Consider the following 128691-nt stretch of genomic DNA (forward strand, 5'->3'; position numbering starts at 1 on the left):
TGTGTGTGTGTGTGTTTTTCTTCTTGTGTTTTCTTTAACTTTTATAGACGCATAATTATTATTAAACTTTATATTCACACCATTTTTTCCCTCGTAAAAAATATTAAATTTATCCCTCTGATTTAAATTTCATAAGTATAGAACAAATGTAATTTTTCATGTGCATATGCTTCTTAAACTCAGTATATTTTTTGATTGCAGTAATTTCCTGCTTATATCTGTGGATGATATGTTGAAAGAACATCTGAATTCTTTAGTTTGAATTATAAGTGACTGCATATCATCTCTCTCTCTCTCTTCCCCTTTTTTTAATTCTGAGAAGATAAAAAAAATGTTGCTATGCATTACTTTTATTCTAACTTTTTTTTTTTAATTCATTGGTGGGAATGCACAGATCATTACCAGAATGCTAAACCCAAGATCCAATAATTTCAAAAGCTCCCTGATAATGTTTTACAATCAACTGGCCTTTTATAAAAGTTTAATGTGCCGACCTGCCAACTCTCCAGATTTTTCATCCTTCCTCCTGCTCTTCGGATTTTGGCAGAAAATTAGATTTTACATGAGCTTTCACGTTGTCGTGGCGTCAATGACTGCTGACATTGTTAGGGAAAACACCCATAGAGGACAGCCATGGTCATTTCCACCGAGCAGCCGTAAAAAAGTCTTGGTGACACATTTAAGCAACTGGCAAAGATGTGACTTTGTTTACATAGCGTTTATCACCAATCATTTATCAGGAGCATGACCTTGGTTGCCGAAATTCCTGTGTAATCATTATTGTATCCCATTAACAGCCATGCGGTAAACACAAGTTTTTTCGTCAGCAGCTTTGTATTTTGAAGTTTTTTTAGTTTTAAGTCTGGCTTCGATTAAATATGTCTTTAGAAAGAAAATATAAAACTTCAAGCTATATAAAGCTTTTAAGAGTTCATATACCCAAGATTATCAATCATTGATAGAATCCACGAAAGGAAACATGAACAGTATATGTAGATGTGATTTCTATTTTGCATGGAATTATATTTGCCGGAGGGGGGGGGGGGGACTTTTTTCTAATTGATGAAATTTTTTTTTGGATTTTGTGAATTTATTAATTTTTTGATCAAGTTTTACCCCCCCCCCCCCCCTTCGGGAGAATTTCTGGATTCCAAAAGTTGGAACATCTAAATGTGATATGAAATCCTTTTTTACTATGATTAAAATTTGCTCTTAAGCAAAATAATGACATTTTTCTAGAAACTGATTTAATTAACCCTAAGCTTCAGGAGAATAGTCAGATAAAACTTGTCCTCTTTTCTGAATGGCTGAGTAAAAAAACTTTTTTAGTTGTTTTTCTGAAAGATAGATGGCACTCAAACTCATACATTACAAATATGATACCTCGGCTAACGAAGGTAATTCATTTGTAAATCCTGTTTCGTAACCGAAGTATTTCACTGGGAATTAATTAACGCTTTTATGTGTGTGTGTGTGTACACCTTTATAAAATGGAATGTTTCAATCTCTTGGCATTCCATTTTGTACAGGTTTCACTGTATAATATAATAAAAAAGTGTGATGCAGAGAATCTGAGTTCAAACCCCCAATCATCAAAATAGTGATTGAGGGCAGGCAAGCACTTTATCACTACTCAACAATGTACAATGATCCTACATGGTACAAGCAAACCTGTTAGAAAATACAGAGAGAAATACAGACACACCTTGATATAACGATATTCTCTGGGACAAAAAAACTATCGTTGTAAAGGAATTATCATTATATCGAGAGGCTATGTTATCACATGACACCAGATTTATGCTCTTGTTGGCATCTTTTCTGAATCTGCATTATTAATACCACAACAAAACGTGCTTTTAAATATTTATTCGTTGTGCACAACTGGAATTTATTAGTTGATTAATGAAATTCATCTAGATGCCTTGTCCCTGTAAAGAAGTTCACTGTATTGCACTTTTGTGTCTTATAGAGAAAGTGGCAATATCAACACCTTCATTGCCATTTGTGGTGCAAAGCACTGATGTTATTAGATGCTCTTGGAAGAATGAAAACAAATAGTGAAATTAAAATTACATTTACGACGATTTCGAGTGAATATAAAAAAATTTGTTGTAACCACAGTTTCAAAATCTCTAAAAATATTGTTATAGAGGGATTTATAGTAGAGGATATTGTATCGAGAGGTGTTTAACATTAGGCAAATCCAAACAAGATTTTTAAAAATACCATCACAGAGGAATTTATCATTATATTGAATATCATTGTAGTGAGGTTTCACTCTAATAAAAAAAATGTTAACTAGAATATATATGCATATATCATTTTAAGAACTTTGTGTTTAAAAATTTCTTTGGAAAAAAATTCAGCGCAAACTGAGGGTTAAGAAAATAAAGTTGAGCTTTGATAATAAATATTATTTCAAAGGTTCTATCTGAATATTCGTTTCTAACAGGGTGCATATAATGGCAGGTACCAAAATTGTATGTGATTATAATAAAATTTATTCAGAAAAATTACACAATTCATAAAAAAATAATAAATTGTCTCTTCCAGTTTCTCCAAATAGTAACACAGAATCAGCGAGTTTCAAAAGTCAATCGAGCAACATGATCAGTCTTTCTTTTTGTTTGCTTAACAAATCCAATAATCTGAAGTTCAGACACAGCTTGCATGAAACGAAGACTTTGATGTGCATTAAGAATAACAATATTATGATAAATAGAAATGATATAGGTATAGACAAAAACATAAAATTAAGCATCTCAGCCACCTTGTCGGGTATTTTGCCTGCTGTGGCTTTGTATTTGTGTTTATTGGAACCTCTGTTAAATTTGATCAACCAGAGATGATAGATTGTAATCTATTATATCATACTTTCATTACGACACGCTTCTTCTTTATCTCTCCCAACATACACAATATAATGAGAGGTCCACTTTAAAAAATGTAAATCAACTTTTACTATGTACATTAAAAATTACTTCACATACTCCAAAAAAATTCGGATTTGTTATTACAGTAGAACCTTGATAGCAGCATTTTTTGTTCTTATGGTTGGTATAATACTGAATTTAACGGAGAGAAAACTCCACACAAAATAGCTAAACCCTGCTTAAGTCGACTGCGATTTGCATTGTGTTATCACAACAAATGCTATATGGATTGGCCAGTTAGTAAATTTTCACATTTCTCTTGTATATTTTAAAGTTCTTTGTTGTTGTTATAAATATTTCTTCATACCTTTGGGGTAGGGTCATTTTCCATTTTTTGAGGCCTGGAAACTTGACGTGTCTCTTGTACTATGAAAGTCAACGATAAGCGGGGGTGATATCTGAAATTTTTGAGTGAGAGATGGTTGAACGAACTAAAAAAGGCTTTTTAGATTGAAATTTTTAAGTTAAAAAAATGAAAATTTTCCTAATTTTTGGCAATCACACACTGCTTTGCGAATAACAGATATTTCGATAAATTTATGGTGAAAATACCACAAGTGTAAGATTTTTCAGGAACTTTTCATAGAAAATTACAGATAATTTCTTTTTTGGTAAAAATAATATTAATCTCAATTGCAATTTCCATAGTGGTAATATATTCTATCAATCTATGACAATAACTCCTTTATAGCGATATATTTCTCTAGTTCCTTGAGTGTCATTACATAGGTGTTTCATTGTATATTATTACGGCACATTTCTTTATTTTTGGGTTATCATTATGATTTTATGAAAGGCACAAATAATCAGATAATAAAATTTGATTTTTTTTTGTGAATTATAAGCCAATCAAAATAAATGACAAGACGAAAAGGATATGACATTGAAAAAGGATACTTCAACTCCTTGTCTTTATTCAAAACAGAATCTTTATTTTTATGACTGTTGTTCCCATGACATTCTTTTATGGATTTGAATGCCTGTAAGCAATGCGCAGTGAAATCTTTATACAAAGCATCTTTTATTCTGCACAATACTTAAAGAAATATTAATTTCAGCTGGTCAATGTAAATAGTGAGTGTAGAAACAACTTTTGTAATACCATTCAAACTAAGTCAGTATGGTAATTAAGGGGAAAGTAGATGGTGGAATATAACGAGTGGAAAAATAATTTAACACTAGAAGGGCTGGACTATATGTTATACCTAAAAAGGCCGCTGGCAGTTATTTTGACTGCTGCTTCTCTTCAGCGCAATATATTTAATCTCACTAAATTTTTACAATAAAAAATACTAACAAGCATTATCCGACATGGTTAATTTGTTAATTATGAAGAATTTGCGTTTTTTTAAGCATACAGGGTGTCCATAAAATGAATTTCCAACTATAAGTATGAAACATTAGAGAGCAACTATGGACAAGATTTATCATTAAAAAAGATAGATAAACACTGCATTTATATCACATCGTACATTGCTACATTTTGATAACGAGACTTATTTAGTTGTTCGCTCACTATATGGATATATACTATTATGCCACTGTAAATTTGCTGTATTGAGGAAAAACTAGGGTATCATTAAAATTTCATACCACAAATTAACTTATGAAGGATATACAATTTAAAAAATACATCTTTGTCTTTCTTTTCGTGAGTATTATCTGATTCAGACCAGTCACTTCTGAAATCACCACTTTCTCTTTCGGGTAGATATAGCAGAAAAATCATGATTTTCGTTGTCAGTTGCATCATAAGTATAATCTCCTCAGATTTATTGTTCAAAATATCATTCAGCTCTGACAAAATTAGACTATTTTGTTCTAATGCATATTTTTTCTAAGAGCCATTTCTACAAACTATGAATGAACTTCTGTTTCCACCTAAGAAGCTTTCAAAGCAGACGGTGGCATGAAAAATTATGAAATGTCAAAACAAAAACTAAGCTTGCCAGGTGAACAATCAGAAAAAAAAGTTTCCTCAACTTTGATAGCAGAGGCTATAGTTCAATTAAGATATAGGGTTTTGATTTTGGATATATATTGTCCCTGTCAATAGACTCTTTAGATTGCCTATTATATGATGCAACAAATAGCATTATTTTATTTATTTTTTCTTATTGGTATGTTACTCGTGAATATATGTTGTGTTGTGTGTGCCATCAGAGAATGATAGGGAATAAACCAAAAAGTGAAAGTATACATCAACGCCCACCACAATGAGAAAACATATACAATTTACATATATGATTACAATGGAGCCACTTTTCCTCGAGCCACCTGTTGATGAAGAAGCAATCTCCACGAACAATGACAGTTTAGAGTATAGTTTCCCAACCTTTTTTGTCCCATCGCTCCCTTCTTCAGAATTTTTTTTTCTCCCAGCGCACCCCAATGCAATCTAACCCATAGAGTCCTATGCTATACCCGTAGCTTCTACCGCCCCCCTGGAACATTCCATCGCCCCGAAGGAGGCGTTAACGCTCACGTTGGGAATCACTGGTTTAAAGGGTGAATGGGTGATCATGGATGAGGTAGAGGGGGGGGGGATAGTGATAGGATAATCATGGGGGGGGGGGGAAAGATTACCAAAGTTCGAGATGTTTTTCACTGCCGAAAGTTGCCCTTGTAATTCTATAGGTGGGAACGAAATTAGATAGGAGCGAATACTAGCGAGTCTGTCAGAGTATCGGGATTTACTAACTATTATCCGCTGGGGGGGGGGGGGTTCAGATGTGCAGTGATTTCAGTGCTGCCAAGGGGTAGTAGGGGTATAGGAGTAGGATCCACCAATTCAATTAAGGCCTGAAGGACATTTGCTCCTCACTTGAGGTCACATTCTTGGAGCTTCCCACATTTACCGAAAGGTGGCTTTGTTGGGATGGGATCCATCTAAATGGGAGGTTTACGATAGGCTTAGGTCAGGTTTTTTACTCCCATACCACATAGCTGGGAATGCGGGTTTAGTTAATGATAATCACAACAGTACTGAGAATTACCCACCTCACCTCTGACTTGGATGGCTTCTCAATTGACACTAAATCACCGGGCAAATTAAAATGTGTGCTAATTAATGCCAGGAGCTTGGGTAATAAGAAAGATTTTTTTAGAAACTATGATAGTTGTGGAGGGCCTGGATCTTAGGGGCCATTCAAGTATTACGTCATCATTGATGGGGGGGGGGGGGGTTTGGATAATGCTTACGTCATCAACCACCCTTTATGAAAATATGAGTTGGGATTCAGAGGGGCAGAGCTGATGACAAAATTTTGCTGACAAGGGGGGGGGGGAAAGGGGGTCAAAAATGGCTAAAAATTTGCTTACGTAATACTTGAACGGTGCCTTATAGCCATTACAGAATCTTTCTTACACATCTCAGGATACGATACTTTTTTAAGAAATAGATCTGATAGGAAAAGGGGTGGAGTGTTGATATATTCATGAAATCATGTTTGAAGGCTAAAGAGTGTAACATAAAGAGAAGTGATATTGAAACTATATGGGTTGAGCTTGAAAACAAAAGACATCATAAACTTATTGTTGGGGGTTTGTTACAATCCACACCGAATAGGGATCCAAACTACATGGCCAAACTTCATGATGAAATTTCCTACATGTGTAAGCGTAAGAGCGTTGTCATACTAGGGGATTTAGATTACCCGGGTATCGATTGGGAGAACCTTTCAGCTGGAGATGAATATGAAAGAGACTTTTTTAAGTTGGTGCTCAACAATTTTTTGTATCAGCATGTATCAGAAGCCACTAGGGGTACTGCTATTTTGGATTTAGTTCTTACTAGTTCTGAGGATCTTGTTGAACATGTTTCGATGGGGGACGAGATTTCTTCCAGCGATCATCGTGTCATCGGTTTTCACTGTAACTTTTCTTCGGGTAAGGTTGATAACAAAAGACTGGTTCCTTGTTTTCTGAGAACTAACTTTGATGTTTTAAGAGGAAGGTTAGCAGAAGTTTTCAAAGACCATATGTGCAAGCAAAGCACCAGATGATATCTATCCCAGGGTCTTCAGGGAATGTGCTAATGAATTGTTGGGGCCAGTCACACAGATATACAAGAGTAGTGTTGCCGAGGGTATCGTCCCAAGGGATTGGAAACTTGCTAATGTTGTTCCGATATTTAAAAAGGGTAGTAGAGGCTGTGTCCAATTATCGTCCAGTGAGTTTGACGAGCTCCCTCTCGAAAATTATCAAAAGGCATTTTGTGAAGTGGATAGACGAGAATAATGTATAGTCGGATAATCAGCATGGGTTTAGGAAGAGGAAGTCACGTGTGACTAACCTGCTTTGCTTCTATGATCACGCGATGAAGGCTTTAGGTAAGGGCAAAAATGTAGATGTTGTTTACCTTGATTTCCAGAAGGCATTCGATCAGGTCCAACATGGTAAACTCTTGAAGCGTTTACACAAGATTGAGATTGGGGGCAACTTCCTGAATTGTATAGAATCGTGGTTAAAAGATAGGTCACAACGAGTTATGGTGAACGGGGAATTCTCTGGTTGGTTTTGAAATATATGACATCCACATTTATTATGGGCATCTTTTTTTCAGCCACCTTGTTGGGCATTTTGCCTATTGGTGTGTTGTATTTGTATAAAATGACTGCTCTTGGCCTTTCTAGGTATAAACGTCGATATCTACTGAACGAAACCTTCAATATCTTCAAATTTTTGTACACAGAGATAAGTACAAAAATAATGAAAAGTCACCAAAAATGGAGTATGTATGTGAAATACTGCTGAGATTAAAGCGTTTTCAAAATCAAAAACCGTCAAAATGACTGCTCCGACTGTTCTAGTGTTAACACTTCATACATATTATCTGAAAATATACTCTTTAGATTCGAAAAACATAATGAAAGCTTGTCTGGCTGTTTATGTTCATGAGTTTCCAAACATGATGGCCAAATAATGTAAAAAAAAACGTTCATCTTGTTAATGACAGTTGTGAAAGTCGCACAAGATTCATTATTTATAAATTTAAGAAATTGTAAAAAATAATTGGATTTTTTTTTCAAACTAGACATTAAAAATTCAGATCAAAATTTCAAATTATACATCAGTCATATTCATTTCAAATATATATAAATAGCTATAATACCCAGCATTGCCCGGGTTATCTTCAATGAGGCTTTTTGGATCACGTGATATCTCCCTCTTTCTTTGAGGGACATACAAACCGTGTCTAAGTTAACCAACATGGCGACTTCCTGCGTATTGCAGGGTTCATGAAATAAACAAATCTAGATTTAAAGAAACGTAGAAATGAATTGTTTTACTTTTTTTAAGGGCCACTAGGTATTTCGATCCCCCCCCCCCCCCTCAAACTTCAAGTTATCCATCTGCGTGTTTCAGCTTTAAAAAATACTTAATTAAAGCTGTGGAATTTTCATGCTTGAGCAGATGTAAATAAAAAGTTAAAATCTATGTTATTGCATGGATATCCAACGCAAAAGTAGGTCCGGGGCTAATTACTTCATATTTAATCTCCTGGGCTTCATATATCTCTAAGCGAACTCAATATTTCAAAAATCGAGAATTCTATACAATTTTTAAAATTATTGATTTAGTAGAAAACCCCACTAAATATTCGTATTTCCACAGTAAAATCTGCAATTTTAACACTGATTTCAATGGGGATCATCCTTTGCCTGACCCTCAAAGTGATACTGATGATGATTATGGCATCTATTAGGCAAACCATTACAAAAGCATGAACTATTTTATACATATAGTAACATGATTACGGAAGTGACAAACCATTGTAAAGGCATATACACGTCTGAAACTCATTGCTAGGGAACCACGGTAACCAAAGTAAACGTTCAGAAAGTGATTATTGAGGCCCAAAAACCATTGTTGCCCCTACAGTTTTTTGCCCATTTGGGGCATTTGACCTGCTCTGACGAAATTTTAAAGTAGCCTATCGTTCAAGTCGGGTCTCATTTGGTATATATGCTAAATTTGGCGACGATCGATCTAAAATTGTAGATTTGTATAGAGAACACAGACAGACAGAAAATCAATTATATATATATATATGAGGGTATAACAATAAATTTGAAAAGAAAAAAAAATGAAGCTCTGCTTTTGTCTTGTTCATGTTGTGTGATGCTTTTCCTTTCATTCCAGTCATAGTTTGTGAAGACAAAGCAACTTATAGTGAAAAGCAATTATAGATATTGTGGTTCAGCATAGATACCTCAAGAGCACTATGAGTCCCCAGGCAAGTTATTTTTAAAAGCTTCCCCCCCCCCACCTTTACCTAACAGATTTCTCATAAATGATAATCATTTTTATGACTTATCTATTTTTGTGAACTACAGCTATATAAAAATTATCACTCACCTCTAACCAATCTTGTAAATTGATAAGCTTCCCACATTCCAGATGTAATTTGTACAACAGACAAATATCAGGCATAGATGGGCTTGTTTCGTTTTCGGTATTTATTCCGCAACAATCACACTGTAAAAATGAAAAAAATTTAAGACCTGAAAATTTCACGGCTGTTTAAGTAAAATCATACATCAATTTGGATGTCATGAATTACCTGCCTTCAGGTTTTTCCAGCATAGCTATATCAAAGTTACTGTCTGCAAAGGAACATTTGTCAAATTTTTCTCCTCTTGTGAGTGCAGTCCTCTAAGCACTAGATTAAACTTAGTTACATCATGCCGCATTGGATGATTCTATTCTTTTCTTATAGGTAAAGTGAGTGTACATCAAAAATCTCATCAGCAACTGAGCTTCCTCGTTTGGCTACTCCATCTAGAAAACAATAGTACTACTATTGTTTACTACTCCATCTACCCAACATGATGTAAACAGGGCATTTGTCGCATGAGCAAACAGGCCTCTTGCTCAGGGCCCAGAAATTTTCAGGGGGCCCAAAATTGGCTGCCTTTGTATTATAGGCACAGTCCTCCCTCTTCTCAAAGAACACTATATATACCCCTTCCGAAAATTCATATTTGCCCACGGCATGACCTTATGAGAAGCAGGCCCTGGATGTGATGTAGCTAAGTCTTATCTTGTGTCTGGAGGACAATACTACTTTCTCCTCATTTAATATAGGGTTTAAACACAGATATAATACACAGAAGGTTTCGCAAAATATTTTTCCAGTATAGCTTCACAAAGACAATTTCATCCAATACCAACAAAAGTACTTGTTATTCAATCAATTTGATCATTTTTGTCACACCATGATCACCTTCACAAAAGGGCTAATTACAATTATTGTTGGGACCTACAAATCATTCCAGATTTCAAACAGTAGCCTTCGACATTTTTTGTGTTTTTATACTCACTGAAAGGTTGGTGGGCTAACCCCTTAGTGTGAGACTACCTGTGGTAGCTATATTTTTCTGTGGTCACGTTGTGGCCATTTGTGTCATACCTCTGCGTCAAGAAAGTTTCTGACAAGGATGAATCAGGTATAGAACGAGCGACACCTCGGAACATTCTTTGGTACTTTAGGCGAGTATCTTATCGACCTGGGCTACTGCGCTCCTACTTGTTCTTGTCTAATAAATATTAGGTGGTATGCAAATTTACAGTTAATCACAAAAACACCTCAAGCCAGACCACATAAAGTATTGCTATGTTATGATACTATACTTGGAATTACGCAAAAAATAATTTCATGAAGTCTCACCTTCAGAACTGTCTGGGGATTAATCAGGTTCTTATGTAAATTGATCCTAGGGACTAGCATTAAATGACGTTTTACTGATGCAGCATTATCAAAATACAAAACTTCATGAAGAGGCAACTCACTGGGTGGATGAAGTTTTCTAAGTAAACAAATATATAACAACAAATAATTAAATTTAGTTCGTGCAAATCCCAAGAGGACCAGGATTTGATTCCCGGAAGAGACAATTAACTTATGCACACAAGTACATCTCAGCATGAATATTCGGAAAATCTTTCTTAGAAATGTTGATATATTTAACACATAAAATTTACATAGCCAAAATAAAAAATTCAAAATATGTAAAGTTCTTGAAAAACAAATTTTCTAACTTGAAAAATGATGACAAAGACTCAACAGTATTCTCCCGGCATCTTTCAAATTTGGAAGGCTTTGATTTTATTCTGAGATGTATTCGCTAAAAAAAGATAGAAATTAATATACTATGTGACAATTTTATATCACAGCAATCAAAGATAACCAGCCTCCTCCTAATTAGATCATGGCCAGCTACTCTATCTCAATGAAGAGATTTTAGCAGGTAGTCAAAAAAGACCTGGGCCATGCTAGAAGCTGTGCATGTATGTGTTGTGAACCTAACGTGAAGTTTTGTCTCTGTGTAAATAACAAAGATAAGTTGTCTTCCAAAAAATAGTCAACAGGATGACATTTCTCATCTATATGACTAAATATACTTTTATCTAGTTTCACGCAAAAAAATATGAACTGCTTCCATCTATTGCAACTTTATATTTCACATCATTTCTTAATCTGTTTGAAGTAAGTATTCTGTATTAACTTAAATATCAATCAGCAACATTATAAGATTATCATGAACATGGTAACCACTAATCATGGTCCATGGATGTTTCTTTCGGGTTATTATGGTATGATCTACAAATTATAATGCACCCAGGCAGTTTGCTGCTGTGCCATAAATCATTGGTGATTTGATTAGTATACTAACCACAAATCAAATATGAACCAGAGAAGATATTTTTTCTTCATTAAAAATTACTTTTTGCATCAATTTCATACCGAAAAAGGAACTTCCCAGCCTGGCATAATAATAAAGTATTGCAGTTGAACCTCATTTAGACAAACTTGCTCAATATGAATTTAAACATTGCACGTAATCGAATCACTGTTTTGTCAGTTGATAAAAAATTCTATACTAAATACTTTCATGTTTTTTTGTGTGACTTTGTGGCAAAGAAACGGGACAGACAGACTAAACAGGACATATGGGCATTCGATAAATAGACCAAGATTCCACTGTATATGGTCATCATAGCTGCCATGTCTCCCAGATTTTCTAGAAGGCTCTCAAATTTCTACGTCTGGGACTCCCAAAAAATATATTTCTCTCACGAATTTCGACCGTGATTGAAAAATATTCCTAATTTTGTGGGGGGATTATTATCGAAGAATATACTTGTAAAAAGTCTGCTTCCTGTGTTTTTTCCACCAAATCACGTCACATGCGTTAAATTAATTTATGCCATTGAGTTAAATCAAGAAGAAATATTTCATTTCGACCAAGAAAAGACAAAAATCATGAAACAGTCAGCATCAGTTTGGCTGCTTCACAGTTGAATCGACGAGATGGCCTATTTACCGAATGCCCATATGCCCTGTTTAGTCTGTCTGTCCTGTTTCCTTGCCTGGTGACAATTTTATGTTGCAGTGATTTTGATTTGAGTGGAGTAACATCAGATAGTTTGAATTTACTGTTTGAGGATAATTGGCGTCTTTGTACTATGAGTTGATGGCTAGTATGATATCACATTTTTCCAAAGGGAGAAAATAATTCTCATGATTTCACTTTTATTTCTGAAAAAATCTGTACTTTAGTTTTTAAAAATCCCTTTTTATATTTGTCTGTATGGACGGTTTCTGTACAGAATTTGGATCTGTGTGTGAAAATCACCCTAATTCTTATTACCTAAAGTTGGCAGCTATGTCATCATAACATAACCATACTTGCTTCATGTACATCAATAAGAGCCAACTCACCTCTTTTAGTTGGGCTCGACTTAAAATTTTACCACCATATGAATCAGTTGAAGCAACCGGCTCCCTTTCAAAGTCATCTAAACCAAAAAAAATTTGTACATCAGATTTTAAAAAAAGTACCGATAGTAAAGGTTCAACAAAAAAAAGCAACACACTTCACAAGTTAAAAATGGCCATGGGTATGAGACTGAATTTTCATTCTAACCAGGGCATAGGTTCATGAGAATGTTTTTATGTACATTCAGGGTTTCAGATATCTGACTAAAGCATTCATCTGTTTCTAAAACTCCAGTGTCTTTCAAAAACTCCAAACACTCATCCATTTTGGACAGCAGAACATCTTTCGAGTTCATCCTGTAAGAAATATAATGGCAATCATAAATATTTTGATGAAATTAGAAAGTGAATAAATTTCCATGAAAGTAAACTTTCAACAATACCAAAGAGTGATATCATTATATAGGCGAACTTGGTTAATTGGAATTTTGGAAAATTCAAATTTCAGGAATTCCCCTTGAGTTTCCTGTTCAATTTTATGTTAAAATTACCTGTTTAATTTGATCTTTCCTCATGTTTGGGATAATTCAGTTATTTCATTTGGAAAATGGTTTTTTTTTTCCTCAGAATTTGTGGCTAAATTTTGGTCAACCTTTTTTTTATCCTATTATCCTGTTTACTGATCTTTTTCAAAATATAACAAGTAGCCAACACCGAAAAAATTACAATTGACAAAATCTGAACTTTTTGTTGTTTCTCCAAGTAAAAAGCTATGCTGGCTTTCCAAGTTCCACACACTAGCTTTTTTCCACACACATTGGCTTTTCCATGGGCAGCTGGAGTTTTATCAGTTCTTTATTAGTACATGCAAATGCTCCCACTCAAGTGATATGAAAGTTTGTATATGAGAGTAGTAATCTCTACATAGATCAAATGTTTAAAAGCTTTAGTGCTGAAATCCCAGTCACTTGTCTGGTAAAATGTGTTGAAGATCGATGTCTCTCTAGAATTATTGTTTTTTATTTTGGAATATCAATATAGCTTAGCAACAGTCTTCACCATGTCCAAACAAGGTTCATAGGCTTGTTCAACTTTAACAAGCAAAAAAAAATTGTGGTTTACTTAAGCTTATTATTAGTTACTTTATTTATTGTGGTTACTTACTTATGGATGCAGACGTTGGTGAATAAGTAGAGAATAAATTCACATATACATATATATTAAATAGTCTGATGAAGAGGATGAAACAGGCTTTAAGGAAGAAACAGTTTCCAATTCCAATATTTACTGAAGTTTCAGATATGTGAGAAGAAAAATAGCTGTTGAAGCCAGAAAATCACTTCTTTAAATCAACTTGATAATTTTGCACAATGTTTAAGAGTATCGAAAAGAAAGCAAATTAAAATTACAAATTTATAAACCAAATAGTTTTTGTGATTCTTTCTATTTCATACAAACACTAGTTGCAAGAATGAGGGAACTGTCAATGTATGTGATAGCATTCAATACATTTTTGTAATTATTAAGAGTTTTTTACTATTTGTGAGAATATAGTTATCCTTTACTGATGAACTGGGCGATTCAAACTTTTTTGTTGTCCCTTTGAGCTTAGAATTAACCAAGTTTAACTGTATAGGTGATTATGGTTATAGAGGGTATGGTTATGTAGGATTTTCGCTGTATAATAAATGATGTATCATTGTAAATCAGTGGCAAAATATAGTTATATTGTTATTTTATCATTGCAATAAATAAAAACATAGTTTTCCAAAATTGATTTTTAATCTAAGAAATATGATTTCATATTTGATAAACATAATTGATACACCAGCACATTCAAATGAGCAGATAATAATTTATTGATAAATTACTACAGCTTTTCTTTTATGCATACCTATCACTTTGGGGCCATTCAAGTATTACGTAAGCAGATTTTCAGTAATTTTTGACTCCCCCCCCTGTCAGCAAGTTTTCGTCAGCAGCTTAAAATATTTCATATCTTCAAAAAAGGGGTGGTTGATGACGTAAGCAACCTTCAATCCCCCCCCCTTGTCATCAAAAGTCAGCAAATCCGAACACCCCCCCCCCCCCGATGCTGACGTAATACTTGAATGACCCCTTTTTTAAAATTCTAAGCGATAATTTCAAATAAAGTTTGTAATAAAACTCCACTATCAACTATCTGCGAGCATGCTGCCCTTCATTCCCTTATTATCATCTGCCATGATAGCCAACATTTTTAGTCTCTTCCGCCCATGACCATTTTAGTTTGAATATATTTAATCGCCTTTTTAATATATTTAAAACCTGAAGCATTTTGAAATGACAATAAGGATCATATTTGATGATCATAATGATCAAGTGTTTTACTCAACATTAGTTAATTTTTATATTTGCAGAGGTTACATTGTCTATGGTTTCATTCCAATAACTTCATTAAAATGTGTGCAGTCAAAGCACTCACTTCAGTAATTTTATAGCTTCCAAATAGGCTGGTTCCAATGCAATCTTACCTTCCAGAGCCAAAGAGTAGATTTCTCTGAGCTTTAAAAATGAAAGGAATCAAAATTTCAGCAACATAAGGCGTAATAAAAAAATTTATTTAAGAATCAGTAAAATTTTTTTTTATCAAATAATACCAAACAAAACATGCAATAAATTTAATTCAAAGTTTGCACAGGGTTTTCATGGTTTCATTTCCATTAAATTTTTCACTTTTTATTGAATTATTATGAAATACATGCATTTAATATTCTATATCAGTTTTCTTTCAATTTTTTTCAACTCCAGAACAGTGAAAATATTTGGAAAAAAATTTTGGAGGCCAACAAAAATGTCAGAAATAATTTGAAAACCTGCAAAAAAATAAATGAGCAAGAGAAGTAGTTCGCGCAGACTGACAAAAAAAGAACAAACATAATTTTCTGACCTTCTGATGGCTAAAAAAACAAAAATCAATATAAAGATGGTACTAATGATAATTAAATATATTAATCAAAATAATATTCAATTATTTAAATGTAGTCGTTATATGAATTGGACAAAATATTTTGCAAACAGGTGGGAAATTATTACAGACTGGCACTGATCTGCAAAGCAACAGTTGAACACTGCTCTGTACTACCTCAGCACATCACATAATTTGACCATGTTTGATTATGAAACACACATAACTGGGGGGCATCACTGTCTTAATTACTATTTTAATTTCATCTGTATTTGTTGATATATAGGATAGTAAGGAAAGTACCTTGGCCAAATTTTCTGGTGAACCGTTGATCCTAGAGGCGTACTTCCAATTGTAAAAATATTCAAATAACGTGTAGACGCATCGGGGATACCTCATTTACACTTCAAGGGATTGTATTTATTAAAATACAAAAAATTAACTTTTTATACAGGCACGCTGTCCTAAAAAAACCAATTCGAAAGTTTTAAAGTTGTTGCCCCGTCTTTCCCTAGACCAACGAAAAAAAAATTGCGTTTTGAAGTGCAATATTTGCCGAGATATTTGAATTCAAAAAAGAGAAAAGTTGGGAAGGAACAGCATAATGAGTTTGTATGCATCCATTGATTTATATGATATTCTTTACCAACTCTTTTTTCTGTTTTTGACTTCAAATATCTCAGCGAATATTACGTTTAAAAATATAGAATATTTTTTTTTTGGTCTTAGAAGAGACAGGGCAGAAAATTGCTAATTCGGTTTTTTAGGACAGGGTGTCCATACAAAAAGATTATTTTTATATTTCAATAACTATACAACCCGTTGCAATATGAATGATGTATCCTAGGTCTACACGTTATTTGGATATTTTTTATAATTTGAAATATGCCTCTAAGATCATTGGTTTGCCAGTAAAATGCAGCCAAGGGACTTTCCTTCTTATTGCCCTGTATAATACACATGTGTATACAGTCGAATCCCGTTTTAACGAATACTGTTATAGCAAAAATCTCGTTTTAATGAACACTTTTCTAATTCCTCAGATAAGTTTTTATAGGAACAATGCAAAAACCTGGAATTCCTTTATAACGAAATTTAGTTGTAACGAAGTGATTTCTCCGGTATCTTGGAGTTCGTTATAACGGGATTCGACTGTATATGGAAGTAATGGTCAATTACATTTCAAAAAAATCATCAAACTAGAAATCTCGTCAGATATATTGAGAAAATCCACTTAGTTTTAAATACGGGGTGAGCAAAAAGTCTGTAGAAACTTTAAAAATTCATAAAAACTGGAAAAATAACTGAAACAAAAAATGGTTTACAGGGTTAGCATCGCTAGGTCACTGGAATTTTTTTAAGACAGGAAAAAAATAACTAAAAAAAACAGTAGATAGGTAGCACTGATGTACACAAGTCAAAGAAAAGATACGCAAATAACGAACATAATGCCTCCAAATCGTTTATTACAGCAATATATGTTCCACATGACCACAACCACAGGGGATATCAACTATGCCACTGCTGGATGTGTGACTCACCTGCAATGTGTTATTTATTCCCTGTGGTGGTGGTCATGTGGAACACATACTGCTGTAATAAATAATTTGGAGACATTCTGTTCATTATTTGCGTATTTTTTCTTTGACTTGTGTATGTCAGCATCACCTGTCGGCTGTCCTCCCCCCCCCCCCCCCTGTCAAAAAAATTCCCAAGACCTAGCGATGCTAACCCTGCAAACCATTTTTTATTTCAGTTTTTATGAATTTTTTAAGTTTCTACAGACTTTTTTGCCCACCCCGTATTTCACTATAGAACATAAAAAATTTACATGTTTTCCCAGCAAATGACTAGGAGAGTCCTTGGTGAAAATAAATAAGCAGTTCAATATTATGATCATGTCTTGATAATATGAATGATGTCTGTCTATAAGGTTGGCAATCAACTTCTGTTATGGAAAATAAAAAAAGACCACATACACACTTTTTTTTAATTATGCATTTTGAAATAAACTGAAGAGCCAAAAAAACTGGTACAGGCATGCTTATGCAAATAAAGAGATATTGAACCAATCAGAGTACAGCGCTGCGGTAGGCAACGCCTATATAACACAACAAGTGTCTGGCATAGTTGTTAGATCGGTTACTGCTGCTACAATGGCAGGTTATCGAGATTTAAGTGAGTTTGAACGTGGTGTTATAGTCGGCGCACGAGAGATGGGACATGGCATCTCCGAGGTAGCAATGAAATTTGGATTTTCACGAGTGTACAGTGAATATCAGGAACCCGGTAAAAAATTAAATCTACGACATCTGCGGCCGGAAAAAGATCATGCAAGAACGGGACCAACGACGACTGACGAGAATTATTAAACGTGACAGACGTGCAACCCTTCCGCAAATTGCTGCAGATTTCAATGTTGGGCCTTCAACAAGTGTCAGCGTGCGAACTATTAAACGAAACATCATCGATATATGGGCTTTCGGAGCCGAAGGCCCACTCGTGTACCCTTGATGACTGCACGACACAAAGCTTTATGCCTCGCCTGGGCCAGACAACACAGACATTGAACTGTTGAGGACTGGAAACACGTTGCCTGGTCTGACGAGTCTTGGTTCCAATTGCTTCGAGCTGATGGACGTGTACGGGTATGGAGACAACCTCGTGAATCCATGGACCTTACATGTCAACAGGGGACTGTTCAAGCTGGTGGAGGCTCTGTGATGGTATGGACGTGTGCAGTTGGCATGATATGGGACCCCTGATACGTCTAGATACGACTCTGACAGGTGACAGGTACGTAAGCATCCTGTCTGATCACCTGCACGCATTCATGTCCATTGTGCATTCCGACGGTCTTGGACAATTTCAGCAGGACAATGCGACACCCCACACGTCCAGAATTGCTTCAAAGTGGCTCCAGGAACACTCTTCTGACTTTAGACACTTCCGCTGGCCACCTAAATCCCCAGACATGAACATTATTGAACATATCTGGGATGCCTTGCAACGTGCTGTTCAGAAGAGATCCTCTTACTCCTACGGATTTATGGACAGCCCTGCAGGATTCATGGTGTCAATTACCTCCAGCACTACTTCAGACATTACATTAGTCGAGTCCATGCCACGTCATGTTACGGCACTTCTGCGGGCTCGCGGGGTCCCTACACGATATTAGGCAGGTGTACCAGTTTTTTTGGCTCTTCAGTGTAGTATAGAAGAAACATGCACAAGGAAAAAATATGAGTAACAAATGTAAAATAAACTCATAATATAATATATAACTTATTCATTGGCATACGCAAGGGGGGAGGTTTGGGGTTCTAACCCCCCCCCCTCAAGCCGAGATTAGTGTTATTTTACAGGAGAAAACGTAACCCCCCCCCACCTCTGAGAAAATTCTGGGTACGCCTATGAACTTATGTAATATAAAGTTTACAATGCTAATTGTGAAACACAACTGATTCCCATGTTCATATTCTTAAAATCCTATCCATGAAAAAATCCAAAAAAATTTCATTAATATACCTATCCTACAGGGGTGGAAAATAAAAATCTGATTTTTGTAACAAGAAAAATTATTTTCGTAACAGCAAAAAAATGTTGTTTTTGTAGCAGCATTTATCAGTTTTGTAGCACTTTCAAATTTTGGCAGTAAATAAAATACACAGTTTTATACACATATATGCAGTAGCGTATGTACAACACTAGGGTTACTTTTACTTCAAAAAACAGTATTATCTAAGCTCAGAAGGGGGTGTGTCCCCCCCCACAAGGTACAAAATACATAGACATTTCTTCTAGAAGAAATATATTTTTTTTAATTTTTAAATCAAAAAAATTTTGAGAGACTTCTTGAGATATATATATATATATATTCTTACATTCTCTTTCAAAAATATTCAATATCAACAAATGAGAGGCCAACATATGGTATTACAGATTTTAGAAACAATTTGAAAATGAGTATTTTTAGATTTAGCTTGTAGACCTGGTAATCACTAATGAAAACACTCATGACTTGAAACACTCATTAGAAAAATAATTATTTTTCTAGTTTTTGCCGCTGATGCAAGTCTAAGTTGTAATTTTGTTCTCTCTTGAGTTTCAAGTATTTTCAAATGTTTGATCTTGCTTCTTTTACCTGAATTTACCCATTTAATATTTAAAATGATAGGTTTTTTTTAGTTCGCTCTTGATCATTACCTCAGTTTGATTCAACATACTTTGAGTTCCTGAGTCATTCTTAGAATATTGTTAAATTTCTGAGAATTTTGAATAATAGTGATTAAACTATAGACTTAAATTATTTTTAACTCAAACTATAGTAATTTAAACTATAGAATAAGGATTAAATTATTAGAAATTTAATAGAATGATTCAATTTTCACAAAAAATTCAATCCTAGTACATCTGTTTTCACTCCCTATTATTAACTAATTTGTGATTCCTCCATGTATTTTATTTTCCAGCATCTTTAACAGATTTGCAGTCTCTCGTTTTCCTTCCAAGTTTTCTATTATTCATTTTCTACTATTCATTCCCTTGATATGCCATTTCCTTTTATGTCATTCACCAGCATGTTTAGTGTTCAATGGAAAACGGTTTTCAGATGAGCATTAATTAAAATTCGTTTGTCTAGAAAAGCGTTTCTCAACCTATGGTCTGCGACGATGGTATAAGTGGTCCGCAGGCAGACTTGATAATTCAATTTTAACTGGATGGAAAATCATTCAATTGTTGTAATTCATATTATAGTAATGTCCATATGGGTTCACGAATAAAAATTGTGTCTTCATACTTAGGTTCATTATACCTCATCAAGGAAAATGTGGGAAATTGCAATTCTAAATACGGGATATTGCTAATTTGCAGCCCAAAAATTCTATTTACGACAAATTTGCTAATTAGGCCTACTCCTAAAATATACGAAAGGTGGAGAAATAAAAGGTAGCTACAAATCGAAGTAAACAAAAATTTGACTAAAAAAACGTTCAAATGACCCAATTACTGTAAAATACGGGACGTTGCCAATTGTCTTTAAAAACGTTGGTATAAGTCAGCAAAATGCCAGATTGTAGTTAAAATTGCTGAAAAATTGAGGGAAAAACAGTTTAACTTGACAATGTTAGATGAATATTTGTATTTATACCCAAATTTATCATGTTATAAATACAGTGTTTATTAACAATTTTAGTGAATATTATAAATTTAAATAAACATCATTGAAAATCACGGGACAAATGTATCAAAAAGAAATTCAGAACCACTAAAAGTACAGAAATGTCCTGTAATATGGCACACAAGTGGTCCGCCAAATTATTTCAAACATTTTAATGGTCCTTGGGTTCAAACAGATTGAGAAACACTGGTCTAGACCATGGTCATGGTTGGTTTCAAAGGAATGAAAAGATAATTAATGTAAGTGTTACGCTTATTGCGTATGTGTTCAAGTGTTGCGATCAACAAATCAAAAATAAGAATGGAAATGAAAATATTTTCTGCAAATTTCAAACTATGACTGTATTGGATGGAATAATTTTTAGAAACCATTGTAATTTCTGATTCATTTTATCTAGCTGGAACACAACTCGGATAGTATACAATAAATATGTGTAAGTTTATGAAGCAAGTGAATGTAAAGCTCGTCCAGAAAATTCACCGACAACAATTCACCGCTAGGAAAATTCATCGCTAGAAAAATTCCCTGCCATGCAATTCAGGGGGGACAGAGCGGGGCCATGGTTGGTCTGGGGGCTATGCAATTCACCGCTAGGAAAATTCACAGACAATAGTTCGATGTAAGACAGTTAGCGAGGGAGTGAAAGATTCAGTTACTGAGTCAGTGAGAGTGGACGTGAGTGAGTTACTGAGTCAGTGAGAGTGGAAGTGAGTGAGTTACTGAGTCAATAAGCGAGTAAGTCAGTCTGTGAGTGAGTATGTGAGTGAGCGAGCTACTGAGTCCATGAGTGAGTATGTGAGTGAGCAAGCTACTGAGTCCGTGAGTGAGTATGTGAGTGAGCAAGCTACTGAGTCCGTGAGCAAGCGAGTGAGTGAGTTACCTAGTGATTATGTGTGACCTAGTATGTGAGTGAGTGATTGAGCGAGTGACCTAGTGAGTAAGGGAGTGAGTGAATTCGTTTTTAACCTAGTAGTGTCACAAACGATTAAAAAATCTGATTGTTCTATATTATATTGTCTATATTACAATATTGACCTAATGGCATATTTATAGCTTCAGCGGTTTCGGCTCAGCGCGATTCCAACAAATGACCCCCTCCATTATTGAATCCCACTTATGACCCCTTATGTATCGAATATGGAAAAACCTTTCTTAGTGAGTCTGCACGTCATGAAACAAAACTATTCACAAAATTTGATATTTATAGCTTCAGCAGTTTTGGCTCTGCGATGATGAATCAGTCAAGACATGTTATTTTATATACAGTATATAGATGTAGATACGCACTAATAAGACACGATTTCTGAAAGTTCATCACCCATGGGGATCATGAGGTGTTCAAGTGGTATGGGGGGGGGGGGAAATCTTCGCTGAGTAAATTTGAGATTGCAGAATCTACACCAGTGAAGTCGCTGGTAACAGCTAGTTCATTATAAAAATAATCCATTGCTTACTGATGATCAACAATTTTTTTTATAATATCAAAGTGATAACAGGAGATGATTTCACGCATTTAGGTGGTTAATTTATCACGTATCCACTTACTTTTATTATCTTTTAATTCTGTTATTTTTCCTTTTAACGTTTCGTTAGAAGCTTTTGAGTAAAACATAGAGTTAATGGAATTATTGAATATACTCTCTTGTATTGTGCACCAGCCAGGGCCGGTCTTAGACCTAGTGACACCCGGTGGAAAAACAGTAGTCAGCGCCCCCCTCCCCCAGGCGCAAATCCAGAGTGATGTGTCAGAGGAGTCATTTTTTGCTAGTCATTATTGTCCTGTAAAATACGGGACAGATTCATTCTACCATATTATCAGACTCTTGGTGTGGTGATCGTCCCCACACCTGTTGGTTGGATATTAAGGGACGAAGAAGTTGGAAAAAAACTTCTAGAGAGAATGGGATTACTGCTATTCAACTTGTAAACAGGCATAAAAACCCAACTTGTTTGATTGTAATTAAGAGATTTAAAAACATTAAAAAAGCAAACTGTCACACATTTATGCAGGATACTCATCACAAAGAATCTATCTTCATACTTATTTTAATTGAACTTTATGGTAAAATACGTAGAGCGCACGCATCACATACGGGCTAAGATGATAATAAAAGTGGTTAAATTAAAGTGATATTTCCACATTTCTTTCATATTTATAAAACTCATAAACGTCATTTGAAATTATCCCTTTCAGACCCAGTACTAAGAAACAGAAGGGGCAGGTAAACCCAACACCGGGCCCTGCAACTTGGGCGGGCACGTAACTATTCTGAGGCAACTCTTGGGCTTGGGCGGTGCAACGAGCTGAATGGGGGGGGGGGGGGGGGGCTTGTAACTCCTTCTTCTGAGCATAACCATTTCAAGGAGACTCCAAGAAAAGAATGTCCTGCCGCCTCGCAGTGCAGTGGTTAGGGAACTAGCTTCTCACTGTGAAGGTCTGGGTTCGAATCCCGGTTCGGGCATGGATGTCTACTAACAAATTCCCTGGACGGATCATGCTGATCCCTTGGGAATACATGAAGATCTTTTTTTTTTCTTTTTTTTTTAAAAGCACGCTACGGCTCTGTGGAGAAGGCAGGGCCCTCTTAAGAGCATCATGGGCCTCCCAGGTCAAGTGATTTTTCTGAGGCCCTATCTAGTAAATTGTAGAAAATTTTAACTAGATCTCATTTTCGTGAGACTCCCTCTACTCTTGAGGCTTCCGGGACGCTCCCGAATGGGCCCATGCGTTAAGACAGCAATGGGAAGGGGTTGTTTTTTTTCTCTGTAGATTTTTTTTAACCTCAGGGACTTCAGCTTTAATTTCAACGATAACGCACAATTCTTGAAGTTTTGACTGAACATCCCTAAGGTTAAAAAAAGAATATCTAAAGTAAAAAGTAGCAACCCGCACGTTTGTGCATACAGGGTCTAAAAGAGTTATGCATAATCGCCGGTAAAAGTGATAAATGTTGCGAAATTTATCAAACTTACCGAGGCGATTAGTGATTATGCATCATAGTCCACAGCGGTATATAACACACGAGAAAAAATTTTATTTTGCTTTACCGATTCAACCGTAACATACATTTAATTCGATATTTCATAAGCTTCAAAAAACCTCATTTCAAATATACGAAGATACATATTCGAAATGGATTTGCCGCCACCCTCCTCTTTGTTTTGGATATGTGAGGTAGTACTTTATTTCCATGGAACCCCAATTAACGTACCCTATTCTGCTGTGTATAGTCCGTGGATTATACATTTAAAAAAATTACGTTGAAATAAAAACAAAAAGTCAGAAATGAATTTCTTAGTGTGGATCAAAGTTTCGTGAAGAGCTTTAACTTTGAAGCGGCTTTAGTGCGGATAAACCACTGCGTTATCTGCGGTTTTATTTTTTTTCTGACAGAGGTTTCATTAGTAATAATTACGTTAAAAATTTATTAACAAAAACATATTTTTTAAATATTTATAGATTGGGTAGATGCCAGTACAAAAATTGACATTTTCTCTACAAAACTGTGTTGGAACAACACCCCCCCCCCCCCCTCCTCCTCCTTGAGAGCTTAAGTTTGCATCTGCAGATTATAAGCAGCAAAATTCGATAGGTTTTGTTTAATTCTTATTTAAGATTAACGTCGAGGAAATGACTTACCTTCAAAATGACTTTCTTTAAGATGATTAAAATTCTTACAAATTTTACAGAAAACTAATACAACAAAAATTAAAATCTGAAATTTCACTACGATCACCAGATTTTCATTTTGATCGAATTTATATTGAGGTTTTCTGCCCTTGTTGAAAGTCGATAGGAAAAAAAGTCAAATTAAATTTCCAACACACATTCCTCATTAGTTTCTTGAAAGGAAATTATGTCTCGTTAGAGTCTCGTTATGGCCTCACCTTACCAAGGCCTCCTAGACAGAGATACTGTCTATAGAAAATTTTTAAAAAAAGAGAAAATAAAAAATCCTTACTTAATAAAACACTTTCTCAACATAATAGGTGTTAATAGATTAAAGTGTTTTTTTCTGCGGTTTTCTCTACCTGAAGCCTGTTACAATATTTTCTACATGAATCACAAGTTGCTTTCAGAAAGAAGTTAAACATCTCAATGACTTCTTCCAAACCTTTCATACCCTTGAACATAAGATTTCGTGCGTCTTGTTCCATTAATGCAATGGATGGACAGATCTTTCACTGTTCAAGCAAACTTTTGTTACACTGAACTCTCTTTCACTGTCTGTGCTATTAATAGTTCTTTTGGTGATATTAAATCAATATTAAGCAATAACTTTAATTGCCAATAGAGAACAATTCTCTGTACGGGGGGGGGGGGGGGGGGTACAAGTAACGAGAAGAGACGGTGCAAACATTTTGTCCTCTCCAACATGTTTTGGAAAGATAGGACATTTATATATAATTTCTTCCTTTGATTATTGTTAAGAGCAGACAGTAGCATGTGCCCCCCATCAATGCAGACATGGCCTATGTGGGATATTGGACACCAAATCAGAGTTGAAAGGGCAAAAAAAGCTTTAAGCTTTGTCAACCACAAAAAAACCGTGGACAAAAGAGCCAAAAATAGGTTCTGCATGGGTAGAGATTATTTTTTCTTCGAGCTGCCCAGTTGCTAAATCCAGATTTTTGCGATGTGAAATTGTCACAATCACCAACCGCTGACGATAACCACACAACTGCATAGTGGCTGCATGGAAAAACTGGATATTTGAGCTGGAGTTTTACAGATCCCGTTTTTTCCCCAATGATCTCCAAAAAATTTTATAATTCAAACGAATGAACCAATCCCCTTTTCTATTCTTTGCAAAGGTGCGTGTAAAATCTTATGGGAAATAAAGTGAATTTACGTCTAGGTACACTGTCTTTGAATGAAGGTAGGTAGCCACAAAATTACCGTTAATTTCAGTTATATATAACCTGTAGGAGAAAAAACTCTCCGAAATCTAAAAATTTGGCATATAGCTCTTGATTCTGGGAGTTTGATAGCCCGCAGGTTATACCAATAACAGTATAGGACTTTGTACTTCAATGTGGTATAATTACTTAGATAGCATATGGTAAATGGTGGGAAGGAAAAAATTGTACGGAAGTTTCCCATTCCATATTTTTTTTCCTTGTCTCGGAAAGAACATGTTCTGTGAACGAAATTTTCATGCTTCCTTTTCCTAAATTCTGGCTATTTAATACGCTTCAGTGCGTCAGCGGCACTTCCGTGTACCACAAATAAGAATTGGTACAAATATGCAGGGATTCTGTGCTTTGGCGCACCATGTAGCAGAACCGTTTCGGAGCAGTTTGACAAAGATCTTGCATCCCCTGAATAATCAGTTAGATCATGTGTAACAGGGGTGTATGCAGAATCAATCTTTGGAGTTTGGAGGGGGGGAAGCACAATAAATTTCTTCCAGAGCATTTTCAGTATAACTAACCTTCAAAAAGTCTTTTAAGTTAACATAAACTGATTAAGATAGCATATAAAGGTGTTTTATTTTGATATTTTAATTATTTTACAAAGTTATTCAAAAATGTTTTGAATTTTCTATCATCTTGGAAGGGGGTGGGCAAGGACTCCTTTGTGCACCTCCTTGTTTATGCCTCTGGTGAGTAGCCTACATTATTACAGAGAACTGAATAATCTACTTGCATAGAACATGTTTCATTATAGATGTGTGGTGACGAGATAGCAAAATTCAAATATGATTGATGATTTCTTACTCTAAAACTGTTATCCTTTTTCAAATGAGCTTTGTCTTCTGGATTATTTTCCAAATATCTATTTACAAGGAATATGAAATGAATTCAGTATTTTGAGTGTAACATATACATAGTACATAGAAAAGTTCTTTTGATCTCAAATAACTTGTAAACGAAGAGAGCTATGCAACTTAGATAACAGTCTTGTAAAATAACTACACTTAATAAATCATATATAATAAATGGAGGCATAAAGTTCATTTATTGAATTTTTTTGGGTTTGGTGAAGGAGCTGTATGGAAATTTAAATTTTCATATTCCGTCCCACTTACAAATTTCACTCATGTGCTGCTGTTTGTTACACCTAACAGGGTGTGGTCAATTTGCAATTATATATATAAGTTTCATAGCTCAAGCTCTCTATATATAGGCAAGTTATTTTCAGGTTGAAAGTAGGGCTGGAAAAATTTACATGCCTGTTAGACATACAACTTGAAATAATGCACGCCAGCATTAGTGTTTTACATGCCAACCAGGGTTTAAGCTACGGTTGCATTTTTCGCAAAATGCAAAAGAAAATCTTAGAATGCGAAAGAAATAGTAACCACTTTCGCAAAAATTCATACAGGAAGTACGAAACGAGTAGACATCCAACCATCAATCATTAGAATTATAGCATTTTGCTAAAGCTTTTTTGCGAAAGGAATTTTTTACCTAGCTTAAACCCTGATGCCAACATTGGACATATGGTTGCTACCAACATAAAGCATCAGGTTTGGAAAAAAACATGTTGTTCAAATTTTTACTTGCCTAAGGCATGTCAGGACACAGATTTGTCCAGCCACGGCTAAAAGGACTTTCCCATGTACCCTGTATGTATGTAAGCATCAAGAAATATAACATGAAATCGAGAACAAAATATGCACTGCTTAGATCGAAAAATCAGCATTAACTAACTGTTTGGTACTAGTTAGGCCACATTGTATCTGGCAATTTTTTCATTTTAGATACAGCGATAGCATATCAAGAATAGTGCATCAGTGACTGAGCTTTTGCCTACAAAGATACAATTATTCAATCATTACACTTCACACATAGTTTAAAAAATTGGTGGCAGATGGCAGCACTGCACATAACAAACTTCACGTACGTTAACAACACGTACACGCACATTCCAACATGCACTAATTCATTAGAAATTCCAATGAGGAATGTGGATGAGGTACATGTGTAGTTTAGTAGTAGTAGTAGTGACTGAGCTTTAGTATTTAGCCTCTTTCCAGAAAAGAATGAATAGTCTGACGTGACATGGTCAAGTCTCATTTCTTCTTTAGAGGACTATACTAAGCATGACCAGGAAAAACCCCTCTTCTACTATTAAATTCACAAATCATTGAATATTTTTAAAAATGTTGAAAAATATATATGAACATGAAGTTAAGAGTAATCATGAATATTAACTTCAACTTACTGAGAAAGAGATGACATTTTCCTAAATTTATCCAGCTGTTTAGTGGTGAGTTGCTGCACGTTGGCCTCTATTTCTTCTCTTCTACAGCATACATACGAAGCATTATTTTCATAAAAATGCTCAAACATGCAATGCTACAAATAACAAAATGAAAATATTGCTCATTTCAATGCACTTAGTATATATTTCAAGTAGATTTAAATTTAAAAAATTCATAACTGAAAATGTAAATCACATACCTTCAATAGACTAGTGAGGCTGCTAACAGAAAAATCATGGTATAAAACAGCATCAACTATCAACTGGAAGACTCTCGGTCCTAACTTGAAGGGATTTTCTGAAGACATCACAACCTTAGAGTGATACAATAAATGCTATGTAATTGAACTATACTTGCCACCATATACTTATGACATTATGATAACTTGATACACACACACAAGAGTAAAACAAGAGAATCATACTTTTTGAATAATCTTCGTGAGGTACTGAATGGCTGTCATCGAATGGAACGTTTCAATACCCAAACAGCAAAGAGCTTTCTGAGACATGATGTTGTGAAGAGTATACATCGCTGATGCCATACCAAAGACTAGAACTATCGGAAGCTTCATCACATACAAGCTGAAAATTAAAATAAAACATATTATAGCACAAGTATAATTATTATAATAATGATTTATTTCGAATTTTTCAATGTATGAACTAAAGACTTTTATTTTAGCAAGTAGACAAACATTTTTTATGGAATGGTGGTTGAAGAGTAACAAATGGAGTCTGGTGGAAAATATTGTGATAATTTCCAAAGAAAACAGTTCTCTACATATGTGTCTCAAAAGCATAGTGATTATAGAGACTTGTTTGATTCTAAAATTCAGATAATTTTAAGAAATGAATTTTTTTAATCAATCTGAATATCAATTGCCAAGTACCCTCGTGTATTAGCCCACTCGAGAAACACATGCCGATCAAGGTTTTTCTCCACAAAAACTGGGCTTTGTATATTAGTTAAACTCCACCCCCCCCCCCCTCCTCTCCCAAATGTGAAACAAGTTTTTCAACAAAAAACTCAATTTATATAAGTATAAGTTTTTACAGTATTCGTAATTTTTTTTTTTTTTTAAGGGAGCATGAGCAAAAACTGGGAAAAGGGTATAAAAACAAAAGCTACTTCATGTCAAAAGTCAATTCAGAAAACACTAAAATTAATAACAGTGCTAAGACAGTCACTTGGACAATCATTGAGTTAAATTAACTGTTTAACAATTCATCATAAATTAAAACACTGAGAACCATCATCACTAGTGCTTGTCTCTGAGAATGGTGTAAACGTGTTTTTCTCATAGAATTTTTTCTTTTAATCAATTTCACTGTCACAGAAATTTAAAAAATATAGAACTTTAATGTAAGATTGAATTATGTTATAGTTATGGATGGAAAATACAGTCAAACTTGCTTGCAAGAAACGTGCATATCACAATTTTCACATATAACAAAGTTTTTCCATATCCTGTGAATTTTATATTGCTTATCCAGTTAGTATGAATATAAAGAACTTTGCACATAACAAATATTTTTGCTGTTTTTTCTAACTTTGTTATAAGCAGGTCAGACAATAATTAGTATTAACAATAATGAATGCATTCACTTTCTCACTTGCACATTAGTATAAGCTGTTGTAATACATCAGGACTAAAGGCTTCAACATCTTTGATCATTATAACAATCGGCTTTAATTTCAGATCACCATAATCATTATTTTTCTTTTTCCTTGGGCTTTTGGGACCCTGAAATTGAAAATAAATAAATAAATATGTTACTTGGAAGCATGTATTTTTAAACAATAAGTAAGAATGGATTTTTGCTTTTGATTGTCCACGGACCTATAAAAAAGGTCTTACAGCACGAAAACAAAAAAAAAGGCTGCATACATACAAAAGCACTTACCTTAAAATTTGTCAGGGTCTCAAAATATGATAACAATTGTGAGAATGTGCTGTCAATTTTTTTCAATGGAATCTCATCCAAACTCATTACCTGTTCAGGAAATGATTAAAATTTATTTTATTTTTATTGAATTATTTTTGACATAAAAATGTAAGCATCAGTTTCATAGTCATCATCGTGGTTTATTGGGTAAAATGTCTTAATGATTTGACATAGAATTATTAGTTTAAATGCTAAACTCTCTGGAAAAAACTACAGCTCATATTTCATGAATTCAAAAGCAATTTAGCCAGTTATCTGAGTCTGACATTACCCTAAGCAGGGCCGACACCAGGCATGAGACGACAAAGACAGCAGTTAATACAGACTGCACGTTATATGACAGTCTTGCAGACTTCCGGGGGGAGGTCACTACCTACACTTAAGGAATCACCTCATTATTATGTAGTATGGTAATAGAGGGGAATAAAAAATCTTTTCAGATAATTGTATCTTAAGTTTTCTCTTTAATTGTAAATTTAATAGTATCTTAAGAGGGGACAAAATATTATTCTCCTCAGGTGTCAAAAATTTCTAGGGCTGACCCTGGCCAGTGGTTCTCAACCTGTGGTATGTGGGCCCCTCGGAGTATGTGATAAACTGTTCTGGGGTTTGCAAAAATGCACAGTAATAGGGGTAAAACAAATGAAGTATAGTAAAACCTTTTTTAACGGTCACTCTGCAGAAATGCTGTCATCCCTCTTTTACACACACAGCCAAATAATAATTTTCCAGGAAATACTCTATTTAAATTATGCATTTCAAACTCCTTCTTAAAGGTCGCCCTCAAATATGGTCACTATGGTGAAATTTTTAATAAATTTTCATCTCAATTTCCATGAGCATCACTCATTTTATTATCTTATCAATTTATTAATTTAATAAATTTTAAAAAATTTTCACTTTTTTGAATAAATATCATTTTTAATCAACTGCAGTTTAAATAAAATAATTTGAACTACAAGAATGAAAGGAACTCACTTCTTGATATCGGCTGATAATTCCATTCACAAGTTTGTGCATCAAAACTGATATGTTGTAACAGTCTCTCGATTGTAATACCACTGTGATTTGCATGTCATTAGAGTGCATTTCTTGTTCAAGAAGTGAAAAGATATGTGAATGATCTGGCATGTTCACACCTGAGAAAATATTGAAGCCTCAAATTAAAGACTAATTGAAGACTTAAGCCATTTAGTTAGATCTGTAACTGCTATTTCATTTTTTAACAAATTTAACACATTTCTGAAATTTATATCCTGATCATCTTTCTATGCTATCACACAAAACTGATTTTAAAAAATATTATTAAAAGACATAATTTGGCATATAATATCAATATACTAGACTATCTTATATAGAAATGTGAAAGTATGTATGTATGTATGCTCTTTATACAAATCTACAGTTTTAGACCGATCGCCGCCAGATTTTGCATATATACCAAACAGGTCCGGGATTGAACCGTAGGCTACTTTAAAACTTCGTCAGAGCTGGGCAAAAAACTGTTGGGCAACAATGGTTTTGGGGCCTCAACAATCACTTTCGGAACGTTTACTTTGGTTACCGTGGTTTCCAACAATGCGTTTCAGACGTGTGTATGTCTTTACAACGGTTTGTCACTTCTTTAATTCTGTTAGTATATGCATATGTGTAATAGTTTATGCCTTTATAATGGTTTGCCACATTTTCAATACTCCCAGTAATGAAGGTTTTTGAATAGACGTCATAATCATCATCAGCATCGCTTTGAGGGTCAAAATAAGGGTGCTCCTCATAGAAATCAGTGTTAAAATTGCCGCTTTTACTGTAGAAATGCTGAAATTTGGTGGGGTTTTCTGTCACATCAATAATTTTAAAAATTGTATTGAATACTCGATTTTTGAAATATTGAGTTCGCTTAGAGATATACGAAGCCCAGAAAATTAAATATGAAGTAATTATCCGGATCTACTTTTGAGTTGGATAATATCCATGCAATAACATTGATTTCAACTTTTTATTTATATCTTCTCAAGCATGAAAATTAATGTCTCCGTATTGTCTTTTGATATTCAACTGCATAAATTGATATAGTTTAAGTTGTTTTAAAATCAATCATTGGTCCGTGAAGTACATCGAAGAAATTCCACAGCTTTAATTAAGCATTGTTGGACGCAGAAACAGGCAGAAATTGATAACTTGAAGTTCGGGAGGGGGATCGAAATACCTAGCGCCCCTTAAAAAGGGGGGGGGGAGAATTTTTTTCTATGTTTTTTTTAATCTAGATTTGTTTATTTCATGAAGTCGCGCAGGAAGTCGCTATATTGGTCAACTTAGACACGGTTTGCATGTCCCTCAAAGAAAGAGGGAGATATCACGTGATCCAAACAGCCTCATTGAATAAATCCTGGGCAGCGCCGGGTATTATAGCTAGTCTTATATATAAATGTGAAAGTATGTATGTATGTTCTTTATACAAATCTACAGTTTTAGGCCGATCATCGCCAGATTTTGCATATATACCAAACAGGACCGGGATTGAACCGTAGGCTACTTTAAAAGTTTGTCAGAGCTGGGCAAATGCCCAAAATGGGCAAAAAAACTGTCGGGCAACAATGGTTTTGGGGCCTCAACAATCACTTTCGGAACGTTTACTTTGGTTGTCGTGGTTCCCAACAATGCATTTCAGACGTGAATATATGCCTTTACAATGGTTTGTCACACCTTTAATTCTGTTATTATAACAGTTTATTCCTTTATAACGGTTTGTCACTTTTCCAATCCTCCCATTAATCGCAGAAAACCCGGGAAGCGCCGGGTATTTCTGCTAGCCTATATACAGGGTGTCCTGTAAGTGATAATGCGGCCTTTATCTCATCAACCGCCCATCGTATAGGTATAGTTTCAATTTAAACAATGTGTAAAAGGCGTTTGAATAATATTCGCTGCACAAGCTGGACGTATGACGTCGCTAACAACAGAGAACAACAACTACGACGACAAAACTCAGAATAAAAATGTTCAACGCCAGCTGATGAACTCAATGATTGCCTCAAATCATCAACACTCTGGCACGAAGTTAAAAAATTATCATTATCCACCAACATGTGAGTTCAACTGCAAAATGACTCAGCACTGCTATCATTTTCACATCAGTTGACCAACCAGTAGACCCAAGCACGGGACCGATTACGTTCCCAAATGGATTTTGCCAGTTGTTAAACTCAGTTCAAGAACTTGCAGACAAAGTCGTCCCAAACATTCAACAAAATGACCAAAACCATGAGTGGCTTTCTGAGAGCGATTCTGGCACCGAAAAATGACAGTATGAACAAGAACGAAAAAATCCTAAAAATTATTCCAGGAGACTCCATATCTTACAAATCGGTTGACACTGTCACAGACACGGCACAGACATTTAGTTCTGTATCCTGCAAAATTTCTGAACTCCTTTGGATATTCCGGGTGTGCCACCACACAATTTGACCCTCAAAGTCGGAGCACCTATAATGCTTTTAAGAAATTTGGACACACCGAGACTCTGCAATGGCACCAGACTCTGCGTGAAGAAATTGCACAATTGCATTATTGACGCAACGATTCTAACTGGATGTGACAAAGAAAAAGAAGTCTTCATTCCACGTATCCCAATTATCACCGAAGAAATGCCATTCACTTTCAAGCGATTACAGTTCCCGATTCGTTTAGCTTTTGCCATGACAATCAACAAAGTGCAAGGCCAGTCGTTAGCAGTGGCAGGTATCAACTTACTTGAGCCCTGTTTTTCACACGGACACCTTTTCATCACCTGTTCGCATGTTGGTAATAGCAAAAATTTGTACATCTACACACCAGATGGAAAAAGAAAAAATATTGTGTATTCACAAGCGATTGCCTGAAGATTTTAATTAAAATATTCAAAAATAAAAGTAATTTTTTCTTACTTGATGCAGAAATTTTTTTGATTAAGAAATAATTAATAAGCTATACATATATAAATTTTTTACGGGGCGGGCAACGTCGCCGGGTATCAGCTAGTATTATATAAATATATTGTATTGTTAAAGTGTATAATTCTGTTATTTCATAGAATAATTAGTTATTCTATAAAATAACACTTTAACAATAACATATATACACAGAGAGCAACAGGCGTACAAAATACAATTATTCGATCATTACACTTTACTCATAATTTTAAAAAACTGACGGCAGCACCATATAACAAGCATTACACAGAAACCCACTTCATGTTAGGTTCACAATACTTACACTCACAGCTTCCAGCACGTGGCCAAAGTCTTTGACCACCTGCTAAAATCTCTTCATTGAGACAGAACAGCTGATCCATGATCTGGTTAGGAGGCGGAGGCTATATACGAGTAATATGCAAATAGCAGGTTGCCGAGATGACTAAAAAAATTGGTACCAGATCCTATATTTTGTAATGTAAGCTTTTTATGAATAAATTGCCAGAGGTATCCAGTCCGTGGGGACAATGAGCCGATATTGCCATATGGCGATGTGGCCTGGGTATCTTTTGGTTTGATGGTACCGGATCATAAAATTTTTTGTGTGGTTACTAAATTGGAGTCTGAGGCCGCTACAAAATTTTCAGAATTCAAACGTGCCGACCAACATGAAATAGATGTCACCAAGTTCTAGAAAAGTGAAGAAAAACAATATTTTGCACCGTTTTTCCTCGCAAAATATGATTCACTCAAAAGAAATATGGCAGGCATGTAAATTTTTTTCGTTATTCAAACCCTGCAGTGTACACATAAGACTAAATACTTTAATACCATTTGCACATAGGTGGAGATAGACTTGAAATTCTGGGGCATGATTCCTATATATACATGCATGTACATTAAATCAGTCAACTCTACCTTTGACGTTTCGACACCCCCCCCCCCCCCAGAATCTCTGCTCATACATCTGCAGCTTAAAAACAATGGAAAACTAGGAAGTTGGTTTTGTGGCACCAATTTATATACAATAGGGAATCAGCTTTCCACAAGTATTCTCAACTGATTCAATAAACTTTAATGAAAAACAACAGATAAAAGCACCTCAGGTCATCATGATGATATTTTTTCCCTTCCTTCTCTCACACTCTATTGCTACTCGTTTTCTTTCTTCTATTTTATCGCACCTGCCAGGTTTTATTTTTTTTCAAAACTGCACATCCCCACTAGGAAGAGAGCTTAAATTGTCTTTGGACCTAGGAAAAATTTCATCATGACATTACTTTTTTTCACTGACAATGATTGAAATAGCCTACTAAACCACACATGCAACTCATCCATATTCCTCTGCAGAACTTATTACAAATTGGTACATGATGGAATGTGTGTGTATGTGTTGTGAACCTAAAGTGAAGTTTGTTTCTGTGTAACGAAACAAATGATGAATGAAACAAATGAAAAAAATGATGTAGTGCTGCCATCTGCCATCAATTTTTCTAACTATGTGTGAAGTGTAATGATTGAATACTTGTACCATTGCAGGCTTGTTGCTTGAAATAGCCTGCATGATTTTATTACATGAAACTGCCTGAATGGTAATTAAATTAAGCATTGAAATTTTCCTAACCAAATTACCAAAAAAAAGGAACAACTTACCCATCACAAGGATAGCAGCAGGTATCTCAGAGATGCCAACAATCTTGGAAATATGACACTTACTAACAAACTCTACCAGGTCATGAAACGTTTCTTTATAAGCATTTTTCTCGATGTCCTAAATAATATATAATGGATATAGAATGGCATAATTATAGAAATGCAGGTACGCCGGAACATATTTGCTGGTGTTGCTAAAGCAATACCAATCATTTTTATGGTATTGCTCAGCAATACCAATCATTAGAGCCGGGAAGTTCAGGCAAAATGCCCATTTTTGCCTATTTTCAAACTTTTTTGGTAAAAATGCCTTTATGAAATTTTCGTGCCATAAATGCCTATTTCAACATAGTTTCAAGTTTATTAGTGAATTTCAGAGGCTATAATCTGTAAAACTTGGGTATTTCGGGCGTTAAAAACTTCAAAAAAAATCATAATTTTTAAAATTTTCCAACTTTCAGTATTAATTATTATTAGAAAGTCGTCGTCGTCCCCCAACTTCCAGCCTACTTCACGCAAATAAGTGATCTGACAGACTGGTGTTGCCCTGCATTAACTTTGCTTTGGCCAGATGGTGTTAGATGTGAACAATTTTGTTTCAGATGAACGCAGCCCGTGCTAGAAAAGCAGAGGAAAACTAGAAGTTTCTGTTTCTCTCCCGCACGCTTTACATAATGTCTCGGCCAGGCATTGGACTGCGTTATATGTGCATAGCTGGCTGATGGCTGTTCCAAGAGGTCATGAATTGACGTCATGCAGGGCTCCCACTCAAAAAATGAAAAAAGTAGGAAAATGCAGGACTAAAAAGTAGGAGGGGTGAGGGTAACCCCCTTAGACAACATAATCATAGCATAATGGAAAAAAATCGCTAAAAAAAATTTTTTTTTTGAAAAAAAAAATTTAATTTTGAATTACCTTTTTTTTCATAGCACTATTTCAGTTTCCTATAAGATTGACTCAAGCCAAAGCAAAATGATAAACGACTTTGTTACAAAACCAATTTTTGGCCAAAACAGTGTACTAGCAATCACAGATAATTTTTTGCTGTCTTTCCTCATATAATTATATTACATTCTTTTTTGGAGTCTTCCAAAGTGCAGAGCTTGTCGACTCTCTTCAACAATGCACAGCAAATTTTGAAGACGTATGTTTTTTAAGAATGACGCTCCTTCAAGACCACTTTCACAAGCACAGTGTGCAAAATGTGTAGATTACAAGATCCGATATAAATAAGGCAAGGTGAACCAGATAGTTTTACTGAGCTGTCCATAATTTTTTAAAGGGATTTGTTCACATTTTAATGTTCAATGTCAGTGTAATCATTTTTGACGAATGAAGCACTTCCATTTCTAGCTCTTTGCTGAGCATTGTAAATATTGTTTATGCCTCTTCATGCCTTAAAAATGCAGAAGACAACTGAATGCTATTGGGTAGCACCAGAATCACCAAACCTAGAATAGGCCTATGCATCCAACTGCTTTGAAATGCAAACTGTTGTTTCACCTATTTGCACCGTAATTTTGAATGTTACTGTCCAAGACCATGAAGTAATAAATACAAAATTATTTTTCCCATCCTGACAGAAGTTTTTAATGACTACTATACTTGTTGAACCCTAAAACTAAGCAAATGAAAAAATTAATCAACCAAATGGTCCACATACACCCCCCCCCCCCCACCAAATAACCTTAAAAATGATAAAATCTCTGCTTTGGCAGAATCATTAATTGCATTCTTCAACATTTGTAAAATTTGGCAATATATCAATGATTTCCTGCTCAATTAAAATCAATTACACAAATTTTGTCGATAGGATTTGTTAAAAAAGTAGGACAAGTAGGACAAAAACTTGAAAGTAGGACAAAACCAAGAAAGTGGTACAAAAGTAGGACATTTTACCAAAAAGTAGGACGAGTGGGAGCCCTGCGTCATGGCTCACACAAGGCGGAGTAGAAGCAGACAGGGTCCATGGTGTTTTGATTTTATTTTTTGTACCATAAATGCACTGCAAACAACCATGGCTATTTATTAAACATACATACAGCATTTAATATTCGATTAAATTGACCAGAGTGGCCCTCAGGGACGTTTGGCAGATACGACCACACAGGGCCCGCACTTGAAGGGGCCCTGTATTCATTGCCGTACACAAAGGGGGGTTTTGGGGTTCTCACCCCCTTGAGCCAAGATTATAGTGTAGGAGGAAAAAACTAACCCCCCCCAGAGGGAAAAAAAATCTGACCCCCTCCCCGAGAAAATACTGCGCACGCCTGTGCCTGTATTTACCTTCATACGTGGTAATATTTAAAAAAGTTGTTCCATTTTTGTAAAAAAATGAGATAGCACCGTTTTTCAACTATAAAAATTATAATGATTATTCCAAATAATACAGCAAATAAATGAGAATTATTCGCAACTCGAAGGAGCCCCACAGATTATTTTCTCTACCGGATCCACGTCTGGTAATGGGGGGTCCGGGAATTACCCTAATCCTGATGATCTACTAACATTTTATTTTGGGCTTGAAATCAATTTAACTTAGATAATAATGCAGTTATTACAAACAATAATTAAAACAATGGACGGATTAAGTGCAACCAATTTTTCAGCTACTTTTTGGACCCTTAATATCTTTGTTTTTAATTATTTTTCTTCCTTCCAAAACTTATAAATACCTTTTTTAGTGCCTATTTCAGGCATTTTTAGTGCCTTTTTGCCTGCCTATTACAATTTTTAGTGCCTAAATTTCCGCGCTCTACCACATCATTTAAAAATAGCTCATATATTACACTGAAAGCGCTTTTCTATATTTGCATGAGACAAAAAGAAATTTTAAATTGCTATTAATTTAAGTGATTTTTTTTCGCCTCTTTTACGCACTACCAACATCTACCAATCTCCCCCTCCTTCCCGGGAACCTATCAATTGACGAAAATCTTGCATATCCAAAAATGTCTAGCACTAGCTCATTAGCCCTGGGGATAACAAAACAGTATTTGGTTAAAAAGGGCCATTGTCATCTACTTCCCGATATTTCTTGTATTCATCCTTCCCACCAGGGATTTGCGTCCTGTTGTTGAAATTGTAGGAAAATAAAAACCGCTGTGTCCAGTGAGAAGCCCGCGCGGGCACCAGACACTCCAAATGGTTTTGCAGGCTGTTTACCCTGAGCACATGCAATTAACAATAATTGAATCAGTCGGTCTTTTTTACTCAGTGAAAAGAGCTGCTGATGAGCATACAATGAGGGATGCCTGTTGTCAATGGTCCCTGGTTGTTGTTGTTTTTTTTTTTTTTTGAAATGATATACAGTATATTTTCCACATGAAGAAAAAACTCGTTTCTACAGTACAGCAACACCAATAATCCTGCCCCCCCCCCCCGCTACAAGCGTAGGGCTGACAGTGATCCAGCCCTGGGGCCCAAGATAACTTTGTTTTTGTTTCCATGCTATAAATTCACTATGGGGGCCCGCCAGATTCTAGTTTAAGAGGGCCCCTGCTTCAGGATGTGGGGTCCATATAAATATTTACCAAAAAGTTAGACTAGAAGCTATGGTGTGGCAAATTTTTCAACTCGTCCTTAATTGTAACCCAGCTGCATATAGCATGGACCTTTTATTGCCGTTCCTGTGCAATTCCTTTTGTCTCATAGATAGATAAATTATTAAATTAATGAATTATGAAATAGTCACAAATTTGCACTGTTGGAATAACGAAACCATGGCCTCCACGAGGGTCGGATTGAGAGGCAACAGACAATTTTTAATTATTTTTTTTGTTTAATTTAAATGCTTTTTAAAAGTTAGTAACTCGGAATTTTTCTAGAAGAAATTCCTTGCGCTCCTTTTCTGCCCCTTCCAAAGGTCAATTCGAGTGTGAGGGTGTTTAATCCCCCACTCTTGAGCAGACATTAATGGATTTTTTTTGCAAGTTATTTTTGGAATTAAAAAAAAACACTTTTGGGTATTTAAAAAAATTAGACGAACCTAACAAAATAATAACACAAATAATAAGTTAAATTGAAAAGTTTTTGAGAGATCAACTTTACATAATGTCTGGTCTTGTAAACGCATCTATTAATACTATTAATTGTATTCAGAATTTATTGATTACAGTCATAGGCGTATGCAGAATTGTCTCGAGGGGGTTTCAGATTTTTTCCTCCTGAGGGGGGGGGGTTACTTTTTTTCCCTGCAAAATAACACTATAATCTTGGCTCAAGGGGGGTTAGAACCCCCCCCCCCCCCTGCGTACGCCAATGATTGCAGTTTATAAAATGCATGCTTCTATAGTGATAAAAATTTCTTAGACATGTCAAATTCAGTACAGAAATGTGATGTCCTTCAACCTTATTCTACTTCCGGGATCCCGGGAAATGAGTTCAGATTCCAGAGAAATTCCCGGTTAAATTCTAGGTGCGGGATCGAGGAAAAATGGATCGCAGGAGAGAAAAACCTAGTGGGGACTTGTGGGATCCACCTTTCCCTGCCATATAAGAAAATTACCGATATATACGGGCAGGGCCGCCACTAGGGGGATACAGGCGGGTCTGGTGCCCTGGGCGCTGTACTAGAGGGGGCGCAAATTTCACTCTTTAATCTCTCCTTCAACATTATAAGGGGGTGCCAAAATGCTTGGTTGCCTCGGCTGACCAAGCATCTAGTTGCTGCCCTGTGTACGGGATGAAAGTTGATTCTATTCTGTCGCTTTGGTCGTCTCCTCACGAAAGGAATTTCTGGCTACGGCACCTGATAGTATGTGGCATAAGTGTGATTTTTTTTTTTTCTTGTCAGTTTCTAAATCCTTAATTTTAGGTTTTCATTTTTTCCTTTATTTATAAATGATTTTTTCTTGATGCCCATTTTAAAATTTTTTCTTGCCTATTTTACTTTAATCATAAAATTTTATAGGTTTAAAAAATTACTGTCCTTTTGAAGCCTTACATTTTAATTTTTTAAACGAATGAACAAATTTTCTGAACAATTCAAAATAGAAGCATGCACCCAAACCCAATTCATTCTTTCTTGCACAGCAGGTGACACACCCGCCCCTAGGTCGGCGTTTAAACTCAGTAATTGCATTGCAATGCCTTTTATACAAAGTAAAAAGAGTGCCGCTGATCAGTATGGGATTGGTGACTGTTGCTCATATATCCTGCCTATTTCTTGATGACTGTATAGTAAAAAAAACCTACATTGCTGCTGTTGTTGAAAACATGTTCCTTTATTTTGTTTGGACTTTCCCTGCCCAGTAGAATGCATTATTTGTAACATGAATGCACAGAGCTGAAAGAAAAATTTACAATTTTTTTCCTCAAAGAAATTTCATATCGGCATTTATCAAGAGAGTCGCACCTAATGTAAGTTCACTTTTATATAAACAAGTTTTATCAGAACTTTCTTTTTTTTTATGACTAACTTCGTGTTAGCTATCGTCTGCAAGCTGACCATATTTGCTTTTCAACTATGTATGATCAAATTTGTGCAATACCAGAGGCAACCAGATCGTACATTACATTGCCCTCGTAGCCGGTCAATTTGTCGCACTCAACTTGTCGCGCCTCAATTTGTCGTGGTACAAATTCGTCGCGGTACAAGTTTGTCGCAGTGCCAATTCGTCGCGGTACAAGTTTGTCGCGATACAAATTTGTCGCGGTACAAATTTGTCGCAGCTCCAATTCGTAGCTGTACAAGTTTTCCGCCATGTCAATTCGTCGTGACGTCAATTTATATATTACAGCACAGAATCAATTCGTCGAACCGTCGATTCTTCACTGAACATGTTCCACGCGAGCTTGTATGTAGGTTTTTGTCTTACACGTGAAATAAAAACATGAACAAAAGTGTACACGCAGTTAACTGAAAATAATTAATTTTTGTCAATGCAGAAAGGTCATTGAAATTAAAATTACAATATCAATTACATTTAAAAATTTAACTGCATATAAAAGTTTAACTATATTTGAAAATTCGGTTATAAAAATTTGAAATGTTAAATAATTGATTTTTGCTGTGATAAAATTTCAATATCATGTGGAAAAATTTCGGTTTGTATGATATTCCCCAAATTACAGTGAGCCTATCTTTAACGGTAAATTTCTATCTGCCCCATTACAGTGTTATTACCATTACAGTATCTCCATAAGAACCTGAAATATTTAATTAATTAATAATTCAATTAAATTAATATTTAATTTTCACCGTATAAGCCGCACTTCCCGCTTTTGTTGGGATTTCTATTTCTCACAGCGAAGGGAGTTCGGCGCAGATCAAGGATGGAAATGTACAGTGCTTATGAATGACGATTCGATGAAGTTTTCATAATGCCCACAGGATGAGCACCGACAAAGGCAATGTAATCACCAATAAGAAAGATGACTATGGGTCAGTCGCATAGATGCAATATAACCATTAATCTTATGTTTATAATCAGTCGCATATCTTTGGCTGGCTTGTTTGAATATTTTCACAAAGTTTTCATTAGCGTCTAAGCTTTTGGTACAAGGTTGGTGTGCTTGGTCTACATATTTCTGTGGGCAAAAACATGGAATATTGCAAAACCGAACGTGGAAATGATATGTTGGTTTACGTGTGTGTTTAAAAGTTTTTTCCCCATAATTCATGTTCCGAAATTATAAAAAATTTTAATGCACTTCAAAATGAATTAGACTGTTATTAATTTTCTTTATTTGAGTTTTTTGTTGTATCTTATAGAGAGATATAGGTTATACGGATGACAAAAAATAATGTAGTACTTTTTAAAATTAAATTGTTTGAATTCAATTTAAATTGCAATAAATTGAAATCTTCTATGTATCTTAAAAAAAAATTATGGTAGTTCAAAATACCATCACGTATTATTCTATAAATCATCATCGGGTTTTTACTGCGATATTCACGTACATATGTGTAAATAAAATGATACTCAAAGCACTGAAAATAAATAAAGGTTTAGATATTGTGGAGTGTTTATATGTACGATACGAATTGTTTTTAAAATTAAAATTATCCTAATAAATTTTTATAGTTTTCCCACCTGTGGGCTCTTTAAACCTTGCCTTCCTTCTTCCTTTCTAATTCATGTTCTTGATCACCAATTACTTAATTTTGGTCACGCCCTTTCACTTGAACTTGTCATCTTGGGATAAAGCCCGCATACCCCCTCCCCACCTAGGAAATATACCTCTGAATATAATAATCTTACATTGTCTGTTAATGTTAATTCACTTGTATTGTAAGAAGAAATTTTCACTAATCGTTGACTGGAGCCGTAGACCAAGCACACCAGCCTTGTGTCAAAAGCTTAGACGCTAATGAAAACTATGTGAAAATATTCAAACAAGCCAGTCAAAGATATGCGACTGATTATAAGCATAAGATTAATGGTTATATTGTATCTATGCGACTGACCCATAGTCATCTTTCTTATTGGTGATTGCATTGCCTTTGTCGGTGCTCATCCTGTGGGCATTATGAAAACTTCATCGAATTGTCATTCATAAGCGCTGTACATTTCCATCCTTGATCTGCGCCCAACTCCCTTCGCTGTGAGAAATCCCAACAAAAGTGGGAAGTGCGGCTTATACGGTGAAAATTAAATATTAATTTAATTGAATTATTAATTAATTAAATATTTCAGGTTCTTATGGAGATACTGTAATGGGGCAGATAGAAATTTACCGTTAAAAGATAAGCTCACTGTAATTTGGGGAATATCATACAAACCGAAATATTTCCACATGATATTGAAAATTTATCACAGCAAAAATCAATTATTTAACATTTCAAATTTTTATAACTGAATTTTCAAATATAATTAAACTTTTATATGCAATTGAATTTTTAAATGTAATTGATATTGTAATTTTAATTTCGAGTGTCATGTACATGAAGAATAATGATCAATTAAAAGTCTGATTTCATTCTTTTCACTCGAGAGTTGTTACTTTAGAGTTGAAAAAAAATCAAAAATCGATTGACATTTGCAGTGGTGTCAGAGACAGAGATGCTGTTGGTGCCCAGGGTACTTTATGGAATGGGTATAAGCACCCAGAGAAATGATTCAGAAATCAAAATTTCCTACTTCAAGATCAAGACAAGAACCCACAAGTTCCAAACACTTCCGGCATGCTTGGCCAGTCAAAGGTGCCGACATGAAGGAAACATTGAGGAGGTGGGGGGGGGCTGAAAATCGCCATTCATTCCGTTTATAAGGGACTCAAACCCGTACTCAGGGACTCAAATCCCGACAAAAAGTGGGAAATGCGGCTCATACGGTGAAAATTAAAATTTTATTTGATCTCAATTTTTTATTTGGGTGAGCTGTTCAACATCCCTCACTGCGAGAAATGGAAATCCCGACAGAAATGCAGCTTATATGGTAAAAATTAAAATTTAAAAATTTAATGACTTCAATGAATACTTTCCTTCATTTGTTAAAAATTAAAACAGATGGGCAGGGGGAACATTTCCAATAAATGAGAAAAAAAATTAGTTCCATTTTTTACACCTAAAGCACCTACCCTATTTATAAGATCACAACAAACATATGAATTTTAAAGCAATTCAAATTTGTCGCGATGAAATGAACTTGCGACAAATTTGTACCGCGATGAAATGAGCATGCGACAAATTTGTACCGCAATGAAATGAGCATGCGACAAATTTGTACCGCGACGAAATGTGCCTGCGACAAATTCGTACCGTGACAAGTTTGTAGCACGACGAATTGCCGCTGCGACAAATTGACTGCGACGAATTGTCCCGCGACAAGTTGAGCGCGACGAATTGACCTAGACCCACATTGCCCTGGGGCAGACGCATTCGAAGGAATTGGGTTGGTGAAGGGGCTTCCCCCAAGCTGATAAAAAAATTTGGAAAAATTCAAAATTGGAGTTCATATTTCTTTTTTTAGAGGGTTTTTGGCCGTAATCCTCCACGCTGGCCAGATATTCAAATATGCTATTTAAACCACTTTAAGTTAATTTAAATGTTTTTTGAGGGTTGGTAAATCAAAATTTCTCTGAAAAAAATTCCTTATGCCCCCTTTGAAAGTTGGTTCTGCCGCAGGGAGAATCATTTTTTTTGGATTTGTCAGGCCCTGCTCATGTATATGTATACACTCATGTATTTGAGCGTATGTATAACATTAATAGACCTACATATACTGTACGCAGGCTCAGGGACGTGCGCAGAACCAAACTTTGTGGGAGAGACTGGGATATCTCTCCCAGAAAAAATTTGAATCACTAACCTTTAAAAAGAATTTAAAACAAACCGAAATAGAAAGAAAATGCATATAAATGCTATATGCAACTTCTGCTGTCGATATTTTATATAATTTATTAAAAAAATATTCTAAATTTGTGGTCATCTTGAGGCAGACATACATAGATTTACCATATTTTACTGAGGCAAAAATGTTTTCCCCCGAAAGTAGGTTAAATTACCCGTCATCGCTGAAATCAAATACAGATTGAGGATAAAAAACAGGACATTCTAGTTTAAAAAGGGACGTACGGTCAATAGGAAATATGTGTTATGACCAACCCCCCCCCCCCCCCCGTACTGAGTAATGTCCCATAAACTTTGAGCAACACCAATCATTTTTGACTTCCGGCGTCCCTGTAGAAATGCATATTTAAAAACATCAATAGAAAAATCAACCACTTAGATCACCAAGTAGTTTCTGGTGGCAGTAGTAATCCAAGTAGTATTTTATTTTGGTTAAATGGGAGTTAGGTCCGCAGAAACAAATTAAAAATGGTATCTTTTTGGAGTCTATCATTAAATTTTTTGCTCCAGCAAGGCAAATGCTAACATAGTTGCCAACTTTGGAGAGTGAGAATTACAGAGAATTTTGCTTGGAATTTTTAAAAAACAAAATGGGGATTTCTCATTAATGAAAGTAAAATCACAGGAATTCTTTCCCTTTGGAAAAACATGACATCACACTAGCCATCACCAATTATTCAATAACAGTAGGGTTCTGTCATTACTACACTCAAATCAAATCTCAGCAACAAACAATGGCCATCTGATCAAAAAACTGGATGTGTGTGTTCATCCAGTACACTCATCATCTCACCGATTAGACTGTGAAGAGGCCAAAAAATTACACTGGCTGTTGTCTTCACCTCCCCAAGATGAAGAATGTCTTTCTGATTCAGCACGATCATAGCAAATTTATTTTATACGTGACATTATTTTAGAAACACTGGCGCCAAACTCTTTCTGGGTAAATTCTTTGGGTATAATTTTTTTTCTCTTAACAGTGATTTTTTTTTTCAATCAAATACAGATTTGATTGAAAAAAAAATGGTCTTAGAAGTCTGGGAAACGAAAGTAAAAATTTGAGGGCCTCCTGAAAAATCAGGGAGACTTGGCAGCTACATGAGATAAGATCATCAACAATAACATTGGGGAAGGAAACAATCTATTCTTTACTACAGAATTATTATACAGATGAGGTTAAATACAAATAACTACTCTAGACCATTTTTACTGTCGTGCACTAGAAATTCAAATACACTCTACCAGATAATAAAACATATATAAAAAATTTAAATAAAAAACTCACTTTTTTAGCTTTAGAAACTTATATCATAGTATCAGATAGAAGTTTATTTGATTTATGATGAGTTATAATATAGAAATGGAAGAACTCCAAAAACAGAGCTTGATATGATACAAACACAAAATTTTATAAGTTTTTCACATAACAAAGATGCACTTCAGATTGAATTGTTATTTTTAACCCGACATGCTGGAGAAGGATGCTCTTCAGCAATGTTCTCTCTAAGCAATGCGCATGTGCAGCAGTGAACTGTGAAAACACACTAAAATGACTAAATACACCGTTTATTTATATGGCATACCGTCAAACCAATCCGAGTAAAAACAAAACAATTGAAAGGAACGTCGCTCTTGAGTAAATGCAATGTTCAGTCATTGTCTATCTACATCGGAAAGGAGTTCTGAAAGAACTATAGCAAAAACAAGTATCCATGTGGGTTTGTGACATTTCATCAACACCAAGTTTCCCCATATCCGACTCACTTGTATTTGTGACTCCATCTCGTTCCATAATAATTTGTACTGCTGGTACCATAGAGGTTTGCTTTGTTGTCGATCTAAATAAAAAAAATTAATAATTCTAGTTTTTTCTTTCTTCATTAAGAGAAATAAAAATTAATTCAGTATAACTAGCAATAATTTGTTCCAGAAGAAATAAGAACGGGACATACATATCAGGGATCTGTTCAGACTTTATTTATAAGGTCCTGTTTTTGTGAAAAGGATCATAAATATTGTGAAAAACAAGTAATTTTGAGCAAAGAGAAATAATCTAGCTAATTTATCACAAAAGAAATCTTGAAAATAAAGAAAAATATCAAATTTATGGTTTCATCAATTCACATTTTGTGATGAGTCTGTTTTTCAAATCCAGATTTTTGTGAAAGGTCTGTTTTTCAGATCTGGAATTTTGTGAAGGGTTCGGAAAATGGACCCAAATTTTGGCTGGACAGACCCCCCCCCCCCCCCTGCATATATAAATAAAAGACACAATATTACTACACAGTCAATCTGGTTCTCAATGACCACATTTCAGCATCTTAAGAAATTCACTAACAGGGTAGGCTTATTTAAATCAGCTTAATTTAAATCACTTGATTTTTTAAAAGTCATTGATTTAAATCACAAAATTTAAATTTTGTTTTTTCTTTACACAATTTCAATGACATTGAAGTATTGTTATTGAGATGTGGTGTACAAGTTTGTGATTAAAAGAAATATAGATCTTTAGGGTAAATATAGACTTAAGCTTAATCCCTAGATACCGTGCAGAAAGAAAGCTGTTCTATTTCTAGATTTTGTGGATAGAAAAATTGCAGAGAAATATAGGGAGTTGAACTTATATATAGCTGCACTAAGAAATTTCAATGATTTTATAATGTGACACTAGGGTTCCCCCCGATTAAAAAACAAAGGAATTATTTTTTATTGCATAAAGCCTTGAATTCTACGCCCTAATTGCTGATTCAAAATAATAATAGATATTGTACTAACATAAATATCATTGGGCTTTCAACTTTACTTTTCATATTAAAATTTTGAGTTTGCTCATTTTTTTTACTAAAACTTATTAAATCTGTGAAAGAATAACAATGTGTAAATTATTATTATTAATTAATATTACTATTAAGCAACATCATGCAGGTCGAAAGCACATCCACCAATTGTGAAAGAAACAACCTTGTCGATAGAATTTATTTTTCATCCCGTTGATGTCGAATGGTCCTTTGGTTATGCATCGAGTGAATTGACATGTCTGCACCATATGTGTGATACTGAGTTGCTACCACTCATTCACTTTAATGTGGGGGGGGGGGGGACATGAATAAAAGTGCTTTCCTCTATAAGAAATATATTAATCCATCAAGTTAATTTGTGCTCAATGACATTTCATGTTGCATAAACACAGATTTTGGTTTTCACATTTTTTACTTGTAGTTTGTTTGTAGTATATTCATTAATGCTTAATTAAATTTGAGTGATTACGAGAAAAAAGCCATTAGGTGATATGAAAGTATGCACTTTTAATTATTAACAAGAATTCATTTTAATTAATAAGCAGTCAGTTAATTTTAATAAAAAAATTTGGTTTAAATAAAAAAAAATCATTTTTTTTTAAATCATGATTTTTTCATACCATGTTAACTAATACAGACTATGCTTGATTTTAGAAACCTCCAATTAACAAACTGCATGTTTTTATGAACTAATCTGCTAGTCTCAAACAATATACAGTAGAACTCTGGTTAACGAGCAATTTGCATAACGAGTAAAAATTTTGTAAAAATTTAGATTTGATTAACGATCAATGATTCATATTACGAGCAAAAATTGTGCATTTTGTTTATTTGTTTTCCCATTATCACAACAGAGCTGATGGTTTTTCGACCATTTGATCATTCATGTCGCACCATGGTCATTTTCTACACACAAGAGCTAATTAGACTGAGACCTACAATTTATTGCTGATTCCGAACGGCAGCCTTTTTAAACTCATTGAAGGGTTGGTGAGCTAACTTCTCCATGTGGGACTCCCTGCGGTAGTAATCTTCTTCTGTGGTCATGTTACCATTTCTGTTGTATCCCAGTGTCAGGAAAGTTTCTGACAAGGAAGAACCGGATATCGAACTCCACAACACCTCTAAACATCCTTTGGCACTTCAGACGAGTATCTTATCGGCCTGGGACACTGTGCCCAATGGCTTTTGCTTTCATCCACATAAGTGCTGTTGAAAATTGTGGGCAATATTCCCCCCTATAGTCTTCGGACAGCGTGACTAACTCAAAAAATGAACACCCCTACGAACGTGACTGTTTACAATATGAAACTAGATATAGCTGATTGTAACCACACATATGTGCGCTTCAAGTTTTTTTTAATTCTGCTTGGATTTTAGGCTGATTGCATTATTCACCTTGACTTTGACTGCCTAGCTCATGAATAAGGGCCACCATTTCTGAAGATATTGTATCCTTGGGGAAGACCATGAGACTAGAGGTGCACGAGCCCGACATTCAAGAACTAGTGGAGGAACATTGTCATATCCACAGATGATCTGATGGATCTCCATTGCGTGCAACAGCAACAGATTATTATGATCTTGTCTGAGAAAGACGAAGATAGAAATGAGAAGTCTCTCATTTCAAATGAGATTTAGAATCTGGGAATCTGTGCAAAACTTTGTAGAAGAGATCCCACCCCAAATAAAGCTGTAGCAGTGTGAACAATAAATCTGTCCAACAATAGTGCGATTTCCCATTTCCGAAGAAACCAAAAAAAAAACTGCAAAAGCAAGTGTCATAGATAGAGTTACATTTTAAAGTAACATAAAAAAGAATAAGTTTACAGACGCGGTGAGTGCAGTGTATAAGTCATTCTAAACAGTAGTTTCCCTCTCTCTCTGGTCATTTACGGTAAGTTAATTTGTATAAACACATTATCATATTGTATATTCATTTGATATTTTTTTAATATTTTATTGTATTATCAATTATATCATTATTGTCTTGCATTATTGAATGAATGACACTTTTATTAGTTTTTCATTTGATAGAATCACGTAGAACAAATTATCCAAGTTTTCATTATTTCCTATAGGGAAGTTTGATTCGCATAACGAGCGATTCAGCACATTGGTGGAACGAATTAAGCTCGTTAACCGAAGTTCCACTGTACTATTCGTTTAAACGTCTTTCCCATTTAACAACTTTTGATTTTACGAATTATTTTTCCATGTCCACACAGGTTCATAAAACCAGCGTGAACTGTATACCGAAGGTGAAGCCTTTTAGCTCAGTCCTCGGATGATTCAAATTTCCTCTACGGAAAGCTTTCCTAGGATGGAAAACCAGTGTTCCCACCAAGACCGCCGTAGCAAGAGGGAGGGAAGTAGGGGGTCCAATCCCCCACCCAAAAAGGGCTGATTTTAATGGAATAACATAGTTAACTCTATCACTCTACTACTCACTTTGTTTTCCCCCAAAAGAAATTGCTTGGTGCATTCGTCCCAACCATACATAATTTCAAGCCTGCCCTTGTGATGCAAAATGAAAAGAAATACCTGCCAGTTATACTTGAAAGGTGAAATTTCCTTACTTTTATTTTTGCTCTTAGCTTTATGCACGAACACTCCCTATAATAATAATAATAATAACAACAGACATTAATTTGATCAAAATGATATCTTATAATAATTGAAGGATTTTTTTCTGATCATGATTATAAAAAAAGAGAAAATTCTTAGAAAAATTTTTATTCTTAGAAAAATTAGATATAAAAAATTTATATTTTTTACCATGTATAATATAACAAAAACATTCAATGGATAAGATGCTCTGACCAACAAGTCAATAAAACAACTGAAAGCTCATCGTTGCCATCATACTGTGTTTTTTCCCCATGTATAACATATAGCAACATATTAAGAAATGCAGATTGATAGTAATTGAAATTCGTCTTTATGACCTTCATGACTCTTAAGTTGTTTCGATCACCAATAGACAGGGCTGTCTTAAGAGCATCATGGGCACCCGGACCAAGCAGCTCTACCTGGTAAATTCTAGAAAATTTTTGTGAGGCACCTCTTCTCTTGAGATGGGGTGGGGGCTTGCGTTAAGGCAGCATTGCCTATAGATGATACACAGCTAAATCACTTTTTGACAGGGTTGGCACAGGTTTGACAAAAACCAAAAAACCGGTTTTTTGGCTTAAATAGCATTAAAAACAATAACATTTCTGAAAAATCATTAGAACTTCTAATAACTAACTAAAATAAAATATTTATTAATGTAATTAACACAATTCTTATATTAATTAATCAATAAATATTTCTTACATTTTAACAAAAACCAACTTTTGCACAACACACAATCTATTTTTTCCATAACTCAATGACTTACTTTGAGTTTGAAAATTCTTAATGTTGTTATTAACCATATAATATAAAACATCTTTGTTTTCTCCAATTATTTTCAGTATGCTTAATTAGAAAGCTATTTTGCAAAAACTATATTAAAAATTAGGTGAATATAATATACTTAATGAAGCATAAATAATGCAGATTAATTAGCAATGATTTACAATATACAGGGTGATTATAACTAAAGTACTGATTTCAAAACGCTGTAAAAAAAGAACCATTGTCAGAATGACTTGAAAATTTACATGAATATTCCTGAAGCAATGGAATTTTATATGGAAAGGGAAAAAATATACTTAATGTAAATTTAACGACACTGTACTCATCCAACAAGTGGAAAATTTGCTCACAGAATGGACAAGATAGCCACTCAGGGCAAAATGATAACTTAATTAGCACTGCATGATTTCATAGTTCATGGAAACATCACAAAAATGAAGTAATTGAACAAATAACTACAACTTGAAACCAATTAAACCATGGTTTAAACCTTGGTTTTAACCAAGTTTTTTTCAAAAAATCAAATAAAAGTTGCCTAAATATAATTTTTTTCCATGAAAAATATCATATTGGTTCATTATTAGCCAAAATGTTTCATTTTTACCACATTTTATTACCTTGGGGTACATTCTGGTGGTATATCTTTAAATGACATAAGATTTTATAAGTGGTTTTTTTCAAAAAGTCTCATAAAAGTGGCCAGAATATATATATATTTTTCATATGAAGTATCTTAGTTATTTAAAGTTATATATATAAAAGTCAAAATTTCTCATTCTTACAACATTTTCTAACCTTTGGCTACATTCTGATGCTCTATCATTAGCAAATTCATGAATAAGGATTGCATCACACATCTAAATGTAGTGGTGTATTATCTCACAGGGTTTCTTTTTCCCTTCACAAAGAAGCAGCTACAATAGTGACACCATCATGCTGGGGGCAGGCGGTCCTATAATCCAATAAAGACACCAGCTGTCCTTAAAGGACTAAGACCAGTGTACTAGTTGTTACATTACCTCACATACATTTTCATTCCCATAAGAAGTAGCACATCTCCTACTGTATATCTCCCAGTCTTAATATATTCAATAGTTGTTTTTTTTATACTTTCACACACACACTGTTAAGCCCAGTTAATCAAGGTTCTACTGTATAGTAGTAACAGATTTATGAAAAATAATCAGCTATATACAGGGTGATCATAATTTAAGTTTTGATTCCGAAACTATACAATAAGTACTGATCAGAATGACTTGAAAATTTGCATGGATACTCCTGAAGCAATGGAAGTTTTTTTCGCAAAAAAAAAAAGTACAAAATGTGCAAGTAGATGATGCTGTACTTAGCCAGCAGTATAATCTATTTTGTGCAACCACATCATTTCGGCACTTGCACAGCATCAGTGTGTGGATAGAACTTCTATCAAGATGCACATTGCAATACCAGAAAAGCAGCTGCTGAAGACCCATTTTGCCAGGATGCACCTTAACCGTTGCAACTTTTGGCTGTGGGGGGTACCTCAAAATGTTATAAACAGTGGTCAGATTGCAAACTTTGGTGAATTGCAATCTCTAGCACATTCCCTATATGTTAGAAGTTCCTCAGGAATATTAACGGGGGGGGGGGGGGGGGGGGGAGCGTTTGGTTTAATGAAGCTGAATTGCAAGCACATCCACATCATGACCATGGCATACTCCGATTCTGTTGTTGAACAAGAATTTTCGTGCTTTCAACCTCATAGCCAGAACACGCGGTGGACAACATATTTAACATTTCTTAAGTTATAGTTATTTGTTCAATTACTTCGTTTTTTGTGATGTTTCCATGAATTATGAAATCGTGAAATGCTATAATTAAGGTATCATTTTGCCATGACTGGCTATCGTTTCCATTCTGCGAGCAAATTTCCCACATGTTCGATGATGTCATTAATTTTACATTTTCAAATATTTTTTCCCCTTTATCAAATAAAATTGAATTTTTTCAGAAATATTCATGTCAATTTTCAAGTCATTCTGACAATCGTTCTTTTTTTACAGTGTTTTGAAATCAGAACCTTAGTTATAATCACCCTGTATATCGTAAATCATTGCTAATTAATCTGCATCATTTATGCTTCATTACATACATTGTATTCACCTAATTTTTATTACTTTTTGCAAAATAGCTTCCTAATTAAGCATACTGAAAGTAACTGGAGAAAAACCTTTATATATTATATGATTAATAATAACATTAAAAGAATTTTCAAACACACAGTAATCCATTGAGTTAAGCAAAAAATAATGAAATTGCAAAAGTTGGTTTTTGTTAAAACGTAATAAATATTTATTGATTAATTAGCATGGGAATAGTGTTAATTACATTAATAAACATTTTATTTTAGTTAATTATTGGAAGTTTGAATGATTTTTCAGAAATTTCATTGTTTTTAATGTTAATACTATTTAAAACAAAAAAACCGGTTTAAACCAAAAAAACCCGGTTTTTTGGTTTTTTTACCAACCCTGCTTTAGGAGTATCCATGCAAATTTTCATCATTCTGACCAGTACTCATTGTGCAGTTTTGGAATCAAAACTTTAATTATAATCACCATGTATATAGCTCATTATTTTTCATAAATCTGTTACTACTATACAGTAGAACCTTGATTCATGAAAGTATAAAAAAAACTATTGAATATTAAGACTATTGGGAGATATACAGTACGAGATGTGGTACTTTAACTACTAGTACACTAGTCTTTGTTCTTTAGGGACAGCTGGTGTCTTTATTGGATTATAAGACCACCTCTGTGTGTGTGTCCCTGGGCATGATGATGTAACTACTGTTGCTGCTTCTTTGTGAAGGAAAAAAGCAAAGCAAAAAAAAACCCTGTGAGATAATACACCACTACATTTAGATGTGATGCAATCCTTATTAATGAATTTGCTAAAGATAGAGCATCAGAATTTAGCCAAAGGTTAGGAAATGTGGAAAGAATTAGACTGATAATTTTGGTTTTTGTATAAAACACTTTTGTCCCAGAGCTACTCTCAGCATCTGGGGGTTGATACTCGAGATACCATTGTCCTCAGGTCGGAGTAAAAGATTATTTATTTACAGCTTTAACAAATAATGTATATATGAGGATGGTTTTAAATTACATACTTATAAATCAGTACATATGTTTTATGCTATAACTCCTTGAGCGAGAGAGGAATGGAGAAAGCAATAGGTCAAGACTTACCCCAGGCTTTCGTCATCTTCCGCTCCTTCCACTGTTCCCCAAAAACCAGACAACCACCTCTCATCAAGACCCAGTTCGTTCTGTCTCTTTCAACCACCTTCTCTCGTCCAATTTCCTCCTGTTTCCCTCTCATTGGTTCCGTCTCCTAAACGTCACACCCCCTCCCCTTTGGGTCCCATACTAGAATCCCTTACTGGAATCTCGCTGCTGCCCCGATGTCTACATACCAATGATAAATCCATCTGCCACTCCTTCTCAAGGTACCACTGCCCAAAGGGCAGGGTCAATTCTGAGAATCTGCAAAAGGCGTTGGAGGTAACACCTGTGCATATAGGTGCCTCACCTATTTCTATCACGATATCTGAATAAAAGTCCAACCCAGTTCCCAGACTGTCTGGCGTCGTAAATAAAATTATATTCTAAAAGGCTTCATTAAAATTTAACTACAAATTAATGTAACAAGTTAGCGAGTAGCTTGTTATACTTTAAATAACTAAGATACTTTATACTATATATTTTATATATATATTCAGGCCACTTTTATGAGACTTTTTGAAAGAAACTCACTCTTATATCATCTAAATATACCCCAAGAATATAAAATGTGATAAGAATGAAAAATTTTGACTAGTAATGAACCAATATGATATTTTTCAAGGAAAAAAATTATATTTAGGCCACTTTTATTTGATTTTTGAAAAAAACCACTTGGTTAAAACCAAGGTTTAAACCAAACAAATTCTAATTGCACAGCAAAAAAGGTTCATCTCCATCTATTTGCACAGTTTAAGAATTTAACCTGTTCCTATGTATAAGACAAATAGGTTAATAGGTTTTATCCCCTATTCATCCAGAACATGCATATGCTAATACGATTTTTTTCATATTCAATTATGTGTCACCATCCTTCACATTTTCTCTATTCTGTCTTTAACCAGACTGTACCAATTTTTATGCCTTAGGCTGGGAACTTCACACCATTTTTTGTTGTTTGGTACGAGTGTTGGATTTTTTTACTCCCAAGAGCTCTAACTGACAAATGTTTTAAATATTATGACCCATTCTGTTATTTTATTGATCTAACAGTATTTTTGAATAAAATTAGTTATAAAAATCAGGGGCGTAGCCAGAAATTTCGTTCGGGGGGGGGACCACTTTCATTTCGGGGGGGGACCAAAGTGACAGAACAATAGATTTGGCCATCTTTTCCCCTTTTTTCGGTCATTTTCTCACATTTCGGGGGGGGGGGCAGACCCCCAAGTCTCCCCCCCCCCCTGGCTACGCCCTTGATAAAAATCTAATGATTGCATGATATAAAACAGCAAATTTATTTGCTGTCCTATAAATAGGATGTTGGGAATTTGCGTTAATTTTTCAAATTCTTTTTGCAGAAATGCATCGTAGTGAAGCTTAGACATTTATAAATTTCAGAAAAAGTGTTTGAAAATAGTTTTTAACTGACAAAAATCAGGGTATAATACTGTTTTCAAGTATGTCTATGGGCGTCTGGGAGCTTAAAGCAATTTGAACTGCCCTCTTTATATCAATGGCAGTCAAAATAAAGTGATGTTCTGGACCTCTACCTCGATTGAAATACCTACCCAAGTCCTCTTTAGAGCCACTTTGGTGATATCTAAATGTTCTGCGGATCCTCCAAGTGATCTGGCCGATATGTCTCGGCCGATTAAGTGCTCTAGAAATATGTCGCAGGCTGCTTAAGTTCTCTGGAACTATGCTGTAGATCACTTAAGCAATGTGAGAATGTGAAGTGATCAACTTCCCATATTACACCTAAGTGCTGTAAAACTGTGCTATGTCACTTAATGGATCATTAAATGTGTCACGGGTCACTTAATCAATCTGTAAATGTGCCACTTAGTCCGTTTTTGTAAAATTTGGTTCTAGGTGGCAGGCCATATAACCTTGAAGGAAATATTTGGCCCATCGGGTAAGCATATATGGCTACAGGGTGGGGGCACAATGGATTGCTTAAAGAGAAATTTTGAGTTCTTGGCCTTCAAATAGCATTGAAATTGACAGATATTGATTCTTCCGATATTTTAATTTTTTTGCATCAAAAAATTAATTTTTCATCACGCTGATTTTGGATCAAGTCTCTGCATTAGGAGGTAGAACTGACGAAATTTTTCTGACAACGGAGGTCAGAGTTTTGCTGATGTGGGGATCAAAACTGACTAAAAATCTGCTGATGTAATACGTGAATGCACCCCCTTATCCGCATTTGGCCAGCCAAAACCCGAAAAATCCCTAGTCATTTCTGAAAATCGGACTTCGGCCAATACGCGACCTGGCCGCAATGCGAAGTTTCGCCGTAACATATACACGCAGTACCGTCACAGATTGAAGTGATGGTTTCATTATCCTATTGTATTCAATATGCAGCCAATTTCTCAAAATCAAGCAAACAAAAAACAAGACAGTTATGAAATATTTTTTTAAGCCGGGTTTTCCTTTCTCGGAGCAGGTTATTTGCACCGCGTGCAGCGTGGAAAAGCTGATTGGTCGCTTCCTTCACGCTACACACGGCGCAGAAATCCTACTCCTAGGAAAACCCGACTTCAACATCATGTAGAAGCTACCTGAGCAATACTTGAGTGAAAATCTGTCCCTGATGATCCCATGTCTCTTTCTTGATAAATCTATAAAGTGTCTACATCGAACTTCAAGATTATACTCGGCAAATTAATTACGCGCTTGGACACATTATGGTGTCTACTACCATTAAATTGTAAATAAATAATGTAATGAACAAGCCCGCGAAACCGCGCTTTTTTTTCTATTTGCTGTTGCCAAATATTATCGCATAAAAACTTATAAAGGTTGCCAGATCTTTAAAATAATAACCATACGTCCCATATTTGCCGAAACAATTCCATTGAGAAGAAATATAAGAATATTTATTTCTCCTTAAAAGCTTTAAGGCCCGTTTACACGCCGTAAGTGATTAAGTTGGCAACTAAATTTTAACTCGCCAAGTACGTTACAATGTATGCAGACGATAAAGGCCGTTTACACGGCTTCAGTTGGTAAGTGGCAAGTGCGTAAGTGATTTAGTAATACAGTCAAATCCTGTTATAACCAGGATGACCATATTTCCTCGAGAGAAATACGGGACATTGATATTACAAATACGGGAAAATACGGGACATTGCCGATTATTGCCAAAAATGACGCCAAAACCGAACAAAGTCGCTAAATATTGTTGAAATAACGGAGAAATCACAATGGCGGGAAATGCAGCATTACTGTTAATTGCAGTGGATTAAAATGAATTCCACGAAAAAAAAATTTTCACTAAGACAAATGTGGGAGATTCATATACTCATTTATAGTTGCAGTTATCATAATATAATTTATAAGTTGAAAATAATTTCAATCTTTGACTTCAATAAAGAATAAAAATTCAAGTAGGCTTCGTGCAAAATACGGGAAAAACCGGGGCACTTTCGCTAAAAAGTCGGGACAGCCAAAAAAACAGGAAACACCGGGACTGTCCCGGGAAATACGGGACGTATGGTCACCCTAGTTATAACGAACTAGACGAATAGAGACCGGAGAAATTACTTTGTTACACCGAAATTTCGTTATAAAGAAATTCCAGGTTTAAAACGAGATTTTCGCTATACTATTTTTTCCGGTTAAGTAGACCTATGCGCATGCGCCAAGAGGAGTCTTTTCGCTCTCTCTCGGGGGGGGGGGGTTATTTTGATCTCAACACGAACCTGTTCATGCTCTTCCTGTTCGTCTCCTACCGTTTCGCTACAATTCCGCGGAAATACTGAATAGTGAAGTGGCCAGAGCCAGAGGGACACAACCTTCAAGTTTGTCGAAGAATATCTTCGCCATGAATATTTGTTGAACTATAGAAATGAAAGCTACCTTACGGCCGTATTCACCACTCACGGTCCTGAAACGCGGATCAGTTGAAACCCGTTTCAGTTTTAGAACGAATTTGGCATTCACCAGTGGGTCTCGAGTGCGTATCAAGTGAAACTCGGTTCAGTTGGCGAGTATTTGGCGTATATTAGCTTGGCGAGAGTAGATCCGACGCTGATTGGATGAAGGGTTTTTGATCTTCTAATGAAGTAGAAAACTCAACGGTAGGATTCTTGTGTTTACGTTTTTCAACAATTTTTTTTCGATAAGCAAAATATGGTTTTATCCCGTTTTTAATGGAAATTCCATTTCATTCCAGCTACGGTTTTCTTTCCTACTTCCGCTATATCTATAATGATGGTTTTTCATTTCGCTACGGAATTGCTAATATTCTCAGATTAGATAAATTATATATCGCACGTACAATCAGCTTATGCGCTTTTCATTGCTTTGAAGAAAAAAAAAAATGTATCAGCACATACAAATTTTATTAATCGCGAATGAAATGAAGGAAAAAAGTACGGTCGCAATTGTGTAAAATTTATATTTTAAAAAATACTAATAAATTTGGAAATTTTTCAAAAAATAATTTTTATCTGAATATTTTTTAAATTATGATTGTTTTGTACCTGAAATCAAATTTTTAGATACACATATTAAAATGAAAAAGTACAAAATTCAGTGAATTTGATTTCCAAAAAATTTTTTTATGCTAATAGTAATTCTTGTGATGCACATTGAATATTAAATTACTGAACATTAATCGCTATATTTCCTATTAGCCAAATAAGTTAATATCTGAGACTGATTTTTTGTAATTTGTTGAAACTTGTATGATAGTTGCATGCAATCCTCCCTACACACAAGACGTGCTCCCTCTCAATGTATAAAATGCTAAACCCAACAGTTTTCTTTTCATCAAAAAACTGTTCCAACATGTGTACTAGTTTTTTTGATTAGCTTACATAAAAAGTTAGATTCAGTTCAAAACAGTTCATTATATTATTAAAAATAAGTTGAAAGGACGTCCTTGAAGCTGAAAGATTCTTAAAAATAAAAAATCTGTAAACAAAGTTTCAAATCTGACAGTCAATACAAGCATTAGTGTATGGACAATTTTTTTTTTTTATGTGTAAAATGCATTGCCTTTGAATCATGTTTAACTAAAGGGTAAACTAATAGCCAAGAACTAAAAATTAAAAAAAACTTGACATATATTGATAGATTCAACGTCATTATTCATCAACAAAATCATTTTCCATCCCTCTTTTTACTAGCAGGATTGGTAGTTAAATCTGGATTTTTTTTAAAATATATACTGTATTTACATGATAATCACAATCTAGTAATTCGTTACTTTCAAAATTTACACTGTAACTTGAACATAATTAAGGCACAAATTCAAACTACGTAAAAAAAAGCTAACATTTTCCTCACTTAAGAAATAACGACAAATCAATTATCAAAAATAATTTATTCATATTTATATGGAAGTATTTGAGATTGCTAAAAAAATAATGGTACGTATAACACACACACAAACATTGTAAATAAATATTGAGATTTTCTTCCGTGATTGAGTCAGCTCGTCTTCAGTGGCCACATATTATCATAGATGTGTTTTTACCCTACTTTTGCTCCCAAATACTTGTTTCATCTGAAAAATTAAAAACATAGTTTTCATGAAAAAAAATTTCCCTAAAGAATGAAGCAAATCATACTCATGTGTTGTGATTTCAAATACAGTGAAATCATACTGCATAATACGAATAAAGCACATGTAATCAGCAATCACGTGGTACTAGTTATGTAATGATAGATTACTTAAATATTATAAATTTCGCTCAATCATTGCCCAATGCTGGCATGAACTGCACATAAATAAGGTTCCAAAAAGTAATTTCATGAATTTTTGAATTGGTGTTTTGAGCACGAAAGGTATGATTACACACTAAAATCTCAATAAAATGATATTCTGCAAATCAAGAAAAAATATCATTGTAGAGGGATTGCTGTTGTATTAAGATTAGAGATGTAAAATTCTTGAGAATATTGTAACGAAGGACTCTGGAAGTACTACTATTGTAAATAACTTGAGAATATTCTTATTATTCTTAACAAGAATATTCTCCAGTTATTTATAATATAATTATATATAATATCCTAGAGAATATTCTTTGGAAAGACTACTTTTATAAATTACTGGGGAATATTCTTATCAAAAATAATAATTATTCTCAAGTTATTTCTCATATTAATATTCTCATCTCACATCTGTAATCGAGTGGCAGCAGTTTAACATTATACTATAGGAATTTCCAAACAAGACTTTCAAAATATTGATGTAGAGGGATTTATTTTTATATCAAGTATCATTGTAGTGAGGTTTAACTGTAAATAATAAACGAATGAACTGATATTTATACGCAAAATACTGATGCACAAATAGAATGAAATGAGCTGATAATTATATGATTTTGGATAATGAGAGTGCATCACAGAAAATATTTTTTGTTGTGCACGTGTTTTCATTTGTGCAAATACTGTGGATTCTGCTTATAAAGGGTTTTTTTTCCAAAAAATTACCATGAAAAATGTAAGCGGGGAAAATGCTTTAAACAGGAAATCTTAATAAAAATTAATTTGAGTACTAAGCAGGAAAATATTATACATGGGAATGTTATAAGCGAGATCGACTGAATATAGAAGGAAAATGTCATGTTTACACACAGCAACAAAATATCAGCAAAGTATCAAATAAATATATTCCTGCCAAGAGGTAAAAGCTAAAAAAAGGTAATATATTTTGCTTGGCATTAATATAAATATTTTCATATTAGAGACGAAACATTTCATACACAAATCTATATTTTAGAGTGTTGGTGAATATTGTATTGCTTAGGAATTAAAATGCACTACTGTAATGATCGCTTTTGCCTAGTACATTTTGCGAGTTCTTAATGTACGAGGCTCCTCAAGAGAAAAAAAGGCCCCACAAAAATGAGATATGGTTGAAATTTTCTAGAATTTACCAGGTAGGACCACAGAAAAATTTCTTGTCTCTGGGGCCCCGCATCATGCTCTTAAGATGGTCCTGGTTAGGGGAAATTTTTTTTTTGTATACACTGTATACAAGTGACTATTCCTGCAATTCAAGAGAGATATTCATGACTTCTTTTCAGACCAATGATACATTATTTTCAGAGAGGAAAAAACTTCAAAAACGTGACACTATACCCTGCCATTTTAACCTTTAGGTCAGGACCGTAAATAAGCTGGGGCAACCGGAGCACTTCCCAAGGGCCGAGAGAATGGGGGCCCTCACAAAAATGTACACTTTATTTTACATAATAATACTTTCAGGGGCCCCCACTCAAGAAAAAAGTCTGCATCGAGAGAGCCCACTACCAGTGCTGTCTTAACGGATGGACCTACCCGGGCACGGCCCGGGGGCCTCGAGAGAAGATGGGCCTCACAAAAATGAGATTTGGTTGAAATTTTCTGTAATTTACCTGGTAGGTCCTCAGAAAAGCCACTTGGCCCGGGGGCCCATGGTGTTCTTAAGACGGTCCTGCCCGCAACGACCCTGTTTCAGGTACCATAAAGACGAATTTGTCATTAATATCAATACATGAGTATATTACTCATATTATTAAGTAATCATTATTTGATAATGATCATTTTGTTAGCGAATGAAGTTCAGGTTTGAAGGAAATCATAGAAAAGTATCATTACTCACCTTCTTTCGTCACTTGTTGATGGCTTCAAGTAGTAGTTGAAAGCTTTCATTGATCGGGGATAATTACTTAACATATATTTAATACCTAAACGCGGTCACTCATCACCTTATAATTAATAAATTATTCTAAATTCCCTATTTCATTCCGGGTCATCATAAAAACAATTCAGCGCGACCGCCATTACTATGTCGATGTTTGTGTTTGCAGCGACGATAATGTTCACTGCGCATGCGCTGAAACTCGATGATCCACCCTGCTGGATCGCCGATATCGGAGGTTCAGTTTCAGGCTCGAAAAGCTGGTCCGTGGATCTCGATTCAGGGGTGGTGAATACCAATTTTGAGGTGAAACGCGGTTTAGAACCTGGATCGCGTTCTGAACCTGGAGGTGAATACGGCCGTTAACAAATAAGCTAAAAATTATTCGATGTTGGAAAAAGCTATGGAATATTCTGTCGACGTGATGTCAGGAGTTGAAAAAAATTGAAGATTCAAAAATATATCGATTGCTGGTGTGGAGGATTTATTATATATCAAAAACTGGACGGGGGAGGGGGGGGGGTTCGAATATTTCTCTCTCTCGTCCAGAACGAATTTGCTGCCATCTGTTGTAAAAATACATAATCAAATATTTAACATAAAGATAGTATTTAGATCAGTGTTTCCCAAAGTGGGCGATGGTACTATTCAAAGGGGCGATGCCAGCTACAGACGCGATTGGGGGGCTACGAATGGGCATAAGGGGGCGATGGGAGGACGAGAGTAAAAAATAAGTTTTCGGAAACTGGGACCCCTTTCCCAAGAAAGCCTTCGTAAATATCCGTGCCTATGGGCGAAAAAAAAACTAAGAATATTTGCACACAAGTACTTGTACTTGTTTCATCTGTTAAGGGATCAGGGCTAAAGTGTTTTCCCCCCTTGAATATGCGCTGTACATTCCACATGTAATGTAACTGTAATTGATCGATAAACCCTTCTGTCGCAAAGTTCAACACCATCTGGGAATGACCGGTTTTGCTAATGACTGTTCATTATTGGAGCTGTGTTCCGCCGAAAAAGTGCAGCTGAAATCAGTGTTTTGGTTTCAGGGCCCCCGAGACGATTCTCGTCACTTTTTTTTCCACATTATAAATTCAATACAGATGTGGCATGCCAAAGAGCCTAGCCTCGAGACCCTGCGGCAGGATGTGGGTGGAGGCCATGATTTTAGCATTGTTCATTCACCTACGGCTATATTCTTTTTGTATGCGGGGTTTTTTTTTTTATAAAAGAACCGCTTAAAAACAGATGCAAACATCAATGGTCAACAGCTTGTCACGACACGTCTAGGAACCCTGACGCTCACTTTGAGGAACTGCCGTAATTGAAAATTTTTTGTAATGTATTCGTTCAAGTTCGTGAATTACTTAAACCCAAAGATAACGTGTGTGGAAGTACCGAAACATGAATTACAGACGACCAGTCCTGAATTTCGATGCAAAAAATTCCCATATCTAAAGTGTTTGTTACACAACGGATGGACCTCCATTTCATGCAGGGCCATATTATCGCATGGGCAAATCGGGACTTTGCCCAGGGCCCCCAAATCTATAATAATGAAGTCTGAAAAGTTGGTTTTTTTAAGTAAAACTTAAATACTTAGAAAAAAAGGAATTTCGTTTTTGTAATGCAGCTAAACTTTTTAGAGAATAGAAAATATAAATATAATTTTTTTTTACATTAATAAAATATTTTTACAGTTATTGGGAGAGAAATTGAACTTCTATTATTCAACTGTAATACTACTTTTTCTAATAAAGGAAAAATGAGTTCCGATTGGTCGGTTCGGGGAATTTTCTGTTGATGCCAAAAAAAGCTAAATCTCAGATGAGAAGAAGCACCGGTGCTGCGATGCTAGCCGTTATAAAGGCATCACAATCCATAACAGAGAAAAGCAAACAATGCTTGTTTCCAACGTGTTTAGCATTTTATAAGCCAAATATACAACTCTTGGTGCTTTTTTGTCACGAAAACATGTACTGCACATCCAAATGCATCTGTTTTCTCCGCTGAAGCTCTTGCAATTGCATATGGCCTCAACTGTCTCAACATCCAAGACAACCCAAACATCACAATTTTTTCAGACTCAAAAGCAGTTCTCCTTGCCCTGAATAATATTAGCATCCACTCACATTCTGTCATCTTGTTGCTCTATAACGTTATTGCGCATATTTGTTCTCAGATAAATTCGCTAACTCTTGTATGGGTTCCAGGCCATGTCAACATCTCTCTGAATGAAATTATTGATAAAGCAGTCCATAATTTAGCCACCACTTCTGTTCCTCTGACAACTCCAGCAGGTTTCTTCATTGAAGACTACAAAGTCAGAACCCGAGACATTCTCACATCAACTTGGCGGAATCAACTTCAAGTGGCTTGTCCATCTCAATTTTCTATTTTCCTCAATTTTGTTGAAAAAATCTCCAGAAAGATGTCATCTCGTAAAATTGAAAACCTTCTTTACAAACTCATTTGCGAGCGAGCTCCGCTCAACAAGTACTTACACACTATTAAAAGACATAGAGACCCCTACTGTTTCTATTGTCCAATGGAAGAATCTGCTTATCACTTCCTTTTCCAGTGTCCTTTTTATCAAAATATTCGCAAGTTTATCCTCATTGATCCTGTTTCAAAAAACTACATTTTAGAGTGGTCAGATCTGATTTCTCTTCCTCCCAACATTATTTCTTGTTTGGTCCAAAAATATATTTGGGCATCCCATCGTTTTGATTGATTGTTTTTTTTTCTTTCTGTTCTATCATGACTAAAATAGAGGGCCTCTAGCTTTAGAAGTGCTGCATCGTTGCCCTGTGCAGCTGAAGATATCCCACTCTTCCTTTCCCTTTATTTTGTTTTCCTTTGCTCTTAATTTCTGGGAGCAGTCGACAATGATTAATATTTTTTTTCTTTAATGTAGAAAATCTCTACCAGCCGCAGGGAGAGGGCCTTGCTGTAGCCAAAAACCCTGCTAAAACTAAACCATTGATTGATTGAGCATTTTATAGCGCAATGGTAACTTCAATATTTTAAGTTTAATTATGTCCTCTCGAGCTTATTTATCTGGCTCTGCAAAGAGAAAGTTGAAAAAACAGAAAGATGGGGGGGAAAAAAATTGTTAGTTCATTAAAAAATTATTTTGCATCTGATGCAAAGTCAATGCGCCATGTAATGAACAATCTAAAGCTGAATCTGATGATGATGAAACAATAATTAATGAATGTGATAATTCCAGAGCATGTTTGAGGAATGATGAGATTCAAGATGATGATGATAGTAACCTAGTTGCTACTGAGAAAAATGTAATCCCCCTCCTCAAAATACCGATTTGCTGTCGGAGGCTGAAAGAGTTTTTGGGGGTGTAAAAAGAATTCTCACCATTTCTCAATTTTATCATATCAAAAAAAAAAAGGGTGAAAAACTTGTGCAAATGTCTCACAAAGAGTTGATTCATCTTTGGTACAGCAATATGAAGAGGAGACAAAGTATTGGATGTCTGTGCTTAAATGAGTTGTTGCTGTTGTGAAATTTTTGTCTATACGGGGGTCTACCTTTTTTTGGTGATAATGAAACTGTTGGATCTAGGCACAATGGAAATTTTTTAGGCTGTTTAGAAGTGATAGCCGAATTTGATCCATTTCTTTCAAAACATTTGGAGAGATATGGGAATCCTGGCAAAGGAAATGTAAGCTATTTGTCCTCAACATGTATAGATCAGTTTATTCATATAATGGCTAAACAAGTTTAAAAACAAATCATTGATGAAATTCTGCTTGCCAAATACTACTCAATTATTATTGATTCTACCCCAGATATTACTCATCTTGATCAGTTGTGTTTTGTGATTCGATATCTTGTCGGAGCTGAACCTGTAGAAAAATTTCTGAAATTTGTTCCAATGTACAGCTATAAATCAGAAACCCTAGCAGAAATTGTTTTAACAACTCTAAAAGATGCTGGAATCAATGTATTAAATGGCTAAAGCTATGACAATGCGTCAAATATGGCCGGCAAATATTTTGGGTTACAAGCCCGAATAAAAAGCGTAAATCCTGCCACTGATTTTGTTCCTTGTGCAGCTCATTCTCTTAACTTGGTTGGTGTCAATGCTGTTGAGTCATGCAGTGGTGCAATGCAGTTTTTTTTGTCTTGTGCAACAAATATATACTTTCTTTTCTTCATCAACACACGGGTGGCAGATACTAAATGAAGAACTGAAAAAACGTGGCGATTTTTCAACATTGAAGAACCGCAGTACTACTAGGTGGTGTGCTGATGCTCATGCCGTTAAATCATTAAGGAAGAACTATAATGCCATTGTACTTACTCTTAACAGATTGGGTACAGAAGAAAATGAAACTGCATAGACAAAATTGGAGGCACAAGCCCTTTTGAAAAAGTTGGAAACTGTACTGAACATCGTTGTATGGGATACCCTTTTACAAAGGCTTAATCAAACCAGTGTGGAACTTCAAAAATCATCTATGAATTTAACGCGTGTCACACTTTTGTACCAATCTTTAATTGAATTTACTCAATATGTGAGAGACAATCTTGAGGAGTATGAAAAATTAGCAAGAGATATGTGTGAGCCGGATGTTGATTACGATGTAGAAAGAAAAAAATTAAAGCCAAGAAGCAAAGATCCTCATGCAGTACATAGCTGTGAAGTTGACCTGACACCTCGTGAAGCTTATAAATCAAGTATTTATTATGCTGTTTGTGATGCTTTAATTTCACACCTTTCTTTTCGTAAAGAGCCGTATAATAGCACAGCGAAAAAGTTTGCTTGCCTGAGTGAAATGAAGTTGAAATCAAAACTTATGGATAAAGCGATTTCTTTGCAAAAATCCTACCCTCAGGATTTAGATGATTCTTTTCCTGAAGAGCTACAGCAATTTTCTTCACTTGTGGAAGATGAATATAATATAATTGCAGATATGTTTAAAAAACTGAAATGTTTAGAGCTGGAAGAGACATTTTCCAATGTTGATAGTGCCGTAAGAATTTTTTTAACATTGCCAGTAACAAATTGTTCTGATGAAAGACCCTTTTCTTTGTTAAAGCGGCTAAAGTCTCCCATACGCTCTAGTATTCTGCAGGAAAAACTAAGCTCTTTAGCATTACTCTGCATTGAAGGAGAAGTAACAAAAAAATTGGATTTCAGTAATGTAATTCTTGATTTTGCAAAAATGAAAAGCAGAAAAAAAAAGTGAATTACTTCACAGTAAAACATTTTTGTGATGCATTAGCCATGCAACTGGTGATTTTATTGATGTGGTTAGTATTTGTCTCATCTTTATTATTTCTTGATAACTAAAGGGTACACATGAAACAAAATGGTTTAAATTTTCAGTTTTATGTTCAAAAGTTTTTGATCAGACAAAAAATTCTAAAAATATGCAATTTATATCGTTTTACACCCGAGAAATCTATTTTAGTTTGGGGGGGGGGGCCCAAAAGTATCCTTGCCCATGGCCCCGATTAGTCATGATCGGGCCCTGATTTCATGGTTCAAACATGCTTATTTCAGCCACCTCGTTGGGCAATTTTTCTCTTGTGGCATTTGTGTTTGTATTTGTAATTTCGATCCGGTGGTGTCCGAAAAGAAATGAATGTAATGCGGAAGATGATGTTTGTTGAATCCACACCGTAAGTACAATAATGTATTTTTTTCATCAAAATTTTGATGTTACTAAATACTCTTATATTGACCGGTTTTCATGACTTGAGTAAGGCACTTGGGCAGTACTATCTATCAGAGGCGCTGACATGAAAAAAATATTGGAGGGGGGAAGGTATAAATTTGCTTGTCGTCCCGTATACACGAGATTCAAGCGTGTACGCATGACAGAGATTACATGCATTGCATTTTATTTTTAGAAATTAATTGCGGGGGGTCAGTACCCCCTTAAAAATTTATTGGGGGAGAGGGGCTCAAAAGTCCTCAGCTCCTAGGTTTCGGTGCCCATGCTATCTATTAGTGCTTATCAAGAGCGCTATCCGTAACCGCGCTGATTATGACAATAAGGATAAAAGGGAAATTTTAGTACTATCTCCGAAAACAATCATCGTTTCTCCTTCGAATATTGCGAAGAATATACGGATAGGGGGGATACACGCTCCTTCAGCATCGGATGATAGAAATTTCTTCTCGCGATGGTGTCGGTTTAGTAGAAAATTTATTAAAATTAATTTTTTTCACTTGAAATCTTTTTTTACGGTGACATGTAGTGTTTTTCCTTGAAAGAAAGTGATGTATTTTCATACGGCCTTTCAAGAGTGATTCTACTCAATTCGAAATCGACTCATTCTTAAGCATCATAGCTTATTAATAGTATGATACCTTGTTAGCAATGTAGAATGCAAAAAACCGACGATATTCGTTTAAAATACACGGAAATAAAAGCCAATGAATTTCCGAGTATTTTTAGTGAACATCGTTGGTTTTTTTTGTGTTCTATATTAATAGTATTACTCAATGATATAATTATATTATCAATCATATCTATCTGAAAGAATTTTTTATTACATTTTTACTTTTAATTAGCGTGGTTTCATGCGGTTTTTTTTCTTTTAATATGTTTTAGCTGAAAGGGTTGAAATTCATTGCAACCCTATGTTTTATGAACATATGGTAAATATTTAGAATAATTATGTCATTCAGAATTATGTGTAGAAGAAAACAAAGAGGAGAGAGTCAATTGCAATCCCCCTGATGCTTGCCAGTTTTAATCAAGAAAGAAGTGAGAGGCCTGCGCTTGAAATAATGTAAAATTACATTTTCTTAAAATATGGACCTATATAATATCGCAGTAACTCTGGCGATTTGAAAAATAAATGGCAGCTAGCCGGAGCCCGACTTATATATGAAGAGGTCCTGGGCAAGGCAGAAATTAGGACCTCTGTGACTTGAGTCAAAATATTTTGTTTACCCAGCCAATATAATGCCGGGATAATGTTTTGTACAGGAAATTATCTAAATAAAATATCAGATGTCTTTTTTTTTTATTCGTTCATTATCTTCCTTGGCGAGAAACTCCATTTCCTCCTACGGAAAGGTTCACACCCGAAATAACATGACAGAAAATATTTGCGTTCGAGTTCGTTTCAGAATTTACTTGGATAACAAACCAAAAACATCAGCGAATGTCTCACGAGCTCCCAAGATCGATAATTTCAAAAACAAAATTTATTTTAACGATTAAATTTTGAATTTTTTTTACAAACTTTATTGTTGAACATTTTGAGTTCAAATCATTTATTAGTGTTATTGCTAATTGAAATGAATAATCATGTATCACATTTTATTAAATGACCAATTTGGATTATATGAGCAAAGTAGGCCATGGGCAGAATGCCCACGCGAAGGACACACTTGATTATGACCACGGTTTCTGACTTGAATTGATGTATTTTTTCTGATGTGCTTATAATTTGGTAATCAACCCAAGTGGGATCGCCGTTCTGCGTTGATAGTGGTTGTATTCATCCTTTGAAAACGGCGCCCATAGTGCAACGAAATGCTTTGAAGAATTCATAGCGTTTTCCTCTTATTTGCCTTTATCGTTGGTTCTTTCTTTAATTTACAACTGGTGTCGTCAAGTCCCAATGTCGAATATGTAATCCTGCCACGAATTCTCCAGAAGTTAATGTCGACGCCTTGGACTTTTACAGTTTCTCAACCGAGAGACGTCAAACAAATGCTATCGAAGTCATAATCTGCATAAGCGTGGAGCAGTGTGTGCTGACACGGGTGCCACACATTCGGTGGCAGGGGAGAAGCTATATCATCTCCTACAAGAACATGGTTTGCCCTTTTCCCGCAAGACTATCGCTATGAGACTAGCCGATGGATATGCTCGTAGAGCCGAAGTCCTAACTACGACTGTGGACATTAACGTCCAAGGTAAAGTGATTCCCACCGAGATGATGGTGCTACCACAGGCCAGAGAAAACCGAACCCTTCTCGGTACCGACTTTCTCAGTGATGCTGGTATCGTCCTGGATGTTCAGCAAGGAAAGTGGTACTTCTCTGAAGCTCCTGAGAAGCGACATCCGTTCGTCGAAGGCCCATCTGAAAGCAGTGCCCTCCTGGCACTACCTGCTGTCACCCTCATGAAGATAAAGGTACCCACCTTACTTCTCAGCAAACGAGAACTTGATTCATTCCCGCCGGAGTTCAAGCAATGCTTCAAGCCAGGGGGAGGCCTGATACCTTTCATTGAGAACTTTATTCCTTCTCAGAAGAATCCCATAGATGCTCCAAGTCAGGGGGGAGGAAGACTTTTCCTCAAGCACCAGATCAACATGAGTGGTGACAGGGTATACCGCTGTAAAGGTGGCCCTGGAGAAGGCTACGAAAAATGTCGTGCATCAGATTCTAGCTCGCCCTTGCGAGGAAAGAATGCTTGCTATAACTGTTGGGATCAGATAGTGTTACAGGTGTAGAAATGGTGGTCATATTGCCCGTAACTGTCCAAGCAGCCACGCTGATAAGCTATCCAGCCCAATTGGTAAAGGAACCAATCAGTGTGAACTGTTGAACTTCAAAGTAATGGAGAAGAGTTCACAGACTCTCCGCGAGTCCCAACGTGGGAATAATGTTTTGAAAGAGATCATTTAAAACGTTGAATCTACTCAGGAAGCTGATTTCCTAAACGGGAGGAAGCAAGAACTCGTCTTATGTGAATCCCGTAAAGCAGTACTGATTCCAAAGGGAGTTGACTCCATTACGAGATGCTGAGACCACAACCGTGGTTACCCGGACCCCAAGAGAGTGGCGTTCAAAAATGCATCCGAAACCCTAGTGAGAACCGGTGCGATTCGAGGACCGAACTTCGACCTGACGCAAGTCGGCAGTTGACTGGAGCTTCCCGCTGTGTCTGCCAGGAACTACTCCCAAAAGAAAGATGGCTCTTACTGGCTCCTCGCCGAGACGTCGTCGGAGCCAGAGGGGGAAGATTGTAACGAATCTATTTTTCCAGTATTTTACTAACTGTGGCCTTATACCACATAATATGCTTTGTTTATACGTTATTAAAAAAGGTGAGAAGAGAAAATCTATCTTCCAAGAGAAGAGAACGTGAGTTGGAATGTGTCTTCCGTCCTGGAAGGTTGTCTGTTTTGAGTGTGCTTTGAAATGAAGTCTTCCATGGTTCGTACTCTTCCAACGGAAAAAAAATCAAGGACTATTCAAGCACTTTTCAAGGTAAAACTTCAAAATTCAAGGACTTTTTTCACAAACGCATATTTTTCACATGAAAAGGCGCATATTTAATTTTGATTAAAACTTTCAGAGATTACATTTCTACCTACTTTATTTCACATCATCTGTAATGAATAAAGGAAGCCACATACACATATATATCATACAAAACACATGGCACATTGAACAGTTTGTGCCTGTCAATTTCCCCATTGAAACGTAGTTTAGTCTTTAGATATTGCAATTAATTTCCTTTTAAAGACTTAAAAAAATAACTCTTCTAAAGATAGAAAAAGATTAAATTATTTCTTTCATTAATTCTGAATTTATTTATTTCATTAATGCTGAAAAAATTTCTTTCGTTAATGCTGGAATTTTTTCTTTCATCAATTCTGGAATTTTTTCTTTCGCTAATGCTGAAATTCTTTCTTTCATTAATGCTGAATTCTTTTATTGATTCTAAAATTATTTAATTAATTCTGGAATTATTGCTTTATTAATTTTGGAATTCTCTCTTTTATCAATGCTGAAATTGTCTCTCATTAATTTTGGGATTATCTTTCATTAATTCTAGAACTATCTCTTTCATTAATTTTGGAATTATTTCTTTCATTAATTTTGGAATCACATCATCGATACTGAAATTATTTCTTTCATTTATTGTTTTAAACTTCTTTAAACAACTATGGATGCCATTAGAAAATAACGGAGATGCGCCGATATTCAACGCGTCACGTGATCTTCCGAGGAATGATGTAGAACTCCTTAATACACCGTGTATGAAGGCGTCTTAGAATGATGTAGACCACGGACGTCATACCGGCGCCGGTACTAGAGGGCGCGGAGGGGGGGGGGGGGCAACAGCTCCGGGTGGCAATTTTTAGGTGAACACCATTATAAAATTATCGAATTCCGAATTGGTGGGGGCGGCAAGACAACACAAAAATCCTAGTTATGGCCCTACGTCATACTCCCTCCAGTAATATAAGCTCAATGGATTTCAACGCCGATTCACTCATTGAAGCACAGCTTGCATTTTTGTTTGGCACACTCGGCAACCAATCTTGATAGAAGGGATTTTTCAGCCACAAGTAATTAAAAGTACACACACTTGCTACTCATTTTTTTTCTTTCCATAAAGAACCTTGTATAAGCGCTTCACATCACTCCTAAATAAATATTTTGTTGACAGCATGGGCGGAGATACGGGGAACAACACGTAAGTCCACGCCATGGCCATTGTTAAGCCTACTGAAATAATTGTCCTTCCGCTGAACGAGAGGTTCCCGGCTCTCGTTCACAATTGTCCCTCCCAGCGATCCACATTTATCGTTCACGAAGAATATGGTCGCAAAAACTTCCCTTTTATCGCTCATAACGAGAAATCGCTGAGTGAACGATAGAATCGTTACCGGGGACAAGTAGATGGTCTAGCCCCTGATGTCACCTCCTTGTATTCTTTCCTCCATGAGTAAAATCGCTCACTAGATGAGCGAGTAACTCTTTTTCTTTTTGCGTTCCCTTTTGCGTAAATATCCTTTATTGTCGTCTTTCTCTTTTGTTACGAGCCAAAGCAACACCTTGCATAGCTGCCAAGTCTCCCGAATTTTTCGGGAATCTCCCGAATTTTACCTTCATCGCTCGACATCCCGAAAAGTTCTTAAATCTCCCGAATTTTTACGAAAATCAAAAAAATCCCTAATTGCCCCTTAAAATTCCCTACTTCATTAAAAAAAAAATCCCCGCTTATGAAAACAATCCCTAAGGAATTTCTTGTGGGGCATCTTTTTTCCCCTTTCGAAATGACGTCACACGTCGTAAATGGGGAAATTCCCTTTTTAAGGAAGTTTTACAAACCCTCTGATGGTAACGAGAAAGTTGTTTGTCTTATCGTGCAGGGAAATGACTTAGCAGCCAATAGTCCTGGATAATAATTGAAGATTATAGTCACGCGCATGTGGTCAAAATTTCTTTTGTTATAACGTGCGATATAACAAAACACGAATACTGATAAGCAAAAACATATTTAATCAATTTTAAAGATACTTATTCCGATGAATTTCCTTTCATCAAACGTTCCAGAAGAGGGCCGACTTTTCCTTTTTGTACAAGTTGTGTTACGGACATAAACATCGGTCATGGAAAGACTGCCATCATCACTCGTGAAATTTAAAAAAAAAACATCAAGCAAGTGTCACAAAAAGTCAGTGTTCTTCAAAAATTGACGGTGTTTTCCTTCATCTTCCAATGATTTTGGGGTCATTCGCTCAGAATGTTTGTTCACAGCGTTTCTGATTGAACAGAATATTTATTTTTACATCATTGAAGTTTTGACCTCCAATTTCACTTGTTTTTTGCGTAGGAATTTTATTCCCAAGGGTTTAACTTTTATGTGTGTAAAATCCCTATTTTAATTTGACTTCAATTTTTGAGTAGGGATTTTATTCCCTACGCTCTAACTTTTATATTTGGAAAATCCCTATTTTAATTTGACTTCAGTTTTTGAGTAGGGATTTTATTCCCTACGCTCTAACTTTTATATTTGGAAAATCCCTATTTTATTTGGAAAAATCCCTATTGTATTTATTAGGGAGTGGTTTTAGCATAAAATACGGGTGTGCGCGAAAATCTCCCGAATTTTCATTTTCAAAAGTTGGCAGCTATGACCTTGGTATTGGCCAAAGCGAGAAGGAAAAAGTAGCCACGCCCATATTGCACCTCAGAGATAACAAAAACGCCGGCGAGTAGCGAGAAAAGTAGCCTACCCTTCAACAATAGCAGAGCGAGCGGCGATTTTACTTGCTAACCTTATTATACAGTGCGAGTTTAGTAGCAACATACAACCGCAAGCGAGTAGAGTAGTTACTACTCGCCCAATGTAATTGAGTCTTTAATGATAGGTATACTTAATTTTACAAGTGTTTTTTATTCACCGATAGTTCAGTGATTAGAGTGGGAGACAGGCATTGCGAAGGTTGTAGGTGCGAATCCTCTCGAATGAACATTTTTCTTTTTCTCCTCATTACTATCTTCGTTTTTTTAATGTATGGTTAAATGCGATTCATTCATATCACCAGTAAACATACACCAGCAAAATAAACATGCTTTTATATGAATAAATGTTTTATTAAAATTATATGTCTTACATGATAGAATCAAAACAGGAGAAATCTTTTATTTATTTTTAATCAATATTAACTTGTTGTAAGTTATAATAATACGGTCCAAGAAATTTTAAGGATCAAAATACAAAAGGGGGGTGTACCACCCCCCTGATGTATTTGTATTTTTTCTGTTCAAGCAGAAAAAATACAAATAGAAAAACATGAAACTTAATTGTTTCAAATATTTGAAATTGCAAAGGTGATTAATAAACTTAAAACGTGAGGGTTCTAACGCAGTGAAATGATTTATAATTTTTTTTTTCTGTTTCATAGATTTTTTTTTAAATCATAAAATCCATGTTTATAATTTTTTGAAGGAAAACTCATTTCTTCTCGATGTCATCATCTTCACTAACAGAATGCACTTCTTTCAAATGTTCTAAATTTTGCAAAACAATTCTCTTCAACGCAAGTAATGGAATCTTCACATAAAATTTAGTGGGCATTTCTCACGTGTTTCCTTAATTAGAGAGGGAGAGAGAATTTATTTTTGAAATCCTTTTTACAGACGCCACAAATTTCTCTAGCTATTATGACATACAAAACACCGTTAAGCGTAGGGGGGGGGGGCTGCACTTTCGGTGACGTCATAAAATTCTGTTTTTTCATTGGTTGCTTGTTTTGGGTCTACCTAAGACAAAGCTACATTCTTCGGAAATGGCCGCCAAGCAGACTTAAAAAAAAGGATCGCGTCGGAGACTTGACATGGCAACCTAATAGAATTCCCCCGCGCTGAAAATGTGGGGACAAATGCATATGAGAAATTAAATTTAAGGAAAAAATGATAAATTTCAGCGATCGAATTTTCTGTGGGAAATAGAATATATGGTTACTAATAATTTCATAAAATTATTAGTGTAGCCACGAGTGCAATTCGTTACAGTTCGTGCGCGATTACGATGTAAACTTCAATTACACACTAATAATTTATAGCAATAATATATTCATACTTACTTTTGAACTTAATTTTTTTTTCCTGTTTTGGCATACATACGTAAATATTCAAGGTGAAAAAAGGGGGGGGGGTGAAATTCATTCCCCAGATCCCCTTAATTTTAGGTTCGGCATAAAAAAAACCATTTATTTATAGAAATGACAATTAAGATTAATGTCTCTGAAGTTATTTCCTTCATGTAAACACCCAGAAGAAAGGGATTTCATAAATGAACACTACTGACTCTGAATATTGTATATATAATTTATTACAAAAATCAATAATTTTAGAATGTTTGATCATTTCATTTTAACTTTCTTTAAATGCTAAATAGCAGACACAGGTTCAATAATTTCAATTTATGAGTTCAATGATTGAATAAATTTATTGAATAACACAATATGCACACACACAATTAATGTACATCACTTATGAAAGCAAGACTTTACAAATATCATATTTGTAACACCACACCCGTTTCTGCACCATATAATGAAATACCACCCTACTTTAGAGGATTTAGCCAGAAAATTTTGAATTACAGAAAAATCTTTGATAACAGATCAGGAAATTTGGAATTTTATTGCAAACAAGTTACTGACACGAATATAAATGATATGTAGTGCTTTGCTCCAAACTGTGTGACCCAACAGCAATTCACCTGGAAAATAAAATTAAAATTATTCAGATCAAGCAATTATTTCTGGTAAGAATCCAGTGTGTTCATGGGGGTTTGAATTATGTGCAACACAAGAGTATTCTATACATGACACTGTGTTGAGCTTCCGTAAGCAGTGGCGTCGGAGCCGGGGGTGCTGTGGGTGCTCGAGCACCCACGGAAGTTTGTAGAAAGGGTCCGAGCACCCACAGAATTGATTCAAAAATCGAAATTTCCTACATGAATCTCAAGACGGGCACCCACAGGTTCGAAACACTTCCGACGCCCCTGTCCGTAGGGGTTACTACAGAATTGCTTCAGCACTAATTATTTGGTGAAGGAATGCACAATGATTCCTGGTAGGATTCTACAATGATCATGGATGTTTCAATCATATGCAACACAAGAGCATCTAAAAAACTTTAAACATGGTGTCAACTCGTAACCAGAGAGTAAATTTTGCAATATAGTCTTTTTATACCCCTTCTAAATTCGCAATACCTGCCTGGGAGTCTTTTCATTTAGTTGAAGAAAAACTTACTTACTTAATGCAGCTTTGCCTCAGAGTGTCTATTATGTGGGAACGTTCTTTTTGTTTACCTTTTGTAGTTTTGTATTCTCTTCGTCTTTCCTTATGAATAGGCTGACCATATTTCCTCGAGAGAAATACGGGACATTGAGATTCCAAATACGGGACATCGCCAAGTATCGCCAAAAATGACGCCAAAACCGAGCAAAGTTGCCAAATATTGTTAAAATTACGGTAAAATCACAATGGCGGGAAAGGAAACGTTACTGCAAATTCCAGTGGATTAAAATGAATTTCACGAAAAAAACGTTCACCAAGACAAATGTGGGAGATAAATATTCTCATTTATAGTTGTAATTATCATAATATAGTTTATTAGTTGAAAAATAATTTCAATCTTTGACTTCAATAAAGAATAAAAATTCAAGTAAGCGTCGTGTAAAATACGGGAAAAACCGGGACACTTTTGCGAAAAAGTCGGGACGACCAAAAATACAGAAAATACCGGGACTGTCCCGGGAAATACGGGACGTATGGTCACCCTACTTATGAAGGTACTAACATTTTTTTCTGTCTAAATAAAATATTTGAAGTTACTTTATCCATCTAAAATTGTAGATTTGTATATAGAACATACATACATACACACAGACAGACAGAAAATCAATTTTATATATATAGATTTACGATTCAAACATGTCATTTGCTTTAAACGCATAATAAAATAACTTACGAATCTTTCTCTGAAACAGCGATAGGTCGTTACTAAGTAGCGATAACTCGCCAAACTAGGAATAAAAACGTAAGCAATCAGAAATGTTTCAGGATTAACTTACAATAAATTCAGGATTCAACTAGTTCTGTTCGTTAAAAATCCTCTACTTACGCATCATTTCTCCAAAATCAAACGGAATGGAAAAACCAGAAAATTATTGCGCTTATTAAAATCACCGTAACTCATGCTACACACAACACAAAATTATGACGCCAAAGATCGTCTGCTATTTCCACTGATTTTTTTACTTTTATTAATATCATTTAGTTCTAAAATTTAACAACATTATCATAAATATGATTGTACAACAATTTATTTAAAAAAATAATTAAATTTCACTTACTTCGCATAGGGAAGCTCCGTTTCCGTGAGGAACTAGGCGCTCTAATGCACATTCCACGATTCTTGCATTGGTCTTTATAAAACTCTAGAAATCCTTTTCTTATCCGAATTTTGACATTCTGGAGCCGAAAATCACGGGATTTTTGCAGTAATTTCGAAAAAAATTGACAAAAATTATTCAGAAACACTAATAATATTAAAAAAAAGGAAGACGTTCTAAGGATCCTACGGTCAGGTAACATTGAGCAGCGCGCTACCGAGGGTCAAAATGGCGCATGCGCCAGCCTGTGTATTAAGGAGTTCTAGGCAGACTAGGCTGACCATATTTCCTCGAGAAAAATACGGGACATCGCCAATTATCGCCAAAAATGACGCTAAAACCGAACAAAGACACCAAATATTGTTGAAATAACGGAGAAATCACAATGGCGGGAAATGCAGCATTACTGCTAATTGCAGTGGATTAAAATGAATTCCACAGAAAAAAATTTCACTAAGACAAATGTGGGAGATTCATATACTCATTTATAGTTGCAGTTATCATAATATAATTTATAAGTTGAAAATAATTTCAATCTTTGACTTCAATAAAGAATAAAAATTCAAGTAGGCTTCGTGCAAAATACGGGAAAAACCGAGACACTTTTGCTAAAAATTCGAGACAGCCAGAAAAACAGAAAATACCGGGACTGTCCCGGGAAATACGGGACGTATGGTCACCTTAACTAGAACCTTATATTTCTTCTGGATGGTATAATCACAAAAAGAAAGAAAACCGGGTCTAGGTCAATTCGTCGCGCTCAACTTGTCGCGCGACAGTTCGTCGCAATCAATTTCTCGCAGCGTCAATTCGTCGTGCTACAAACTCGTCGCGGTACAAATTTGTCGCAGAGTCAGTTCGTCGCGGTACAAATTTGTCGCAAACTCATTTCGTCACGGTACAAATTTGTCGCAGAGTCAGTTCGTCGCGGTACAAATTTGTCGCAAACTCATTTCGTCACGGTACAAATTTGTCGTAGAGTCAGTTCGTCACGGTACAAATTTGTCGCAGAATCAGCTCGTCGCGGTACGAATTTGTCGCAGAATCAGTTCGTCGCGGTACAAATTTGTCGCAGAGTCAGTACGCCGATCAAATAAATTTTCAAAATTCAGTTTTCATGGTATTCATGCCACACTTCCCGCTTTCTGGCGGGATCTCCGTTTCTCGCAGCGAGGGAAGTTGGGGGAACACACCAAGATGATAAATTGCGATAAAATAAATTTTCAAAATTCAATTTTCACCGTATAAGCCGAACTCCCGCTTTCTGGCGGGATCTCCATTTCTCGCAGCGAGGGGTGTTGCGGGAACACGCCAAGATGATAAATTAGGATCAATGCCCATCCCAAAGCACAATTTGCCTAAGTGGTCATTCAAGTATTACGTGAGGATCGGGGAGGGAGTTTCGGATTTGTTGACTTTTGATGGCGGGGGGGGGGGGGGGGTTTGAAGGTCGCTTACGTCATCAACCACCCCTTTTTGAAGATATGAAATATTCTAAGCTGCTGGTGAAATTTTGTTGACAGGGGAGGGGTAAGGGGTCAGTGTTTTGCTGATTTTTGCTGACAAGGGGGGGGGGGTGAAAAATGGCTGAAAATCTGCTTACGTAATACTTGAATGGCCCTATCACTACTGAATATGTATCTGCCATGTAGAGAATACATCTTTGAGGAATTTTTTACCGACAATATATCTAAGGCCAGCATTACACTATGAAAGGGTTCTAAAAATCCTTTTATAAAACTTGAAAAATTCAACTAATAAGATTATCGGTTGCATTTGCTCGAATGTAACCTATGAACTTTATTGGTTGGATTTTTTGAGTTTTTAACTTGAGCAACTTATCCGGTGCAAATTAAATTTTGAAAATGTATGTGATCGCAATTTATCATCTCGGTGTGCGCCCCAACTCCCCTCGCTACGAGTAATGGAAATCTCGAGAGAAAGCGACAAGTGTGGCTTATCCGGTGAAAATGAAATATTAATTAAATTAAATTATTAATTATTTCAGGTTCTTGTGGAGATACTGTAGTGGTTAATGTTGGTGGGAGTCTCGATTCCACATGGGACAGATACAAGTTTACACTTAAAGAGAGCCTTCGCTGTACTGTAATTTGGGGAATATCATAAACACCGATATTTTTTTACAGAATTTTAAAATTTTATCATAGAAAAAATGATTTTTTTAACATTTACAATAATTGAATAATAAAACATTAATATCAATTGCAATTTTAATTTCGATTTAATTTCGATGATTTTTTTCGAAATGACAAAAAAAAAAAATTTAGTAAACTGTGTGCATTTCTTGATGGAAAAAAACTTTTCTTCATGTTTATTTTTTCACGTATGAGACAAAAAACCTACATACAGATAGCGTGACGAGTTGACTCTGCGATAAATTGACGTCCCGACGAATTGGTTACACGACAAATTGGCACTGCGACGAATTTGTACCGCGACGAATTGGCTCTGCGACGAATTTGTACCGCGACGAATTGGCACTGCGACGAATTTGTACCGCGACGAATTGGCTCTGCGACGAATTTGTATCGCGACGAATTGGCTCTGCGACAAATTGATGCGCGACGAGTTGAGCGCGACAAATTGAGTGCGACAAATCAGGAGTGTCCCAGAAATTACGGGATGTATGGTCATCCTCTGTTGATTATTTACAGAAACCTTCTTGAATTGGCAACGTAGAAATAAGAAGTGTAAAACTTTACTCAAATCCGGATCATCCTCCATATTGAGTTTTGTGAAAAAAAGCGTGCCTCCCGTTGTAAACGTGGTACGCGATGACTGGTTTCACGGAAAAGGTAAGAAATAACATTTTTTAATCCGTGTTCTTCACGATAAATTATCGATAAAAATGAACGTGCGACCATTTCTTATATATAGTTTGGTTCGTTGATCGTTTTCCGGACTTTATGAATGGCGGAAAATTGTAGTAACACGTGGCGGCGCAATTAAAATGTAGAATTTTCTTTTCGCGTGTGTATCATATTTAAGCTCACGCATGCTGAGATTATTATTGATAGTGTTGAAAACATTAAATATTCTTTAATATAGTAATTAATCGTTGTTGGCGAATCCCCTCTTCTCACCCGTTTAGCTGTTTGGTGAATTCTCGTATCCCTTAGTGGAAATAGATGCCTAAATGTTAAAGTGTAAAGATATGTGGGTATTAAATCATGTTGGTTCTTGCAAAATGCTGCCCGTGATGGTAATAGATCCTTATGATTGTGCAGTATGATATCACTATTTTCTGAGGCAGCATGTAACCCTTGAAAACTAGCTGAAGGTAAGGCGATCTTATGTATATTGAAATGGATTAATTGCAGTTTGCAACAGCTCTTGTTAAACCTTGTCGTGTGTTTCGGCAAGAAAAATGGTTGTATATATAAATTGCGTTAGATGAAGGTGCTCCTGGAGAAAAAAAAAAGTTCTTTAAAAGAACCTAGCGCTGGGCGGCAAAGCAGAATGTGCCAAAATCTGTGAAGTAAGGCGCAGAACAATTTGTAAGAAAAATTGCAAAAAACCACTATTACATGTATGGGGATTTTTACCGCAGAACATTTCTAGTCAGGAGGGCTCGTTGCCGAACAGTGCTAAACATTTTGATTTGGGGGCGCTGGGTGTATAACTGCTGTAACGGAAGTCTTAGTGAAGCTCATTGGGTCGAGCAAGAAATGCAGAGTTATCAGGTCACTAAGAAATTTCCAGCAGAAATTTGGCAAAACAATTATAGCAGGGGTTTTTTAACTGCTCTGCCAAGCTATGTCTTTTCACTGCGGAGCGGCAGCTGTAACAAAGGTTTTGTGAGAAACTTCTCTGGGAAGCCATGAATAAATATTGAATAGGGGAAGGGTTGGAGAAATAGAACACATTATAGTATTGCTTTTGGGGAATGTGTTGGCAATTTTCATCTCTAGTGAGAAAATTGTCAAAAAGCATAAGTTGCTGGAGTTAAAGTGCACTTTCGAATGTCCGTGCCAGAGAAAAAATGTGCCGAAAAGAGTTGCTTCTGTGGCTGTTAAAATGAAAAAATGACCATATTAAAACACATAACAGCTGTAGTATAATCTATTTTTTGGCGTTGTGTTGGAGATTTTTTTTCCTGTGGTGCGAAAAACATCAAAAGCATTACAAGAAATAGAGAGTAAAACGGTCGTGCTTTCAGTCTTTCTCAAAAAAAAGTCACATCTGTAAAAAAAAAGGTAATACTGTGGCTGTTAAAAAAGACTAAGAAACAACTACAAAAACCATAACAAGCAATACCAACATTCTTAGACTGAAATAAGGGATCAAGGTTTAACATTCCAGACCACATATGAAATTGGAAATAATTAAAACTAGGACTATAAGAATGGGCCAATGTATTGAATATATTTTATGTAATCGAAATAAAATCCTGGGGGTGAACTATCTCTGCAGTCCTTAGTAACTACTAGTCCTAATGAACTACCGGTCGGAGGACTGAAGCTAAGGACAGCTTCAACTACTAGTAGTTAAGAGGTACTATGTACTACCAGTCCTTAAGGTCACGTGACGTGAAACAGTTAGAGGGGGAGAAAATTTTTTGTTTTGAGAGTAACAGATCTTTAACCAATCGGGATGCCGTTTGAAGCCTACAACTACTACTAATTATTTAACAATCGTTTTTCCGCAGTGGGTTGTGGCAGCGATTTCATGTTTACAAACAAACATGTTGTAAACAAACTTTTTTTTCTGAAGGACTCGCCATACATTTTTTTGTCATCCGTGTTTTGCAATTTTTTTTACTCTAATATCGCTGGCTAGTTTAATTATTTAGTAACCGTATGAGGACGTTGCATTTTTCATCTTGGGACTTAAAATAAGATTCAGTATATAATAATAGTCAAAGTATTTTTCTTGTCCGAGCTCATGGACCCCACTTTTGGATGCTTGAAGAAGCGAGTATATGCCACTTATGGGGCATATAAGTGGGTCGCATACTGATGAAATCAAAATTTGAAAAAAAGAAAATTCTTACAACCAAATTTAAGATTTTAAATTAAGGTTACAGGCACTAGTTGAGCCTATGGCCGTAATGTGCCTTTTCGGGGCAGACTTTTCCCTTTTTTGGGGGGGGGGGCTCTTCTTGAAAGGGTTATTATGCAAAATAATTATAGATTTTTCGGCCCCCTATTCACCTCGGGAGCCGTACTTGAGGCCCCAGCTGAATACTGTTTTTAATATTGAGTGTTACTTTTTTTTAAAGACCCGTTAAATGATTTTTTATTATCCATTTTTATTCCTTTTAAATTCATTGAAACAACGAATTGCAAATTCTTTCTGGAGCAACTAAAATAATAAATTATTGATAATTTATAATTAAAACAATTAACTGCCTTGCTGCGTATTGTAGTTCTGTATTTTAAACTATGGGTTTCTCCTCAGTATTAAAAAATATTATCAGAACATGATTTTCTATGAATGAGCACTTACCTGTTAATGCAAGTGAATACTTTAATATTTAAAATATATATACTTCTATATTAAAGATCTTTCATCAATTTATCTGTTTCATATTTAGCTTCCAACAAATAACTTCACCTTATAACTTTCATTTGATCGTATATTTCATTTCAGTTGATTAGAAGATGAATGATTGAAGTTGATTAATAGAAACATGTATTGAATAACAACTTGCACACATAATTTGTCATACAAAAACATTTTATTTCAAACATATGTTCATAGAGAGTTATCATAATCACAATTTATTTGTTGTACTTTTCTTAGAAATCGCACCTTTCAAGAATATAATTTTTTGAGATTCATTAATTTTCATTTGCATCTTCAAATGTTGATTTACCTGAAATTAGAAAGAGGAAGAAAAAAACACCTTTATTATGCTTATCAATATTTAAATGTACTGTATATTTGATTTCAAATTATAACAGTCTTTAGTTGCATAAGTAGAGATAATTCGTGCACAATAGCACTTTGTCGACTCGCCACCATTTTATCACAGTAGGATCCAAAATGCATCAACTGTGTTTTATAAGGGAGGCCTGGCATTGCACATAGATGCACTTGTTCATGTCTAGATGTATTTACCTAGGGCTTCACAAATCTTAGGAGCCAACATTGCAAAAAAGAAAATCATACTGACACCTAAAATTTTCTATGCAGATCACAAAATATTTGGAGTTTATGTCTGCATCTTCCAATATGTGAAGATCATCACCAAGTGCTGAAAAAGTTGAATATAATTTGTTTTTACTTTGGATTATTTCTCCTAAAAATATGCTTGGCTGCCAAGAAATTTGGCCGGCACCTAAAATGTTTATCAATTTTTCGAGCCATGGTTCTACCCTAAAATTTTGGTCAGACAGATGAAGTGAAAAAACCTATTGGCACGCAGCTAACTTCAAATTTTCACTTTACTTTCAGCTTCGCTCTAAAACACATCCTTAGCAACCTCTTGTGGATTGGGGAACCCTATTTAAATTAACATAGAAATTTTGCAGTGTTTTATGGTCTTACTAGTTAAAAAGTATGCTATTATTTGTCGTCAATTATATTAATTTTAATATTTCCATTCACAAAATTTGCTAATCAGTAAATATAATAACATTTTCAAAGAATTAATATTGCTTTTCAGTTAGCAAAGCTTCTAAAGGTTTTTTTTAATGTCCTCCCTCTCGTTTATATAGCCAAGACAGGTTTTTTTAACAGTATACATGTTTTTACTTGCACTGGTCAAATTTTGAGTGGTACAGGTAGCCATTAAGAAATCTATCTTAATTTGCTCAATTCAATTATGTCAAAAAGAGAAAGAAAAGATCTAAGAAAATTACTCATAGCAAGATATTTCTCAAGAAAAACCAATATGGTATGGACTAAAAACAATGCCACCTTCCCCCCCCCCCTGCTTATTTTGTTTTTGCACATATAAAATGTGTTGCTGAAATTACAATAATTTCAGAGGGAAGTATGTTTCTGTTAAGTTTTATATTGAGAAATATTCAAGTGATTTTACAGTTTACAATTTTTATGAATTTTCTCAACTTAAAATTGAATGTGTATAAAATAGGTTATTTTATTCATCATGCAACATAAATAAGACACTGAAATACATTTCTTAATAAACGTGTGAATTTATGTAATACAGCCTCTCCGAAACGCTATTATGTCTGCGATCTGATATAACGCCAAAATTCTTTGGGTGGGATGGTGGCATTAAATCGGGGGTTCGACTGTATTTGTTCCACTAGGGCTGTTGATACAAATGAAATCAGTGAAAATGATGCGACACAATGTTAAAATTTATGTCATTAAATCATGCATGGAAATATTTTATTTTACATGAAAATAATAATGGAAACTTGCTCAAAGTCAAATACAAAGAATTAAAATTACCTTTGTTTGCTCTGGGAGAATTGTGTGGTAACCTTGAAAACCTTCACATAACTTCGTAGCTACCTACAGCCAAGTTCCTGGGAAACAAAATTTTTCGGAGTTAGAAAAGTCTCACAAATGTATATACAATATATATATATATGTATATATCAGCTGTTTACTAACAACATCGTTAAAAAATAAATGCTTGTTAAAAGTTTAAATGTTAAAAGTTTCAGTTCCATAACATGTCAAAATGTCATATTTTAAAGTTCTTAAGTATTCGACATGGAAATTTTTTTTCCGTCATCACCCATACACACAAAATCAAAAACAATTTTTGGCAAAAAATTCAATTTGAACACACACAGCAAGGCCATAACCCAAATACTGAAGTAGTAATATGTTTCAAACACTAATCTGCTTCTTTTCATTATAACCTCAATTACCTCAACACTAAAAACTGTGCCTGAAATTAAAACTTTGTTTTTTAGTCCCATTGTACGAATTTCATTTTTTATATCAACAAAACAATATAATGATTCCTTATTAAATATTCATCTCAGAGCGAGTTACAGAGTGCAATTTTTAAAGTAGTAGCATATGATTTTTTTCTGAAAATTTTACTTTCACTAAGTATTACAATATTGTTCATTTGAACAGTTCAAAATATCAAATCTATATTTTAATCCTTTACATTAAATTTAGTGCATGAGTTTTACAAAATTTAATATTTAACATTACTGCCAATTTTTACCATGCTTTATTTCAATTTCACCATTACTCATCACAAAAAAATATTAATTAAAATTTTTGTCATTTAGGTGCTATAATTTATTATCAATGAATTGTATTTGTAATTATTTATTTACGCATGTGCTCAATTCATTTAGACATAATTTTTCATTAAAAAAAATTAATGTAGCAAAAAACATAGAATGTAAAATTTCAATTTGATATTATCGTAATTGAAGATTCATCTTTCATTCGCCATGTAAATATTTTCAATACAACCCAAAATATACATGAGCTATTTGATATTTTCCAGCATTACCAAGTGGGATCCACTGCCCTATTGATTGCGTGACATTGCCCATTTATATTTTTAAATAATGCATTTACTGAGCAAAAAAATATTAATAATATCTCTAACACTTTTGTTATATAGTTCCATAGCAATAAAATAATTCTTACCTCAGTAATGAACATGCTAGCACTTCGTCGGGGCTTCGATCGCTGATGTCAACATACACGTATACTACAGCAGGTTTTTGAGGATATAACGATGAATCACTTCAACTTTGATGACACCGAAGATATAATCAAAGTTTTATCTGTCATTATTATCGTAAAAAAATTTTTAATTCGGGGAAAAAAAACAGCATATTTCATCGCTAAATATCACAGCGAGAGCTCGCGGCCAGAGGCGAAATTTCCTCTTTTCCAAGATGGCCACCGTGAACTACTTTTCTTGCTGCTTTAGGACTGGTGCTAGGCAGTTCTTAGCAACGGTCCTAAGTAACTACTAAAAAGAAGTCCTTAGCTTAGAGATAGTACCGAAAAGTCGAATTACTGGCCATCTAAGGACAAATCAGGGCTTAACTACTTTTTTTCGGCTAAGGACCGCAGAGATAGTTCACCCCCGGACTCTTTTGAGTAGTATAATGGTCAGTGTAAAAAAAGCTCTGAGTTTGGTTGGAAACAGTCTGGGTTCAGTATAAATCATGATTGCTGGATTAGAACATCTAGTGTGCGAAAAATTTAGAGGTCAATTTCCAATATAAGGCATACTTTAGTGTCAAGTTTTCAACTATGTCAAAACTGTTTTTAACGCCACAGTCTCTAGCACATTTTTAAACATTATTGGTGAGACAATAGTTCCACAGATACCTCTAGCAAATGTCGGGTCTAGCATTAAGGAGAAATAATTGTCCACAGGAATGTCAAGCATTGGTATCATCATCATTCTTTGGTGTCCTATTTGAGAAAAGCTTAGGTAAATTTTGCCCATTACTCTATTACCCATTAAACACCAAGTAGTGTAACATGAGTTGTGGATCATGTAGATATGAAGAATATAAATATAAATTTTGCAACAGTGTTGGGAACAAAAGGCATAGTATCTGTTACTATTTTACTGAACCTCTTTACTGTTCCCCTGTATGTGGGATATTATAGTAAACTGCAACCGATAAAGGCCATATCTAAATAAATGAGGAGGCTGCTCCTGTGTGGGATACTGTTTAAAAGAAAAGGAGCAGAGGAGGTCTCCCACTGGGATATGGCCAATAACTCAACATGAGGTTATTGGAAAAACACAGGAAAGTTCGAATTGAAGCAGATAATTGATACTCGAGTTTAGGTGTTCAGTATAATTAAGAAGCAGTGTTGTAAAAAAATTGCCAACCAGAAAAAAAAAAGTACTAACGGGCTAGAAAGGAAATTGCCCAAGGAAAAGGATTATACTGTAGCTTTTCCGGGATTTAAAAAACCTTTATTAAATATAGTAATAAAAATACCTTTTCAGGCCCGTCATTGGCAGGGGCTTTTGAAAATACATTAAAAGTGGTACATATATACAAATATATACGTACATTGAGTACATGTGCTTTGTCCCCTCCCCCTCCTGGAAAGAGTTGAAATGACGGCCCTTTACCTTTTTAAACAATATAATGGTCAGGGCAAAAGGTCTCACTGCAGGGTTTAAGCAACGGTCCCATTTTTTGCAAAATGCAAAGGAAGTGGTAGCCACTTTTGCGAAAATACATACAGGAGCACGGAACGAGTAGACATCCAACCATCAATCATTACATTAGCATTGTACGATTTTGCTGAAGCTTTTCTCGCCATTTTTGCTTTTTGCGAAAGGAATTTATCTATAGTCCGTTTCAGGTTAACTTTGCAGTGAAGGGGAACCTCATCACTCGTTGCTATGGGAACTAAAGCCTCTTAACCAATGTATCGATGCGCGGCCTCGGTAAGGTATGGCCGATTCTCGCCAATCTCACTGAGAAAAATCTTTTTTACGTGTAACGTAATTGCACAGTTAAATTAGTAATAATTATAGAATTAAAAGAAAACCATTGCCGATACTTTCAGAAATTAAAGTGAGGTTTTTGAAATCATTTGTTTTGTTTTTTGATTAGAAAGTGTTTTAAAATTTAGAAAAATAATTATCTTCTATCAGCATGTCACTTACTCTTCATTAATGCGCCGTAAGTAACACTAAAAATTTCAAAAAAGTCATATTTTTCTGCAATATTTCCCTTCCCTTAGTTGAAATTTATTTACAAAAAAAATCCAAACAGTATTATGAAAGCAACGTATAATTTTAAAATACTGTATATTAACCATGACTCCCAAAAACTTGGGGAGTTTTAATTTTTTCTTCAATTTATATGGAAAAAATGAATGTTAAATAAAATTGAGATGAAGCAGATTAACTCTGTTTTCACGTGTAAATGCAGGAATAGCACCAAATAATGATAATGATACGGAAAATTTAGAATTTTTCCACTCACTTTTCTTGCTGAAATTTCCGTCGCTCTACCTTACCACCTTCCCCGAATGGTATACGTCGATGCCACTTGTTTTCACGACAGTTTTAGTCTTTTGCTACGGTTGATGTGCTGCTCATGGTTATTACGGATGATTCTTATTGAGTTTTGTTTACAGGGAGTATTCAAAAAGCAAAAATATAGTATTCAGGAATGGAAGAGCAGAGAACTTTAGCGTGGCTATCTCTGGTGAAAATAAAGACACAACTGTCACATAAAAGATGAAAGCCCAAACCACTGTGGACACCCCCCTCCCCTCATTTATTTTATCTGAAGAGACACTAAAGGCAAGGGGCGCATCGGGAGAAACAGGTGGGTGGAAGATGGCATCCGTTCGTGTGAGTGGAAGTCGTGACTCTGTCAATACTCTCTGTGATGGGAAACTAAAACTATCCCATAAACATAGCAAAAAATAAATAATTAAAAAAAAGAGGATCTAAAACAAAAAACTTCTGCACCCATGGACGGCCTCTCACAATAGTATCAGCACTCTCGTGGAAGAGAAACACTTAACACTTCTTGTAATCTATGAGTGAATATCTGAACTCACTGAAGCCTATTTTGGGGAGAAAATAAAACTGATTGAATATTCGTTTTTATGTAAGCCTATAACTGCATGTAAAACTGAATGAAAAATTGAATCGTTATGGAAAATTCAACCAAATAACGAAAAAATATATACATATACAGTATACAATTGTGTAAGGAAAAAACACGACAGTGATATTGCCGGGGGAAATTTCTAGGATATCGCGCCAGAATGTCGTTGCCGTTGCTATGGATTTTTGATAATGGTAACCAATATTTTTTATAATTCAACAATTTTAAACAAGTAAACATCGGTTCAAAACGATGTTTTTTTCAGTATTTTTTTCAAAATCATAGAAAAAATTGAAATATTCAGTATAAATGTTCATCTTAAACCTCCGATATATGAGAACTATATTTTGCGGCGAAGGAATACACTCTCTGCCTTTCTCTTCACTGCAAAGTTAACCTGAAACCAAGTATAACCTGTATTCCAAGCTTGCACCAGTAAAGCAGGCTGATTTTTTTTTTCTCTTGCATAAGGAACAGTGAACATAGTATGCACTGGTTTCTGATTCTGGGAGTTAGCTCTGTTGCTAAAGTGTTTTCCTGCTTACAACGTGTGGTTCCCAACTTCAAGGCGCAAATGCGAGCCGATCTCCCAGTTAAAAAGTCTCGCCACAGAGAGCAACAGTCCTACAACGATAAATCATTCAATCATAACACTTCACTCATAGTTTGAAAAACTGGTGGCAGATGGCAGCACTACACATAACAAGCATTACAGAGAAAACAAAAAACTTCAGGTTTCACCACACGTACAAGCACATTCCCGCATGTACCGATTCGTTGGGGGTTCCGCGGGGGGGGGGGTGCATGTGTGGTGTAGCACTAGTAGGTAGGGCCTCCAAAAAATGACTCGGGGATCCATGATGTTCTTAAGTCAGCCACCTTGTTGGGCAATTTGCCTGTTGTGGCGTTGTATTTGTATGCAATTGTATGTATTTGTAACGTTTTTTTATGACAGTTTTTTGAAAAGCGTTATTAGCAGGATCCACTGTAATTAAAAGTTAGAGGCACACATCAGCTCAGTCGGCACGTTCTGGCCCCCAACAACCAATACTTCCTTGTAGAGTAGAAGTCCTTCTGCTCTAGAAGGTATTGCAACAACCCACTTCTAGGAAAACCCGGCTTTATGGTAGCATGTATCCTGTGATTGTATGTAGACTTATTTGGAGTCGTTGGAAGTGATTAAACTTTTGTACTAGGTATTTTTTCTGGAGGACCTGAGAAATCAATATCTTGGGGAAAAGAAAGGTTCATGATTTTTGCCGGAATAATTTCAGCTTTTCGGTCCATAAGTGAGCGGAGCTTCCTCTGATACTGTCAACCATAGGCAGAGATAAACTTGGAAGTCTGGGGGGGGGGCACGATGATGATGTCAATTCATATATACATTAGATCAGTCAACTTCACGTTTCATGCTGGTTTCCCCCCCCCCCCCCATCTCCGCCGATGCTGTCAACAACATATTTATTTAGGAGTGATGTAAAGCGCTTTTGTACAAGGTTCTTTAAAGAAAGAAAACAAAAAATGAGTAGCAAGTGTGTGTACTTTTAATTACTTGTGACTGAAAAATCCCTTCTATCAAGATTGGTTGCTGAATGTGCCAGACAAAAATGCCGCCAAATGCAAGCTGTGCTTCAATGGGGTAACGGTGTTCACCTAAAAATTGCCACCCGGGGCAGTTGCCCCCGCACCCTCTAGTACCGGTGCTGGTATGTCGTCAGTGGTCTACATCATTCCTTGGAAGATCACGTGACGCATTGAATGTCGGCACGTCTCTATTATTTTCTAATGGCATCCATAGTTGTTTAAAGGAGTTTGAAACAATAAATGAAAGAAATAATTTCAGTATCGATGATATGATTCTAAAATTAATGAAAGATAGTTCCAGAATTATTGAAAGAAAAAATTACAGAATTAATGAAAGACAATTTCAGCATTGATAAGAGAATTCCAAAATTAATAAAGCAATAATTCCAGAATTAATGAAATAATTTTAGAATCAATAAAAGAATTTCAGCATTAGCGAAAAACAAATCCACAATTGATGAAAGCAATTATTCCAAAAGTAATGAAAGAAATAATTCCAGAATTGATGAAAAAATTCCAGCATTAACGAAAAAAATTTTCAGCATTAATGAAATAAATTCAGAATTAATGAAAGAAATAATTTAATCTTTTTCTATCTTTAGAAGAGTTCTTTTTTTAGTCTTTAAAAGGAAATTAATTGCAATATCTAAAGACTAAACTACGTTTCAATGAGGAAATTGACAGGCACAAACAGTGTTATTCAATGTGCCATATGTTTTGTATGATATATATGTGTATGTGGCCTCCTTTATTCATTACGGATGATGTGAAATAAAGTAGGTAGAAATGTAATCTGAAAGTTTTAATCAAAATTAAATAGGCGCCTATTCATGTGAAAAATATGCGTTTGTAAAAAAAAGTCCTTGAATTTTTAAGTTTTACCTTGAAAAGTGGTTGAATAGTCCTTGAATTTTTTTCGTTCGAAAAGTGTGAACCATGGGAAATCATTGCTAATTAATCTGCATCATTTATACTTCATTAAATACATGATATTCATCTAATTTTTATTAGTTTTTGCAAAATAGCTTCCTAATTAAGTATACTGAAAGTAACTGGAGAAAAAACCTTTATTATATGATTAATAATAACATTAAAAGAATTTTCAAACAGTAATCCATTGAGTTAAGCAAAAAATAATTAAATTGCAAAAGTTGGTTTTTGTTAAAATGTAAGAAATATTTATTGATTAATTAATATGGGAATAGTGTTAATTACCAATAATGAACATTTTATTTTAATTATTAGAAGTTTGAATGATTTTTCAGAAATTTTATTGTTTTTAATGTTAATACTATTTAAAACAAAAACCAGTTTTTTAACCAACTTTGTATGTATTCTAATTTAGAGTATGTTAAGGTGATTTTTTTTTTTTTTTTCAGGCATTGATCATTGATGGGCGAGGTCATTTGCTCGGTCGTCTTGCAGCAATTGTGGCAAAAACACTGCTGTTAGGTAAATCGTCTACACATACATTTGAAGTTATTAAATGATGGTCTCAATAATTACATTGAGAAAGGTTTTAACATTTTCACATATTCGTATGGATCTATGTTGATGGTGATTCGCACATGTCTATTACTGTATTTTGATGTATTTGTCTGAGAAGATTGATGTAGAACAGTGTTTCTCAACAGTCAGGCCTGGATACTGGGCCGCGACTGATTTGTCGTTTCACTTTCCCCCATTTATTTCTTTAAACATGTTTGATTGGGCCTTCCTTTTAAAAAAATAAATGAACTCAGGCCGTGGGCTTCCAAAGGTTGAGAACCACTGATCTAGAAGACCATATTCCAGTCTTAGGAAATTTCTTTATTCAAAAAGGAAAAAATTATTTGGGGTCGTTATTCTTAAAGGAAAAAATACTTGGCTCTTTCTTCAATTTGTGGAAGCCCTACACAATATTCTCTTAACTTTGTCTAATTTTTCTTTTTTAAGGTCAGAAAGTTGTAGTTCTAAGATGTGAAGGAATCAATATATCTGGAAGTTTCTTCAGGAACAAACGTGAGTTTAGTGTAGCTGTTAATTATATGTGTGGCAAGTTGAAAGAAATGTTTAGCATGGTGTGAATGATAAAAATTTCCATATAAAATTATTTGAAATATAGTAAAATCTCTTTTGATGACGCCGGACGAAAAAGTTTGTCCAAAAAAATAGGGTTGATCGTTAATCAAGAGTTTTAAATGAATGTATTTAATATACAAGGGGAAATTATTTGATTGAAATAAGGGATGACTTCATTTGAAGGATACCTGCTAAGACTACTGTACTAAGGTTTCTGGTCCAGTTTAGTTTTTGTAGTCCAATGCTGTCAGTGATGATTAAACTGGTTAATGAATAGAATGATTTATTAACATGCACTACCAACTGAGGCAGCAGTAATTAATCTTTGTAATGTTTCATTGGTCCATGAATTATTAGTTTGTTACCCAGTCTATTATTTTGCAACTGTTGTGCTCCCCAGCGGCATGCTGCGAAGCATCAGTGGAGATCAGCATGTGAGAATATTCAAAAAACATACTGGATATTTCTTTTGAAAATATCTACACTTAAATGACTTTTAAAATCCCAACTCGTCATGGGAGACTAGAACTAGATCATTATTGGCATTTATCATTTTCTATATGTGATTGCCTAGTCTCTCTGATTTTATGGGAAGCTCCTGAATTTTTTTAAAATTCTTATTTTTAATTCTGCCTGTGATTGTTAAAAAAAGCAACGTTTGGGAAAAAATAACTCCTTAATTTTTAATCCCTGAAATTACATCTGAAGTGTAATATAAATTTGTGTTTTCAAGAAAGTTTTCAAAAAGTGTTTTCAAGATTTGATTGGAGAGTAGTGATGACAAGTAAAGACCTGCCAGCTCTCCGGATTTTGGCAGAAAAAAGATTTTACGCGAGCTTTCCCGTTGTTGTGATGTCTATGGTCGTCGTTAGGGAAAACACCCATAGAAGACAACCATGTACAACATTTCATGTACCTAATGATGGTAGAAGCAATAAACAAAAAAATTATAATTGGAATCTGGAATGACTGGTTGCATTTTAAGGGTTGTTGAATGATTTGAAATTGAGCAATCCAGTCTTATTTCGATGAATTTTGTGTTGCGAGCCAGAATAGATATATTAACACAAAAAAAAACATTATTTTTTTTTCTTCAGTCTTTTACTTTATATTTAGCAGAAATTTAAAATAAAAGTTGTTTTGTGTGGTAACTGCTGTGCCTCTCTGGTTTAAAAATGTTAGAAAACTTATATTTTTTCCAACAGAACAAAAACAAAGTTTTATAATTTTTTGTATGTAAATTTCAAATGTGAGTATGAATTTTTTTTTTTTATATTCTGTATGTTTTTGTGAACACATTAGTGGAAATTTCACTTAGATATATTGAAAATTGAAAAAGTTGATTTATTTTCTCAAACAAAGCAGTTTAAAAATTGACCCTTGGAAAAGTCATCTGCATCATTTGTTTTATATACAAGGGTGCAAGAGCTGTGGCAAAATGCGCCGAAAGGGTTCTCTTGCTACATGGTGCGCCTAATCCAAGCGCATTTGCGCCAATTCTTGTTTGTGGTTCGTGGAGGTACTGCTAATGCACTGTAGTGTGTCAAATACCCTGAATTTAAGAAAAAGAAGCATGGAAATTTTGTTTACGCGACACGTTCTTTCCGAGACGTGGAAAAAGATACGGAGAGAAGAAACTTCAATTTTTTTTCACTTTCCACCATCTATCACAATCGCGTTATCTCGTGACCTTGGAAAGTAGTTCTACTACCTTGAAGTATAAAGCCCTATACTGTTATTGGTTAACTGGCGGGCTATCAAAGTCCCTGAATGAATATACCAAATTTTCTGATTTCGGAGACCGGTTTTTCTCCTTTGGGTTATATACTGAAAATAACTAATTTCATGGCTGCCAACCTGCATTCAAAGACGGCATACATCGAAAAGGGGGATTGGTTTACTCGTTTAAATTACCGACATTTTTTGAAGATCGTTGGGAAAAAAGGGGATCTGTAAAAACTCCAGTTAAAATATTCATAGTTTTGTCATCTAGCCACTATGCAGTCGTGTGATTATCGTCGGCGGTTGCTGATCGTGACAATTTCACATTGCGAAGATCCGGATTTGGTGAACAGGGGTGGCTCGAGGGAAAAAATTTACCCATGCAGAATCTATTTTTGGCGCTACTGACTGCGTTTTATTTTTTGGTCAACAAACCTTTTTTCACCCTTCGAACTCAATTTGGCACCCCTCCTAGAGCGGCGCCCAATATGGCCGCACGGTCCACCACTGCATTGGTAGGGGAGGGGCATGCTCTTTACAATAGTCAAATGAAGAGTTTGTACTAGGAGCATGTCCTCATTTTACATAACTTGTGTGAGATACCTTTTTTATATTAATGTCCTACCTTTCCAAAACGTTGTTAGAGAGAATGAAACGTTTGCATCCTTGCTTGTTTTTCGCACTCCCTTTCGTGCATTGCTGGGATGGCACATTACTCACTGACGTGTTGCTGGGATGTTGCTTAACATTGTATCACCAACTATTAATTATGTGTGATGAATGGGTTACACTATAATGCAAAGAATTACAAGAAGTAAAATCAGTTCAGAGGATAGATAAATGGGTAGACATGTTCAAACTCTGTAACTGTGAAAGCAGCCCAAAGTTCCAAAGTTCAAAATTTTTCCAGTTTTGGTGAAGGCTTTTTTTTATCTTTAGCACATGGTAATGCAGACAGTGAAAGAGTTCATTGTTAACAAATAAATAAAAGTCAAAGTTTCGAACATTGAAAAATCGGTCCATCCAATGCTTTAATGGAATAAGACAAAATCTTATGTTCAAGGGCATGAAAAATTTGAAAAAAAATTGTCATTGAGATGCTGAATTTCTGAAAGCCACTCGTGATTCGTAATCTATTAACATGCTATTACAGGGTTCGCACATCCTTACAAACTCCTTAAAAACTCCTAACTTTTCATTTCCCTCTGGAAGGGCCCTTATAACTCCTTACTTTTTGCAGCCACGCCTGAAAAAGTACTTTTTTTTTTCTCTGAAGGGATGATCTTTCTTAGAATAGGCATTCCCCATGGTGATGAATAGCATTGCCTAGAAAAATAAGAGGAAGCTTTCCCCCGAATATAAAGAGGAAGAAAAGAGAAAAAAACGCTCTCTCCCTTTGTAATTGGAAATGTGAAAGCAGGGGATGGGATTGGAACATCCAATGGTTGTGCATACCTGCCAACCGTTACAATTTTGTCGTATTTAGTAAATTAATACGATTATACGCTTTTGCTTCTAAAAATACGATTTTTTACCGAATCGCTAGTTTTTACGTGTTTTCCTGCCTATTTCGCAAACTGGTCAGCATTGGAAATCGATGGTCCGTAGAACGACATCACTCCGCTGAACCAGTAGCCGAAAATTCCCCCATGCCCAGTGGTGAGAAAGTTTTTACTTATGCGGCGAAACGATGTCTCGAACCTCCTATATTACGCATTATACTGAGTGCAGACCTCGCAGCTTTCCTATTTTTCCTACTATTTTCCTACTTTCGCCGCAATCGTCTTTTTTACTGCAATTCTCTCCTACTATTCCTATTTTATCCCTCCTTCCCATTTGCTTACAGCCAATATCTCACTACGAAAATTCCGAGAAACCGCAAAATGTCACTGCTTTCCTCAGTTTTTTGACGTGTTTTATTCACATTACAACTCGCTACTGAAAAAGAAGAAAGAAAAAAAAATTTCAGTTCCACTGGAGTAAGGGACGACGACAAGCTTATCTTTTCGCCGCCGCGCCTTAAAGTGCTAAAGACTGAAGTCCAGTGGGGCAAGCGAATCTGTTTCGCAGATTGATTGCCGTAAATAAAAAGGCAAAAAAAAGAGGAACAGGCTCTATCCACACACAAGAGATTCTATGAGAGACAATGGGGTTATCTCTCCTGGGATCCCGTAACGAGCGTTCATCCCTGAAGCCAGGTTTTCCTAGGAGTAGGCTTTTTGCGCCGCGTGAACCTAACTGGATCATTTCGTGTCGGCAGAAATGAGTTACATAATGACGTTACGCATTTGCGTTTTCCAAGCGTGGCGCATCGGCTCAGGATGGCTATATAGTATATGACCCTGGCGTCATGCACTCTATCGGCTGCATGCTCCGGTTTAAAGGGAAGAGACACAACACGAAAATGAAGGGAAGATCGCTGAAACGCGCGGCACACGACGCTTAACTCCACCAGAAGCAGTCTGCCAATCACGCTCGCCGTAAAGCGCTGTCGTGAGCCGTATTGCGCTCTGTAGGAAAACAGTCGTACTGCTTTTCATATTGATGAATCGACGGCGTGTCGCGCTGGGTAATTCACGTTGCGCGCGGCATAGAAAACCTGCTAGTAAAACCCGGCTTTTAAAAGTGACAGCCCGAGCCACGTCTGGTTTTACAGGAGGGGGAGGGGAGGACAGGCCGCTATAGCTGAACCCACTTTTTTTAACCTTCAGAAAATAACTTTTGGGTATCTTTATGTTAGGGGTCATTCAAGTATTATGTCAGCATGGATGGGGGATTTTTCGATTTGCTGACTTGATGACGCGGAGGGGGGGGGGTTGGATGATTCTTACGTCATCAACCACCCTTTATAAAAAATATGAAATATTCTTAATGGCATCTTACTCGGTGCACGAAAAACGAGTAAAACTTTTCACTAGTTTGTGGGCACCTGAACTAACATTCTCCCTATTGAGTCCCCTACAGAGCCACTCTAGTGATCTTCAAATACTTAGCGGATCCAAATGCTCTGGAGCTGTGCCACGCGTCATATAAGTGATCCGTGATTATGCTGCAGATCACTTAAGTAGTCTGGGAATGTGCCGCGGATAACTTGAGTGATGTAGAACCGCACTGGTGGCAGGACCAATGCTCTAAAACTTTGTCACATGTCACTCAAGGGATCGCTTAATGTGCCACAGATCGCTTAAATGGTCTGGTGTTGTGCCACGAGTCACTTAAGCGATCTGTAAATGTGTCACTTGGTTCGTTGTTACAAAAATAGATTTATGGACAGGCCACATTTGGTCCGCACAGGCCGAATGTTTACCGCGGGTCAAGGCTTACCAAGGGCTTAAAGAAGTAGGGTCACAATGAATTTTTTGAGCAATTTTGGGTTCTTAGCCTTCAAATAGCATTGAAATTAACAAAGATTATAATAACATTTAAAGATATTTTGTTTCGAAATTGTAAAAAATATTTTTACAATTCTTTTAAAAAAATTTTTTTGGATTAAAAAAATAAATTTTTGATCATCTGGGGGGAAGCGCCCAATTCAGATTCCACCAATAAGCGTTAGGAGGAAGGAGGCAGAGTGCTGACAGGGGGAGGGCGAGAGTTTCCCTGACTTTTTCTGACAAGAGGGGCGAGTCAAAAATTGCTGAAAATTTGCTGACGTAATACTTGAACAGCCCCTTATTTTAAAGCATACATGTGCTCAACACATGGCCGAAATGTGGCCTGCCTCAAGTGGCTCGTGGCAAATTCTTACTTCAATTGAGCGGCCCGTGGCACATTCCCAGATTGTTTGAGTGAGTGATTTCTGGGGGAGGGCTTTCTTTCTTTCAAACAAAGCACAACTCAGGTCTATTACCATCTATGGGCAATTTACTATCTAGGAAGTTGTGCTGGAAGTGTGTGTGTGTGCCTAGAGTTGCTGCAAATATAAATAATTTTGTAAGAAAAATCTTTGTCGGCTGTGGTTTTTATTTTGAATAATTGGAGGGGGAATGAATATCACTTTTAGAATTTTTATAATTTATGTGATGCTGTTATGAGTTATATTTTTGACTAATACTTGAAGGTACTTGTCGTCACCAAAGTGACGACAGAAAGCATGTATGTGGATTGATTATTTTATGAATTCTTATGATGCTGGGGGTGAACTATCTCTGCAGTCCTTAGTAACTACTAGTCCTAATGAACTACCGGTCGGAGGACTGCAGCTAAGGACCGCTTCAACTACTAGTAGTTAAGAGGTACTATGAACTACCAGTCCTTAAGGTCACGTGACGTGAAACAGTAGTTAGAGGGAGAGAAAATTTTTGGTTTCGAGAGTAACAGATCGCTAACCAATCGGGATGCCGTTTGAAGCCTACAACTACTACTAATTATTTAACAATCGTTTTTCCGCAGTGGGTGGTGGTAGCGATTTCATGTTTACAACTGATTGTAAACAAACTTTTTTTTCCGAGGGATTCGCCACACATTTTCGTCACCCGTGCTTTGCAATTTTTTTTACTCTAACATCGCCAGCTAGTTTAATTATTTTGTAAACGTATGAGACGTTGCATTTTTCATCTTGCGACTTTTTTTAGAATAAGATTCGGTATTTTTCTTGTCCGAGCTCATGGATCCCACTTTTGGATACTTGAAAAAGCGAGTATCTGGGACCCCAGCGGCATATAAGCGGGTCGCATACTGATGAAATCAAAATTTGAAAAAAAGAAAATTCTTACAACAAAATGCAAAACTTTAAATTAAGGTTACCGGCACTAGTTGAGCCTACGGTCGTAGTGTGCCTTTCCGGGCAGACTTTCCTTTTTTTTTTTTTTTGGGGGGGGGGGGGCTCTCCTTGAAAGGGTTATTATGCAAAATAATTGTAGATTTTTGGGCCCCCAATTCGCCTCGGGGGCCCTACTTGAGGCCCCAGCTGAATACTATTTTTAATATTGAGTGCCACTTTTTTTTAAGACCAATTTGTTAAAAATGATTTTTTATTATCCATTTTTATTCTTTTTTAAATTCATTGAAACAATGAATTGCAAATTATTTTTGGAGCAACTAAAATATTAAATTATTGATAATTTATAATTAAAAGAAGTAGCTGCCTTACTGCGTATTGTAGTTCTATATTTTAAACTATAGGTTTCTCCTCAGTATTAAAAAATATCAGAACACGATTTTCTATGAATGAGCACTTACCTGTTAATGGAAGTGAATACTTCAATATTTAAAATATATATACGTCTATATTAAAAGATCTTTCATCAATTTATCTGTTTCATATTTAGCTTCCAACAAATAATTTCACCTGATAACTTTCATTTTGACAATATATTTCATTTGAGTTGATTAGAAGATGAATGATTGATTGAAATTGATTAATAGAAACATGAATTAAATAACAACTTGCACATATGATTTGTCATACAAAAACATTTTATTTCAAACATATGTTCATAGAGAGTTATCATAATCACAATTTATTGGTTGTACTTTTCTTAGAAATCGCATCTTTCAAGAATATAATTTTTTAAGATTCATAAATTTTCATCTGCATCTTCAAATGTTGATTTACCTGAAATTAAAAAGAGGAAGAAAAAAAACACTTTTATTATGCTTATCAATATTTAAATGTACTGTATATTTTATTTCAAATTATAACACAGTCTGTAGTTGTATAAGTAGAGAGAATTCGTGCACAATAGCACTTAGTCGACATTGTGTCGACTCGCCACCATTTTATCACAGTAGGATCCAAAATGTATAAACTGTGTTTTGCAAGGGAGGCCTGGCGTTCCACATAGATGCACATGTTCATGTCTAGATGTATTTACCTAGGGCTTGGCAAATCTTAAGAGCCAACATTGTAAAAAAAAAATTCATACTGACACCTAAAATTTTCTATGCAGATCATAAAATATTTGGAGTTTATGTCTGAATCTTCCAACATGTCAAGATCATCACTAAGTGCTGAAAAAGTTGAATATAATTTTTTTTTACTTCGGATTATTTCTTCTAAAAATATGCTCGGCTTCCAAAAAATTTGGCCCGCGCCTTTTTCAATTTTTCGAGCCATGTTTCTACCCTAAAATTTTGGTCAGACAGATGAAGTGCAAAAACCTATTGGCACGCAGCTTACTATATATTTTCACTCTACTCTTTCAGCTTTGCTCTAAAACACATCCTTAGCAACCTCTTGTGGATCGGGGAACCCCTATTTAAATTAACATAGAAATTTTGCAGTGTTGTATGGTCTCACTAGTTAAAAAGTATGATATTATTTGTCGTCAAGTATATTGTTTTAATATTTCCATTCACAAAATTTGCTCATCAGTAAATATAACACGTTTTTCAAAGAATTAATATTGCTTTTCAGTTAGTAAAGCTTCTAAAAGTTTTTTTTTAATGTCCTCCCTCTCATTTATATAGCCAAGACAAGTTTTTCAACAGTACATGTTTTTACTTGCACTGGTCAAATTTTGAGTGGTATAGGTAGCCATTAAGAAATTGTCTATCTTAATTTTCTCAATTCAATTATGTCAAAAACAGTTGTTCTTTCAATAGTATCTGAAAAAATTATTATAAAGATAATTACTCATAGCGAGATATTTCTCGAGAGAAACCAATAAGGTATGGACTAAAAACAATGCCACCTTTCCCCCTTGCTTATTTTGTTTTTGCACATATAAAATGTGTCGTTGAAATTACAATAATTTCAGAGGGAAGTATGTTTCTGTTGAGTTTTATATTGAGAAATATTCAAGTGATTGTACAGTTTACAATTTTTATGAATTTTCTCAACTTAAAATTGAATGTGTATAAAATAGGTTATTTTAATCATGGTGCAACATAAATAAGACACTGAAATACAACATTTCTTAATAAACATGTGAATTTATGTAATACAGCCTCTCCGAAACGCTATTATGATTATGATCTGATACAACGTCAAAATTCTGTGGGTGGGATGGTGGTGTTAAATCGGGTTCGACTGTATTTGTTCCACTAGGGTTGTTGATACAAATGAAATCAGTGAAAATGATGATTGTTAAAATTTATGTCATTAAATCATGCATGGAAATATTTCATTTTACATGAAAATAATAATGGAAACTGTTGCTTAAAGTCAAATACAAAGAATTAAAATTACCTTTGTTTGCTCTGGGAGAATTGTGTGGTAACCTTGAAAACCTTCACATAACTTCGTAGCTACCTACAGCCAAGTTCCTGGGAAACAAAATTTTTCGGAGTTAGAAAAGTCTCACAAATGTATATACACTAATATATATATAATCTCTCAGCTGTTTACTAACAACATTGTTAAAAAATAAATGCTTGTTAAAAGTTTCACTTCCATAACATCTCAAAATGTTATATTTTAAAGTTCTTAAATATTCGACGTGGAAATTTGTTTTCTGTGTTTACCCATACACACAAAATCAAAAACAATTTTTGGCAAAAAATTAAATTTGAACACACACAGCAAGGCCATAACCCAAATACTGAAGTAGTAATACGTTTCAAACACTAATCTGCTTCCTCTAGTTATAATGTATATACCTCAATAAAAACTGTGCCTGAAATTCCAACTTTGTTTTTTAGTCCCATTGTACGAATTTCATTTTTCATATCAACAAAACAATATAATGATTCCTTATTACATATTCCTCATCTCAGAGCGAGTTAGAGTGCAATTTTTCAGGAAGTGGCACATGATTTTTTTTCTTTAAAATTTAACTTCCACTAAGTATTACAATATTGTTCATTTGAACAGTTCAAAATATCAAATCTATCCTTTAGTGCACGAGTTTTACAAAAATTAATATTTAACATTACTGCCAATTTTTACCATGCTTTATTTCAATTTCACCATTACTCATCACAAAAAAGTAATTAAATTTTTTGTCATTTAGGTGCTATAATTTATTATCAATGAATTGTAGCTTATTAGTTACTTTGTGCATTGAAGGGAGGTTGATCTAAAACACAAATTTTCAATTTCCTTATTTATAGGCGATTATTATTAATTAAAATTATTCAATTTCCTTATTTATAGGCGATTATTCATAGCATAGTCATCCACGCACAATTTTTATTGTGCCAACAATATTCAAATTATTTATTTACACACATGCTCAATTTATTTAGACATAATTTTTCATTGAAAAAAATTAATACGGCAAAAAACATAGAATGTAAAATTTCAATCTGATATTATCGTAATTGTAGATTTATGTTTCATTTGCCATGTAAATATTTTCAATACAATCCAAAGTATACATGGGCTATTTGATATTTTTCAGCATTATCCACTGCCCTATTGATTGCGTGACATTATGTCCATTTATATTTTTAAATAACGCATTTACCGAGCAAAAAAATATTAAGAAAATTTCTAAACACTCTTCTTATATAGTTCGATAGCAATAAAATAATTCTTACTTCAGTAATGAACATGCTAGCACTTCGTCGTGGCTTCGATCGCCGATGTCAACATCTAGTTTTGCAGGATATAATGATGAATCACTTCAATTTTTATGACATCGAAGACATAATCTAAGTTTTATCTGTCATTATTATCGTAAAAAATTGTTTAATTCGAAAAAAAAAAACCAGCATATTTCATCGCTAAATATCACAGCGAGAACTCGCGGCCAGAGACGAAATTTCCTCTTTTCCAAGATGGCCGCCGTGAACTACTTTTCTTGCTGCTTTAGGACTGGTGCTAGGCAGTCCTTAGCAGCGGTCCTAAGTAACTACTAAAAAAAAGTCCTTAGCTTAGAGATAGTATCGAAAAGTCGAACTACTGGCCAGCTAAGGACTTTTCGGCACTCAACTACTTTTTTTCCGCTAAGGACCGCAGAGATAGTTCACCCCCTGGGTAACAAATCAAAACTTGTAATGTTTGAACCATTTCTACATCTATATTTTTGAGAAGAGGGAAAGTTTGTTTGCAAATTAAAAATAAATTTGCATATGTGCCCCGCCCCTTTTTTTGCTGTAAAACTTGTAAGTTATGAAGTTTGCCATGACTCCTTAAAAACTGCTTGAAACTCCTTAAAAAGTCCTTAAAAACTCTTTACTTTTCATTTTGAAAATTTTGTATGAACCCTGTATTAGGTTGAGAAATTGTTTAAGTAAATAAGGTATTTTTTTTATATTTTTCTCGTTTTTTGCATTTTGCTTTTAAATTTAATAATTCCTTTAAATTCTGTGAGAAGCTAGTTTTTTTTTTCATGGAAACCCTTATTATATTCTGCTCACACTTTTTTTGCTATATCAGGATGAATAAGATTTTGGTGTTCAAGCAGCAGAAATTCTTGCTGCTTAGGTTTTTAGTATGCATTTTGCTTAATTTGAAACGTCTAATAATTTTTATTCATCATTTCAGTAATGCATGTTTTAGTAGTGACATAAGATAATTCAGAAAAAAATTAAATGGATTTTAATTTGTGAAAGAAATTTATTTATTTGTTTCAACCATTTTTGGCAAAACTTTCGGCATTTCACAGAAAAATTACTCCTTATATTGCAGATATAGTTCGTTTTTAGTTCTGCTCCGTTTTCAAAATTTCTGTTCCAAAAATGAAATTAGCTGTTCCGAAATAGATGAGGGGCGCTTTCACCCCTGTACATATTTCAACATTTCAAATTTCATTCCCAAAGTTTTGGAGATATGCAAATAATATTTCACAGTTAATAAGGATGGTAAACGCAACAAATAAAAATCATTCAAATCTGAAATTGTTCCATTTTGGCATTTTACCGGGTGATTTGAAATGGAATGACCCATACTTCATTTGATCATATTATCAACCTAATGCCCGGGCTGCTGTATTCCCCTTAATCAGCCACGTTCTGCAAAACTGAGGGAGACCAGCACGTTGTCAAAGTTAACTAAATGAAAATCTGGAATCTGCAAATCTAAGGTGCCGGGTCCCTCTATTGACTGAAATGGTTAATATGTGGTTATTTATTTGGAGTCGGAGCAAGACAAAATTTTTGGAACTCATATAAACGTATCTATTAACATGGGGGGGGGGGGTCATGTTATGTTCCAGAAAAGTTGAAATATTTTTTAACCTGCTTATCTGGGAAAAGGAAATTTTGTTTAGCTTTTCAAAAAATATTTTGGTATCTAGATTTTATTTTGTGATTTGTCAACCCCCCTGATAAAAATATAAATAATTTTGAAATTCATTTTATAAAAATGTTTGTTTCAAACACGTATGCTAATATTAAGCAATTCAGCCACCTCATCAATATAGAATTAAAAATCTTTTTTAAATTGTATATGTATTTTGATGAATTTGTATTTGAATTTTTTTTCAGTGAAATACTTGTCCTTTCTACGGAAACGTTGCAATGTGAATCCAGCTAGAGGTCCTTTTCATTTCCGTGCTCCCAGTAAGATACTAATGAGGACTGTAAGAGGAATGTTGCCACACAAAACGAAGCGTGGTGGGAATGCACTGGATCGTCTCAGAGCATATGAAGGCATCCCACCACCATTTGATAAGAAGAAAAGGATGATTGTTCCCTCTGCACTTCGTGTCCTTAAGTTACATCCCAGGAGGAAGGTCAGAATTCAAATAATTTCATTTCTGAAAAAAGATTTTTCACCTTTTCCTTAGTTTCACTTTTACATTCAGTCATTGTACTAGTTGAGACGTGTTGATTTTTTTTAGAGCAAAAAGTGCAAACATAATGTTTGATTTAAAAAAAAAAACCTAGTTGAAACAAAATGTTAACCTAATACCTTATACCTAATTTGTAAGTTTGTTGTATCGTACTGGTTGGTCATCAAGGCAGCTATAGATCCGATTGGTTTAGAGTGCTTTTGAATGTAGTGCTAGGCATTCTTATTTGTGTGTAATTTGATTAACAATATTTTTTTGTCAATTGGAGCCATCTTAACAGACCTGTTGAATTTTGCTTGTAAAAGCTGGTACTTCCAGCAGTTATTTTATTTCACATTGTCTATTCTTACCTTAAAACATAGCTGCCAAGTTTCCCAGATTTTCCTGGAGGCTCCTGAATTTCTACTCTATCTCCAGGACTCACAAAAAATTCTAATCTCCCGAATTTTGCCCGTGATTGTAAAAAATCCCTACGTTGGGGGAAAAATTATTCCCAAGAATTTATCCAGAAAAAAAACTTTTACTTTGTAAGCGTTGTGTCGCCATTTTGTCAAATCACAAAAAATATTTCATTTTTGGGGAGAAAACAAAATTAGCCAATCAGCAAGCGTCAATCTGGCGTTTTGAAATCCAAAATTAGCCTGATTGCATGTTCTTTATACGTGTGTCCTGTTTCGGGCAGGGTTGTAAAAAACCCGGGTTTTTTTGGGCAAAATGGGGAAAATTGAATTTTCTTTTTCCACAACTTCAAAATGTATGTACAACAGGGTGGATTGAAAAAAAAAAAAAGAAGTTTCATTTTCAAATTTTTATAGTGCGGAAAAGTTGCCTCTTTTAATAAGAAGAAAAACAACATAAAAAATTATAAGATCAGTTGATATCTTCCGGTCGCGCATAGTACTTGAAGATTATGAAAATTGACAAAACTGAACATTTTTCTTAATTTTTTTAATATTACTTAAAATTTTATGATCGACATGCAAAAGTTTGTTATGCTTATTTTATGGTTTGATAAAGTAAAATAAATTGAAACATCATTGATATTTCAATTTTTATCGGTCGCGCAATGTGTTCGAAAAACTGGAATTGACTAAATTTTTGCAAGTTTCATTGTTCAAAAGTTAACTTTAAACATGAACACTTGGAAAAGAAACAATAGAAGAAACTAAACCAGTAAATCCTAGTCAATTTTGGTAACTATAATGTAAAGTACATACACTCTCCTACTTTGGATGGTTGATTGGATAGAGTGTAGGTGAAACTCAATGTGCAGCCACCTCTTCATGGTAAATTCTGGGTCATTTTGTTCTGACAAAGCATGAAAAGAGCTGTACAATGAAACTTCAAAAATTTGGTCAATTCCAGTTTTTCGAACACATTGTGCGACCGATAAACATTGCAATATCAATTATGTTTTAATTTATTTTACTTTATTGAACCATAAAATAAGCATAAGAAACTTTTGCACATCGATCATCAAATTTTAAGTAATATTAAAAAAATTTAAGAAAAATGTTCAATTTTCATAAACTTCAAGTACGATGCATGACTGGAAGATGCCAATCGATTTTAAATTTTTTTACGTCATTTTTCTTTTTATTAAAGGAGGCTACTTTTCCGCACTATAGCGATTTGCAAATGAAATATTTTTTTTCGACCCACCCTAATGCACATCCTTTGTGTGTACATGTCTTATATTATGTCTAAGTATACATTTTTGGTGAATGTTAAACTATGTATTTGATCAATAAAATTAACCATGATTATAAGTAAGGGAATAATTGTTCACACACAAACACACCCATTTCTGTGTAATTATATCTGAACCTTCAGTTGTATGCGAACTGCAGCAAGAAAATTGTTCGTGGTAAAATAAATGAATTTGGAGATAATGAAAATTCTGAGAAATCAGAAGGGTGCCTGAATTTTTTTTTTCTCCAAATTTTTCAGACCCCGCAGAATTTTTTTTTTTTATAATTGAACCCAAACTTTCAGGAGCTCTTTTTCTTAAATTCCTCACTGTTAAAGAATATCCCTACTTCATTAAATTAAATTCTGAAATATTTTTAAAGGAGCAGTGATAATTAAAAAATGATCTGGCTAAGAGGAGGAGATAAGTCATTCTGAGGATTCATTACTCTGGAGGTTCCACTTGTCCAAATTAGCCATTTTTGGGAACTTAAAACCACAGGATAACTTGAATTATCATTAAACATAAATGTCTAACATTATTATATATTAATTTCACTTTATACAAGAAACCTGTCATGTATAGCAACAGACCTACAGAATGCCTTCATCTGGCTGACGATTTTAACAGGCAAATTTTCTGGGTCGGGCAGCATCTTGAAAAATCAAGCTAAGGCTTATTTTCTGCTTAGGTGTTATTTTCACATAAGAAAAACTATACTTTTTGTTCTGTTTCAATTGAAGATGTTCGTTGTCAATGTTCAATTCAAGAATCTCAGTTATTTTCTTTTCATTATAAGATAATGTTATTTTTGTCTCTTGATATTTCAGTCATCAAAGTCTGATGTACCTGTATAAAACTTATAAAAAAAGTATTGCAAAAGCATGTAAATATTTTTTGAATGAAAATTCAGTTTACATACATTGGTTCGCTTCTTCACAGATGCTTCAATTTATTTGTACAAAGATTTGTGTGTGTGGAAAATTGTGTATTATAAATAAATTTCTGTAGGTATGCTTATCACTAGAGCCCGGATTATATGCACTAAAAAAGTGGCAAAATATGCTCTAAAAATGTAAAAATATGCACTTAAAAATGTAAAAATATGCACTTAAAAATGCAAAAATATGCACTTAAAAATGCAAAAATAAGCACTTAAAAATGCAAAAATAAGCACTTAAAATTTAAAATGTGCACTGAAAATTCCAAAATATGCATTAAACACCCCAGAATATGCATTAGAAATCTTGAAAAAGTCAAAAATTCCAAAATATGCATTAAACACCCCAGAATATGCATTAGAAATCTTGAAAAGTCAAAAATTCCGAAATATGTATAAAAAAATGGAAAATGTGCATTAACCTTTTAACGGCCAATGTTCCCAATTGGGAACATACTTTTGATTAATTCAAAAAAAATATTTCTCTTTAACGAAAATAGCTGATTTTTTTCCCCTGAACATATAAGGTTCTGAACTTAATTTAGAAAAGACAAAAGTTATTCGATTCAGCTCTTATCATATCAATTTATTATTCTAAAATCACCCATTTTCAAGGGAAATTATCTGTAAGTTTATGTTTTAATTATTAAAATAGTTTTTGTAAACATACATGCATCTCAATTTTTTTTTAATTGTAGAATATTGCCAAGAATGATAAGAAATGCTCAATGAGAGAGAAAAAAAATTTGTTTGAATTCCAGGGAACTTTTCCTACGATTGTTCCCAATTGGGAACATTGGCCACTACTGACTATTCTAAAGTGCAATGCAGAGGAGTGGCATTCCGAAAAACAATTTATTGCTTTTTCCCTCTCTCTGGTGTGTCTCAAAAGGAAGGAAAAGAATCAAATTTCACATTCCGATGTTTACATGCAGCACCTCCTTTTTTCTGTGACTGACCTTGCTTCCTCTCTCCCCCCCCCCCCCAACTTCCCTCTTTGTTTAGAGTGATTCTGTAGGTATGTTGGTCTTTCAGTTCTCAGTTGATATCTGGTCTTGCGACTTTCTACACCTCTTTTTACCATCTTTTTTGTTATACTAGAGCTTATTTGACTGAGTTTGAGAGATTCTGATATATCACATCTCTCTGATGAAGAATTCGAAATGTGCCAGCTACTGCCTGATGAAAATGAGCGGGCTACAGATGAGGAAGATATCGATGACAACATGCTTGGCCGGTCGTTCCTGCAGATGTTTGTGGATATCTGTGTTTTAAGATCACCACGTAGTTCATTTGTGGGTGAATTTGTAGATCCTATCAACATGCCTTCTACATCAAAATTGCCTTTCAAAGATCAGATAATTACCCAGTCAAAAACTAAGAAAACATCATTTGTCAAGTGCCAAAAGACTAAAATTCATGCTACCAAAGTGGAAAAAAAGTACTGCATTCGACAAAAATATAAGTGAACCTACTGAAGCAATCAGTCATAAGTTTGCTGAGCTAAGTGCAAGCCGACTCGATTAATATTTTTTTCAAATTTTTACCGCAAGAGTACCTCAGTTACTTGGCTGAGATGACAAATATTTATGTCGCACAACATGGATCGAATTTGAAAATTGAGTGGAAAAAAATCGCAAAGTTTTTTGGATTTGTTTTGCTAAGTGGGTATCACAGAATACCAAGTGAAAATGATTACTGGGGTACTTTCAGTAGACACAGCAGTACCGATCGTCCCCACTGTTATGCCGAGAAATAACTTTAGAGACATAAAAAATAACTTCCATTTGATGGATAACTCTTTCTTACGACCCGGTGATAAGTTGGCTATCTATGATGAATTAAATAAAAAATTCACACACATTCGGTTTGGGTTGTTCCATGATAAACTAAGCATCGATGAATCAATAGTACCGTATTACGCTCATCATTCAAGTAAGATGTTTATATGGGGAAAACCGATTCGCTTTGGATTTAAAATTTGGATGATTTGCTCAAACAATGTGGTTTCCCATATAAAATGGAATATTCTAGTAAGCAGTCATCGGAGCCTGTGCCTTTAGGTACCAGAGATGTAAATAATATTTTCTCTCTCTTTATATTTTTAAATAATATCTTTTAACTTACCAAGGGATCCATACAAAAACCTAAACTTGTATGTATGTATTCTTTTGTGAAGTTTAGACCAGCATTTCAGCTCATCATAAGCTCTTTATTATAATCCAGATATACATGTCTTTTGAGTGTATTCGAGAGAAATTTATTTCCATCATTTTTAAAATTCTATATGTATATTCTTTAATTTTTAAAATAAATTTATTAAATGATGACGAATTTTGTATCATCCTGTAAGATGGCTTCACTGCGAAAATTATGTTTAGTCAGATCCGGCCAATGTTCCCAATTGGGAACATTCAAGAAAACGCATAGGGAAATTTTATTTCTTCAATTTCTCGATTGATATCTCTTAACTAAAAAATCAGAAGGAGAAATTAACAAAAAAAATAATGAAAATCACTTGGAATCTGAATTCGGCCGGTAAAAGGTTAAAAAAGAGAAAATATGCATTAAAAAATACACCATGCAAAAAAAAGCGAATGTGTTTTTAAAATACATGTTTTCTATTAGTGCATATGTATTTCATTTTTACCAAAAAATATCCCCTCATATATATGTATACAGCATATGCAAATAACTACATATTTTTTATTCAGGCATTTTTTTAGTTTTCAGTTTGTTGTAGCTGCTCAATAACGAAAATAGCAGTAATAAAAGAATTTCGACACTATTTCTAAAAACAAAATTAACATTTTGACACATCTCTAGAAATAGCCTTACAATAAAACAGTTAGTAGTCGTAAAATACTTTATATCGGCGTCCCAACGCCCCTCGCCGAGAGAAATTCAAATCCCAACAGAAATCGCGAAATGCGGCTTATACATGGAAATTGAATTTTTAAATTCGACCATGTCGGGATTTTGACCATGTCGGGATTTTGACCCTGTCTGGATTTCGACTTGTCGGGATTCTGACCGTGTCGGGATTTCGACTTGTCGGGATTTCGTCCGTCGGGATTGTGACTTGTCGGGATTATGACCCACACCCTTTATAAATATGTATTAATTCACTAAATTTCACATACGGGGAAAAAAAATCGATGTTATGAAAATACTATGAAAAATATTTATTTGGAAAATTATTAAAAAAAAAGTGAGCTTAAGTAAACCTTCAAAAATATGCACTTATACTGGAAATTCTTTGATTTTATGCATTTATATGCATTAATGCTAAAAAAAGCCAAAATATGCAAATGCATATGCACATATGCATTTGCATATAATCCGGGCTCTACTTATCACATATATCAGGTATATTTTTTGAACTAAGGTCCATGGTTAAAATTTTCTGTTTGTGATTTCTTGTAAAATATTTTAATATGTGGATCTCGTACCTAAATGCTTACATAAAAAAGGTAGAAGAATTATAAAAAGGGTGTTTGTGATTCCAAGAAATTATCACATTTTTGTTCCTAAAAAATCATTAAAAAATATTTCAGCAATTTTTGGAATACATAAACTAAGCTCAAACTAAAATTTTAACCTGAAAGTAACACATTTCCTTCGAAAACAAACAACATTCCCTTAAAAAATACATTTTCCCCAAAAGAACCGGGTTTTTTAGGCAAAAAAACCCAGCCCGGGGAGCAAATTTGACAACCCTGGTTTCGGGCCCGACTGAGATTTTTTAGTTCGCAAGATATGACTTTTGAGAGGTAATTTAATCCAAGGACTTTAATCTACTGGTTGGCCATGATTTGCGATGGCTGGTTCTGTGTCGTGATTTTTGCAACAGGAAAATATCCTTAAATTTTCCCTTTTACTAATGGAAAATCCCTAAATGTTTTAAAACAGTTTCTCAACTGCCAGACCGCGAGAATATATCCATTACCCTTTCATATTTCAAGCATTTCCACGAATAACTAATTGGTTTATTTCACTATTATGGTACATATTATTTTAATTTTTCAGTCTAAAAATCATACAAGGGGAAAGATGAAAAACCTTCGAGTTCCAGAACAAAGGCTTCCAGCCACGATTTGTAAATTATAAGAATTTAGGGGATCCCTCTTCCTCTTATCGCGCTGAAAATCCTTCGTTTTACCAACAACTTCTTTAGATAAGATTACTCATCTATGGGGGGAGGGGGATGGTGGTGTTGGGCCAACAATGCATGCTTAAAATAAAACATCAATGGCTTTCTATTACGGCTAGGGTCATAATTGATAAGAATTTTGTCCCACAGCAGTCTCAAAAGTTCGTTTTTTACGACGTAATTTTCATGAAGGGTTAGTTTTCCGGAATTTTGTGATGGACCCATTTATTATCCTCCAAATTTTGTGAAACATCTTTTTTTTAGCCCCAGAATTTTGTGAAGGGTCTGTTTTTTTAGCCCTGGAATTTTGTGAAGGGTCTGTTTTTTAGCCCCGGAATTTTGTGAAGGGGCTGTTTTCCGGACCCAAATTCCGGCTGGACAGACCCCTGGGTATGTGGACCATTTGATTGATTAATTTTTCATTTGCTTAGTTTGAGGGTTCAACAAGTATAGTAGTCATTAAAAACTTCTGTCTGGATGGGAAAATAATTTTGTATTTATTACTTCGTGGTCTTGGACAGTAACTTTCATCATTCAAAATTATGGTGCGAATAAAAGGGGGTTACCCACCCCCATCCTATTTTTAGTCTTGCGTTTTCCCTACTTTTTCTCATTTTTCGGGTGGGAGCCCTGCAATCCCTAAGGAACTTCTTGTGGGGCATGAAGCCTCTTTTTTTTCTCCTTTCGAAATGACGTCAAACGTTGTGAATGGGAAAATTCCTTTTTTAAGGAAGTTTTACAAACTTTCTGATGGTAACAAGACGGTTGTTTGTCTTATCATGCAGGGAAGTATAGCTTAGCAGCCAATAGTCCTGGATAATAATTGAAGATTATAGTGACGTGCATATGGTCAAAATTTCTTTTGTTGAAGTTACGTATGTACGATATAACAAAACATGAATACTGATAAACAAAAACATATTTAAACGGTTTTAAAGATACTTATTCTGACGAATTTCCTCTCATCAAACGTTCCAGAAAAGGGCCAACTTTTCCTTTTTGTACAAGTTGTGTTACGGACATAAACATCGGTCATGGAAAGACTGCCATCATCACTCATATGAAATGAAAAAGTCAGTTTTCTTCCAAAATTGACGTTTTTCCCCCCTTCGTCTTCCAATGATTTTGGGGTCATTCGTGCAGAATGTTTGTTCATAGCGTTCCTGATTGAACAAAATATTTATTAATTTTTTTGGATCACCATTTTGAAGTTTTCGCCTCCAATTTCGCTTTGTGCGTAGAGATTTATTTCCAATGCTTTAATTTTTATGTGTGGAAAATCCCTATTTTATTTGGAAAAATCCCTTTCGTATTTATTAGGGAGTGGTTTTAGCATAAAATACGGGTTTGTGCGAAAATCTCCAGAATTTTCATTTTCAAAAGTTGGCAGCTATGCAATAGGTAGAATGTTAGTCCAGGTGCCCACAAATAAGGGAAAATCTTTACTCGTTTTTGGCGCACAGAGTAAGATGCCATTAAGAATATTTCATTTCTTGTAAATGGGGGTTAATGACGTAAGCATAATCCAAACACCCCCCTCGTCATTAAAAGTCAGCAAAACAAGGGACCCCCCCCCCATTAATGCTTGCTGGCATAATACTTGAACGATCTCTTATCAAATCCAGTAATAGTCCAAACTATAGCGAATCGTGATGATCTGTTCATAACCACTAATGACCTGTTTCATAACCACTTCACTCTTACAATTTTTTTGAATCGCTTATCTTTTAGGGAACTTCTGCGTCTGCCAATGATGGTAATAGATCCTGATGATCATGCTTTATGATATAGCAATTATTCTGAGGCGGTGTGGAACAAATAATATTCTATCTGTCTGGCATGAATGTTTCATATTCTCTTCACACCTGGGGATTTTGTCACCACCTGACCCACTCAGTGGTCGTCAAACCTTTTCCACCTGCGGCTCCCTCCGTAATAATCTATGGGAGAAAAACTTTAGATCACTGAACAGACATGAATCACTACATCAACTTTTTGTGACGCTCCTCACAGGTGGCTGACCCCTGACGCCAGCGTTGTTTGGTTTAAACCAGGGTTAGGTTTTTGGACAGGACACGTGGGAAAAAGTGTCTAAAACTGTCCAAAACCTCCAAGTTTCAAAATGTTATGCGGACACCTTTGGGGGGTTTGTGTTTTTTCCCATCACACTAACGTATTTAAAAAAATACTAGCAGAAAATAAAACACCAACTATATCAAAAATATTTCAAAACGGTGTCATTTGGTTTTTTTCTAAGTTAATTGTTTCACCAAATTTATGGTTTTAGGCTGGAAATCTGATAGTAAATTAATATCACTCGTATAACTGTTTAAATAAACAGTTTTTAATTTTTTAGTTAGTTGTAAATGTTATTTCTACTTCACTTGTCATTTTTCATGTACGATTATGAAGCAGGTACTGTATTTAGGACAGTGAAGAAAAACACTGGAAGAAGGCTTATCAGAAGACTGTCTTTAACACATTGTTTTTTATTTTCGTGTCCCCCAAGTTATGCATCAATTGAAAGAATGTTTTCAGATTTTGTTATATTACAAATCATCTTGGCACAAATAACGCAGCTAAATTAGTTATGTGTTATCAAATGTTAAAAGGCGCAGCTGAGCTTAATTATTAGTGTTCGATTATTATGCAAGTTTAATTTCATTCTGTAGTCATATCGATTGCTTTTTTCTAATTTTCATGTGAAAAATTTCTATCCCATTCTTGTATCTTTCATGTTTCCATAAATCTAATATTTAACCTCAAGACAGTTCAGTTTTCAATTGTTTGATAACCTGCTATCAGTCATATAACCCTTTGCACATTGTTTTGAATTACAAAATTTTATATTTAATGTAATTTTAATATATAATTTTTATATAATATAAAGTTTATTATTTGATTATAGAAGTTACCTCTTCATCAAACTGCAAAGTTTTTCACTTATAGTTATAAATAGGAGGTTTTGGACAGTAAATACCATTGTTTTTACCGTACTGTCCAAAACCTTGCTAACCCTGGTTTAAACCAAGTGGTTTTTTTCAAAAAATTTAATTTTTTTGTGGCCTAAGTATCATTTTTTTCCCCCCTCGAAAAATATCATATTGGCTCATTATTAGCCTAAATTTTTCATTTTTATCACATTTTATTACCACATTTTGTATTTTTGGGGTACATTTTGATGGTATATCTTTAAATGCATAAGATGGTATAAGTGGTTGTTTTTTTTTCAACGTCTTATAAAACTGACCTGAATATATGTATTTTTTTCATATGAAGAACTACGGTCGTTAGCCCCCTTCCCGTATATAGAACCTACTTACAACAAAGGATATTTTCTCCTTCTACAACCCTTTTCTTATTTCCCCACGTGCTCATTCGTTCTTTCATTTCATTTTAAAATTGATCCTTTATTTTATTTGTTTTAAAAATTTTGTCCCAAGGGCTGAATTCTTTTCTTGGAGCATCAAACAAGTTCAAAAACAACATTTGTTGTTTTTCTATCGTTACTTTTGTTAATTTTTTCAATGTTATTTGAAATGACTATTTAAGAGAGCCCGTTCAGAAACTAACTTGCACGCAGCGGGATAATACTGTTATAGCTGGCGAAGGTTAAAGAATCTTGCAGGTATTTTGAATTTACTTACAATAAAAAAAAATCATCCGATTGAAAATCGCGATCTAAAAATCTAGGAATACAATTCGTACTGTTTTTCTAACTGGATTTAAATCTCAGCAAGAAACCGTAGTCTCAAATACGATAGAAAGGAGAACTATTTATCAAAAGATCACAGAATCCTGTAATTCAGCGTGTAGTTTAACACAGGGGTTTCCAAATCAGATGAAAATTGGTCATCAGGCTGATAAAAACTCGATTAACTAACGTGCATGCGACCCGCAAATAGAGGTGGATTTAACGGTGGTGACACAGAGCCCGCCTTTGGTCCCTACATTACACTTTTTTTCTTAATTTAAAGGGCCTAATATTAATTTTTTTTATTCCCGGCCCTCAACTGACCTTCATCCACTTCTGGCCGTAACTTAATTTAAAGCATCTTCGCGATACTGATTGTTGACTTAATATTGACCATTCTTGGTGTTGTGTGAAAACCCCCTTTTTAGACCTCGGAGAGGGAGGGCGTCTGGTTCCACGGGTGTTGAACAAGGAAAGGTGCAGAGTTCACTCTTTTTGTGTTTTAAAAAAATCAATACCGGTCCCGGGCAATGGTAAATTTTTGTTCGTACTTGCGACCCGAGTTGCTACATACCTTGATCAGATCCAAAACTGGGGGGGGGGGGCAATGCCTCAGACTACATTTTTGATGGAATGGTATATTTAAAAAAAGGCAATAAAAATTCCTTTGCAAAATTATTGAATTTCACAGTCAAGGGGCAGTAAAAAAATTGTTTCCCCTCCACAAAAAACAATCGTATTGCAGCCATGGTAAATCGGATGTCCCGGGTGGGGGCGAATTCACTGTTTTTGTTCGTTGAAAATTACGGTAGGAGTTGGCGCTAATGTGGCGACTTTTTTTCATGCTAAAATAGGTAGCCCTGACAGCAGCATCCATAAACTCTGTATCAACCAAATTTATAAACCCTGTATATCGTTGATTCAATTTTGTGTTCATTTTATCCTAATTTTCTGTATTTCCGGATATATTTATCGATTTTTGCATATTGCTGCATATTAGGTTGATATTATAAATTATATATATTTTTGTAATTTTATGTGCCCTTTGTCAGCCATCTTGAATTGACCAATGTAAAATGTGATTCCTTGGCGCGAAAAAAACCATGTTGGTGCTTACAAGGTTCATGGAAAATTTACCGGGTAAGGCCGCGAAGTCTATTTTTCTGCTAAAAATTACGGGGGAGGGACCAAAACTATAGTTTCTAAGTATAGAAGTAAATTGTTTTTTTTTTTTTTTTTTTTTTTTTTTTGTAGGGGTGTGTTGTGTGTAAAAAAAATATATATATATATTAAAATTTTCTCTCAAAAACCAAACGATTTCAAAACTGGTTTATTTTTTTCCTCGCCCAAGAGCAGTATTATTTTGATCTCCCCCTCCCCCCGCCCCGGAAAAGAGTAGACTCACCCACCCTTCCCAGTCCAGCCATAGGTGGAGATAGACTTGAGGATCTTAGGGGTGCAGCAGGATGACAATTGATATACATCATGTCATATGTATACATATCAATTGTCGACAGTTACATCAGAAGGCTCTGCCATTGACACTGGGGGAGGGTGGATTGCCCTCCCTCAATGTATAATTTAATAATTAAATTAATTAATTTAATAATTTATTTAATTCAGTAATTTAAGTAATTTTTAATTTAATAATTTAAAATAATAAAAATTTAATTTTATATTTTTTAATCATTATAGTAAATTTCTTAAAATTTGTTGGAACGTATTATACAAACCTGGTTATGTAAATCAAATTTGTACTAGTTAAAAAAGTTTGAGTACATTTTGTATACTGTCATTCATAGCATAACGTGAATGAAAAATCAACTGGAATGTAGATGGGACAAATTCTCTCATCAAATTTTGTTTTTTCATTTTTTTTCCTTCTTTGATGTGAAAACTTTTTCCCGTTTTGAAGTTTTTCCTGTTTAAATTGATTTTAAGATGGGTTGTGGAGAGCAACATGGGGGAAAGGCATTGCTACTATTACTTACAAAGGATGTAATGTAGTTACTCTCTCATACATAGTTGATAAATTTGATAAGTTATTCAAAACTTTTCTGGTTAGCAGAATGCGTTTGAGTTTGATTTAATTATTTCACACTATTATGTAAAAAAAAACAATTTCGATGAGTTCCATTGAAATGCAAAGTTTAGTAAAAACTAAATTCAATTTCAATTCATTCAATTTGGTAATAATCAAAATTCATTGTCCATTTGGTCTCTTTCATAAAACATTTTGGTCACTAGTTTTAAAGCCATGATCCATGCTGAGCCCTGCGAATGTAAACAAACAACAATAATAGTCAGCTGTGACTACATAAAAATAGACATGTTGCCACACCGACATAAATAATTAAAAATAGATTAATAATAATAAACATAGTTGAAAAAGGGTCGTTGCAGGGCCATTCAAGTATTAAATCAGCATCGATGGGAGAGGGGGTTTCTGATTTGCTGACGTTTGATGACAATGGGGGAGGGGGTTTGGATAATGCTTACGTCATCAACCGCCCTTTATGAAAATATGAACTATTCCTAATGGCATCTTACTCTCCAAAAACGAGAAAAACCTATCGGTAGTTTGTGGGCACTTAAAGTAACATTCCCCCCTATTGATAAGTGCCCTACTATCTCTAAATGTTTTGCAGATCCAAGTGATCTCGAAATGTGTTGCGGGCTGCTTAAGTGCTCTGGAACTGTGCCATCACTCAAGTGATCCATAATTATATGCCGTGGATCACTTAAATAATCTGAGAATATGCCGCAGGTAACTTGAGTGATGTAGAACCGCATTGGCTTCCACTTAATTGCTCTAAAACTACTTCACATGTCACTCAAGTCATCTCTAAATGTGTCACAGATCGCTTAAAAGTTCTGATACTGTGTCGGCTTGTCATTTAAGTGATCTTAAAATGTGCCACGGGCAGCTTAAATGCTCTGGAATTGTACTATGGGACACTTAGGGATCTGTAAATGTGCCACTTATAAAATTGGGTTTGAGGAAGGCAGGCCACATCAGATAACCCGTAGGACCATATTTGGTCCGTGGGCCAAGAGCGTTTATGCGATTTATCAAATTTCAATTTAAAAAAATTCTTGATCATTGGGGGGTGCATGAGCCCGCCCCCTTCGTGTATGTACGACTTTAATCCCACCAATATGTATTAGGATTCAGAGGGGCAGAGCTGATGACGACATTTTGCTGTCAATGGGGGGGGGGGGTCAACCTTAAAACAAAAGCTGGTTTTTTTTACTAACCTTGCCTGACGCACACCTTGAGAACCACTGTTGTAAACTTTGGAATCAGTTTGCGTATCTGCCAATGATGGTAATAGATCCTGATGATCGTGCTTTGTGATATGACAAATATTCTGAGGCAGTGGATTAACTAAAATTCTATTGGTCTGGTATGACCTATTTCATAACCACCTTTCACATCTAATTTTTATCCATCTTTGGGGACCATTGGGCTGATAGAATTTTTTTCAAAGTTTTGCCACTGATGAGCCTCCAAAATAGTCAAGAAAAAAATTACTTCAGAGGCCAAATCAATCTCTACACCAATTTTTTTGTAATATCCGTTTCAGAGGTTGGTGAGTCATTACACACAACTTTCAGAACCATTTGTTGTAACTTTTGAAGATCAATAAATGTGTCTGCCAGTGATAGTGATAGATCCTGATGATCATGCTTTGTGATATGGCAAATATTCTGAGGCAGTGAAACAACCAAAATTCTCATTTAATAGATTCATTGACAGGCACTGCCAACTGAGAAGGTACTGTTAACATCTTAAATTTTTTTTATGATGAGAAATAGGTGACGTTTTGCATACAAGACTGAAATCATCTAGTCGTTGAAATGTCACGTTCAAATGTTATGCTGTTGGGTTGTTTGTTTTAGCTACCTGCCCAAGGATATTAATTTCGGCTTTGATTGGCTTGGTTGTTGAGTTTTGACTAAATAGGTGTGGTTTAGAATCCATTTTAAATTGTGTGCCTGATTCACAGTTTGACTAGAAATCAATGACTGGTTACGTAACTGCAAAGTTTTGGCTTACTAATTGGTTTTGTTATCAGCAGGGATGGACAAATCTCGAATGCCAGGTCCCCGTGGCATAGCTGCCAAGTCTCCCGAATTTTAGCTTCATCTCTCAACCTCCCGAAAAGTTCTTAAATCTCCCAAATTTTTATGAAAATCCTTAAAAATTCCCTACTTCATTTAAAAAGAATCCCTGCTTCTGAAAACAATTCCTAAGGAATTTCTCGGTGGGCAAAAAGTCTTTTGCCTCTGTTTTTCCCCCTTTCGAAATGACGTCATACATTGTAAATAAGGGAAATAGTGGGAAATTCCTCTTTTCAGGAAGTTTTACAAACCCTCTGATGGTAAAAAAGAAAGTTGTTTGTCTTATCATGCAGGAAAACAGCTTAGTAGCCAGTAGTCCTGGATAATTGAAAATTATAGTGGCGCATGTGGACAAAACTTCCTCTTTTGTTGAAGTTATGTACGTGCGATAACAAAACATGAATACTGATAAGCAAAAAAATATATTTAATCCATTTTAAATATACTTATTTCGATGAATTTCCTTTCATCAAACGGTCCAGAAAAAACGCTTTTGTACAAGTTGTGTTAAGAATATAAACATCTGTCATGGTGGAAAGACTGACATCACCCATGTGAAATCAAAAAAACATTCAAGAACAGTGTTCTTCAAAAATTGATTCCTTTTCCTGCATCTTCCGATGATTTTTGGGTCATTCGCACAGAATGTTTGTTCACATCATTTCTGATTGAACACAGTATATATGTGTGTGTATTTTTTTTTAGATCACAATTGAAGTTTTGGCTTCCAATTTCATTTTTTTTTTTTTTTTTTTTTTTTTTTGCATAGGGATTTTATTCCCAATTGTTTAACATCCCATGTGTGTAAAATTCCTTTTTTATTTTATTTCAATTTTTGAGTAGGGATTTTATTACCTATGCTTCAACTTTTATGTGTGGAAAATCCCTATTTTATTTATAAAAATTCCTATTTTATTTGGAAAAATCGTTTTTGTATTTATTAGGGAGTGGTTTTAGTATAAAATACGCGTCCGCGTGAAAATCTACCTAATTTTCATTTTTAAAAGTTGGCAGCTATGCCATGGTGACTAAAAAATTGGTATTGTCGCCTAAAATTTTTTGTGTAGTTACTAAATTGCAAGCTGGGATCAGCACAAATGTTTTGGAATTTATATCGAACGTGAAAGAGTCGTTATGTCCCAAAATAGTCAAAAGAAGCATTATTTTGAATCTTGAGGTAAAATTTTTTTGGCACCTAAAAAATTGCTCTGGCACTTAGATTTTTTTTGCAATTTGTCCAGCTCCCTGTCAGGTTTCAGCTGTGCTTTAAAAATACTGTCTGTGATGATCACTTATGGCGATGAATCCAATGATTTATCAACATGCGCTACCAGCTGAGACAGAATGCACTGTTAAAATTGGGGGATAATTGGCCAAATGAGATACATTTTGTTAAATGATAAAACCGATTGGTTTGAATGAAGTGTTTAAAAATTTGTTGAAAATAGATTTTTTTTAATGACCATAGCTATAGTTGATGAGATAAAGGCCGTATTAGCACTTACAGGATATCCTGTTTATAGGCTAGCAGAAATAAACAGCACTCTTCCTGGGTTTTCTTCAATTACTGGGATTGGAAAAGTTACAAACCGTTATACGGGAATAAACTGTTATAATAACAATTAAAGATGTGACAAACCATTGTAAAGGCATATATATACATGTGAAATGCATTGTTGGTAGCCAAAATAAACGTTCCGAAAGTGATTGTTGAGGCCCCAAAACCATTGTTGCCCGACAGTTTTTCGCCCATTTGGGGCATTTGCCCAGCTCTGGCGAACTTTTAAAGTAGCCTACTGTTCAATCCCGGTGCTGTTTGGTATATATGCAAAATCTGGCGACGATCGGTCTAAAACTGTAGATTTGTATAAAGAACAGACATACTTTCACATTTATATATAAGATGCTTTCAGTGATGATAATTTATGTTGATGAGTCAAATGATTTATTAACATGCACTACCAGCTGAGAAAGCTTTTTTTTTTTTTTTTTTTTTTTTTTTTTTTTTTTTTTTTTTTTTTTTTTTTTTTTTTTTCCCTTCAAATTTATTTTACAATTTATGTAAATACATGTTATATGATATTATCAACCAAGGAGACAAATGTCCCATACTGGTTGTTACAATGAATAGGTTTAAAAAATATAGTACAGTGATATTATTTTCAGATATGTGATGGGGGGAAAATAAAAAAATATAGTAGTTACAGATAAAAAATAGTATAATTAACAAAAAATAAATGTGTTAAAAATTGCAATATAAATAATAAAGGATATTCTTTAAATTAATTATATTATATAATTATTATTTATTATATTAAACCAAATTGTTTATCTACCATCGAGAGAGCCTTTCTTTGAGATCATAGACAGGCGAGTTAACCTATGTAGACATCACTTCCAAATAAGAATACCAATGGCTAGAAGGGGATTGCTTTTTCCACAGATATAGATGCCGTGTGGCAAGAATATGGAACAGTCTTCCACCAGAACTTGTATGTGCCTCCTACGCAAGATTTGCTTCCAGTATTGGGGATTTCGACCTGACTCCGTATGCGAAGTGCTTCCCGTACTGACTATTATTATTTTTTTTTTCTTCCAGTATAAGTGTATTTCATGCCTTCTGGGGTTATTGTAAATAAATTCTCATGCAACGGCGGAAGTGCTATAAAAATTACATATTAATAATATCAACATCAGTTCTTTATTGACACGAGATGCACAAAAGAAAAAAAATATGAATAACATTAACGATATACATAATAAATATTGAGCCAACGCATGAATTGGTACAGGATTATGGAAGGTGATTTATTTAAAGATATGATTTAATTAAGCATAATGCAGCGCTCCCACTCGTCCTACTTTTTTTAGTTTTTGGTAAAATGTCATACTTTCTCGGTTTTGTCCTACTTTTTTACCAAATCCTATCGACTAAATTTATGTAATTGATTTTAATTGAGCAGGAAATCATTGATATATTGTCAAATATTACAAATGTTGAATGCAATTAATGATTCTGCCAAAGCAGAAATTTTATCATTTTTAAGGTTATTTGCGGGGAGGGGGGGGGTGTATGTGGACTATTTGGTTGATTAATTTTTCATTTGCTTAGTTTGAGGGTTCAACAAGTATAGTAGTCATTAAAAACTTCTGTCTGGATGGGAAAAATAATTTTGTATTTATTACTTCATGGTCTTGGACAGTAACTAACATTCAAAATTACGGTGCAAATAGGTGAAACAACAGTTTGCTGTTAAGCAGTTGGATGCATAGGCCTATTCTAGGTTTGGTGATTCTGGTGCTACCGAATAGCATTCAGTTGTCTTCTGTATTTTTAAGGCTTGAAGAGGCATAAACAATATTTACAATGAGCTAGAAATGGAAGTGCTTCATTCGTCAAAAATGATTACACTGGCATTGAACATTAAAATGTGAACAAATCCCTTTAAAAAATGATGGACAACGCAGTAAAACAGGTTCACCTTGCCTTATTTACATCGGATCTTGTGATCTACGCATTTTGCACTGTGCTTGTGAAAGTGCTCTCGAAGGAGCGTCATTCTTAAAAAACGTATGTCTTCAAAATTTGCTGTGCTTTGTCGAAGAGAGTTGACAAGCTCATCACTTTGAAAGACTCCAAAAAAAGAATGTAATGTAATGATATGAGGAGAGACAAAGAATTATCTGTGGTTGCTAGTACACTGTTTTGGCCAAAAATTGGTTTTGTAACAGTCATTTATCATTTTGCTTTGGCTTGAGTCAATCTTATAGGAAACTGAAATAGTGCTATGAAAAAAAAAAGGTAATTCAATTTTTTTTTTTTTTTTTTTTTTTTTGCAAAAAATTTTTTTAGGGATTTTTTTCCCATTATGCTATGATTATGTTGTCTAAGGGGGTTACCCTCCCCCCATCCTACTTTTTATTCCTGCGTTTTCCTACTTTTTCTTATTTTTTGAGTGGGAGCCCTGATAATGTTAGAGGATGTAATCAGAAATGTTAATGAGTTCGAGCAGGTAAAGTTTGAGGCGTTTTTTAAAGGAAGTAAATGCAGTAGTGTCAGTGATTTCTCTGGGTAGATTATTATAAAATTTCGGAATCAGAAAGCAAACGTGCTTTTTAATAATATTTTTATGAAAAGTGAGTAGATGGCATTTCGACGAGCAGAAGTACGCCATACGTTAAGAGGTAAGGAGTATTGGTGTTTTTTTATTATTAATAAGGTTTTATAAAAGTAGAGGTAACACACACACTGGGAGAATTCTTAATCGATGAAATTGATCAAATAGAGGGGTAACATAATCATTAGTGATGCATCTGATAGCTTTTTTTTTTGGAGAGAAATAATAGGCTTAATATTAGTTAGATAATCTCCTCTCCAAACTGAGAGACCATATATTAAATATGAATGAAACATTGAATAATAGTATGTTATAAGAAAGTGGTTATTAATGTCCGGTTTCAGATGATGGAGCTTATATAAAATGAAACGGAGCAGAGTTTGAAGGTATTTAATATGCGATTTCCATTTCAAATTTTGGCCAATATGAACACCAAGGTATTTAATTGATGTTACTTGTTCAAGACATTGGCACGTGCACGAGGTGAAGTGTAAACAGACATGGAAAGTTATATTATGGTTGATTTGAGGAATGGATTGAAGAGAAATATTTATAAATTTACTTTTTGTTACATTTATTTGTAAATCATTGCATTGAAACCAATTTCTAATTTTGATGAGGTTGTTGTTAATAATGTCAGTGAGTGCGAAATACTCTGTTCCTGAATAAAGTATGACTGTGTCATCAGCAAAGGTTATAATTTCACCTACTATGTCGAGGTTACAAAGATCGTTAATAAAGATTATGAATAGCAGCAGGCCTATAACTGATCCTTGAGGGACTCCCATTTTTATTTTCATGACATTACTCAGAGAGCTATTGCATTTTACCATCTGGGTTCTATTGTCAAAGATAAGATTTGATGATACTGAATGCATTTCCTCTAATTCCGTAAGCATATAATTTCGAGAGTAGTATACTATGATTAACACTGTCAAAGGCTTTCTTGATATCTAGAAATACTCCTATTGTTTTTTTAGAATGATATTAGAATTATATTCTTATAAACAAATTCAGTGAATGTCAATAGAACATATTCTGTATTTCTGACAGGTAAAAAAACCATGTTGATTTTTCAAAAAATTATTAGTAGATAAAAAAAGAGTAAATTCAGGATTTAATAACTGTTTCAAAAAATTTAGAGGTTTGAGATAAGATAGAAATAGGTCTATAGTTATGCAAACCATTTGAATATTTTTGTAAATAGGGATCACAACTGCTGATTTGAGACATAAGATATTCCCCATATACAATTATTTATAAGATTTGTAAGAAGTTGTAAAGTGTAGGAAGGAAGACTTTTTAAAAGCCTTTGCAGTTATATCAAAACAAGTAGCCGAATTGTGCAAGGACCTTACAATTTTTACTGTAATTTCACCAATATCTGTTGGAGCAAGAAAAAGAGTTTTCATTGGAACATACGAATTGTAGAAAGTTATTTTGTACCATTCTATTGGGTATTATGTACCATTTATTTTATAATTTCTCTTTGAATATTTATCATGTGTTTTTCTAGAATGGAACAAGGAATTGATGTATTTTCCTCAATGATGATATACTTTATCCCTTACCTACATTGAGAAGGAATGAAATCTATATATATAAAATTGATTTTCTGTCTGTGTGTGTATGTTCTCTATACAAATCTAAAATTTTAGATCGATCGTCACCAAATTTTGCATATATATCAAATGGGACCCAACTTGAACGATACGCTACTTTAAAAGTTCGTCAGAGCAGGGCAAATGCCCGAAATGGGCAAAAAACTGTCGGGCAACAATGGTTTTCGGGCCTCAACAATCACTTTCGGAACATTTACTTTGGTTACCGTGGTTCCCTAGCAATGTGTTTCAGACGTGTATATGCCTTTACAATGGTTTGTCACTTCTCTAATCCTGTTAGTATATGCAGGGGTGGGAACTCTGCGCCAAAACTAATATCTTGCGCCATCCTGCTCCAATAGCGTATTTTCGCATTTTTCTGCGCCAAATAGCGAATTTTGCTTCAGTGTGCCCGGAATTTCGGAAAGGACGCCAAAAAGTTTTTGTTCTTGCTAGCCACGAAACGTTTCTTTACGAGAAGAGCGTGTTTTATTCCACTATACTTAAACTATTGCCTTAAACTATCGGCCCCTGATCGGGCTTTCCATCGTGAAGCCCTGATATTGTCCGTGATCGCGGAACTGAAGATGGTTTGCAATGCCTTTCAGCTTTAAAGTGCAAATTCGAGTGTTTCCGTTTAAAAAAAAGGTCGTCACTGAAAGCAGCAGAAATTACTATAGTCGATTGTCATTGTGTTAAATCCTGATGTTTCGTGAAAAATATTTTCATTCCGGGAGTAAAAAGCACATGTCCGCCGAATTACGAATGTTAGTTTAGAAACTTTGCCGAATAACGAGCGTTAAATCGTCGATATCGCCAAACAACGAGTGTCAGATTGCCAATCTCGCCAGATAATGAGTGCTGAATCGCGAAACATCGAGTTGATTCTTCCGAAATTCTCTCCCATTTTGCAACAATTTCTTTCCAAGTATAAAAAAATTAAAAACTTATAAAATGTTTTTAGCTGATTTGAAGTGCTGCTGTTCAAGGCAGCAAATAGTGCCCTCAGTAAGCAAAAATCATCTTAAATAGACGGGTGCAAAAAATTTTATGACAGCCGCTGTTTCAAACAAGGTGTCAAAAGCCTGAAACACCAAAAACAAAAATCAAGCTGACGAAAAGATGTTTGATAAAAAAAGACAGTGCAGTTTTATTTTGAAAAGGGTTGAGGGTTAATGAAAATATTCTTGTTAATTTCACTGCTCCAATTTATAAATATCTGCTCCGAATCCCATATTTTGCTGCTAAAAAATTGCTCCAAATCCCAAATTTGCTGCTTCAAAACTGCTCCAAATCCTGAATTTGCTGCTCCAAAACTGCTCCGAATCCTGAATTTTGCTGCTCCAAGGCTGCTCCGAAATGGACTATGTATAATAGTTTATGCCTTTATAATGGTTTGCCACTTTTTCAATCCTCCCAGTAATGAGGCTTTTCGAATAGACGTCATCATCAGCATCAGTTTGAGGGTCAGGCAAATGATTGCTGATTTTACTGTAGGAATGCGGAAATTTGGTGGGGTTTTCCGCCCCATCAATAATTTTAAAAGTTGTATTTAATCCCCGATTTTTGAAATATTGAGTTCGCTTAGAGATATACGAAGCCCAGGAGATTAAATATGAAGTGATTAGCCGGACCTACTTCTGTTTTGGATATCCATGCAATAACATTGATTTCAACTTTTTATTTATATCCTCAAGCATGAAAATTAATGTCTCTGTATTGTCTTTTGATATTTATTTTCATGAATTCATGTTGGTTAGGATATTTTAAAATTAATTATGAGCCCGTAAAAAGTGGATCGAAAAAACTCCACAGCTTTAATTAAGCATTTTTTGGAAGCTGAATTAGGCAGATGGGTAACTTGAAGTTCAGGGGGTGGAGGTTTATCGAAATACCTAGCGCCCCTTAAAAAAGGAAAAAAATATATAATCATTTCTACATTTCTTCAAATCTAGATTTGTTTATTTCATGAGTCGCGCAGTAAGTCGCCATATTGGTTCAACTTGGACACAGTTTGCATGTCCTCCAAAAAAAACCTCATTAAAGAAACCCCGGGCAACGCCGGGTATCATAGCTAGTGAACTTATAAAAATTCTGAGAGGAAGAGCACCATTAAACATAATATAGTGTTCAAATGGCTTTTTTCTTCAAATGTCAGTGATGCATAAAATTCAAGATGTGTTCTTGTGAAAATGATGGCTTGCAATTCATTTTATTAATGGCTTCTTATTGGCTTTGCAGTATTGCAGTTTGAGCCGTCTGTCTCATGAGGTTGGATGGAAATATCAGGATGTCATATCCACTTTGGAGTTGAAGAGAAAGGCCAAAGCTGCTGCATATTATGACAGAAAGAAACGTGATGAGGTAAAATTGGCTATTGTGTGATGTAGATTTGTGTTAGTATAAAAGCCTCATTAGTATACATTCCCTTTGACAAAAACTTTTTGCATTTAGCTAATTTATCATTAATCATTCAATTTTAAGCATGGGGGGGGGGGCGTGGGGCCATTGCCCCCCCCCCCCTTCCCCCCACAGACTTCCAAGTCTATCTCTGTTATGATTTTAAGTCTTACTGTTCAATCGTCACATTTCTTGTTACGTGTCTTTTATTTACTGTTTAAAGACAGTGAAAAGTAAAGAAATTAAAGACGAATTGGGCGAAAATTGGTTGACTCTGTGGCTAACTGATAATAGGAATATGGTCTTGATAATTGAGGCTGTAGTAACATATTGTAAATTTGGTATGATTTGAATCGACCTTTTGTTTGTAAAAATGTGTATCCAACCACCTTTTTTTTTCATTTATTTCTTTATAGAAGCTGAAACTTCAAGCAAAAGAAAAGGTTGCCAAGATCATTGAGCCACATAAGAAAATTCTGGAATCTTACGGTTTCCAAGTGTAAAATTTTTCAAGAAATAAACATGTTTGAACTAAATTCCAACATCTTGGGCTAGTTTTGCATGTAAAAAAAAATTTATAAAGTTATTTTATAGAATCGGTTTTTTTTTGTGTACAATATAAAAGAATTTAGAGATTTATTCTCGTATTCCAATGAAATCATTGGTGTACATGTTCAATAGGCTATATCAGGGTGTGTACCATCACGGAATGAGAAAAAAGGTCACAGAAGTTCCAAAAAAGTTATATTTGAGTGAAGGTCACAGATTTTACGATTCTTCGAAGATCTTTTTCGATTTATCAATTTCCCCCCCCCCTAAAATCTAGGCTTTGGAGGAATGGATGTGAACATCAA

The 128691-nt window shown here is 34.9% G+C and overlaps 2 protein-coding genes across 5 annotated transcripts; one reads left to right on the forward strand and one right to left on the reverse strand.

Annotated features, from left to right (window-relative positions):
- Positions 1–2481: 2481 nt before the first annotated feature.
- Positions 2482–57092, reverse strand: Orc3 (origin recognition complex subunit 3). Of its 4 annotated transcripts, XM_089254745.1 has the most exons (20): positions 56881–57092; positions 50225–50261; positions 46612–46685; positions 35553–35670; positions 30928–31088; positions 29908–29997; positions 29617–29747; positions 28425–28584; positions 28200–28313; positions 27961–28094; positions 26511–26568; positions 17439–17555; positions 15125–15204; positions 12869–13017; positions 12664–12740; positions 10980–11065; positions 10609–10747; positions 9297–9416; positions 3834–3916; positions 2482–2685 (listed from the first exon to the last, which is right to left on the reverse strand). In XM_089254745.1, the coding sequence occupies exons 1-20, from the start codon at positions 56920–56922 to the stop codon at positions 2580–2582; spliced, it is 2076 nt and encodes a 691-aa protein (XP_089110871.1). In that variant the 5' UTR covers positions 56923–57092; the 3' UTR covers positions 2482–2579. The 4 variants fall into 4 exon arrangements, with proteins under 4 accessions (XP_089110871.1, XP_089110872.1, XP_089110873.1 ...); XM_089254746.1 differs by lacking the exon at positions 50225–50261 and having other exon boundaries at positions 56881–57077; XM_089254747.1 differs by lacking the exon at positions 35553–35670 and having other exon boundaries at positions 56881–57067.
- A 23206-nt stretch (positions 57093–80298) lies between these two features.
- RpL13A (ribosomal protein L13A) lies at positions 80299–128373 on the forward strand. Its single transcript, XM_089254782.1, has 6 exons — positions 80299–80418; positions 92091–92163; positions 92647–92712; positions 104809–105056; positions 127679–127801; positions 128254–128373. Exons 1-6 carry the CDS (start codon positions 80398–80400, stop codon positions 128338–128340), a joined length of 618 nt encoding a protein of 205 aa, XP_089110908.1. The 5' UTR covers positions 80299–80397; the 3' UTR covers positions 128341–128373.
- The last annotated feature ends 318 nt before the right edge of the window (positions 128374–128691 follow it).

The sequence above is a fragment of the Pholcus phalangioides genome, unplaced genomic scaffold (assembly GCF_987345545.1).
Source record: "Pholcus phalangioides strain wild (caught in Gottingen) unplaced genomic scaffold, Ppha-v1.0 ptg000042l_1, whole genome shotgun sequence".
Lineage (NCBI taxonomy): Eukaryota > Metazoa > Arthropoda > Arachnida > Araneae > Pholcidae > Pholcus > Pholcus phalangioides.

Coding starts and splice junctions, on each gene's coding strand:
- RpL13A (XM_089254782.1), top strand. CDS start 80,398: ATGACTGGTTTCACGGAAAAG. Junction 92,164..92,646: donor GGCAAAAACACTGCTGTTAG/GTAAATCGTCTA, acceptor TTCTTTTTTAAG/GTCAGAAAGTTGTAGTTCTA. Junction 105,057..127,678: donor AGTTACATCCCAGGAGGAAG/GTCAGAATTCAA, acceptor TTGGCTTTGCAG/TATTGCAGTTTGAGCCGTCT.
- Orc3 (XM_089254745.1), bottom strand. CDS start 56,922: ATGGGATCATCAGGGACAGATTTTCACTCAAGTATTGCTCAG. Junction 35,671..46,611: donor AGATGGAGTCACAAATACAA/GTGAGTCGGATA, acceptor TATATTATTTAG/GACATCGAGAAAAATGCTTA. Junction 29,998..30,927: donor TTATCAGCCGATATCAAGAA/GTGAGTTCCTTT, acceptor TTTCCTGAACAG/GTAATGAGTTTGGATGAGAT.